Source organism: Chelon labrosus (assembly GCF_963514085.1).
Source record: "Chelon labrosus genome assembly, chromosome: 23".
NCBI lineage: Eukaryota > Metazoa > Chordata > Actinopteri > Mugiliformes > Mugilidae > Chelon > Chelon labrosus.
Genome location: NC_140356.1, coordinates 532,322 through 649,597, shown reverse-complemented (window position 1 = coordinate 649,597; position 117,276 = coordinate 532,322). Strand labels below are relative to the sequence as shown.

Genomic DNA, 117,276 nt, shown 5'->3' with positions numbered 1-117,276 from the left:
CATTCTTTTTTAAAAGCATAATTGTATCCTTGCATCTGACTGGCCTTATGGTGTGGCCTTTAAAATAAAGGCTGAAGCTTCGGCTCTCTCAGATGGGAGTCAGCTCTTCTCGTTCGCTACAAAGAATCGGCTCTTAGAGCTGGCTCGGTCACGAACAACAAATCACTAAATTGGATGCGACCTGAAATTTGGCAAACAATTCCAGCTCACTTTGCTCTCCACAAAAGCCTTTTAGACCATAACAATTCACTTTTGTGAATGTTTTGCATGTGTATAATCGATTAAAAAAAATCTGTCCACCATCAACTTAATAAAGTACCAGAGGGGACTTTTCTTCTCCACATTGTAGCCACCAAAGCTAATACTCTTAGTTGGCTGATATTTTATGATTAATCTTGTTTTAAAGATAATATAACTGTTTAAAGTAGCCTATTGGCAAATTAAATTAAAAGATCTGTCAATTAGCCTACAAAATGATGCATACTGATACATATGTATTTACATGCATACAGTAAGAGAAATACTTTCCACTCCTTGGTGTGAATTTATCAACATAAACATTAAAGATTACTGGAAAATAAAAACAATGTATGTTTTAGTGTTAAACATACTCAAATTACACAATAAAAAATGCTGTTTTTCTCATTATTTGTACATTCAAGGAAAATACAAGCTGTTCAGAAAAGACAAATAAACCAACTTTTGGTTTTGTAAAAATTTACATTTTTTTTTGTTTTACTTCCTTCCATGGAGCAAACTTTGCTCTCCTGGCATGAGCTCTCATGTCACATGACAACTGCAGTTGCAAGTGTACGGTTAAAAAAAAAAATCCTTCATGCTACATTTTGTGAGGTGTGGTGGAAATGAAAGTGGCCCCTAGGGACAGGTGTTCTTTTTATGAAAGATGCATAAAATACTAGTTATTTCACAAACACATTCATTAATATAAGGAATTTGTGTCATTTGTCCATAAAGTTATTATTAGATTAAAGGGATTGAATGTCCAAAACCTGGCCCAGGGACAAAGATAATAATTGAACTATCATTTAATTTTGGTAGGTTCTTCCTTTAGTGATGAAGGGATGTTCTGTCCTGGAATTAACACCAGCCCTGGGTTTGTCCCTGTAGTCATTTCATTAGTCACAATATAATTTCCTGCATATTCAATGTATTACCACAATGTAAACTTAAATAATGAAAGTCTTAAAACTAGCAAAACCTGACTGGTAATAAGGATGTAAACACCAGTCTGAGATGAGCAGCTGATATTCTCATGTACTCTTCCCATCCCAAAAGTGTAAACCTGCAGACATCACGGCAGCTCTTTTTCTGTCTTGTATTGGTTAAGAGTCGACCCGGTGCAATTCACAATATTGCAACAAAGACTGCAATAAGGTGAAAGATTTTTGTCACTACAGGGCTCCATATCTGAGAAGTGACACGTTGTGAAACCGTTACTGAAAGTGCTTTACAAGTCATCAAAGTATGGCAGAAAGCTGACAGAACAGGAAACCATATACAATATTTACCAACATGTGCAATATCTTGTGGTTTTACTACAGTTTGTCCTCCATATTTTGAATAGCAACAGTCTACACATTCATCATTTAGATTTTATTAACAGGGTGTCCATTTCTATACATAGCTTTCCACTATTCCATTCACAGTCAAGCCAACACCAGCTGAACTGACATGAGCAAGAGCATAGTTGCAACATATCAACATTTGTTCTTACGCCACAGTTCTTTTCAGTACGTGACCATGTTTTTTGTTTTGTTTTTTTTTCTGATCACAAATGAGGATAATGATCTGCTTGTTTTTGTGGTAACTGAAAAGTCCCATATTAGCATTTTATTGGGTCTTTGTGACGTAAAACCAGTACAGCAATAAATGGATGGTATTCGGTTGAATAACACATACACAGACATGAGAATTTATGTTTGATGCTTATCTAGGGTATCCTTTCCAGCAGTAAAAAAGCTTCTGATGAAGCAAATGGACAATCATGATTAGACCAATTCAATATTTTCAGGATTTGTCCTCCCCACAGTGTTTCTACACAGTCCAATGCTGTCTTCCTCAATAAAAAGAAATTAAATTCTGTGTAACAGCAGACGAGTGGAAATGTTGAAGTTCATTTCTTCTTGGTCGCTCTTTTCCCCTCTCCTTTCTTTGGTTTTCCTTTTCCTCTTAGTTTCCTCAGGCGACGCATCTCCTCTTTGAAGTCCTCATGCTCATCTCTGGAAAAGGATGGAAATACTTTATCAGAACATAAACCATGCTTACGCAGTCAACTGCCATTCTAGTTCAATACTTCATGTGTAGATTCTCTAGATTAAATCCTTGATACAACCATGTACTAGTAGCAGGCAAGGGGAACATCTGTAGAACTGTTAAGATTTACGACGTAATGTGGAAAGGTAACTGTGTTAAAAAGAACCACAGAATGATGAGTATGGCATGACTGTTGTACAAGTTGAATTAATGTGGGGATGCACATTATACTGAATTGACCATTTCACAGTTGGGGGATTCTATGCTACATACCATATTTGATAAAAAAGGTAAATAAAAATAAAAAATCTCATAATCAGAGGTAGTAAGCTCTTCATGTATTGTCCTCTGCCTCCTGATTTGAGGGAACCAACTAGATTTTTAGAAACCCCTGGATAAAATAAAGTATTTTACTGTGGAATATTTATGTGCCATAGAATGAATACGGTGTTCAGGTTTACATTTGGACTGTGACAACATGTTTTTTTGCTCTTTCTGCCCCACAGTAAGTGTGAAATGAAACAAGATGCAAGTAACGTGCATTCTTTCAGGTTTAATTTCAAGGGGTTGAAATATAATACCATATGAAACATTTAGAAATTCCAACAATGGTTAAATACTTGTTTTGAGATTACCAAATCAAGTTTGCAGCATTTGGGTGAATCTGGATGTGCCTATACAATTGAGAATTCATCCAGGTGCTTCTGTCACATCATCAATAAACACTAGTGATCCTGTGAAACTGGAAGCCATGCATGCTCATGCTATCGCACTGCCTCCTTGGTGTACTGTATGCTTTGGGTTCCTATCCTTTTCCGTACAAAGTCTAATCTGGTCTTTCTATTTCTATTTCTATTGACTTGGTTAACAATAAGTCTTGTGAATGGGTTTTTCTTTACCATGGAAAGTTGTTGCCATGCTCACCAGTGCACTGTGCTGATGTTATCACCATCTCTGAATGGGTCTCAATGCTGTGCAGCAACAGCCTCCTGAAATTGCGGCCAAACTACTTGCAAATTGCATATGGTATAACCTTTGTTGAACTTGGTTATTGAAAAGAGCATGATATGAGATTAGGAACTGGTTTTGATTTTTCAATAAAATACTAGAAATACTAAAACTGTGTTACTATCCAAATAGCTCAATTGCATCCCTTGACCCAAGGTGTTATTAAGGTGTTATTTTGCTGACAACTGATTTATTTTTCTTTAATATTGACCACATACAAATGAAATTATGTCTTGATATCTGCAGCCCTGAACTTACAGTGCGGTTATTGTGTTATGCATAAAGTGGTATTTAAAAGACAAAAAAAAAAAAAAAAAAAGATTTTCTGATTCAAATCGATCTTTATTAGAAAAATCTGATATCCATTCATAAAATCCTTTGATAACTAATTTGGAAACAGAAGTATTTTTAAATGAATTAATATTGAATTGATTGAGGACCTTGTGAATACAAAGTGATTTAGGAAATAAGCAGTGATACTCAGTCCTACAAATATACCAATATCAGCCAGTTTGGTGTTTGACAACACAACCGTGTGTAAAATACAGAAAGTAGTATACTTCATAACAAGCCCATACATTTTTTTTTAGATTCAATTTTAGTCACAAGAAACCGGCATCAACATTAAAGGGTAGTTTTTACAGTACCTGAAGAGTCCCATGAACCTGAGCTTCTGGGTCATGGCATAGTAAATCTTGTGTTGTGGATACCAATCATAAACCTCTTTCCTCTTGGCCAAGGGAGGCTCCTGGAACAGCTTGACCACCTTCATAGATTTAGAGTCTGTCGGACGAACAACTTCTCCAAAGATGTGGGCACTCAGTCTGGCCATCCGTAATGCATAGTTGGATAGACCGGCCATGACTGATAAGCAGAACACAAGTTCACAATCACATGAGTGGGACATTACTGAGCATGGAAAGAGTACAGTAGTACTTTTATATATTGTAACATTCATTTCTTAAATAAACAGCCTTCATTTTGGACAATAAACCCACCAATAAGAGAAAAATATATATATATTTTGTAAACCAATGCTTCTTTCAGCTGCACCACAATCTTCTCTTGTGTTTCCTTCTACAAACAGAGAAATGCTATCTCTGGACTGCAAGTGTCTACAGTTGTCTACATTAGGACTTCCAGACAGCCTGAGACGCTTTTATACGACTTAAAGGATACTAAAGTCTTGCTTCTGTGACCATGCAGTGTTTGTACCTATTCATCAGTGGTAATATTTAATACGGTGTGACTTTTTTTTTTTTTAGTAGAAGCTTTTCAGCCGACTGACCATGTTAATTCGACAGTAGAGCCCGTCTAAGAAAGATCACTTTGATTGGCTGTCCAGCTTAGCAAATGAGTACACAAGGGAACTGGAAGTGGAAGACACACATGACATGGCCATTTGAAAATAAAAAAACTGTACCAACCAAACAACAAGCATGATTCAGTAGAGGCCAGCTCTGTTGACGGGTTTAACTGTCTCTCTAGTCCTAGCTCTTCTCGTTTCCCTTTTACTACTGTGAGAGTTACTTCCTCTCATGCATGTGCAGAATGTACATGCTAGTTGGCCATTGTCTGTATACTTTGTGATGTGTTCAAGTGCAACATTTTCGCCCAGACACAGGCGCTGTGAGGCACAAGGTTTGGTGAGTCCGGACTCTCCAGTATCCTGTTCTGTGAATTTTCCCAGTTTGGGATTAATAAAGAAACTATCTATCTATCTGACTATCTATCTGTTCATCCTGCTCGTGGCAAGTCTAAGATCTCTTTTTTGTGGGTTCACAGCAGATGCTTCTGCACTGCACATAATAGTCTTGCAATTATATCTGAAACACACAATCAGGCATAACATTATGACCACCTGCCTAATATTCTGTAGATCTCCCTTGGGCCTTTGGGTCCAGTGGGTATCTACAGATACCTGATCCCAAGCTGATCAAGTATCTGTGGATGCTAGACAGTCTAGGGAATCTGGAGGCCAGGTCAACACCTTGTGCTGTGTTTCATGTTTTTTGAGTTGTTCCACGACTGTTTTTTGTGTGCGTGTCTGTGTCAGGCTGTATCCTGCTGGGGATGGCTGCCGTCATCAACGACTGTCATTGCTATGGGGTGGGGGTGTCTGGTCTGGTCTAGGTGGGTGATACATGTCAAAGTAACATCCACACGAATGGCAGGTCCAAAAGTTTCTCAGCAGAATACTGGATTGTCACAAGATGGTCAATGGTATTTCCTTCTCCTGTCAGTGGTCTTAATGTTATGCCTGATCTGTGTATTTAATGAGTAAATATACTTTGATAATGTGGTAATTAATGAACTGCTGCCTTCACATTAACCTCATGACCTTGTGGTTATATTCGTTCGTTTCGTTACACACGAAGTCCTGTACACAAAATCGTCGGCATCATAATGGTAGCTTCGGTAGCTACATTTTGAGAAGACCACTGCGAGGCTGCACCAGTGGGCTGCACTTGGATGCCATCGAGGCTAACAGCTAGTAAGCTAACGACCGGGTAACTCAATGGAGGACAGCATGTAAAGAGATACCAAAAAAGTAGGCCTTTGGGAATATTAGTATTTAACCCATACAGATTATACAACTATAAATACCACTCGACACACATAACATATTAGCGTTCCATTAATTTCCGTACTCTCCGAAAACGTCAGCAAACACGTCACAACTGTAAACTCGGACCCTATTGAACATTTCCAGTTAGGAGGTTGTGAATACCGTTCACATGTCATGAACTCCTCGTTATCGCGGTGAAAACGGACACATCTGAAGGCAGACAATAACGTACATAATCATATATTGTGCGCACGGATCCTGTCCCAAGTGAATGCAACAGTAAATAACATAGCGTCTTACCTGGGTCTGAAGCCAATGAGTTACACCACACTGATGTTTGGTGAAACACCCTACAGTGGTTAGTAAAACTTAATGAACTCTGTCTGAATGATGACAGAGTTCAACAAACAGTTCCCACGTTTTCCCCACCGTTAACCTTCACAGCATTGACAGCAGTACTGCCGTAACAGGCTCAAGCGCGCATGACACATTTTCCGTGGAGCTGATTGGTCAATTGTTTTCACTTCCTGTTTCATTATAACGTTAGTATTTTATGGCCATTATCATAAACGACGTATACATCTTACTGAAACATCCACTACTGCATGCACTATTTCTCATTAAAAGTAACGTACGCAGTCTGTAATTGTCGACGAAGTCTGCTTTATGTTTTAATTTCATCCAAGCTCTGACCGGAAGTCCGTCGCTCTTAATAGTTCCGTGGGATTGACAGAGTTCATATGCAGTTCCGCTTTTCAAGACGCGAGTTAAGGGCCAAAGTGAAAATTTCAAAAGATAATGAGAGATTTAATTAAAACTGCTGTTTAGGTTATCGTTTCCAATTTTTCCGGTTTATCGATTTGTCTTCCATCTGACTGTGCATTATCAATGTAACTATCCCTAAATCTGCACAGCCAACTGTGACTAGTTCATGGCATTTAGGAAGAAGCAGCCCTGTCTTTCTGTACAGCACACACAACCAGTCAATCAGTTTTTAAGAACCACACATTTTTCAGCATAATGTTTCTGAGTTATTTTGACCATCCCAGCATGCTGAACAGTGATGGACAGGTTGGATTAATCGTATCAGCAGAATAGCAGCTGCATCTGGGTGGATAATGGAGGAGGACTGCCTATGTTTCTCTGATACTGAAACACTTGCAACACCACAAAAAATCCTTAGTGGGTGCTTAAATATACTGGACAATCACTCATGCCATATGCCTTTGAGAGGAATACATTTACTGCTGAGACATTTACAGCCACCGGATTGCAGTGTTTACAGCCTTCCGAAATGGGCTGAACTCTTTCCGAGACTCACATGAAGCACATCGCACTGGTGGAGCTGCAGCAGGTTGATCTGCCACTAAAGATGGTGCAATGACTATATCTTGGAAGTCCTCCTCATTAAAAGGCCAAAAACAACCTAAAACCTGACTGCACAATTGCTGGTGTTTCTGCCACAGGGAAGGCCAACCTGTACCTTCTGCAGATCCACCAGTGTTGCATGCACCACCCATACATGCACCTGTCCTGTCTCGGATGCACTAATGGATGAACTATTTATACCTGGTAAAACCGCAGGTTTGATGTAGACTTATGTTCTTCTCAGTACTCCCTCTCTGGCACACACACTTATGCACAAATTATGAATACTGCATATCCAGATGCTCAACTAAGAATACTATCCACCATTCCCTTCAACACACACACAGTTCAGAGACATGGGCCCTTCTGTGTGGAGTTTGCATGTTCTCCCTGTGTCTGCGTGGGTTCTCTCCGGGTACTCCGGCTTCCTCCCACCATCCAAAGACATGCTCATTAGGTTAATTGGTGATTCTACATTGGCCGTAGGTGTGAGTGTGAATGTGAATGGTTGTCTGTCTCTGTGTTAGCCCTGCGATGGACTGGCGACCTGTCCAGGGTGTACCCCGCCTCTCGCCCCGATGACAGCTGGGATAGGCTCCAGCAGACCCCCGCGACCCTTAACAGGAATAAGCGGGTACAGAAGATGAATGAATGGTTACCTTTTTCTAGTCTAATCTATAGCCAGTTTAACTTGGTAATGACCTTATCTGTGCACAAATAAACTGTCCTTATGTACTGTTGCAACAGTCCCCTGTTATAGGGTCAGTTGCAATTTTTGACTTTGACTACGGTATTCAAGTATACATTTTACATTAAAATGGTGTCTTTTCAATACAAATTTCTAAGAGACTGAAAGAAATGCAAAAGATGTTGTCCCCGCTCTCAAATTCAAGTATTTTGTTTAATGTAGACATTTATAATTGGACCCTATGGCCACACTCTGACTCTCACTCTAACTTCAGATTTTCTTCACAATTCAGAAAAAAAAGTTTCAAACTCATCAGGGGGCCACAGTTTTTGAGGTACAGATAAAAAATAAAAAATACACTTTTTCTTCACGCAGCTGCTGGCCCTGGTAGCCATGACAACCGGACCCTAATGACCTTACACACACTGACACACGCAGAAGAAGAGGAGCACATTATGACCTCTATGACAGCATTAGAGTCACATACAGACTGCCAAAACAGTATGACCCCTCAGACCATTACAGCATTAGTCACACACAGATTGCCAAAACATTAGGACCCCTCAGACCATTACAGCATTACAGTAGGGAGGCTAACTCGCGGGGCTAGCCGCAGCGTGCTAAACCCGGGGCTAGCCACAGCGGTCTAACCCGGAGACTTACGTCGGCAGCAGTAGTAGTGTAAAACCTGGATCATTCGGATCATTCTGAGTCAATCACTGATATGAGCAGGGTTGTGCGAGTTAAGTGACTTAAGTGACTCGCACAACTCAATTGACTCAGTTGAGTCACTTGACCCAAAATGACCCGAATGCAAAAGAAAGTGTTTCCAGAACAGTCACTCGAGACATAATAAAGCATAGTGAACACCTAATAAAAGATTATTACAGTTACCTGTTATTGCCATTTATCAGTTCATTGTGATCATGTAAATGTGCCCACTGAAAATCACATCAAGTAGCTTACAAGCCTAAACCTAAAGTTCAAAATTAGACTGTGCAAAAAAATTGAATGAGGACAGGGTCACCACTACGAAAGAATATTTTATTTTCTTATGGTCTAAAATGTATGTGAAGTAGATGCAGAGTAGGCAATTAATTCACTCACAACATAGGCTCCAGCCAAGTGAGATTCAGTATCATAACATCACTGACAGTCTAGAAGAAAACAGACATTCTTGTCTGTCATTAATGGTCTAAATTTTAAAATATGGCCATTTTGGCTATAAGCGGCAACAGATTATGAACATTTGTGTTCCATGGGGATCCATGAATAGCGGTTATGAGTCGGTTGAGTTTAGTTTCTCTGCCTACCGAGTGAGTGGCTGCTGACTTAAGCAGGGATTCACAAGTCTCGGTTAAGCAGGGATCCACTAGTCTCGGTCATGAGTCGGTTAACTTTCGTTTCTCTGTGTATTGTGCATAAGTGAATGAGTGGCTGAGTGCCTTAGTTTGCGCTGCTTGCTAGTGGTCAAATACATTTTGTTTCTCTGCCGAGTGAGATGTAAGATGTTCGAATAGTGCCGTTTATTGATTGTATATCAATCAATATGGCAGGATTCAACTGAGCTGGTTAAATAGATGTCTAGATTCATGATTCTTGAGTCATCTTTGGTGGCCGGTTCCTGAATCTTTTTTCCACCGCTAGGCAGCAGCAGCATTGGCACAGTCAAAATTTCCGCAGGAATTTTCTAGTTGATGTTTACTATTGTCTTCAGATCTTGTTAGTTTATACTGGGTTATGTTGTGTGGTGCTGCTCGGATGTTTCCTGGTTGTTTTAGGTCACAAGCACATAGCATATCAGACTGCATCATGATGCGCTCATTCTGTGGTTTTGACAGTTCCTAGTTTCTCTATGCATACAACATTAATTGCACTCATAGTATCTCATTCTCTGTGCTTTCCTGGAGACGTGATACTACTGTGCTCACTTGAAAAAACTCAATATATTCTTCGCAAAAGTAAAGTTTCTACCTCTGTAGTAAAACTGCTCTTTTTGTTTTTGCTGCTCTTGGGTTACCTTTTTTCTTTCTCACTTTCCTTATCTACTTCTTCTGTCTGAGTATAGCATTACCTGTCCAGTTGCAGTTGCTGTCCAGTTTTTATTCATTTCTTATTCATGTCTCCACTTTATTTATCATATAACAGACTTGAATATGTTCTGGTTATCAGCTAAAATGAAGCTTAGGCAGAACTTCAGTAAGGAAGATCCCTCATGATGTTCCCCTCCTTTAAATGTGGGTTGTCGCTCTATTTCCTTATTTCTTACATTTTCCCACGCTGTCAGAATCAGTCTGTCCTCACTTGACACGTCCCTACCTCCATCCAATTAATTATTTGCTCACTTTCTCCCAGCCAATCATTCCCTCGTCCCTGTGCTTCAGAGTCACTTCATTCTGTCATTTTGTCTGGCTGTCTGTTGTTCAACCCTCCTCCCTATCTCCACCTCTCCATGGGCATCATCAGAGGTTTCCTTGAGCTACCTATCAACTTCATCTCCTTCTCCACTACCACCACCATCCCTGTCCCTATCTACCTTCATCGTCTGAGATCCACCTCAATGACACCGTCGTTCTTGGACTCTAACTATATGTGGTATTCATCAGATTCTACATGGAATGGAATAGAATGAACTTTATTGTCACTATAACAAGTACAGCGAAATTACATGTACACTTTGGTCAGATGTATGTATCTATGACAGATGTACAGTATGTTTATCTCGTTTCTCCTGCTGTTCTCTGCTCTCTCTTTCTTCTGTCCCTACCTGGTCGGCCTTAGGCAGATGGGTCCCTCCATATGAGCTGGGTTCTGCTCAAGGTTTCTTCCTGTTAAAAGGGAGCTTTTCCTTGCCACTGTCGCCTTCAGGCTTGCTCTGGGGGTTTCAGGCCGGGTTCCAGACCGGGTGTTGTAAAGCGTCCTGAGACAATTTGTATTGTTATTGACGCTATATAAATAAAATTGAATTGACTTGAATTGAATTGAATTGGCTGCCAAACCTTTACCTTGCATGTCCATGTTACCCAATAAATATTCATTCTTTACCAACTTGATACTTCCTCATTTAGATAACATAAAGTGCATCAGTGTTCAAAAACATATGGGCCAAACTTTATATGTCTTATTGGTTGGACGTTTCCGATTTAAACAAGATTAGGTGACGAACTTCAACAATGCAGTTTCAGGAAATCCATGGCTGCATCATTCTTGTAAGAGGGTCTGCTTGTGATCAGAAGAGAATTTTGCACGATCATAAAGATCCTTTATGGTACTTTGACTCAGTAAGGGAATAATCATATCAAGTCTACTGTCATTTTACTTACACTGACTTGCAGTCTTCTTCCATTTGCATCCAAAGCTGTAGTTTATTGGCTCTCTGTATGCAACCTTCCATCCCTTCATAAAGTCCATCTCCTATTCTGTGTTTCAGATTTACTTCATTTAGGCTTTATGTGCAAGGATAATCTATTCCCTGTATAGCCAGCACTTAGTAATTCCTGATATAACTTGTGGAATGTCACACCACCTGAAATAAAGACTTAGTTTTAACAGAGATACTCTTTTAAACATATTACCCAATCATTCATTATGATCTAGCTACATCACTACTTATGTGTCAGTATGCTTTCCAATTGGATTTATGAAAAGACATTGAGAAGCACTGGCCATAATGAAACAGGCTCTTACATCAAGTATATGTATTGCTGTCGAGGCTCTGTAATCAGATGGAAATGGTAGATGGCAGTGTGCTTGATACAAAAAAAAAAAAAAATAGAGACATTTGTTCACATACTACTTCCTGCATGTCCCCCGTTCTGTGATATGGGGGGGTGGGGGGTGGGGGGGTACTGTGAGTGTTCTATAAAGTCATCTCTATTGCTTACCTTTTTCATATTTTGTTCTCTTTGTCCTAATTTTGCCCCTCCCATTAAAGCTCAAATGGCTCTGAATTTGTAGGTCTGTTCACTGACCGCATATACACTATACACATTTGTGTCTTTACAAATTTTAAACAGAAGAGGGCGCCAGATATGAACACAACAATACGTTATAGCAACAGATTCTTCTGGATGTTTTCAAAGCCTCACCTTCACTGTCTTACATGAAACACAGGGAATGAATGGACCATGAACACAGACATGCATGTTGAAACGAATAAGTAGCCTCCTCTGCCATGAGTAGGGTTAGAGTCTGTGTTTGTTTCTGCCCTTGGGTTACAGCAGCGCATTAACAGAGTAACCAGTTCTCCATATGCCACCCATATGTCAATTAAAATAGCTGCACTTCTGTTCTTAATGACCCAGTTCATTTGAAATACTAACTAATGGAGCACCAGTTTTAGAAAATAATTACTTAAAAACTATTCAAAGTAATGTTGTATGTAAGTGCACCAATTTGGGATTACAATATGTGAAAAACATTAGTTGTACAGTTGGTAGATGCTTGATGGCAGGCAATTAATGAGGGTCACTCGTCTGCAAACCCACATTTTCTTAAGACAAATGTATAAAACAGTTGTTGCCTTGGGGACTTTATCGTTACACTTAAGTGCATTAATGGTCCATGCAAAATTTAAGATAAGTTATTACTTGCCATCTGTCCATTCACTAACAAGACCACATCTCAGTATGTAGAAGTTTATTTTGACCAGGGGAGGGAAAGGTAGGGGATGGGATGAAGGAAGATGTAGAGTTCCTCTGATGTTCGGACGGAGGAACGCTGGGAGTGAGATTCAGGGTGGGGGCATAGCTCTGGAATCTTCGGCTCCAAAGAGATTAAAAGGAGAAGAAAGAACCGGGGGGATACAGGCAGGTACTGGTAATTGGATGTTTGTGGCTGGACTTGTTCCTGATCCAAGTTATATAACTTCATTAGTTGGTGAAGAAGCAGCATTCAGGTAATGGAGGAGCTTCCTAATTGCTCAATGTACTCAAATTTAATTCTGAGTAAAATCACAAATGTATTTTGTAGGCTTTTTGTCATTATTATGTAGGCTATGTGATGTGGGGTAGCTACAGGAGGCGCACAAACGATAGTGAGACATACCAGCCATAGTAGGCTACGGATTATACATATTAGGAGTAGTAGGGGTGGTTTAGGGTTGTTCAGTCAAATATCGTGTAGCCTGTAAGCTAACACGCAGCTACTACAGACAGATGGGTGTTGATTGGCCCGTGCACAGGCCTGCTCTGTAGCAGCTGCCGTCATCCCATCAGACGTGCTGAGGATGCAGACTCTGGTGCCGGCTGATCCCTCCACACTCTCCTCCTGCTGATAGGCTGCGGTCTGCGTTGCTTCTGTGTGGCACCAGGTAGGCTACGTTTACTCTCCAAATCTATGGGGGTCGCAATCATTTCAGCCCGTTAATGGTAATGGTTAAATAGACTTCCCCCCCCCCCCCCCCCCTCCATTTGTAAATTGGCTTCAGCTAAATGCACATTCTGTCTTTCTGCAGCTCTCGTTGATCTCGTTTTTTTTTTTTTTGTTAGTGGTTTATTTTAGTTTATGAGTTTTGCATTTAATGTTTTTTTTTTCTTCTTCTTTCTTTTTCTGCTGATGTGTGTTGTGCACGTTGGCGTCGCCCTGTTCAGACAGATGGATGCTGTGGATCGGGGCTGAGATAAGCGCCCTGTCTGTCTCACCGAGCTGCTGCAGCGCCGCGCACCCAGGAAAGACGTGGGCATTTTTGCAGCCGAAAACACTGGAATACAGGAATTTGGTGTCACATATTTTTATTTTTTATTTTTCTCTCTCTCTTTTTGCCATTGAGCTGTTACAGGGAAGTCCTTGCCTTGTGTTCGTATATATAACTAATCGCCGCCTCAATAATGCTCCCGACGCTGCTGTCCAGAGGTGATGTGAGCTGAGCGGGGAAGCCGCAGAGGAGCTGTCCGTCTGTCGAGGTGCTGATGCGGCTGTGACAGAAGCGAGCATGGCTGCCGGGAAGTTATTGCTCTACGCCGGGCTCTCTCTTTCTCTTTGCGCCCTGGGCATGCTGGCCGTGGCGATGTGCTCCGATCACTGGTACGAAACTGACGCCAGGAGGTACAGGGAGCGGTGCCGAAGCTTTTCCAGTCGCCGCAAGGACCCGGGCTTCATCTACATTCCGAACAACAGCCTGCCTCTTCGGGCCAGCCGAAGCAACCTGCCCCGCTGGGACGAGAAGCTGTTGCTGGCCCGGAACCGGCGGCAGCTGTTCGCCATGAGTGCCGCGGACGAATGCGGCAGGCAGTATAATTCAACCAACATGGGGCTGTGGAGGAAATGCCATCGGCTGGGCTTCGACCAGGAAATCGAAGACCTCATCCGGAAAGGTAAGAACGAAATAAACAATTGAGATCCATCGTTTTTTCAGACACCAACCTGGCAGGAATGTGCCGTGGCACTTATAGTCAATGTCTACTGTGAGTATTAACTCGAATAAAGGGCGAACAAGGGCATCGAGCTTTTTTTTTTTTTTTTGTATGGAAGCAAACGTTGGTCTAAAGGCACGTAGAGCGCCCCTTTCTCTGTGTGTAAGCGGGGTATGAACGGCCCGAGCCTGCAGACTGGTTGCTGTCATGCTATTTTGCAGAAGAAGAGGAAGATGTGTGAATGACCTGTTCTCAGGTCTGCTTGTAACACGTTTGTAATTTAATTGGAGCAAGAATCTGCTACTGCAAGTAATTACATAATCATTTTTAGAATGCACGAGTTTGCCAAATAAACCTCTTAACAGGAGAAACGAAGAAGTTATGAAGGGAACAGACATTCTTCCATCTGGACATTATGACCACCTGCCTAATATTGTGTAGGTCTCCCTCATGCCCCCCAAAACAGTTGTGACTCATCGGAGAATGGACATGGGCCTTCTGAGGGTGTCCTGTGGTGTCTGGCAACAGAATATTGTTAGTGGGGGCCTTTGGGTCCTATGGGTTGAGGGGAGGGGCCTCTGTTAATCATCCCACAGATACTTGATCAGTTTGGGATCTAGTGAATTTGGAGGCCAGGTCAACACCTTGTGCTGTTTTTTAGTTGTTCCTAAACCAGTTGTGTGTGTGTGTCTTTGTCAGGCTGCATCCTGTTGGGGATGGCTACTGCCATCAAGGAGTGTCATTGCTATGGGATGGTGGTGCCTAGTCTGGTCAGGGTGGGTGTCTAAGTAACACATGAATGTCAGTCCCCAAAGTTTCCCAGCAGAACACTGAATTGTCACAAGATGGTCAGTGTTATTTACTTTTCATGTCAGTGGCTTTAATGTTGTGGCTGATCGGTGTATGTATAGTGTTCTGTATGCTGGAGCAACTCATGAGCCACAGATTAATTTGCATAGGTTTGGGCGCAACAGTTATATACACAGTGTTGAAACTAAATGTTGATACATTGAGCATCTTAAAGTGACCTCTCTAAGAGGCTCATTTAGGGTAGGTGAGGTTAAAACAAAGAATAACTTTTTCTAGTGGCTGAAAACACTTCTTTATGGCTCTGCTTGGATATTTAGACTCATTGTCCCAATGCATACTGAATTAAGCCAGTTAGATAATTATCTAATGGTACTGTATGATGAAGACACTAAATATCGTATAAGCCCAAAACATTTTTATAGCATAATATTACATTAAAGTATGCATTTAATAATATAAATCTTAAATAAATTCTTAAGTTCCAATCACAAGGTGTATTACCCTTAACATAATGATTATAAAAATAGTTTTCCAAAAATATTTTTGGATCATACATGAATTTTGAGATGCAGGCGTTTTATTTGCTTTATATTTGAATGTTAATTAATGTCATTGTACCAACTACCATGATTTATGTGGGTGAGAGATGATCAAATTTAAACTGCTGTGACAAAACACAGGCAGATTTTCTTCTTATGTCCCTGTAAGTGACAGAGCCACACAGGCAGGTTTTGTGTTAAGACAGGGAGCATGAGGTTTCTAATGGAAGTTACTTGGTCTGAATCCAAGCTGGAACTGGATAGAGAGAGGGCGAAAAAGAGAGAGTAGAGAGGGAGCGTGTGTGTGTGCTGCAGCTGTGCCTCCCTTTGAGGACGCCTCAAAGGCTTTGATGGCCCGCCATCTGCATTAATGGAGTCAGTGAGCTCAGTGATCAGATCAATGCTTCCATAGAGGAGGCTGATCTATTCCACCTCTCAGCCCCATCAGCGTGGTTTGTCATCGCAAGGCATCTGATAAGATCTTCACTGTGATGGGTCAATGAGGATGGAGATGTAGTTTGTAGATGAACAGTTTTCGTCTGTATGTGGTGTAATCCTTTATAAACGCTTTCATTACACATTCAGCTGCTGCAAGGTGATACAGTGTCATCCAGATGCCAATGGCAACACCTACCAACTGACACCCATTTGTACCATTACTGAAACTTTCCAGCATCTGTTACTAATTGTTGCTAATGAATGAATTGCTACTGCTAGTGTGGTTAATTCAAATAATTCATGTACTACCACTGCAACTACTGCTACCTATATGTTCAGTTCATTACTACAGCTCCCACTTCTGGTACAACTATTGACACTACTCTTACTGCTACCACTTCTGCCAGCACTGTCCTGCTACTACTGCTATCCCTTCTGCTTCTGGAGCTACTAATGTTACTGCTTGTACCTTTACCTCTGCTGTTTCTCATACTGCCTTTTGTTGAAGATACAATTACTGCCACTACGGCTTCTACTTCTGTTTCTGCTGCTTTAACAACTGTTGCTACTGCTTCTGTAACTCCTATAGCTATCACATTACCACTGCTAATGTGCTGCTCTTTTCTCTGTGACTCCAACCACTTCTACCACTAGTACAACTAGTGTTATTGCTGAATTTACTGTCACTTCTACAAGTTTTACCACTCCCTCTTCCGCTACTGCTGCTGTGTACGTCTACTAATATTGCTACTGACTTTCACTGCTAATACAACTGTAGATAAACAGGTCTGTAGTTACAATAACATCATGATGTGTGTGTGTTTAAGTATGAAGTGGTTTAGGATAGGTTAACAGAGAATGATGAATGATTTCTCACCAAAAAAAGCGGGTACTTGTACCCCGGGAGTGAATGGGTCTGTGGAAAGATCATCTGAAAAAAGAAAATGCATGTAGTCATTTTGGTTAAAATCATTCAGTGAACCTGAACTGTGCGTGAAGAGTAACTGAGAAGTATTAAAAAGTAACAACAAGTAGTGCCATTAAAAGAGATTAACATAAGAGTGAAAAAGCAAAAATGTGTTAGCCCTGCGATAGACTGGCGACCTGTCCAGGGTGTACCCCACCGACCGCCCGATGACAGCTGGGATAGGCTCCAGTCCCCCCGCAGCCCTTCACAGGAAGTGGTTACAGAAGATAAATGAATGAATGAATGGTTGGAAATGCTAGCTAAGAGTAGTTTCATAAATTAATGTTAAATAAGTGAAAATTGATTAAAAGAAAGGGTGACCGTTAAAATGAGGGATAAGCAATTAACAGATATATACAAGACAATGTAATGGGCACATAAAAAAAGTCATGGGAACGTTTCTAAAAATGTTGAAAGTTACAGATACATGATTCAGATATTCACATGTAAATTTGACTGAACTGAACCTAAACACAGACAGTTAAATGTTTAAGTGCATCTGTACTGGCTAGGCAAAACCAAATGTTGATTAATCTGTGGCTGTAAGTAGTTCTCAGTAAATTCACAAATTCACCCTGACTAAAGAATATTTGTTAATAACTTCAATGTCCAGCTAAGCACTTTTAAAAGTTTTGGAGCTTGGGCTTGGAGCTGTCAGTAAAGATTAAGAGGAACATATTGCTGCTTCTGGTATTTTCATGGGATTTCTTAGTGTACACATTTAGAATACTGTAACACTTATTCTTTAAGTGTACAGCACCTTCACGCAGAATGAATCACAGCTTCAGTAACAGTTAAGCCAGTTAGATTACGTTCTTGTGCATAAAAGAAAAAAGATCCCAGAAGCCTTTTTACTGACATTTTGGACTAATATTTTATTCACACATTTCTACACTAGCAATACTTAAAAATGACAAAACACTGACAATACACAAGTTCGTGGTATTATAAAACACACCACAGGAATATTTCTCATATAATTCAAAGCTATCTATCACTACGCCCCTCTTCTGCAGTTTGTCTACCATTACAGTGTCTGGTTGGTTGGCCATCATCAGTTTGCCAGCCGGTGTCTGAAAGTCTCGCAGATCTTAGGAGGAGGTCTCTCCCATTTTGACTGCCAATATGGAACTCTAGTCCATATCTAGCACAGATGTTTCTATACACTGTGCCATGTTATGATGTATGCCCTTGCCTACTAGCATCACTGCTGTGCTGTGTTGTGCAATGTGTTGGATTGTCTCAAGGGCATCTTTGCACAACCTATTTGCAGTCCTGCCTGGTTTTTTAAGACACTTGCCTCTATTTACAAATGATAAATTTACTAATAAGATGAAACAGACTGTTTAGAAGTGGTTGTTGCTGATCAAACAGCCTACTGGACTGCTAAGTAAGGGCCATGACACTGATACCAGCATGTAGCATTGTCAGTAGTGCCATACCAGCCTCTAACTGTTGTTGTGACGTAGGCTGTAAAAGGCTCTATACAGTTCATACTGATAATCTAAAGAGTTTATTTTAACCATTACTTGGTTTCTGACCCCTGACTGGCCATGATACCTGACATCCAGCTGTAGGAACAGCTTACTTTCTCGACCATTACAACAGGACCATTAAAACAGCAGCAGGGAGACAACAGCTGGCAAACTGACTCGAGAAAGAGGATGAGAAGAAAGAGAAAGAAAGGGAGGAAATCCAGAGATTGCTATGGAGAGCAAGATGTCAGAAAGGAGAGGATTACATACAGGGGTGGGGGTGGGGGTGAGGTGGTGAGGGCTCCTCTGCACCATCTGTTGTCGCCTTTCAGGTCCCGATCAAGACATTCACAGTCCCATCCAAGCAGAAAGAGCAGGAAGAGGCTCAGATTAAATTACCTTGCTCCCCAGGGCTCCAGTATCATGGGGAGGGCTAAATTAGGCACTGCGGGAGGCTAAAGGTATCTCATAGGTTTCTGGAAGAAACTCTATTTGGGAAAGTAGCCAAATAAATTCTGGTGGTATTGGTGCAATTGGTTTAATAATGACAAAATTATATTGTGTGTGTGATCCTGTTAATTTTACACTACTGGTTTTAACACTGCTTAGTTACAACCAATATATCGCTTCCTCTGCCTAATGTCAGCACTGGGTTGCTAACATGTCCAGCTACGTGAGAGTGTCAGAAAAATCCGTCAAAGAATCAAGTGTAAAGTACACATATAGCAGTCTTGATATTTATGTGAGAAGTGGTTTGTTGAGGACACTGCAACAGACATGGGTTCTCTCATCTTCCTGGAACCAGTTCAGTTATTCAGACGCATGTGGCAGCACTCTTGCTCATTAGTTCCCCTGCAAGCTTAAGCCCATTTGAGAAACTGACTGACTGCCTGTTAGCTGCTGCTACAGCCATTAAACCCACAGACTAATGAAAACACAGCCGCGATGCAATCCTCAGGGTGCCAGAATGCCATCCATCTAAATATTTGAAATGTGTTTCAGCCAGAATAAAATTCACTCTACAGTAATAAAATGCAAACTAATATCAAATCTCATATGACAATACTCGTCTTGGGGGAGTTGTAGACTTGTGGTTAGTGAAGCAGCTTTGGGACTGAAGGGTCATGGGTTTACTTACCCCTATGTCCATGGCTGAGGTGCCTTGAGCAAGCACCAAATTGCTCCCTGGACGCTGCACAAAAAAGGGCAGCAGCTCACTGCTTCGAGTGTACACACTACTGTCTGAACAAATAAATAGGTCAAATGTAAACAAATTATTTCCCCATTTGGGATCAATACAGTATAATTGATTATATTATTTGTTATTATAGTCATCAAGGACCGTCTGGCTTTTAATTCTAACAAGTCAGTGTCAGTTGGATTGGAAGATGTAGTCACTGCATTCTTCCCTCATTTATAGCAGAACCAAGTTACAAAGAAGAGATGGCAAGGAATGTTTGTGCAGTGAACTGCATCAGCTGTAAAAAGATGGATGGAAAACGTCAACTGTTTCAAATAGCATGGGGATCTGGTCATTTTTCACCAGTCTGTTACAGAGAACTAATTCATTAATGTAGCCTAGACCTTATTTCTGTTGTGTTTATGTTGTTGCATGTGTTTTTTCTATCTTATGTAACTGTTGGAGGACCACGTTAACAAAGCTTCTGTTTTTTTTTTTTGTTTTTTTTTTCTCTTTAAAAGGGCAATTTCAGATTGTATGCCTTGCTTTAGAGAAGTTCCCGTTGGACTACTCTAAAAGAGCCTTTATCCATCAGGGCTTTTTTGTTTTGTTTACATCCACAAACACAAAACTTAAAACCACAACCTGCCAAAACTTGCTGTTCAGTCAGTACAACACTTTGCTTTATGCAGTATTTTCTTAAGGTTCAGTTGTGTTGTACAACAACAGATAAAGTGTATCATGGTCATTCTTGTTCCTTTTTGTAATGAAAATTAACTAACATGCACATGATGACAGACAGCAGTTTAAAACATAGTGGATGCATTTGATTCATTGTTAGACTTAACTGTGCGAGCCCAGAGCCAGAGAACAGCTTTGCACGACTGGGAGACTTACTCATCTATAAGTCTGACTACTATAACCACAGGCACAGTAGATGAAGAGAGACAGAAAGAGATGAGGGGGAAGAAGCACAATGTGGTTCGACTCCCCACAGCAACGCAAGCAACATCAATGTTTGATGACCTCATGTTCTCTCCCATAGACCTGCGATGCCAGCACAGACACACACACTCTGCACCAAGCATGTTCAGCTTCTTGACAGCCACCATTTATAGCAGATGAATGCATATGTAAGACATTATTTAATGACAGTTCAGTTGTGTGATTTACAGATAATTGGTTAATATATTTTGTTTTATTTAGTGCTCATGTATTATGTACACGTATGTGGCTAAAGTTCAGAGAAGAAGAGCGACTTCCGTTTTTTTTTGTTTTGGGGCCGGAAACCGGAAGGAGGAGAGGTTTTTGTTTTTTTTGGCTTGGTTGTTTTGGTTTTTGGATGAAAACGGTCGGAACTAAAAAGTTATGAGAAAGAGCTCCTGTGTCTGTTTTTCCTAAAGAGTACACGCTATACCCACGATGCTTACACATATAACAATAGACATATAGCTTACTGTATCATCAATTGTTGTTAAAAACAATGACCAAATCTTCCAGGTAAATTCAACTTCTAAGTAGATAGATATAAGAGGTGCTGCTGAATGGTTCTTCCAAAGGACACCAAGAATGAAATAACAGAATGTTGCCTGTCTCACAAAATGTGGCTTAAGTGAACTAATTAAAAAGCAGCTCTCGGCACATACACCTTCAGAAGGCCCATGTCCATTCTCAGATGAGTCACAAATGTATTGGAGGCACGAGGGAAACCTAGACAATATTAGGCAGGAGGTCATAATATTATGCCGGATCGGTGTATGTGAGTGGTTGTAATGATTATTAGTGCTCACTGCAACTGGACTTTATATGTCATGAATAAGGATAGCTAAATGGACTAAAAGAAATTCTTTGTACCTTAATATTATATAATTTCACTCCTTACTTAGATAATTGTTTGCAGTATAGATGGCAGTTATATGAAATTTACATCAAATGTAACGCCACTATTAAACATTTCAGCTGAAACACCCCAGGATATGTCCTGTGGCGTGTAGGCGGGGTTTGACACCACAGCTGGCAATTACCAATGGAAACATCCAGCTGGTAATCATACTCATTAACTAGCTACTCTGGTACACCCCAGGAACGGTGCGGTATCCTTTTTGTTTGCACTCTAGACCTCAGACTTTGTTTCAACTTGAGGAGCTCTATAGAAAAACTGTATATAACCCTCTTGCACATATTATACACAGTTGTCTTTTTGGCTGTCCTCACCACATCCTTTGCACATTTTTACTGTACGTATTCATGTTAACTGTAAACAGATTACACGTGATCATTTTTACTGTATATACAACAGACTGCACTTGGTTATACTTACTGTTCATAGACACTGTTGTCATTTCGGCTGCCCTTCTACAGGAATTGCACAATTTATCAGCGATACTGCGTATCTTCAAATTATTACATTATTGTGTACAAGAAAAATTTGCTTGTACATGTGTAACATATATAGACCTCAGTATGAATGCACACATTGGATGACTCAGTAGGTAGAGCGGGTTGTCCATGAGCCAGAGGGTTAGCAGCTCAATCTCCGGTACATGTACCTGTGGCTGGCACACAACAAATGGGTAGCTGTGTCATTGTGACTTTAAAGCTCTACCAATAGGTAGAACAGCCATATTTGCATAAATACAAGACCATTCTTAGATTGTTATATTTTCTTTTTCTTCCTAAATTTCTCCAAATTTTTGGATCAATAAAGATAAATTATCTAATCCCATGGAATGACATGTACAGACACTTAAATTTTTGAAGAGAATTTTGAGATATGTATGCATGTGTTTCCTGGATGAGTTGGCAGGTTAGTATATTACATGGTTTATAGACTGTGCTTTACAGAAATGTCATGTGCGCTGTGGGTGGTGACACACAGCATGTACTTACAGCTTCAAGGACTTCACTGTGTACGTTGAACCCACACTGCCTGCAGTGTCACTTGAATGGGACAAGATGTCCTAGACTGAATTTTAGAGATTTAGCAGATTCTGATGACACTTCTGATACACCTCAAGACTGAACCACAGGAGCCGCAGACACAGGGAGAACATGCAAACTCCATACAGAAAGGCCCCAGTTGGCTGGTGGATTCAAACCCATCAGTGCTAATCACCACACCACAGTGCCGTCCTTTATTTAGGCCTGTTCTTTTTAATGAAAAATGTTTTTCCTTTAACTTCCACTCCCATTAGGTTCCTATATGAGAAGCGGCACAGTGGAAAGCTATTACAGATGCAGTCACGATGCATACAGGCCTATAGGAATTTAATGGTGTTTTATCAACAACTATGGGGACCTGTTAAGTGTTTGCCCCTAAACAGCTTACTTCCCCAAAGACCACAAATGTGAGCTAATTGCCCGGGGGCTAACAAATGCTCTCAGCTCCTAGAATATTACTGCTGATTGGTTCATTTGTATGAAAACAGAGAGTGGTATCAACATCAAATCTTTGAAAGGCAATAGGTCGCCTGACCTTCAATACTTTGGACTCCGTCTGCACAGTGTAGATAGAAATTCGGTTTGGGTTGAGAGAGCTCAGTGCACTGCAGCTTCAGGAAATATGTGCACATAGACAAAACACAAGCAAAGAAAGTGTCCACATCAATTAGATGACACATATACCACAACACAATGTACAAATCACAATGGGAAGGTTTCTAGGAGACAACAAAAAGTGTTGAATTTAGCTAATGTGCATGTTTTCATAATTTTTGGATTTATTGACGTTGTTATACTTATCTGCTTTAAGCTTTTTAAATCTTATAATCCTTGTAAGCCTTTTTCCTGTTGTTAGCTTGCCAGTTCAAAACACACACAATTAACTTGCAGACTGACAGCATTAATAATGTTTAGAAATGTATTCCAACTCCTTATATACGTTGATGCGGTCCAGTGGAAACTTTTCCATTGTCGCCGGTGCTACTTGCATTGCGTTTCTGTATTTGTTGATATTGTGAGTAGTTTGGAGCAGATCTTGGCGACTGTACGTACATGCAAATGTATTCAGGCCACAGAAAAGAAAAAGTTTTGTTTGTATTTCCTTTATTTTTTATACTGAGAATAGTGTCAAGACTGATAATTGTGAAAAGACTGTTGCTGCCTTTTCACATGGTAAGTAAAAAGAGATGGGTGAAATATACGGGTGAAGTACAGACTGAGCTTTATCTACATCTTCAATCGCTAAGTACCCGACCAGATGAACTTCATGGCAAAAAGTCTACTTCGAGACTCCTTGAACTGCAGAAGGCTGTAACCCATGTTTTGGGGTCAGAGAAGAAATGCAAGCATATTGTGCCCGCTTGGCAAGTCGTGTGTTAGAGTCTGTAAATGAAGCTGTCAAACCACTCAAAGAATTTACTGACCCCCTGTCCGTGGAGGCTTACGTCACAGTCTCCTACATTAAACCGGTGCTCCATTAGTTCAAAACCAGTCAGCCTGAGGGGGAGGACACAGAGAAGCAGTGAAAATCGAGACTGGCAACCTTCATGATGTCCCCTGAGGCAAATCCAGACATTGATCCACTTCAGTGGTGTCATGAACCAAACTTCCCAAAGATCAGTAATCTGGGCAAGAAACACCTTTCTGTCCCTGTTACAAGTTTCCAGTCCTAGGGAGTCTTGACTGTGGGATGTGGCATTGTTGCATGCAAGCCTGAGGTAGTGGACTGTGCAAAAATGTGTTATATATTTTGTTTTACATATCATTAGGGAAACTGAATTTTTTCAAGGAGGTACTTTTATTTATTTTATGAAGTGACTCCAAAAGTAACCTTTGTTACTGTTTTTCATTTTCAACATAGGGAAAATACGCCCATGGATGTTAGAACACTGTTTGAAGCCAGTAGAGAGAAAAGTTGGATTTTTATTTCAACGCTTGCTTATTTGAAAGATCTGCAGAGGCCACAGTAGCACTAGTGCATGTATGAAATAATATTCAGGGAAATGGAGGTAAATTCACTAAGCAACATGCAAGAGGCATCCATGTCACTTCGGCATCAGAAAATCTTCTCCATCCATAGAACTGCACCTCATCCATCCTTCCTGTTGATATGGTGTATATTTACTTCTGTCTCTATTTCTTGTACATGTGCAAAATAAAGATTTTGCTTGTACTATTTTACGTAATACATTTTATTATTAATTTATTTTCTTTTTTTTAAAACTATCTTACACCTATTATTCTTTTTACTAGTAGTTTTCAAGAGTGTTTATTTTTTTTTTAATGTGCAACTGAGCTACTGTGACCAAGCAATTTCCCTTGTGGATCGATAAAGTCTGTCTAAGTCTAAGTCTACATTAACCATTTTTATTTCTGTTTAAGCAATGCTGTTGCACAGCTCCAGGCTGTAGTGCTGTCCGAACGGTAGTTTCGTGTTCCTAGTGTTTAACAGACACTAACTTTGGTCCGAGGCCTTCATTTGATTGAAGTGATCCATAAAAGGTTGCCCCAGTTTGTTAAATCTTCTCAAATTCTAGGTACTTTATCACCTGACATCATCTGACAGCTCTATAACACACGGTGCTAGTGCAAACACACAACACTCACATAATGGATTTACAGGTATGTCTGGAAATACACTGCCTGGCCAAAAAAAAAGTTGCCACCAAAAAAAAAAAAAAGTCACGCACTCCAATATTCCGCCTTTAGCTTTAATTACAGCATTCTACTGTTGTTTTTCTTTGAGGTGATTTCACCAAACGTGATCGCCGGTCATGTTCAATTGGGATTTTTTTCCCGACCACATTTCTTCCTCAAAGACAATGGTTCCCCACCATCCTTCCAGTTTTTAATAATGCGTTGGACAGGTTCTTAACCCAATTTTAGTGGTTTCTACAATCTCCCTAGATGTTTTCTCTGCTTGATGCCTGCAAATGATTTGACCCTTCTCAAACAGACTAACAACTATTCCACAACCACGGGATGTGTCTTTCGACATGGTTGTTTAAGAAATGAGAAGTTACTCATTGCATCAGTTGGGGTTAAATAACTTGTTGCCAGCTGATAATTGGGAAGATAATCGCATCATGCAGTAATTAATTTTGGCCTGGCAGTGTATTTTGCAGAATTTTTGCTCAGACCAGTGCATACGATGTATTACCTTGAACTGCACAGACTGAAGAGCTATGAATGTTTTAGGGCCGTCTGCCACTGCTCTTATGTAATCTCTTTCCCTAGATCAATTAGTAGCGGTCTGCAGGCTAGATTAGTCCTGCAGAAGCCGAATGTCTGGCCCGAGTCTTGTCGTAACATGTAAAATAGCAATGTGCACATGTACTGTATAATGAAATGCGTGCTGCTCTGCTTTGTTTTGACCTTAACCCACTTATATGGTGTAGAACGCATGTAGCGGAGCAGTCTGCATACCATATGGTGATGCAATATGTGAGGCCACTCTCAATGGTCACCCTGTGGAATGTCCCCAGCAGCTTCCTATCGATACGGTTTCTCCTGTGCACTCTGAGACAGTTGAGTCATTGTTGTACTGTAATGATAGTTGGTGGGGTGTTAGGTGACCAAGAGAGGTCCTCAGAGATGTCGATGACCAGAAATGTGTTCACCCTTTTCACACATTCCCTGTTGATGTAAAAAGAGGCCAGGAAAGAGAGACCTAAGTTCAGGAGTTTGTCAACCACAATATCCGGAATGATTGCATTGAAAGCTGAGCTAAAATCAATGAAGAGCATCATCACTGTGAGTACTATTGCATTCCCAGCTGACCTGGTGGCTCATTTGGTGAACTAATGTGGGCCGAAGGAGGGTGAGAGAATGGCTTTGATGTAAAGTTTCTCAAAGCACTTCAGTATTACTTGTGTCAGTGAAACTGGTCTGTAGTTGTTAAGTTCCTTGGAGACTGGCTTTTAAGATGAACACGATGATGGTTCCTGACTTCAAGCTGGGTGGTATGACAGTGAGTGTCAGGGAGATGTTAATAATATGTATGAAGTCCAGTTTCTTTTGCTTGTACTGCTGGACGGTCAGTCCAATAAGAACCTAATCATGTTACCACACTCTGCTCCCAACTTAATGCCCACAAGTCAAAGATTTTAACTCCAAGCACCTTCCATTCTTTAGTAGTTTCTTTTTGTGCTTGTGCTCTGTTTCTCATTTCGCTGAGTGTGTTTCACATTTCCTCATAGCTTCTAATTGTTTCTGCTCTCGCTGAGTGAAGCTGAGCTACCTCACTTGAATACACTTTGGTCTCTTCACGTTGTGTGGCTATATCTTCCTGAATGATTTTGCAGTCTCAGTTTAAAAGGAACAAACACCACCTCTATAGGATTCTGCAGATCCTCTCTGAAAACCTGCGATGGTGTGGTCTCAGATGAGGCCTTTGCTATCTTGTTGGCTGTTTTTTGTCTGCCGAGAGTTAGCTCCCTGGGCTTCTTTTGTCTTTTCCTTGTGTGAGTTTTGAGGCTTTATTGCTAAAAAGCCTCTAATAGATTTAAAATGCCGCAGGGAGAGCATTGATGGGAATTAGTGAGAGAGATCATATTACTCTAGTTTTAACTTCATTGGCTCCCTGTTAACTCCAGAATAGAATTTAAAATCCTCCTTCTCACACTGATGGCCCCTGAAGGCCTAACTCCATCCGATTTGAAGGACCTCATAGTCTCATAGTACCATATCAACTGAATGGATCACTTCGATCTCAAAGTGCAGGCCTACTTGTGGTTCCTAAAGTAGTTTCAAAAAGTAGAATGGGAGGTAGAGCCTTCAGCTATCAGGCTCCTGGAACCAGTTCCCAGATTGTGTTTGGGAGGCACACACCCTCTCTACTTTCAAAGTTAAGATTAACACTTTCATTTTTGATAAATCTTATAGTTTTATGAGATATAGTGGAGCTGTGGCTCAGTAGCAGAGGTTGCGCTAGACTTTTTCGTGTCTGTCATTTTGACTGACAGGGTCATAAAAATCCCGTCATAATCTATAGATTTTTACCCGTCACTTTATTTTTATTTTTTTAAATAAAAACAATAACATATTCAATAGCATTTAATTTTCATTCATTTTTAATTAATATTCAGTGGTGGTGGAAAAAAAAGATTCGGGTCATAAAACCGGCCATCGAGAATTATGAATCTAGACATCTATTTAACTGGCTCAGTTGAGTCCTATCACGTTTTATTGATATATAATCAATAAACTGCACCATTCAAACATCTTTCATCTCACTTGGCAGAGAAACAAAACGTACTACCTGACTTGACCACTAGCAAACTAAGGCACTCAGCCACTCACTCACTTACGCAGAGAAACAAAACTGAACCGACTCGTGGATCCCTGCTTAACCGGGGGTCAGCAGCCACTCACTCGGCCGGCACAGAAACTAAACTTAACCGACTCTTAACCGACTCTTACACTATTAATCAAGAGAGACAACTAATATGCTCACTCGCCACCAAGTGGTCTGGGGTGTGAACTGCAATATGTCAAAATAACAGGTTGCCTTAGTTCAGATTTTTCCGTCACCGTTTTAAAAAAACGGTCAATGACAGAAAATATTCGGTTAACGCGACCCCTGCTCAGTAGGTAAAGAGGGTTATCGGCTCAATCCCCGGAATGTGCCACATGCCAAGGTGTTCTTGAGCAAGACACTCTGGGGGCTCTCTGGGGGACTTTCCCCCTCCTCACCCATCTTTTGTAAGTGTCTCTGGCCTTGAGTTGTGTGTTTCCGATAGACTACTCATCAGTGGTCTTGGCCTCGTCAGTCTACCCAGTCTTCATGTCACCTCAGCGCTTGCTCTGGAGGTTTCAGGCTCTAGGTTCAGTAAAAAAATAAAATAAATAATAATAATTTATTGTTCTGTTTTGTCAGTCTTCAAGGGTTAATAGCTATTTATCTATTAGTTATTTTCTTTGAGCTGTCTCTCAGTAGTGTTACTCAATCTTTTTAGCTTTGATTTAGGACTTCTACTTATGACAGTTTGACATTGTTTTTTGTGTCTTAGTTTTATGACAGTCATTTATCACAAAACAAAGTAATGTACAATTAACAATTAACTTACAGATAAGAAGGCAACTGAGAATCCTACACAGTTCAAATACGCACTGCAATGCATACACAAGGCAGTGTGCTCTGGAGCATTGCTGACACTTCCTGAAGCGTTTAGGATGAAAAGCACGTTTTACTTCACATCAGTGGACATTTCCATCCTTTTAGAAGGCATCTCTCTCTCCTGTGGCACCTCTCCAGCCCAATCTTCCTCTTGCCCATTTAATCAATGGCTTATCAAGTCAAGAGAGTGCTGTGGGCCTGTAGGAAGAGACCGCATCAATCAGGTCCTTATTCTGCCTGCCCAAATACAGGCTGCCTGTGTGAAAGGAGAGCAGATGAAGGGAGCTCTGTGGTCACAGCTGCATCCCTCACAAGAAAAGCCTTTTTACTGCCTAGGACTGCTGGACAATACAAGAATTATGTTCTATAAAGGGACCATTAACGGGCAAGTAGAACATCCAGGCAGGCGTTAAGTGAAAGTCGGTAGTTGCCTTTGCTTTGTACCCACTCTCTCCACATAACATTGTTTCACACTAACCAGAGACTGCTAATTTGTCCTTGACTGACATAGGAGGGAGTGAATGAAAGCATAATCATCGTCTGGTTTCTAACAACAAAGAAACACCAAGCTCATTGCCTGGTTTGTATTGTCATGGCAACGTGCACTGACTGTTTGACAGATGTTATTCAGGCAGATTGAGTCAGTGGATGAGCTGAGACGAGGCAAGAGGAGATCAGGATGAGAGCCTGTGTGAATGTCAGGAGGTTAGACAACAAAGATTCTAGCTCTTCATGACAAGAGACTGTGTTCCTACAGCGACGCTATCAATGCAGTTTTGGTATGTTTGTCAGAGGAGAAAAACAAATAAATTGATGGCACAGGGGATGCTGACAAAATGAAATGTCAGGATTAGGAATTATTATTGCAATTTTTATGATGATCTTAGCTACTAGTTAACTTGCAGCTTTCATCTCTTCTGTGCAGCCATAGCTCCTACACAAGCAAGCAGTGGTGTGCCACTGCTATAGAAACCATCAACATCATACGGACATGCAATAAAACAGGACATTGCATTGTAGACAGGTATCTCATTTAGCGAGATGAATGTCATTACTTAAGCAAGAAAATCACTTAGAACAGTTCAAAAAGTCTCCTCTCATTCACTACAGCCACAGCTGTGCTGCAAGAAGCATTATGTAATGTCGACCCAATAAAATGGCAAAAATATACATAAAAGATGTAAATATATTTAATTTTACTTACTAGAACTTAAGAAACAAGAAACACTTGAACTTAACACGAGTTCTCCTTGGAGCCTGTCAGCCAAGGGTAGCACTCATTGTTGCTCCCCTGAAAGTGGCGGACACACCCTTTCCCTGACTGGGTCAGTCTAGGTAGCTCCGGGGTTGGGTGACTTTTCCTCACAATATCCAGCTTTTCTTTGAAAGTCCACCATGAAAATGGTGGACTTTCTAAGAAGAAAATCTAAGAAGATCTGTTAACGGGGACGATTTGCTTGTGCAGCTCGCGACAGATGAACCGTGAGCTTGTCTTAAACGGAACGGCTCTCTGACCCTCCAGTCAGAGGACGTGAAAATGCTGACACTACCGTAGGCCACAGATAAGGCCTAAGAATACGAATTTGAAATGTGACTGGTTAAAGGAACAATGTCATTACAATGTCATTACAACTGCTCATTTTAATTTTGAAGGCCCAGGCAGATTTCTTTGACTCCGGCAACACATGATGACTGAAATATGATTGATAAAAGCTCTAATGCAAAGTTGCCAGAAGCACCGCAGCTGAGAGACAGACAAGCCATAAAATGAAAAGAATAGGCTATTGGGAATAATTCAATAAGATTAATCAGAAAATATTAAAATATAAGTCAGTGATTTTGATAAAGTTCAGGCCAGCAGAGAAGACTTTGCTGGCCCTGATGGCCCACCACTGGAAGCAAGTCATTGTCTCTAACAATGACGAAAAGACGAAAAGTATTCGTCAACAACCATTTATTCGGTGACTAAGACGAGATGCTGACAAGCTAAAACTATGATGAAATGTGTCCTTTTTTCGTTAACGAGATGAGATGGGACTAGAATGGATTGGGACTGAACAGCTGTGTAGCCTTAAGAAAACCACTAATCAGTGAGGCTAACTGGAAAAAAAGGCTTCAATTTGCTAGGGAGCATAAAGATTGGACTCTGGAGCAATGGAAGAAGGTCATGTGGTCTGTGTGATGCACCCATCATGCCTAGTGTCTACTGTACAAGCCTGTGGGAGCAGTGCTATGATCTGGGGTTGCTGCAGTTGCTCCGGTCTAGGTTCAGCAACATTATGTGTCCAAAGAATGAGGTCAGCTGACTACCTGAATATACTGAATGACCAGGTTATTCCATCAATGGATTTTTTCTTCCCTGATGGCATGGGCATGTTTCAAGATGACAATGCCAGGAGTCGTCAGGCTCAAATTGTGAAAGAGTGGTTCAGGGAGCATGAGACTGGTTGGCCATCACAGAGTGCAGACCTTAACCCCACTGAGAATCTTTGGGAGGTGCTGGAGAAGGCTTTGCACAGTGGTTAGACTTTCCCATCATCAATACAAGATCTTGGTAAAACATGAATGCAACACTGGATAGAAATAAATCTTGTGACATTGCAGAAGCTTATCGAAACAATGTCACATCGAGTGAGTGCTGTGATCAAAGCTAAAGGCGGTCCAACAAAATATTGGTGTGGAGTGTTTTTTTTGTTTTTTTTTTTTTTGGCCAGGCAGTATAAGGGGCCGTCCACACGGAAACGCAAAAACGCTGAAACGCATAAATTTTTCATCGTTTTGGCCGATCGTCCACACGTATCCTGTAAACGCATAGCCCTAAAACGCACTTTTCTGAAAACGGGTCCCAGGGTGGAGAAATTCGAAAACTCAACTCTTGCGTTTCTGTATGGACGGCGAAAACGGCGAAAACGATGATGTCATCGCCACACCCCCGAGCAGCCTTCCACCTCCCGCAAGACGTCTCATAACAACATCAACAACAATGGCGGACTACATGCTAGTTTTCCTGCTGGAGACGATATTGAGCCTATTAGGGTTACTAGGGCAACATATCATGCTCCTGTGCCACCACGCTGAGCAAAAAAGGAGATTTGTAAACAGCGCTCAAGATTTGTGCGCATGCTCCGCCTCTTCCTCTCCATTTTTGGTGAATTTCTGAAACTGAAACAGTGCCACCTATAGGCCTGGAATATGAAGTAGCGTTTTCGGTCGTGCTGAAACGGACCTGTGTGGACGCGGATATTTCTTGAAACGATGCCCTCGAAAACGGAGAGGGAAAAGATCGTTTTCGTACGTGTGGACGTGGCCTTAGTCTCATCTTTGTAAAGCCAATGCAAGTAGAGCGCCCCCTGGTGGCTTGTCTACATGTTTTTAACTTTATTAATATACATTAGGTGCAAGGAATCTCTATCATGCATCATTACACTCCACACAAAGGTACAGACATACTTTAGCTCTCTGTCATCTCATTCTGCTTAACAGCTCTTCTCCTTCCATAATCATCAACCTTATCTTCTTTATCTTTATCTTCTAATTTGTGCTGAGTTCATAATTACAACATTCAGAATGATGGAAGGTGAACAGGGGCTAAGGTGATGTGAGTGTTGTTAGAGGATATCATTTGACAGCAGTTACTACAGACATCACTGCATGATGGTGCAATTTCCTAAAGCAGACTAAAAGTTGAAAAAAGTTGAACTGAAATTTACCATGATTCTTTCTGCTTTCTGAGGGCTTATTTTAATTCAGATGTTATGGTGATATTGAAGTATACCTCATATGTTTTTTCCTTTCTGTTTCATTTAAATGTGTACTAATCCATCACTGTATTATATGAGCATGCACAACACCAGAACGCTGAAACTAACTCATCTAAATGGACAGTAGTTGTCTTTAATGTTTCACATTTCAACTGTGCTTTTGTGGAAAAATGTTTAGATGGAGATTAGATGGAAAAAAATATCTATCTATAGCAGAAGAACATATTAATATGCGGTGTATATACAGCCGTTATGCCTCATACAGCCCACTGTGAAGCACAGGCAGAAAGCATAAACATGCTGTGACATGCTCAAGGAGGACACATTATAGAATGCATTAGAATGCAGCAGGTCTCGATTCACGCAGCATCTGAGATGCATTTAATTAAAGGCCTTGACATGTGGCTGAAGCTCAGAAGGCCACTGGAATGGCTTTGGCATTTGAATGACAGCCATTTCTCTCTGAATAATTGGCTGAGGCCTGTCTGCTGACAGCCTTTAATAGGTGCTGGGAAACTGCCTCCCCTCACCAGGATCTACTCTACAGATTTCTCATACTGAAAATGTACACATGCGCGGGTGCAAAATGTACTTAGACTTCCCCACTTGCCTTCCTTGCACATGCTGCTTGGTTTCCCTGTCTTTTATCTTCTGTTATTTGATTGTCCCCTTCCTTTACCAGACACACCTTTCTATATTCAGGCAAGTACAACAAACATTAATAGACATGGTCTGGACATCGTGTATTGCTTTAAAACAACGCAATCTTGAAGTTTCCGGAGGCCATGATATAATTTTAAACACATATGAATGTGATGATTTTAGTTTGTATTCATTATCTTTGACATCAGTACCTTTATGCTTTAATGCTACTGGTTGTTACTACTCTCGTGCTTTGTTGATGTGGAATGTACTGTGCACACTGAACAGGCATAACATTATGTGGCCTATGGAATCTGGCAACAGAATGCTGTTTGCGGGGGCCTTTGGGCTGAAGGGATGGGCTTCTGTGGATCAGGCTTGTTCCGGTGCATCCCATAGATACTTGATCAGTTTGGGATCTAGTCAATTTATAGGCCAGGTCAACACCATGTGCTGTTTTTCATGTTTTTTGAGTTGTTTCTAATCCATTTTGGTGTGTGTCAGGCTGCATCCTGCTGGGGATGGCTGCTGCCGTCAAGGAGTATCATTCCTATGGGGTGGGGGTGCCTGGTCTGGTCTAGGTGGGTTGTACATGTCATAACATCCACACGAACACCAAGTCCAGAAGTTTTCCAGCAGAACATTATATTGTCACAAGATGGTCAATGTTATTTACTTCTCCTGTAATTGAATGCTGGCTTCTCGTAATGCTACATCTCACCAGCACACACACAACAATGTGAAAATAGAGCATATTTGCTGACGAAAAATCTTGGTTACTTTACTTTACACCAGTGTCTGTTAATAATTAAAGGAGCTGATGGTTAGACCTTCTGTCTCCTTTATGTGGAGAGCTAATTCTTCCGATAAAGAACAGTGGGAAGAGGAGGAAATGAATATGGCAGCACTGGCTGGCTAATCAACACACCAGCGGCAGAGTGATTCATGCCAGACACTGATGTCACAGCTAAATGTATCGATGAGTCACCAAAGTAAGACAGGAGAGGTTCAAACGGATGGTTTCGAATAAATGAGGCCATTTTGAAGCCTAGATGTCTGAACTATTACTCTTGCTATGGCTAACATTAAGGTAACTATAGTTTTGGATTACACCATCCAGATTATGGATATGGTCACCACTGTGGTTTAATATGGGTGCTTAGCATAGACTATATAAAGATGGAATATCTTTAAAGATGGTGAAACACACTCCTCAAAAATGAAAGCCAAAGCAATTAAAGCCCCTCCTGGTGTCTGGATGCAGTATAGGTCATAAGCTCCACCTCCCTCTCCTAAAAAGTACACGTCAAATAAAACAAATTCAAGGCTTTCTGTCATTTTAGGCAGTTAATATAATGCTGATGTATACTTAAGTTTTCATTTTTCTATGGAAAAATGGAAACCATCATGATGACTTCAGTTGTCAGTTATCATGCCAACCACTCTGTGAAGCAGTCCCGAAGGACCATAAGAGTGGGAAAAAGCAAAAAAATAAATCAGTACAGTGTATAATCCAATATTTCTTTGTAACTGATGGAGGTACAACAGAGAGCAGTATTAATCAAACGAAAATTCGAGTGAGTCTGAAGGAAGTGTGGGCGGGTCAGCAATAACGCGGCTCCGTGTGCCTCCACTCTCGGACAGTACTCGGACGGTACTCCTAATTTGCAAGATGGCACCACCTGTATCCCCAGGAAAGTAGCATCAGTTTGGCCACTGCAAGGAAGTGGGGACGAGTTGTCCATATTTACATACAGTCTGTGGTGCATACACATACCTGCATTGTCCGTGGTTGGACCATGGTATATGTGCCACAGCGGAACATATAAGCTCTATATACATTTATTTACTGCTATTTTCTGGTCTCTGCTTTTTAGAAGGCGTAACCAGGCTGCAGGAATTTGCAGTTCAGCAATAGGAACATTGGTGAGGTCCAAGAGTGACGTTGAACTGCTTCACAGTTTCAATCCCTCTTCCACAGCAAAGAGGGGAAAACATTTCTTTATGGGGCTATTTTGTCATGCAGACGCAAGAAAACAACACACAAAACTTCGAAGTTGGAAGAAAACCTTTGTCTAAATTGTTATTGTACGCTGAATATCAAGAAAAAAACTACTTATGGAGCTTCTTTATTGTCATAATAAAATAAGCAATATCATCAAGGTGATGATGAAGTCCAGCCATCTTGGCTTGACTGCCTTTTGTAATCTTTACATGACTGCCAACAGTGCTTTTGGCTCACTGTCATACAGGTGTGAGGGGCTACATAAGGAAGATAAGATAACGTCAAGGTGTTTCACGCAAAGACAGCAGCTTGAGGCAATTACGCTAAACATGGAATTTATTTAAAATGGTACAAGTCCTATTATTAAAAAATGCAAATATTATGTAAATCAGCTCAATGATCTGCATATTGTCCCTGTTAATATTCATGTTCATGAAACTTTCTTCTGTCAAATATGTACATTAGCTTATTAAACTTATATTATTTAAATTCAATTCAATTTTATATATGCTTAGTAACAATACAAATTGTCTCAAGGTGCTTTATAGAACCCAGAGCCTGAAACCCCCGAGCAAACCATAAAGTATGCTTTCTTTTATCTTTAACAAAGCTTTTACAAGCCTTAAAAAAATGTTTTGTTAATAAAAGTCACACCCCCTTCATAAAACATGTCACCTATATATACATCATTCGTAATATGTCAAAAAAAATTATTTTCTTCTATGTTAGCTTAATGAACTCTGCACCTAATCAACAGCATGGAAAACATTCATGGTGGTGTCATATCATAAGTTAAAAAATAAATCATGCGTCGAAACAGTTTTGTCTCAGGCTGCATATTATCATTATGAAATACTGTGAAATGATATCCAGTTTTAGCTGCTGGACTGACAACAGAAACTGTTGCCCTGTCTAAGAGTATAGCAAGCAACATAGCAACATTTCATCTTCATCATGCTCAAAAATAGTAGATGACAGCTGCATACCTTTATCTCTTGGATGATTTTCCTCCCCTTCTTTTCTCTTTTTTCTAAAGTGGGCACCTTGGCTTTGACCTCTCCTTCTCCATGTTGTTATGTGTCAGTAGAGAATCACTACATTACCCATCAGTCAAGAGTCAGGACTAAACCCATTCACCTTGAAGGCATACACACTGCTTTTGTATCAAGTTCAATTTTTAACACAAACCAGAAAATACTATCTGTGAAATGATGGCCCTATATTACCAGTAGAATGAATGAATTAACTGTAGCAGTAGAGGTCAGCTATCTGATAGATCTCCACTATCCCCTGCTCACCACCTGAAATCAACCCATCCCCATCCGCATCTCCCACTCTGTGACTGCGAGCAGAATCCGGTTGGCCGTGCCACCCCTGACAGTATGCGACCCTGGGCACCCATGTGGCCCATACCTAAATCCGCTTCTGGAAATCCTTTACCTGTGTACACATGAAAGGTAAAAAAAATAAATAAACTCAATATTTATGCTTATTTGAATCTTTGTATGTATGTCTTGGGGAGTTGACCTTTTGGTTCAGCATTATTCAGTCCACTTGCAGTTTAACTTCTTTCACTTTCTGTAGTGGGTCATCCTTCTACTGTTTAATTAAAAAACACGTATCGTATGTCCACAGGAACATGTTTGCGGTGAAGTGAAACGGTTAAGGTCAAAATCCAGCTCCCAGTGATCCAAACAACCCTCATGGAGAAATTCTGTCTCTGCATTTTAACCCCATCTATTCGTACACACATCAGTGTGTATACTCTGAGCAGAACAACACATACAGTATGCGGCACCCAGGGAGTAGTTTGGAAGATTTTTGATGCTCAAGTTTACTCAGCCACAGAGTATTCTTTATGATGCCAAATCTACTCCTCTAACCACTACTTCAGCCCCCAATAGTGTTCTCAGAGGAATGAGAGGTTCTCCATTACGCCTGTTTGCCTTGATTGAAAATCAACAAGAGGTCAAATGAGCCACTGGAGGTCCCGACTTTGTGCTTTTAAAAGCTATTTCTCTGATGAGTTTCTTGGCTATGAAAAATTGTAGAAATGAATGCAGCCAGTATTAACATACTGAAACACTGCAGATACTCATTTGACCTTTAACCAAAGAGGAATGGCTGCTGGGGGAAATTTGTTGCTGGACTGAAGAAGCTGACACATACTCGGCGAACACAGATGTGAGTTGGTGTCTTCCAGCTCATTTCAGTATGACTTTGAGTTGGTGGGACTGGACTTGTGCCAAGTGGTGTTAGTATTGCTGTGTCAAGGGAGTCTTGTTTTAAACACCCAGCTTCCCTGCAAGGCTCAAGGCTGTTTCCTCAGCACAATTCCATTTTCAAATGCAGCAAGAACAGATGGGAACACACAGTGGCCCTCGTGCAGCACTGAATTGTACAGCCATTAGTTCCCTGTAGCTATGGTGACACAATACATGTGCAGACTTGGTTGTAAAGTCTTCTTTCAGAGATCTTGCACATGTTACGTTTCATCTATTGATTAAAACTGTGGTTTTCCCTGAACCTACTGTACCACAGGTAAATACAGGACTGCAACAAACAATTATTTTTAAACGAATGTGCTAACTGTGCTAACCCCAGCCAACCAGCAGGTTCGAACCCAGAAACCTTATGATGTGCTGCAAACCACTGCAAAACCTTGCTTACATCGACTTAGAATGTAACGTTACTTTAATAGTCCAGATCTGCTGCAACTGCTCAGGATAAAATTATCTACAACAACAAGCGTAAGGCTCTTTGTTTAATGAATTTCCTCAGTTTTGACCTTTGGGTTAGGGCTTTTTCTGAAAACAATGTGACGCGTCAAAGTATTCTATGCAAATTGACGTATTTAAATAGTCAACGTCATCAATGAGTCGGAGCCCTAGGTAAGTCCCACTGAGGTTTCAAAGAGCACAGAACCGGTTTCTGTCACATGTCTCCTCTCCAGGAGCTTTTTGCACAACATGAAGGTTTAGTAAAATAGTTTTTTTTTTTTTCCAAATGGACGTAATGATCACTTAGATATTAACATGTTGTTATAGAACTGCCCCTTGTCCTCATGATAATTCCATATTCCAAAATACATAAACTGTACTTTCAAAGTTAAACGCATTGCCAAGATCTCTCGAAATACAAACTGTTGTTTGAATGCTTTCATTTCGGAGGACCTTGAAAGTAATTACTTCAACTCCAGAGTTTTTGTGTTTGTATTCTTGTGGAAGGGACACAAGCTTTACCAATTTACCAATTTGTGTCTGTGAGGAACGTATCCACCACAGTTAACAGAATTTCTCTTTTTGGTTTGCAGCACTGACCAGGAAAACATGTGGAATTAAACACAGGAAATGAAAGACATTATACAGTAATTAATTACACCAGGGGTCACGGCCACTGCAAATCTGACAACAGTACAGGTGCGTGCATGCTCTGATGGTGGTAGACTACTACGATTCAGCAATACTGGTAGGCAAACTTAATCCCTATTTCTTATCTTTGTGCTAAGCTAAGGGAACCAGTTGGGCAGATATAGAAAGCAGGCATCCAGTACCATTCTATATATCAAATCAGACCTGGCATTAACATGCGTCTCCAAATGCGTCTCCAGATCCAATCTGAGTTTCGCGCTCTGTATGCAAATAAACCCCGACATCATCTGGGGCGCAGTAGAATATTTTAACATCTACTGTCTCTGTTTTATGTGTCTGCGTTATGACTCTGGAACACATGTTAAGTTATTATTTATTGATCTTCAGACAGATCGCCCCTTGTTTGTGGTGTAAAATCTTAATATGTTTGATGAACTAAATTTTATTAGTTTTGACATTTATGAATAATTGAAGTTTTGCCAGTCTGACTTGCATGTCTCAAGACTGTGGCTTGAAACTGGAGATCTCATGGAAAGCTCATACTAACCACTTTGGAATCTGCCGCATACTTCGGCGCATACTTTGAAAGGGAAATCTTGGAGGTTTTTATGACAGTAGTCAATAGTTTAAGCCAGTGGTTCCCAAACTTTTCACAGCACGTACCCCTTCAGACATTTGACCTCCAGCCACGTACTCCCTACTCTCACGCACTTGTAGCAGCTAGAAAAAGAAATGTCTGTGAGCCTGCCGCCACCCCCACCACCCACATTTAGCAAATAAAATCTCTTAAAGTGAATTATTTCTCACAAAATAGATTTATTTACCAGCATTTTCAGTGAGCAACAGCAATTCACTTTTGAAAAAAGAAATCTACCAAACATTTCTACTTTTGTGGGCTGACTGGTGGTAGTAGTTGAGGTCTCTTTGGAAGGGCAATCTATCTGTTTTAGCCATTTATTCATTTTTGGCGGTTAGCCGGGCGACCTAGTTTACCTCAGACTGATGACTTGACAGTTCAAATGACAGAAAGTTATTAGAATTGTTGACGACATAATTTAATTTTTAATCAAGAAAAATTGGTGAACTGCACCTTTAGAAAAATAGACGGTAGTCTTGAGTTGTTGTTGAAGTTGTGCGTGGATGTGTGCCACTGAACTGAGGGCATGTTGCAAAAATAAAGTAAAAATAAATAAAGATGAACGTTTGTCTTGCTGTTTGATTTGGAGGTGCAACAGATAAATGTTTTAGACTAACATCTGAAACATTTTTTTTCAGTGGCACACGATCTACCCGCACTACCTTCGCGATCTACCGGTCAATCGCGATCGACATAATGGGCACCCCTGATTCTAGCTATTAACATAATTGAGTCACATAAAAAACAGTCTTTTGATTTTTCATTTAGGTGGAGAATCAGAAAATGAGAAAACAACCCGTTATTCGTTTTTTCAGTTTCAAAATGTAATCAGGCTGAGTTCAGAATCAACTCTTTCGCGTACCCCCTACGTCACTTTGCGTACCCCAGACTGGGAATCACTGGTTTAAGCAATAAATTCTTCCTGAGTCCATTCAGTTGTCCTAATTGCACAGGTGTAGGTGCATTGTGCAAATGCCCAAATCCTTCCAAAACCTGCCCAGCATGTGGAGATTGGAGTTTCAAGCTAAACCAAAACAGATTTAGTTGCCTTCATCCTTCATGTCGCCTCTTCCATTTGATTTAGCTCATAATTTGTACTCCAGTTCGAGTAAATACGATATACCTACCAAGTAAAACGGCCATTGATTCAATGAGTAGTCCACAGGAGAAAGCACCAGTGAAAACTGTATAACTACAGCTTTGCATGTGCATGTACAAAGATCTTTATACAGTTAGCCATAACAGCTGCTCCACGCACTTACTTCCTGTGTTTACCTTTGCTCAGTCTCAGAGCTTTGGAAATGGTTCATATGAAAATCAAGTTTCTTTCTAAGGGCTGTAGGAAGCTTGTGCACTTTGCCTAGATATAATACGTATAATATGGCCAATACTCTTTTGTGCGAGTTCTTGTGTCCTTGAATTGCTCACATCTCTACTTGCCTGGCTGCTTATATTTAATACATCAGGCTGACTTAATGTCTTGTTATATTAAGAAACACAAGAAACTGTTTCTCAGAGTAAAGGTTTTTGTTTAAAGTAGCTTCAGCCATCAGGGTTATGGTTATGATGTACATGGTTTTTCTGAATCTCAATTAAGATTCATGAGCAATATCTATGTAATTACTGGCTGATAGATCGAGGCCACGGAGCACACACACACATACAGTATGTTGGCAGGAGGAACCTGTGCGCATATGCTCTGTCAAATGTTCAAACCACTGTCAGTTCTGTGATAGTGACTATGTGTCAAAATCTGCCAGCAGCCTCCAGAATGTGCTCCTAATTCATTCGGAGTGGTGCATGCTGGGATTACAGGGCTTATATTGGTGCCTGGCTGAGACTTAGGGCTGGTCCAGACGAATTCTCATTTTACAAGTCAAATAGGCATAGAACACAGATGAGACAGGAGTTAGTGAAACAAGGAAAACAGAAGGAGAGAGGAAGCAGAAGGGGAGCGCAGCCTGCAGCAATGTGTGCGGAAGCCTGTCATCATTATTCAAATGTGCTGCAAATTTTATACTTCCAACTGACTTCACATTTTGCTGAAAATAGGGCCTAGAATCAAGGTAGGCAGAACATGATGGAGCAAAACAAATCCAGTGAGGATAAATTTAATCACATCAAGCCTGATCGTGGAAACAAGACCAAAACCTTTCCCACTGACAAAATCATTTTTACTTCCAATTCGCATCTTTCCCTTCTCATATAATGTCACTTCCCATTCTGAAGGGCACTATGATTGGTCTTTCCTATTCAAACCTGAATATTTATTCCATCAAAACATGAAATAAGAAATACATTAACTTTTTATCCATAATTCAGATTATGCATCATCACACCACTGTGTTTTACTGCTCTCTTCTTTGGAGGCAGGGAAACAAGCTTCGATTTGCAGAACATGAAGACACATCAACCAAGCTGGAAGAGTGGGAGACTTCCAAATGTGGGTTAATCCTAGCTGTTATATTTATACTGGACTTAAGCCCCCAATGAACTGGAATCTGCTCAAGTTCCTCCCTCTAAATGGGAGTTTTACTTGCCATGGTTGCCTTGTGGTTGCTCTTGGGGCTTTAAGCTTTGGATCTGCAAAGCACCTTTAGATGGTTTGGACTGATGTTCATGCTATATGAAATCAGACTGAACTGAACTGAAGCTGAACCATATAGAAGCCCCATCACAATAGCGAGCCCTTGATAACTGCAGTTAATCAATGCTGTTACAGTTAAACAGTATTTAGTTAGATTACAATACTGTTTGCTTATTTGTCCCGCTGTCCGTCAAAAGCACAACAAATGACACGCTAAAACAATCATTCCCTGTCTACGGAGAAGGACTGCTAATCAAAAAGTCCTATTTTTCTCATGTAATTAGATTTTTTTATATGACCTGGACAAAGAAAAAAAAAATGTTTTTGACACAAAATGTCAATGTCAAAATGTCAAACTCACAAGGTAGTCTAAATATAATACCAACACCATGACAAACAAAAGAAATTTATATTTCTTATTTTTATATATGCAAATCTTGTATATTTTGCTTTTACTTTATTTTATTTTTAACTATCTTATGCCTATTTTTCTTTGTACTAGTGGTTTTCAAGAGTGTTTTTTATCTGCAACTGAGCTGCTGTGACCAAGCAAATGTAGAAGTCTAAGTCTAAACCCCTGGTATGAGACAAAGATACATAATGCTGTATTTACTGGTACTATGGGCTATAACAAACCTTTGTGTTCCAAGGAGCCTTGTTATAATAGCTGTCATGGGTCGGCCATTTGACCATGTGATCATCTGACTTATCTGCCTGTTCCACTGTAAGGTTCACATCTTTTTTTCTTTAGTTGAATACCTATACAGCAAGCCTCAAAACTACCTAATATATTTCTTGGCTGTAGACTCTTAACTGTTAGACATGTTACCTGACCTCTAAGCTACAGATGAACTTGTTTATCTGATAATGGACAGCCAAGATGTTACCTTCAAACAGTGTGTAGGTTGTGCAGGCTATAAAATAACTGTAGGCAGTCTGCATGTGGGTCAGCTCTGTGATGAAGGCTGGTGTTAGCACGATGCTCATAGCTGTGCATGCTTGGCTCCAGCTGTCTCAGAGAGTGCAGATATGGCAAGATAAACAGTCAGTAGACTGGCTAGAGAAATGGGAATTCATTTGATGTTGGTGTCTCGCATCTGCATATTTGAATGTTTAAATTATACACATTATGTAATTACACTGTAAGATATATTCTCAAATTTACTCATCATAACTACCAGTGTCTCCAGTATCTCAAACTGTATCTACACTGCAAATGTAAACACTCAGAAACAAACACTCCATGAAAGCTGAACCCACACGACTCAGTGATACCCCAGATATTTTACCCCTAAACATCAATAATTATTAGGCCAAATCTGCTGATTGTGCTTCTGGCAAAATGACTGAAATTTGAATTAATTAATAATAATTGAAATCATTATAATTGTAATTACTATAACTGAAACCTCCATCTTCTGATAAACATAAAAAAGGGCTCTGTGAACACAAACGATCCAATAGTAACATACTGAAAATATACAGAAACATATTAACAAATCACAGATAAGCAGATAATACAAAAAACTCACAGGCTAACATTTGTTCATGATGGAATTAGACTAATAATAATTAGTCAACAATTATTAACAATTGTTAATTTATTCTTATTTAGATTGATTTATTAATTGAATAGTCAACAGACAAAAGACTAAAAGACATTAGAAGGCACTCTATAAAAAAATAGATAGACTGTAACACAAACTGTGTATAAATATGGACAATTGGTCAAATGCATGCTACTTTCCCGGGGATACGAACACCGCCATCTTGCGAGTTTGGAGCCGGAGCCAACACAGTACAGGCCGAGAGTGGAGCCGCACAGAGTCGCGTTATCGATGACCTGCCCACACTTCTCCCAGACTCACTTGCTCTTTCGTATAATTAATACTGAGCTCTGCTCTAACTTTACCAGTTAGAAAGAAATGTTGGATTATACACTGTTTTATACACTCTTATTCGTTTAATTATTTTTCCCACTCTCATGGTGCTGTGGGACTGCTTTATGGAGTGGTTGGTTGGCAACTGGTAGTCATCATGAGGTCACATCCTGTTTCTGTAGCGTCAAATAATTAACTAAAACGAAAAATTGACACTTAAACATACATCAGTATTATATTGACTACCTAAAATGACAGAAACCATCCTTGAAAAAAATATATATATTTGATATGTATTTTAGTGTTTTAGTTTAGCCCATCCACCAACATGTAGGAGGTGGAGCTTACGACCTGTACTGCAGCTAGTCACCAGGGGGAGCTCTACTTGCTTTGGCTTCACATTTGAGGAGATGTTCCCCCATTCATCTTTACATATGGACTGGAATACTAACACTAATTAATGGTAATCTAAATCAGCAGAGTAAGGAGTAAAAATACATATTAAGGCAAAAGTCAAGACAACACTTAACCATTTAGTCAAGTAGTTAGTTATTAATGGGCACATATTGTCCTTATATGGCACCAGTTCACTCCTCTGATCTAAGCTTGCATACCACTGTAATGCTGTTACCATGGTCACCAACAAAAAAGCAATTCATTCATCTGTTTCAAGTCTACGTCAAGCAAAGTCTTACACTGTGGACATTTGTGTCTGTTTCATGAGTCCCAAAATAATTAAAGGTTAGCTATAGCTGGCATTTAATTTTGAAAACTCTGAATTACTCAGAAGCAGGTATAATGCAATAAGAGTGCTCCTCGTGCTATTCTTGCAGCATGCAGCATCTTGATGATAGCTTCTCTCTGGAAATCGATCCACAGTTCTGTTTAATTTCTCTGTGAAATGTTTTAACTGTACGTGATCAGATACCACATAAAAAAAAAACAATAACATTGTTTGGACAGGGGTTATTCCATAAAATGTCGGATAATATCAGAATCAGTTTTCAATAAAACAGTGGGGTAATTTGTCTTCTGACCAGCATTTCTGGTCCTCTAAGTTATTGAAACATGTTGTGTTTAATGAGCAATTTGTTCCCATAACAGTAGCAGACCGTGCTGTCAAATGACATTGTGATAAAAAAAAAAAAAATAAATACTGCTCAAATAACAGCTGCTGAGTTGGTAGCAGAATCTGTGGGGAACTTGCTGACAGTAACAGAGATGCCAGTCACAACAAAGGACTGGACAAAGCCCCCCTTCAGAAAATTTAAAAATTCTGTCACAACCTTAAGGACTACAAATACAAATGAACAGATCACTTAGAAATGTCAGCAACACCTGGAGAATAACTGACTTAATTTCATCAAAGTATGGTGTTTTCTGTGTAAGAGATAGATCTATTTTATAGAGCATACGAGGTGTTGGCTAAGGTGCTAAGCTGGACCTCCACAACTCTGGGTTGCTGAGAGGCCAAGGCACTTGATGTCATTAGGAGTCATGCTTCCACCTGAAAGCTTTTCCAAATGGTGGGTCTGGTGGGGCAGGATCAAGTGGGAAGAGGTAAGAGTTAAGAGGTTCTGAGGGTAACTAGGAGGCTAGGCAGGTCAGGAACAGGATCAGTACTGAGCTTCAGGTGCTCCTGAGACTGAAATCAATACCAGATAGAACATCTGTTGTACCCAGAGTGTCCACAAGCTAGAAAATAATTGAAACCTCTAGACTCATTATTAGGCAGTTGATAGTGGCATACGCCAGGGGGTCACCATTTTAGGAAATGCCCTCTTAGATCAAGTCTGTCTGCAATGGACTAGGGAATTGCATTACAGTCCATGGGGATAAGGCTTGAGGGTGGACGCTGTTGATCAGTCTATTGGTTCTGGATTTCATTACTGTATTACTTTTTCCAGAAGGCAGTGTGGTGAACAGTCTATATCCAGGGTGGGTGTGGTCCCTGGAAATGTGACTGGCTTTCTTAAGGCCAGTGTAAATGTCTCTCAGTAGTGGTGAGCCAGTGGTCCGCTCTGCCGCCCTCACCACTCCCTGCAGGTTCTTCCTGTTCTCCTATGTGCAGCTGCTGAACCAGACAGTGCGGCAGTAGGTCAGGATGCTCTCTATTGCTGACCTATAGAAGTTAAAGAGGAGACGCTGAGGGAGGTTAGCATACCCTAGCTCCAAATTATATCTCAGTCCACCTCCCCTGTTTGGAGAATCTTTCAATTTGACATAGATGGCTTCCTTTACTCCTCTTACAAACTATCTGACTGTTTTGTCATTAAACCACAGCAGTTAGCTTTGGTACAAATTGAATTTGTCCTGGAACAGCAGGCTGACAAAGTCCCACTGACCTATGCAAGAGGAAATATCAGATTTTCTTTTTAGTTTATTGTTACTGAATGAATGGGTCTGTCAAGCCATTGTTTCTGAAGCATTTTAACTTGAAGGCTCTACAACATGTCATAGTCAAAATCATAGACTGTATATAAATATGGATGACGCCCCCCCACTTATTTGCATTGCCCAAACTGACTCTAGGAATATGGGCGACACCATCTTGCGAGTTTGGAGCCAGAGTCTGTACAGTACAGTCCAAGAGTGGAGCCACGCTGAGCTGCGTTATCAATGACCCACACACACTTTTACGCCAGACTCACTCGCTTTTTTTACACTATACTCTGCTCTACCTCGACCAGTTACAAAGTAATGCTGGATTATACACTGTACTTATTTATTTATTTATTTTTCCAACTCTCACAGCCCTATGGGACTGCTTCACAAAGCAGTTGGCATGGCAATTTGTAGTCATCATGATGTCACATTCTGTTTCTATAGTGTCAAATAACTAACTAAAACAAAACTTATGGAGAAATGGACACTTGAACATGCATCAGCATTATATTAACTACCTGAAATGACTTATAGCTTATGACCTATACTCTATAGCCAGTCACCAGGGGGAGCTCTACTTGCTTTGGCTTCACTTTTGAGGAGCTATTCTGTCATCCGGCATTTTGAGCATACAGTCTATGCTCAAAATGCTAATATATTTAGATTTATATATATATGATCTTTAGGTCCAGAGTACCTAAAGACAGCATTCGCAAGGCACCAATTAGCTCTTTGCAGCTGCACAGTTCAAAACACCAGAAATGCATTTCATTTAAAATGCCAGTTTGTCCAATGGAATTGCATTTAGAGGAATATATGTTAGTTGTTAGGATTATATTCTATAAGAATTCTTACCCACAATGGTCTGGCCTTTTGGCATTTTCTTTAGATTGTTTACCCCATTAAAACTGTTGGATGGCATCCAGAATGTGAAGTTGAGAGTGCAGATTATCAGTTGAGAAGCTAGAAAATGGGTGAATGATCAGTATGTATATACTATTACTAGAGCAGAAGTTTCCTACCTTGAAGCAGCGACCTACCAAGGGTCACAAGAAAAATCTGAGCGTCATCAAGTTTTGGCTGCACTGTCAATTGCTGCTGCTACCTACTTTGTGTTTTATGACACCTCAGTAGGTTAGCCTCATAGTTTTGAAAGTGTTGGCTATGTCATGTGCCTAAATAGAACATCCTTTGAGTGGTTGTAATTACCCGATTCACAGCTATGTGAATCCACCGTGAAGAGTCAGCAACCCACACATAGTCCACTCATAGTTGCCAGGATCCAGCCGTCAATGAGCTTCAGTGTGCAAGGACTGATACTGTAGAATTAAATAACAAACAGCTGGTGTTGGTGAGGACAGGATTGTCAAGCAGTAGTGTGACCCCCACTCCCCCACCCCCATCCCTTAAACCTGCTAAAGCCTCTATGCCCCTCTGCATCCGTCCAGCTGGGATAACACAGCATCAGGATGGCTGGGCTGTTTCCCTGCCTGCTCAATCTAATCCCATGGGTCTGGGTGTGGGAGTAGGGAGGAGGGTTGAAGGGAGAGATGAAGTAGGTCACATAAAAATGAGGCCATGTGAGGCTTGAACTGTAGCAGGACCTCCCATCTGCGAGAGAGCTGTCCAACCTATCCGCCATGGCACAAATAAAACAGGTCAAAGCAGATGGCTCAGGTTTTCTACTCTACAGTATTTTCCAATGCACAAATGATGATACTTTTGAATGATTGGCTTTTTCTGAATTGTTTAATCAATTTCAGAAAACTGAAACTGGTTTGCGTATTTTTTATTATTGTTAGTTATACAAAATGCACAGTATATCTTTTGAAATCCACTGTTTGGTTATGTTAATGTGCTGATGAGAGATTGTAAAAAGAATAAGGAAAATTTAATTGCTGCTTATAGTCAAAACTTACTCTATTCTTATATTTCTTAAACAAGAGGAAATATAGCCTTTGAAAAGAAAATTTAATGTCTTTTAAAGCATGCCCCATTACATGTGCTAAAATGTTGTATTTGTTCAGTATACATATATTCAATATGCAATGAATTCAAAACAGCACAGATATAGGTGAACAATATCAATAAAAAAAAAATGTGCTCTGTAAGCTAATGCATTACCAACGTAAGCACATACATGTTTTTTATCTGAAACAACCCCATCTGGTTCCTGTTGTTTTACAGCCTTAAACCTATTTAGCAGCATTTACAGCACTCATGACATAAGGTGTGATCTTGTTCCCGAATCTAAGTTATAATAACTTCATATAATAGATCTGAGGCTCATAACTTTGCATGTCTGTCAATATGCAGAGTTTTGGATCCAGGCAAAGCCCCATTACAAACAAGAAACAGATTTGTAATGAATTAAAGACAAAAGGGCTAGAACTGTTTGCTGAAGTATCCTAATCCAAACTTTCCAATATTTTTTGGCTAACGTGTGATAAGGTGTAGCTGTGATTGTTGGAAGTGGCGCAATCCAAATCTGTCATCTAGATCTGCAGCATTGTGTGCATAGATGCTGATTTTCTGCTCATGAATATAACAATATAGCATTTATTTTACTATTTGGCACGATATATTAACAACTTGTGTGTGTCTGTTGGCAATTGGCCAAATTTACGCTGAAGCAGGATGGCAGACAAAATAGAAAGGTAGACATCAATATGTTGAGACAGCAATAGTGGTATTAATAGGATTTACCACAATTCAGCTAGGCCACAATATTATTCTTCACAATTCATAAGATTGCATCATGAGTGTGTTATTTGGTTAGTATGCAGAAGCAATCCTGCCAGGTAGGAGTTCAGTGAGAGGAGCTGAGGCAGGTGCAGGGTTTCAGGTGAGCTAATAATAACTTAGTGACATGTTAGAGGCTGATAACTTTGAAACGAGTGAGATGGAGCAGCGCAGCTTTTTGTCATGTCCACGGGGACAAACTGGATGATACGGATGTAAAACAAATATGATAATAGAATAGTTGTCTGTTGACAGCAGGCATTGAAATGTCTTTGGCTCCTTCAAACAGAAGCTTCACAGTGGACACTGAGCAGTTTCTGTGCAGGTATGGGTATAGTTAATAAAGTTAACAATATTGTTTATGCCTCTGTGTATGTAAATACTAACTGATGCTCTCACTACACAAGTCGCGTGTACTATAAAGTTGACGTGAGAAAGAATTAATGACTCTATATTATTGTATACAGTATTGCCACAAAAACCTTCATAACAGAAAGCTACACTGCAATTTTGGTAGTAATAATTGAAATAGTTAAAATCTTTCACTGGTACATACTTTATTAACAGGACAAAAGAAACATTTTTAATGTACTGGCCACCATACAGTAGCTACAGTTATGAGCTGTGTATAAGATAACATGAAATCGCAATCAAAAGTTACAATCATTTCAAAATTATGTCCATCCAATGTGAAAATGAAATCTACACCATTGGAAATGTCTATAGTTCATTCTTCAAAATTTTTAAAGAAATTACAATTTGGGAAATTCTCCACATTGCTGTTTCCAGATCCTTGCAACCACTAAACTCTATTAATATTCCTCTGGAATATTAAATACACACAGTACAGTATGGGAGGAGTTAATTGTAATAAGTTTACAAATGCTGAGTTGATATAGTGATTAGGCATAACATTACGACCACTGAAAAGAGAAGTAAAGAACATTGACCATCATGTGATTGTTCAATGTTCTGCTGGAAACTTTTGGATTTGGCATTCCTGTGTGTTACTTAAGCATGGTTTACACTTCTGCGGGAGGTAGACGGCATAACCTGCGCATGTAGGCTACGCTGCTGCGAGCCATTGATACTTGTGTGCTCGTCGGTCTGACTCGCTCTGTAACACCACCACCCAAACACTAGTCGGCGCTGTGTCTTTTTTGCCAGTCAGGTTAATTTTTGTTCCTACTTCCTGTTTCACTTTCTACTTCCTGCTTTACTTTCAACAGTTTAATTTTATTAAAAAAATACACACATAGAAACTTAACTGTTAGATAACATTATCAAGTTATCCACATTTTGACTTGATTTGTATGTGGACTTAAAGAAAAGTAATAAACTGTTCGCAGCCTTACCTGGACAGCGTGAGCAACAAAACTCCATAGCAAAGCTCCATGGCACATAACCAGACAGCACAATTGACCTGACTTGATGGCGCAGTTGGTGCAGCTTGACTGAATAGCAAGTTTCTTGATTTTGTAAGACATGATTACACAGCCAGCGTCAAGCAGATGGTTCCCCCCATTTGAGCTGGGTTGTGTTCAAGGTTTTATCTTAATAAAGGGGACTTTTTTCCTTGCCACTGTCTCCTTAGTGCTTGATCTCAGGGGTTGGGTCTTGTCTGGGTTCTGTAAAGTGTATTTAGACAATTTGGATTGTTGCTGAATTGAATGTGACCATGAACAATATAGGCAGCCATATATCTGCGTTGGATTTTTTCACTTAGTCAGGGCTTCAAGTTCAAGATACAGCAACTCCTTCACATGCATCATAATCTGGTAGAAATCTCACATTTTCAGTAAAGGTAACGGTATGTTGCCTTGCATTTTTGTTGCTGTGATCACAAGTTTGTATCTCACCCAGAAGGAGACCTTAAAATCAAAATAATGCATACCTGAAGAGTCCCACTCTTAATAGTGTCATGATAAGAGATGCTTGCAGAAAGCTGAAGGGCAATTTGACTTAAATGACTGACTTAGAAATCCATTTTGAAGAGCAGGAGGAGCGCTGGAAGGAGGGGATCTCAGGGAATGGGTTTAATATTGTGCAATGTAATGTGTCCCCCAGCAATAATATGACAAAGGTTTGGGATTAGGCTTCCTTGGGCATTGTTGTCAGCGGAGACGGACAGCAGAAAGGTAATGCAACCCTTGCAAGTCAGGAAATCAGATGGTGAAAGTGCTGTGCAGCCTCAGGCTGAGGGGAGCAGATGGTGATTGATGCAGAAAAATATTGAATGTATCACACAAGCTGGCATGACTCCTCAGTCTCATTCACTACTGCCACTTCACACACAACTACACTGTTACAATGTGCCATTATTAGACTTAGACTTAGATAAACTTTATTGATCCACAAGGGGAACTGTTTGGTCGCAGTAGCTTAGTTGCACCTAATAAAATACTCTTAAGAACCACAAGTAAAAGAAAAGTAAAAGAAAATTACATATAAGTAAAATAAAATCTAGTAAAATAAAATAAAAACAGTATAAGCAAAAATGTACAGAATTAGCACAAGAACAAATGTACAAGAATAAGAGGCAGAAGAGTTATCTATGACAGAAAGGTGAGTTGTTGTACAGATGGACTGAGAATGTTATGAAAGAAGTCCTGTAGTGTTCAGTGTGGGAGCAGAGCTGCAACAGTCAGTTGGAGAATGAGCTCTGCTGCCCCACATAGTCTGGTGTAGTGGATGAGATGGATTGTCCATGATGGAGAGCAGTTTGTCCAGTATCCTCCTGTCCCTCACTGAGGCAAATGTCTCCAACTCTCTGCCAATAACAGTATTTGTATGAATTATAAGTCTGATGAATTATAAGAACCTACTGAACTGAAAAAGTTGACTGCTCTGACACATGTCTAGCCATCATTTAAAACAATCAACAAAATTTGATGATTCAATGGCATATAACAAAAAAACTGTAGTATACAATTATAATTCACAATTTGCCTTACTCAGATAGTTGACTGAAGAGTAACTGCAAAACTGAAAAGGACGTCACATATGTATCCACCTGTCTTCATTTGCATTTGGGAAAAATAGGTGGCAATGCCAAAAATATGAAAAGATACAAGAAGTTTGCACAACTTGTGTGCATAGAAAAATAACTATTTTACAAAGTGCAGTAAACAACAAGGGGGGCTCTGCCTTCATGGCTCCCTGTGGTCATTGCTGATACTACTGTGTATGTCATGCTTTTATCAAGGCTTCCATCAGGTCATGCACTGACAAGGTGACGATTACTTTTACAAAGTTTTTTATATATACATGACTTTGTCATTTGTCTGTACTCTCATGTTTCTGAGGTAGGCCTGATACATTAAAGATCTTGCCCAAGGATCCTCACTGGATGCAGTTGTGTTTGCCCCTCACTGGCAGCACATTTATTTATATAAAATAAATAAAGCCCTACTTAAAGTGCTTTACAGACATAATGACGACGACACATACTTTTGGATATACCGAATAATCATGATAAAGCTTGGTTTGGTAGGAGACAGAGTAGAAACAGTGGTCTGCTCAAAATGGATGGATGGTTATTGACATATAACCATCCATCCAGTTTATCTACTTAACCATTGCTACTGAAAGAGACAGTAGCAGTCGTTATTAACAGGATCACAAGGCCCTTTCTATGGAAGAATATTGTGGTATCTTTGTCTTTGAAAAAGTTGTTTTTAAAGAAGAAATCCATAGGCCGACTGGGCCTTTCTGTGGGGAGTTTGCATGTTCTCCCTGTGTCTGCGTGGGTTCTCTCTGGGTACTCTGGCTTCCTCCCACTGTCCAAAGACATGCTCGTTAGGTTAATTGGTGATTCTAAATTGGCTGTAGGTGTGAATGGTTGTCTGTCTCTCTGTGTTAGCCCTGCGATAGACTGGCGACCTGTCCAGGGTGTACCTGCCTGATGACAGCTGGGATAGGCTCCAGGAGACCCCGCGACCCTTCACAGGAAAAAGCGGTTACAGAAGATGAATGGATGAATGAACTTTTCAACTGTCCTTCAGTGTCCCTCAGGGCCACAGCTCACAGTCTCTCTCCATTAATTCTTATATATTTAGACTCAGGTTTATGTTCAGGTTTGCTAGGTAAACCATTTTATTGACGAATCCTCTGCACATCTCCAGGCCAGGACATTCTCAGGGCGTTATATACTGAAATGTTCCTTTGACAGATTATTAAATGCTTCTGAAAAACACATCATTTCTGTGAAAGCCATTGTGTCAGAGTTGTAGTTAGATGAATTGTATGTTGAAGGAGTTTCTTTAGCACTGAGACAATAGTGTCTCACACAATTGCAGATGGCCATTGTTTCAGAGTGATTGGCCTGTGTCTTGGTAATTTAATTAACAGCTGAAATCCTGTCCTCTCCAACTAAAGCATGTCATTGTGGAATCATCTGTTCACTCCTGCTCTGTGTGTCATCAGATCTTATGTGATGACCTATAACCCAATTCCTTAAAATACTTTGTTCTTTTTTTCTCTGCAGGTTCCATTGCAAGGTGTTCTTATATCAAGTATCACTACTCTTCAGCTACGATACCCAAAAACCTCTCATACAACATCACCAAGACAATAAGGCAGGATGAATGGCATGCCCTACGTAAGTTTGCTTTGGATTCTCTTCTTTCTCTTGGGATTATTCATCATTTTATTTTTATACATGGAAATGTGAAGTGATTAGGCATAACATTATGACCATCTTCCTAATAATGTGTAGGTCTCCCTTGTGCCTCCAAAACAGTTGTGACTTATTAGAGAATGGACATGGGCCTTCTGAGGGTGTCCTGTGGTGTCTGGCAACAGAATGTTAGTTAGTTGTTAGCTGTCATCAACGAGTGTCATTGCTATGGGGTGGGGGTGCCTGGTCTGGTTTAGGTGGGTGGTATATGTCTATAAGTAACATCCACATGATATCTTAAGCGCTAATCTGGAAAATAAATTGATCCCTTTTTAAAAGCAGATGTTTGTAAACCCCAGAGAAGAAGAATCCTGTCTTGATCTAGTAGTTCCAGGTGTCATGTTACTCTTTTCTAAATAAATTCATGGGAATGAATCCATCAGGATTTAAAAGGCAGATTGTTTTGACATCAGAAAATACCTGTTTTCTTCAGGGAACATGGTTTTATGACATCCCTTAAAGCAAGCAATGGCATCATTGTGTTGGTTGTTCGGCTCAGTGCTATCATTTGTGGGGATAATGAGCACTACCTGTATGCTGGAGTTTTGTTTGATCCATTAAGTTCTGGACCTGAAGAGAGTACACAGTGTAGCTAGAGGTTTTTCCCTCATTAGTACTCTTTACCTGTTACATTGTATTGACACGGGTAAGAGTGCAGTCAGACAAACTGGTGTAGCTGGTTATAAAGTTATTACACCATAAGGTGTACCAGTCTGTGCAATATCTGACTATGCAATCTGTGGAATCTCTACCCTTTCTGCATGCTGTTGCAAACTGCAATTTCCCCATTGTGGGACAAATAAAGGTTTTTCTTATTCTTATAAGTCTTTTTACTTTTAGGATTCCTACCAGTAGTGATTCAGTCACCTTACCAGTGAGACAACTGGAAACATGCTTTGACCTCAAACTGTCCATTTCTCTCTCTAACTAGTCCTCAGCTGTTAGATGACAGTCTTTGAAAACACTCTGCTCTGCTTTCTGTTTTCTTCCATCTTCTACAAAGCAGAGTAGAAAACATTTTAAAATTTTTGATTTTGATGCTATTCTATAACATGTCAAGGGCATTCAGTGGCACTACATCAAACTGGATGATTTGCACACTAAATTTGCATCTGTAACGAAAGTATGCTAATATACAGTTATTGGATTTAAAGCACACATAACAAAAGGCTGTATGCCGTTTATAAAATTTATATATACAATGATATTGTTTCTTAGAGGCAAGTGTCACTGACAGTCCACTGGTAAAACACAGCTGTCACTGTAGAAAAGATGGAACCAGAAAGTGCTTTAGAAACCACCTACAGGGGGCTGACAAACATAGAGAAAAAAAATTGTACATTGTGTTGCATTGATTGATTGTTAACTGCCAGAGGATTATACAAGCCTACAACCCCATTGTAGTAGTAGTAGTGTTTGCATAAATTACAATATTTTAAAAAAGGAAGACTCAAAAAATCCATTAGTAATAATTGTATTATTAGAAATGTTACTCAGTTCAAATAAGAATATGGTTATGGCATCTTCAATTATGGTGTAGGTATGTTGCAATTTGAATAGTTTCTAAAGCAGTCGCATATCCAGATTTTCTTTACAGCTCTGTGTCCAGCATGGACCTTAGGTCTACATCTGCAGTGTATACTGTCTCCACAACTCTATGACCTGAGCCTTCCTCCCAGTATTCTTCATCAGTCAACATCTGAAGAAAAAAAGAAGAATGACAACAGTGCAATAGGCCCCTTCAGTGTTTCATAACCAGTGGGAATTTTCCACCTTAAAGTTAAATTGTTAACCATAAACAATAAAGGCAAAATAGTGGAGATGGAGGGCATTTCCCTAGCTGGTAACCATGTCAACAGAGGGTTCCATTAACAGTTCACTTCAATTTTATTTATATAGCTTCAATAACAATACAAATTGTCTCAAGATGCTTTATAAAACCTGACCTGAAACCTGGCCTGAGACCCCCAGAGCAAGCACGAAGGCGAAGATGGCAAGGAAAAACTCACTTTTAACAGGAAGAAAGCAGAACCAAGCTCATATGGAGGGACCCATCTGTTTGAGGCCAGCTCGTTAGACGGAAAAAGAGAGAGAACAGCGAGCAGCAGGAGGAATCAGATAAACATACATCTGTCATATATATACACAGACCTAAATGCTATTAACAACCCACAGCTATTAACATGCTATACAGTAGTAGCATATGAACACATAAGTCCCAGGTGGCAACTGTTCTTTACATTTGCTGGAAAAACCCTGGATCTTGTTATGTCGGGGTTAGGTAGTACATTCCCCTAAATAGTCTCATGAGACAGGACCAATAGATTCAACTAATTAATGCTGAACTTTTCTCTGGGCATATTGGATCTGCAGAGACAACCAAAACAATCTTTAATAATGTCCCCTTCGGAGAACGGTTCACTTTTTTAGCTGGTTTTGTCTGCACCAAATAGGAATGTGTGAAGCTTTGTGAAAAGCTCCTATTGATTTTGTACAGTAGCTCAACTAGTAAAGCTTCAGATTTCTGTGCAGTTAATATCTCTGCGTGTTTAGATTCATAATTACAATTCAAATTGTAACCATTAAACAGTAATCTGTACTCTGCAAACTAAGCACACGGCTTTCTTTTACTTTGCTAAATAAATGCTTAGAAGTCCATGGTTTGTTGAAAACTCTTCATTCTGTGTAAATCCTGACATTTTTAACCTCTAACTTGTGCTAAGCTAGTAAGCTTGCTCACATGCAAAAACTGACTAAAAAAAAAAAAAAAAAAAAAAAACAGTGGTTACCTTCATTTGACTCCTTGTCTTTTAGAGCACATTCAGGATTAGAACTAAACCTTCATTCTGGTGGCTCCAGGACGCACAAGCATGCCATCCGATTCCTAATTATGGTGTAGCTGCAAGGAAGCAATGATTCACTGGTCGGTGAGCAATCCCTCTCCTGATAGTAACAGACCAACAATTGTGGGCCTGACCCTTTAACAGGAACAGTTGGAGTGATTAGGTCTCTCTAGGTTTATGCTAAGCAGGGAGCAAGGGCTACTTCTACATCAACCTAATACACAGGTAAACGGTTTGATTTTCAGCAGCCTGGGGCTCTAACCCCACATCATGTCCTCTGGCACTTGTGCTAACCTATTTCCACACATGGTAGACAAGGAAATAACTCCATCTGCAGTTAAGTTGCAGCACAGGTATCTTTTTAGGAGAGCTGGAAATATTTTCACTAACAAAGACTGACTGAAATAACTGAGTTTCAGTGACTAACATAACGTATTTGTGCAGCCTGCCCTTAGAAGTAGAAGAACAACTCTTTATAGCTAAGTAACTCCACTTCATCTCAGCATTTCTAGGCTGTTTGGTCAGCAGACAGAGTTTAATAGTTTTCTGTCCAGGACTAAATCCACCCACAGTGCCATGGGCCTTGTATGGATAAAGTAAGTTTGACAACCTAGTCTTGACTTCATGAAGTGTGTGAAATTGAGCTTGGGAAAGCCTGCCTATTTTTTCCCCTTCTATTGCATAGGCTTTAGAAAGCTGTTGGGTGACTCTGACATTGCTCAGAGATGAACATGATACTCATTTGTTTCTGTCAGTCAAAATAAAACTAAAACAAGCTACAGCAGCTCACAGCAGAACTGGCAGAGTGAGGAACCATAACTGTTTTTTCATAACTGCTTAACATCAAAGCAACAGCAGAGAGTACAAAATATCCCTTCTCCCACCCCCATTGTCTGACACAGATGCAGACAGCAGCAAAAGTGCATACATTTTTGACGCTGGCTTTGAGAGAGGAGATGATGGAAGGAGGTTTTCTCATACTGCAGCTTAAGGTTTTTGTTACTTCAAAAGGAAGCACAAGTTGTGAGCTAGGAAAAGCTGTCAGTGATTGACAGTGTATAATCTAAGGTAGCAACCGAAGGTGGATGCTGGGGCTAATTGTTCACCAGGCAGCCACTCCCACTTTGTCTCATCATGCTGATATGGCAGCTGTGGTTGGTAGATTATGCAGTGAGCAGGCCTGCGTAAAGACGACAGGGATTTAACTCAATAAGAAGCATACATTCACTGACTGCTATTTGAAAGGCTTTTTAAGGTCGCTGCTTTCATCCTGTTAATCTGAGAAGGTAGAACCTCCACCTCTCCATTTCATCGCTTTCACACACCCACACAAGCAAACATTAAACACTAACAGAGAAGGATTCTTAAGGTGGTGGGGAGGTGATATTGTTTAAACACTGCGTCCCATTGTTACATTGTCTTCCCTGGAAGGCATTCTTTAGTGCTGTAGTGGGTCTTATACTTTTTAGAATGTCATACCTGAGGGTATCACTTTGATGTGTGGCAGATAGAATGACCATCAGTGTGTATGCAGTTTGAGATACCGAAGGATTGTTCGTTATGTGCACTTGCATTTCTGTTTACTCATACCACCTAGCAAGCCATTTGAATGAGTGAGGCAAATGTCCAGACTCCTCCAGTTTATCTTGGATTTGGCTTAAGCAAAATTCCAGGAATAGTACAGATTCTGTTGATACAGTGGATCATTAGTACAGTGTAATAACCTCTCAGTCCCACCATGAAGCATGTAGGTCAGATAACACTGAAGTAAGTGACTTTTCCGCACAATATTTGGCAGTTCAGTGAACATGTGAAGATTTACACTTTGGAGTGACTAACTGCATATCAATCAATAATTAAGGTCCTGAGGAGCATTATGGAAGTTATATGCCTTGCTTAAAAGCACTTCAGCCATGGATATATACAAGACTCACACTAGCAGCTCTACAGTGCCAAGGCCACTTCTCTAACCACTAACCTACAGCTCCCTAGACATGACAGATGGAGATAAACATGATTTAGTCCACCAACGTCATGTTTTTTTTTTCAACCCTTCACTGCACCGAAACGACTCCTTTAACAGTTTTTAATGATATCTTTTCAGCGACTGACTCCAGTGACTGCGTCATTCTTGTGCTTTTAGATTTGACTGCTTCTTTTGACAGAGTGGACCATGAAGTCTTAATTTCTCATTTTGAGCAGTGGGTGAGCATCAGATGTTTAGCACTGGAGTGGTTCAGGTCCTGATCTTTCTGTGTGAGCCTCAGGGATTCTGTATCCTCCTCTGCTCCTCTTACATGGGGTGTCCCACAGGGTTCAGTTCCAGGTCCTCTTCTTTTTTTACTTGTTCCCCCTTGGTTCCATACTTAGAAATCATGGCATCTCTTTCCATTGTTTTGCTGATGACTGTCAAATGTTTTAGTCTCTTAATAAGGATGATGAAAACTGTCAAAAGGTTACTTAAATGTCTTAACTGCATACAACCCAGGTCTAAAAATAGACCTGAGTTCCCTGTTTTTTTTTCTTTTTTTTAATGTGTTTCTTCTGTCTCTTCTGTTATAAAGTGCTTTATAAAGTTGGATTGGATTGGATGTTTTTTAACCCTCCTATTATCTTTGGGGTCAATTTTACCCCATTCAGCATTTAACGTCTCTCTATATATGATTAGCATATTTTTTTGCCTCATATTTAATGACTTTTCCTAATTTAATTGGAACAACTGGGTAAACATAAAATTGATATCCTTTACCCATGTTGTATGCATCAGTGTTCTTCGGGGTCAATTTGACCCCAGGCTCTTTTAGCTATATAAAACATATAAAAAATATCATATCATTTTACACACATTTGGTTGTTTTGGATGATGTTGAGGTTAATTCAATTCAATTCAATTCAATTTTATTTATATAGCGTCAATAACAGTACAAATCGTCTCAAGACGCTTTACAAAAACCCGGCCTGAAACCCCCAGAGCAAGCCTGAAGGCAACGGTGGCAAGGAAAAACTCCCTTTTAACAGGAAGAAACCTCGAGCAGAACCCAGCTCATATGGAGGGACCCATCTGCCTAAGGCCAGCCGGGTACAGACAGAAGAAAGAGAGAAGAGAACAGCAAGATAAACATACATCTGTCATAGATACACATATCTGACTAAAGTGTACATGTGGAATCTTATGATACAAACTGATGATGTTACATGACAGTTTGAAAATGTAAGAGGAATCATAGGCAGGTTGGAGAATTGTTCATTCAGGTAGGAGTGGATAACTGCAGGATTCCATGAAGACTAGGCAGGCTGATGAGACCACGACAACAGATGTAGTATAGAGCTCCACGGGAAACACACCACTCCAGGCCAGAGATACTCACAAGAAGAGGGGGGAAGAGGGGGGAAGGGGGGGGAAGGGGGGTGGGACACACACAGCAGTAAACATTCTACATAGTAATAGCACAGAATTGCATGACTAGTAGTATATAGGAAATTAGAGGGCAAGAGCTCTGTGCCAGAGAAAAGAAAGTGGAGGATGCGAGAGAGGAGAGAGAAGAAAGAAGGAGGACATGTGTTTGGTGCATCGTCCCCCAGCAGCCTAGGCCTATAGCAGCATAACTAAGGGATGGTTTAGTCCAGCCCTAACTATAAGCTTGATCAAAAAGGAAAGTCTTAAGCCTGACCTTAAAAATAGAGAGAGTGTCTGCCTCCCGAACCCAAACTGGGAGCTGGTTCCACAGGAGAGGAGCCTGATAGCTGAAAGCTCTACCTCCCATTCTACTTTTTGAAATTCTAGGAACCACAAGTAGGCCTGCACTTTCAGACCGAAGTGATCTGTTGGGGATGATATGGTACAATGACGTCTTTAAGATATGATGGACCTAGGCCTTTGAGGGCCTTGTATGTGGGGTTACCATAGCAATTTTTTAATCTCAAAAAAGCTTTTGGGTCTTTCATTCTGATATCATTCTGTAGGGACAGGGAAGATATTGATAGCTCACACAACATAGAGGTGAAGCAACATATGAAAGCTTGCATAGCAGCCTTCCAAACCTTTGGAGTTTCTCTTGGTGCTCTGTGTGCTTTATGTAGGAGACATAATTTATGTTTAAGCGCAAGGCTTCTCCAAACCACTAGAGGGCAGCCAAGGGGTGTTTACACTGGAGGCTGGGGATTGTGACAGGTATTATAAGTTAATTGATTATTGAAACAAAGAGCTGATGGGAAGGCAAACAGTTTTTGACTGTGCTCGAATTTGCATTGTTTTTTGTGGTGTATGTGTATGTCAAACCTATTGGAAGTGACAGACTATTTATTGAACAGAAATGTGGTAAAGAAATAAAACGCATTGTGAAGTTGAAAAGTTGGAAAAGACTGGATTTGTTTGTTCGAGTACACATCCGAACAATAGGCCCATTATCGGCCAGTGGCTTCAGTATAGGACTCTGTCACTACACTCTATTTTTTGGCTCTCTCTCAATGTGAGAATGTGTCTGAGACAGAGGATGTTGTTGAGGAGGACCCTCATAATGAGACATCCTCCTCTGATGAGAATGAGACCCTTCGTGGAGACAACATTGAAAGTATTTTGCATGAATTGTTATGGTTGTATTGTTTTGAAAGTTAAATGAATGGAAAAACACCACACAATGGGTGTCATTCAGACTCTGTTGTTCAGTCCATCTTAACAGCTGCATTGTGTAAGCTCCTTTGTGGAAAAGTTGCTGTTGCAAGCAATGTGTTAGATATTCAAACCTAATGAAAAAAGGTCAAGAAATGTCGTTATTTGCGAGGTACAAGATTCACTGAGCTTGTGTCACAAGGTTTCTTTATCACATATTTGTTCCCTACTGTAAGTCATTTCTGTCCAGTGTCCTCATGATTTCATTCTGTGTTCTTCTAAGTCAAAGCTTTAAATACGTTTTCTGCTTGTCTGCACACATTCTGAGTTTCAGTTAAATGTATAATTCTAAGCAGCAGGCAATTATGATGATAATAACTGGCAGAGAAAAATGCTTGTTTCCATATTTAGACATGGTAAAGGGGCTGCTGATTGCCATGACAAGCATTACTCACAAACTCACTGTCACGCACAATCTCCCCATCCCTCACAAAAAAGCACATGCAGTGTTATAGGAATCTAACAATAGCCATCATTGCTATGGATTAATTTTCTCTCACTGTGAATAATTGATGGGAAGAACAATTAAGTATAATTAACAGAGTAGAAACACTGCATAAACTCATAGCTGGCAAATCTGGATGGACCTCATTACACTTTTGTGTTTCTGGGACTCCAGATTGTTGTGGTAGCGTTTATATGTGCGAAAGCAGACTCCAGAGACTTTGTGTAAACGCCACGCAGCTTCCTTTACTCGTGCTTGTAAACAGCTATAACACATTCTTCTTCTATGCTCCTAAAACCATGTCAACACACCTCAACGGCGCCACCTCTTGACCATATGTGATATTGTACTTAACATCTGTACATCCCCCCCTTTTAGCTTGTAAACCTCTTTTTTTTTTTTTTTTTTAAGGATTGAACTGTTTCCAAATAAAATAATTCCAAAATGATAGTTACTTCTATCTTAATCACCAGGTATTCATAACTGAGCATGTTCAACTCACATTCAATAACATTAGTACCCAACATAACACACATGTTTTTAGGAACAACAAACTGTTACGTCTACACATTGTTTTCCCAACGACCAAGGAAAACTCTCTGGTCAATTAGATTGTTCACAAATCCAGTCTATCTGGAGGGCGGGAAACTCTTCCCGACCTGGTCACTGTTTCACCTGAATCTGTCTGCCTTGGGACAGTCTCTGTCTCATCAGAGCAGGACAGACTTCTCTCAGGGAGCACTGTCAGGTGAGCCCTGTTTCTTCTTAAGCTCCCTTGCTCTGTTTCCACAGTGTAAGACCTTGGTGTTGAAGCCGGTCCCTGAACAGTAGCTGTGGTCTGCGCTGTTCTAATCCACACTCTCTGTCCTTGAACCAGAACTGGTAAGTCTTTTGTCCTGTGTCTCAGGTTGAATGACTTTCTCTGCTTCACTTTTAGTTCTTTGTCTTTTTCCTTGAAAGCTCTGAGGTTTGGCCAGGCTGGTTTCAACGCTTGTGGAGTGGTAGGAACTGTTGATCTTATCCTCCTCCCCATCAGCAGCTGTGCTGGACTCAGCCCGTGGGCCAGTGGTGTAGCTCTGTAAGCCAAAAGAGCTTTCTGAGGGTCTGGACTTTTGTTGAGCAGCTGTTTAACCGTGCGGACAGCTCTCTCTGCTTCCCCATTGCTCTGGGGATAGCGAGGGCTGCTGGTCGTGTGGTTGAAACCATAGTCCTGGGCAAAAGTGGCAAAGTCTGTGGAAGCAAACTGCGGCCCGTTGTCAGTCACCAAGATTTCAGGCACTCCAAATCTTGCAAAGATTACCTTCAGTCGCTCCACAGTCGTAGATGTTGTCAGGGTCGGGAGGTTTGCTACTTCAATGTATCGGGAGTAGTAGTCCACCACCACGATATAATGTCCATTCTTCCACTGAAAGATATCAGCTGCCACTTTTTGCCATGGTCGTGCTGGTAGAGGCGTGGTCATTAAAGGCTCTGTCTTTGTCTGTGAATATTGGCAACAGATTTCACACCTTTCCACCATCTCTTTAATCTGTCTTGTTATCCCTGGCCACCATAGGGATCCTTGTGCCCTTGCCACACACTTCGTCACGCCCTGATGGCCTTCATGCAACCTTTCCAACATTTCCTGCTGCATGCATCCAGGGATCAGAATCCTCGTTCCTTTAAGAAGCAGGCCCTCTGCCATGTTGATGTCGTTCCTCTCCGCCCAGAATGGCAGAAGATGCTCAGGAACGCTTCTCCTGTGAGATGGCCAGCCTTTTTCTGTCAATGTTTTCAGCTGCCTGCAAACGCTGTCTGTGCTCTGAGCTTCCTTGATGCGAGCTAGTTTACTGTCAGTGGCAGGGAGATGGTGTAGAATGTGATCAATGTATGCACAGCATTCTTTCTGCAAGCTGCTATTGGCCTCTCTGTCCTCCATTCCCAGGGGGGCTCTTGAGAGAGTGTCAGCAGTGACAAGTTGTTTTCCCGGGACATGTATGATTTTGTAGTTGAACCTCAACAGTCTTAGCCTAAACCTAAGTATTCTTGGAGGTAGATCATCCAAAGACCGAGAACCAAGCAGCGAGATTAAAGGTTTGTGATCGGTTCTCACTGTGAATTCCAAGCCTAGCAGATATGAGCTGAGTCGCTCACAGGCCCATGTTGCCGCTAGTGCTTCTTTTTCTATTTGCGCGTACTGGACCTCTGTGGGCGTCAGGCTCCGTGATATGTACACAACGGGTCTCCACCTACCATCAGTCTGCCTCTGCAGGAGGACCGCCCCAAGTCCGTATGAAGATGCATCTGCCGATACCATTGTTTCTTTCTTAGGACTGTATTGTGCAAGGACTGGAGGGGAACTCAGCTCTTTCTTAATTTTTTCAAAGGCTGTTTTCTGTTGTGCGTCCCATGTCCATGTGCTGTCACTTTTTAACAGGTCACGTAGGGGTTTTGTGAGAGCTGGTAGGCTGGGTGAGAACTTGCCAACATAATTCACCATTCCCATGAACCGGCGGACCTCCTCCACATTGCGAGGTTCTGGCATGTTTTTAATGGCGCTGATTTTGTCTGGATCAGCCTCGATTCCTGATGCGCTTATGTTGTGTCCAAGGAATTTTACTTTTTCCACTGAAAATTCACATTTTTCATTGAGGGTGAGGCCCGCTTTTTCACACCTTTTCAGTACTTCCTGCAGTCTTTCATCATGCTCTTTTTTGTCTTTTCCATAGACTAAGATGTCATCCGCATGGCACAGAGCGCCCTTTTCCCCAGCGATTATTTGTGAGATTCTCAGCTGAAAATGCTCAGGCGCAGAAGAAATGCCGAAGGGGAGCCTCTGAAAGCAATATCTTCCGAAGGGGGTAATAAAAGTTGTTAAAGGCTGTGATTCTTCGTGTAGAGGAACTTGCCAGAAACCAGATGTTGCATCTAATTTCGAAAAGACTCTTGCCCCCTCCAGCTGCGCCAGTGTCTCATCAACTGCAGGCAGTATGTGTCTTTCCCTGCACACACTGTCGTTAAGTCGGGTAAGGTCCACACAAATGCGGGGTTTCTTATTTGGCTTGGGGACCACCACCATCCCCGCACACCATTCAGTTGGCTCCTCAATTTTTCTTATGACTCCCATTGCTTCCATCCTGTCTAACTCTTCTTTAACTTGTTCTTTCATAGGTAATGGAACTCTTCGGGGAGCCGAGAGAGCATAAGGAACTGCTCCGTCCTTCAGTTTTATCTCGTAGCTTCCTTGTAGCTTTCCCAGCCCTGAAAACACTTTTGGGAACATAGCTCTGTATTGATGGCTCGCTTCTTGTTTCTCCTCCTGTACTGAAGCTACCTGTTGAACCAGGTTCAGCTTTATTAAAGCAGGAAGTCCCATTAGTGGCATCACCAGGTTTGTCACCACATATACATCCTGCCTTGTTTCTCTTTTTTCAGTTTTAATGTGTGCTTTCATGATGCCCAAAACCTTCAGTGGACCGTTATCTGGACCTTTAATCTTTTTAGGTGGTGTCCTCAGCCTGCCATCACGTGCTCTCGAGTACATGGAAGATGGAATAGCTGTAACTGAGGCTCCTGAGTCCAGTTTAAATGTTACCTTCTTTCCGTTGAGGCTGATTTCTTTTAACCACTCCTCTTCAATTCCTTCTGTGTTAACTGTCCCCATGAAAGCTATGTCATCTTCTGTGTCACTGTCCACTATAGCTTCCACTCTTTGAGACGATCTGCAGACTGCAGCGAAATGTCCCTTTTTTTTGCATTTCCGACACTCGGCCTCTTTGGCTGGGCACTGTTTCCAGGGGTGTTGTGGCGTTTTGCCGCACCTTTTACATTTCTCATTATAGTATGTCTTGTTTACAGTGCTTGGCTTGGACATAGACTGCTCTTGTCTGCGTGGGGGAGCTTGCCTATATTGTGTTCTCCCTCTGTTTGTGTTTATGGCATCCACATTAGCACCTTTAATTTCTGTGTGTCCCCCTCGTAGCAGTTGCTGTTGTTTCTTTATTTCTTCCTGCTGCCTGACCTGGGTTATTGTTTTTGCCAGCGTCAGTTCTGGGTCTAACTGAAGTCTCTCTGACAGCCTGGAGTCTCTTATCCAGACCACTATGCGGTCTCTTATCATTTCCTCCTTTAAGGCACCAAATTTGCAGTGCTCTGCCAGCTTATGCACATCTGTGATAAAGTTCTCTGCAGACTCGCCTTGTTGTTGATGTCTGCTATTAAACTTAGCACGTTCATAAATGACATTGTGCTTACCCACAAAATGTTCATCAAAGGCTTTTGTCACCTCTGCGTATACTGTCTTCTGTTGGTCGCTTAGTGGTAACGTAGTGAGAATGTCGTCACTCTTTTCGCCCATCACATACAGTAGGGAGTTGACCTGATAGCCGTCCTCTTTTCCGCTCAATCCCGACGCTATCCTGAACCTCTCGAACCGTCTCAACCATTGCGGCCACGAGCTGGGCTCCTCGAAGTTGAAGCTGCCAGGAGGCGCGATGGAGAAAATCTGGTCTGTCATCTCCCGTCCTTATCCGGGCTCCGATGCGGATCCGCTGCACACCGTGCTCTCCGTAGCCTCGCGTAGCTTAGCCTGCGCGCCGGCCAGGTAAACAACGACGACCTCCGCTGGGCTATTTCAGCCTCACTTAACTCAACTACACCCACTTTTTACCCACAGTAGGTTCGCCTATTTCTGACACCATGTTGTGGTAGCGTTTATATGTGCGAAAGCAGACTCCAGAGACTTTGTGTAAACGCCACGCAGCTTCCTTTACTCGTGCTTGTAAACAGCTATAACACATTCTTCTTCTATGCTCCTAAAACCATGTCAACACACCTCAACGGCGCCACCTCTTGACCATATGTGATATTGTACTTAACATCTGTACACAGATTAGTGGAAATCAGTTGTATCCAGACATGTGACCACAGTGTCTGTAGGCCAAGTGATTAATCATTGCTCATCCTTACGAAGCTTCAGTCCCGAGGGAAGAGCTAACTGTCCAGCAACTCAGACAACCACTGTCACAAAGAGAGCTCATTTGCAATGCAGAAAGCTCATCACTCTTTATGCTTGGATTCTAATTTGTTAAAGCACATGTAATGCACATCATACAGATACAGTTGAAACCAGATGTTTACATACACTGTGTTAAAAGACACAAACATTTTTCCTCACTGTCTGAAGTTAAATCAGACTAAACCTCTCCTGTGTTAGGTCAGTTAGGATTACTTAAATTATTTCTATTTGCTAAATGCCACAATAATGAGAGAGAGAATTTCTTAGAGAATTCTTTATTACTTTCTTCAAAGTCACCATGTCTTTAAACAATGAAGGAAATGTTATGGTTTTTCAAGGGGAGGTAGGACCCAAATGCTGGACGATAAGCGAAGGGGCAGGAGTAGGCAAAAAAAATTAATTTAATTAAACAAAAAGGAAACAGAAAGCGCTGCTGAGAAAGCAGGAATTCCGAAGACAAAAATCAAAACTTTCAAAAACACAAAAAAAACGTAACATCACAAGACTTGAGATTAGGAACACTGGGGACACAGAGAAACGGAGGAAAGCAGTATGACGCGACCAGGAACAAAGGGGAAGGCAGGGCTATATATACACACACGAGGAACAGAGGGGTGACGAGACACAGGTGACACAAGTCAAGACAACACAAGGAGAAACCAATGACCTAATCAAAAGGGGGGAAACAGGGAGTAACACAACAGGGAATCAAGAACTTAACAAAATAAAACAGGAAACTGGAACACATGAAACATGAACAAAACTCAAAACATGAACACAGGAATCAAAAAAACTGAACCATGACAGGAAAGACCTGATGATGATGTCATGGCTTTGGAAGCTTCTGATAAGTTAACAGACAACATTTGAGTTAATTGGAGGCACACCTGTGGATGTATTTTAAGGCTACACCTCAAACACACTGCTTTCTTGTTTGACATCATGGGAAAATCAAAAGAAATCAGCCAAGATATCAGGAAGAGAATTGTGGTGCTCCACAAGACTGGTTCATCCTTGGGTACAATTTCCAGATGCTTGAAGGTGCCACGTTCATCTGTTCAAACAATTATATGCAAGTATAGACACCATGGGAATGTCCAGCAATCATACCGCTCAGGAAGACCTTGTCAAGATGATGGCTGAAGCTGGTAAGAGAGTGTCATTCTCCACAGTGAAACCAGTCCTGTACCGACATGGACTGAAAGGCCACTCAGCGAGGAAGAAGCCATTACTCCAAAAGCAACATAAAAAAGCCAGATTACAGTTTGCAAATGCACACAGGGACGAAGACCTTAATTTTTGGAGACATCTCCTGTGATCTGATGAAATTGTTTGGCCATAATAACCATCGTTACATTTGGAGGAAAAAGGGGGAGGCTTGTAAGCCTGAGAACACCATCCCAACTGTGAAGTATGGGGGTGGTAGCATCATGTTGTGGGGCTGTTTTGCCACAGGAGGAACTGGTGCACTTCATAAAATAGATGGCATCATGAGGAAAGAACATTATGTGGAAATATTGAAGCAACATCTCAAGACATCAGCCAGGAAGTTAAAGCTTGGGCGCAAATGGGTCTTCCAAATGGACAATGACCCTAAGCATACTTCAAAAGTAGTTACAAAGTGGCTTAAGGACAACAAAATCAATGTTTTGGAGTGGCCATCACAAAGCCCAGATCTGAAAAGGTGTGTGCGAGCGAGGTCCCCTACAACCCTGACTCAGTTACACAAGTTCTGTCAGGAGGAATGGACCAGAATTACAGCAGACTATTGCGAGAAGGTTGTGGAAGGATACCCAAAACGTTTGACCCATACAGTTTAAAGGCAATGCTACCAAATACTAAGGAAATGTATGTAAACTTCTGACTTTGAAGAAAGCAATAAAAAATTATCTAAGAAATTCTCTCTCTCATTATTGTGGCATTTAGCAAATAGAAATAATTTTGGTAATTTAACTTCAGACAGTGAGGAAAAAAGGTTATGTGTCTTTTAACACAGTGTATGTAAACATCTGGTTTACTAATAACCTATGTAATATCATATATCCATTGTATATCTATCTCTGTACTGAAGGAAGCTGAAGACTTCTGAAGTTTCCACAAGACTAGGTCTACACCTTGTGCTGTTTTTCATGTTTTTTGAGTTGTTCCTAAACTGTTTTTAGTGTGGGCCTGTGTCAGGCTGCATCCTGATGATTGCTGCTAAGAGATTATATTAAATCATACTATCATCTAACCCTAACCCTAACCCATACTATCTTTTTTTTTTAGATAGATAGATCCATCTACCAAATTCTTTCTTACTAAAAAAATAAAGAAAATAATAATGGACACCGTTGTCTTGTCAGGTACAATGCAAGCTGGCAGCCATCCATCAGTCCAGTTACAGGCTTTCGTTTGGCTTTAATGCAGTAATTAGCTAGCTTCTTGCAACAACACACACTCTGGCCAAGTAATTTTCTGTTCTTATATATAAGTATAAAATCAAAGTTAGCCGAACTTCTTTTGTGATTCTGGTAAGTCCTCAGCACTTCTTGAGACATGTTTCGTTCTGTGATTCTGGGCTGATTCTGGGAGTATGGGCTACAAAGGTTGAGAGATCCGAGGTATACCATTTCTGAGCATTGACCCCCATCGTACATTGATTTTTAAATTGTTTTATAAACTGACTTTGGATTATCGTGTTGAGTGTTATTATAATCTCAATAAACATAATCAAGACTGAACAAGTGGCTGAAGTCTTCTTCAAAAGCTCGTCTAGAGTCCAGATGAGCTGTAGGCAATTAATATTTAAAGCAAATTACAAAGTGGGGCTTTTAAAATCTTTTTAAATTTGTTTCTCCAATCAGACCTTTACAGGCTGTCTGCATGATGGAGAGTGATTGGATATTTTTGTATTGACATTGCTATCCTTTTGGCATTTTTCACTGTGGTAACAATGTAGGCACCATGTTGTCCTCTGTAGCATGTAGCACTCTGCTAGTAGCAGCATAGACTTTCCTCAGCACTTCTGTCACTCCGAAAGAAAGTTTTTAAAAGATACGTTTGAATAATCAAATCTGATTCAAACTGTTTCAAAAGTTAGCTGCAGAACACAGAAGCAATGAATTCTAAATATTTTTAAGATGTTTTTAATCCCTTAGACAGAAAGATTCACTCATTCACAATCCTTTTTTGAATGCCTTTAAATCATGATGACTGAAATGGTGGGTACCGTGACACTGAAGAAGGGTGCTCAGTTGCCCTTTCCTAGATATTTTATGGTTCAAAAACACTAAAGTCTGCTGCAGTGGAGGTGCCTGTTAGCATCAGCAGTTGTAAAGGAGGTCTGGAAGAGATCCAGCCTTGGCTTATGCTAGCTCTCTCTAAAGGCAGTAGAAGTGCAGGCAGTAAGAGTACAGCACGTCAACAATGTTACTCACACTGCGCTCCTCTTTAGTTTGTAATTCCACATGCTCTTTATCTCTCTGACCCGGGCATGGGATGGAAGGAACAGTTCTTCTGAATATGATTCTTGTAATCTTGTCAGTGTCAGTTGACACTGGAGAAACCTGACAACCCCTTCAGCCATATGACAGAATGTGAGTCATGTTAACTAAAACAGAAATATAATTTTCATGGGCAAAGCTCAGTATGATAAAAAACAATCAAAGACAATGAAACACGTGAAAGAATAGGTGGACCAGTAAAGCTTAAATCTCAACCCAGGCTCTTCAGGAGCTGTAATCGAAATAATCACATGTAGTGCTTAGGGCAGATCAAGGGCAAAAAAAGAAAACAGTAGACAGCTACTTATTTGCAGCATGGATCTGGCATACATTTTCAAATGATTGGATTTTTCTCATATTTGCAAATAGCTATGAATAATTGGAAAATGAATATTCAATCTCTTAGCTGTCTACGGGAGATGACGCAGACTTCAAATAAATTACTGGCTACACATCACCATATCTCTTTACAGAGAGGCTGATTTTCCTTGTCTATTGTCAACATCTCTCTGGGAGAGAAAACGTTCTACTCCACCCCTATTGGCTGTACTGCACAAGGATACATAATAATTTTCAACTGACACATTGGTTCACATCATCAGTCATATCACCGGTTCTCTTTTCTATACTGGGAGCATTTGTGTGGGTAGAGTATAAGAGAAGAGTCCACCAGCTGCAATTAGAAGCTCTCAGAAACAGTAAACAGAACGATAAACTTGCCTTTTATTGCTGCAGTAAATCTCAATTGATTTTTTGAAAGCAAGACATTGGTGGAGACAGTTCTTTAATACATGCCAATCTGTTGGCATGTATTAAGTGATCTGAAGAAAAAGGATGCATACATAACAAATTACTGAACATCTCTTCTCATCTGAGCTTTATAAGTGTTTGGACATGGGTAATTTGAACAGATGGATCAGTCAGACCAGTCAGCACTAGAATGGGACTTCAATAAATAATAGAGATTGGATACACGGCTCTTTGAAGGGAGCCGGATCTTGTGGATCTTTCCTTTCAAAGAGCCATTCAAAACACTGGCTCATTTTGATATTTATTTTTAAGATGTTGATGGTAACTCATTTTACATGGGAAATAATCACTGGGAGGAATGATAGGATCAGAATCATTCAAATTTAGACATCCCACCGATATATATTGTATTGGTGGGATATCTTGAATGATTCTGACATATTGTTTCTATTGATCTATCTATCTATTGATCAGAATTTCCTCCTCCCTTTGTTCCTGTTCTCCATCCCACTCAGTGCAGTAGCAAATTATGAATTTGTCTGTGAATCTGTGTAAAACACAGCAAAAAAATATATAATAAAATAAAATACATGGCAGATTACCTGCCATATTTCACTGACATGCGCAGGTTCTGTGAAACCAGATTTAGTTTAGTCGCAAACATCAAAGTTTGACAGCGGGGCACATGATTGGTTAACTTGTTGTTTTTACAAATTATGGGGTAAAATCAGAGAAAATCTCTGCAAATTACAAATTACTTGATATCTCCAGATAATACTAGTTCTGTGTGAATAGAACACATAACAGTCAAGTGAGTTGGCTGTGTACATGTGCACTTTCCATACATTTGGAGGAGCTGGGAAGTAACGAAGGTGGGAAGAGGTGGGAAGTAACGAAGTACGAATACTTTGTTACTGTACTTAAGTAGATTTTTCAGGTATCTGTAAATTACTTAAGAATTTCTTTTTCTGACGACTTTTTACTTTTACTCCCTATATTTGTACACAAATAACTGTACTTTCTTTTCCTTACATTGGAAAAACAGGATCGTTACTTTTTTAACTTCCACGGATGACAAGACATAAAACACGTAACATGATCTGACCTGACTAGAGCATCGGACTGGAGAGGGAAAGTCGAAGAAGAAGAGGGACAGACTGCAGAAAGGTGTCGAATGTGTGGAGAGTTAGAGAGAGAACCTCCAGCAGCATGGAGGAAGGAAGTGAACTGGGGTGTAGTGCCGACGGCGACGCTTCAGAAGACATTCCCCATCCGTGGCCTTATTTAAGAGTACTGTTCGATGTTGTCGGCTCCAAGAATGATTCATGGCGAATGCGCATTGTTTTGATCGTATATAGTTAACGCTAGCTAGCTCTCGGTTTAAAAAACAACAACCCAATAACCCTCAATTTATAATTAAAAATTATCCAGATGCTCATGCAGGACAAATTTAGTGTAGATTATTCTGTCAGAATTTTTTTCATTGTGCAAAATTATCAACGGATGCATTGTTTCATTAATGGCAAAATCATTTTTACTTTTTACTTAGGTACATTTCAGAGCCTGTACTTTCTTACTTTTACTTGAGTAAAGGAGCTGAATCAGTACTTTTACTTTTATCAGAGTATTTTTGCTTTCACTTAAGTACAGAATGTGAATACTTTTGCCACCTCTGCTGTATATGTTGACACTGTGGCAGAAATATGAGAAGTGCACGCTGCATTTTCCTCCCACAAAGTCTTAACTGTTAATCAGGTTAGTCACATCGCAGCGCTTCTATATCTACCAGCCCAGAAATCCTCAAGTCATTACCCTGACAGAGACAACAAAGCAGAATAAGATAGAGAACTTAACTTACTTTGACCAACTGCCACATAGCATTTCACAGTGCACTCCTATCTTCCTGGTTTACTCCAAATATCTCACAGCCACTTAAGGAACTGCTGTCATCTGTTCCTCCATGATGATACAGAATGTAATGCCTGCGCACCAGCAGACCCAGTCCTGTATAAAACCTAAACAAATATTTCTCTTTATAACTTTACCACTAATCTTTATCAGTGACACTGAACTCAGCTTAGATCTAGCATGGTGATAAAGGGTGAAGACAGATCTAATCAGCAATGAGAAAGATCATATTTTGCAATTTAGTCTGAAGAATTTGTTCAGAAAACAAAGAAGAAGTTGTGTTGATTTGTTTACAGCGTCTCTAATAATTGGCCTCCTCTTGTCCTCTCCTCCCTTTGTTTCTGTCGCCCCACCCATTTTTGTCTCCATCTCTCCACCTAGCCAGCCTTAAACAGATGACAGAACAAAGATTTACAAGGTTTATGCAATCTTTGGATATTTATTACACTGCATTAGTTTCAGTTTTGACCTTGTTAATAGTATAGTCACTATAACATAATAAATAAATCTTTGCCCTGTAGCTTTCATGTAACCTGGCACATGACATACAGTAATCACTATACATATTCAGTGATCTGCTCACACTTTATATTGTTCTTCTAGTAGAGAACCAAAATGACAGAAGTTCCTATTTAGTCTATTTTTTGCAGAATCTGTTTAGACTCATATGCAGATTGCTTTGGTAGGACTTGAGGGAAAGGCTTTTGTGTGTGTTTCTAACCGTCTTTGCACACAGATACACAATTAAATACATGCATACACACGAAGGCATGGCCAATTCCCATGACAGTACTCATATGATATTTTATTGCTAGCCTTGCTAGCCCAGAATTTAATAGTTTTTGCACATTTGCTGTGACTTTTTTTTAAAGCTCCTTTATTTACCAACATGCAGCTGTAATTAAGGTTGGTTTGCAATGACCCAGTATATAGAGCGGGTACGATGAGTTTGTAGGAGAGTATATATATTGTATGTTGCAGGGAAACATACATATGGCGCAGTCAATCAGTGAAAATACTGCAAGTCCAGCTTTAGAGCTGTATGGTGTCTGTGTTTGTCAAGCTTCCTTCTCAGCATTGCTGCTTATCTCCTCAGTGCATATGGGTCTGTCCACAGCGTGAGAAACCATGGTCACCTCCCTTCGCTGTCTCTTTTTCTAGCTTGTGACAATAACAGGGCTCCTTTGACTATGAAATATGTGCGGATGAAAGTCAAGCTGCTGTATGAAAAGCAGGCCAAGTTGTTGTGTCAAGGCTTCACTTTGTCAGTTCAGCTCAATGTGTATTTGATTTGAATATATAAGAACCGCTTCTCCATCCTGTAAAAAGTCAGCATGTCTTGTCAAATCCGACTTTACATCATATAATTTAGTTTTCAAGTTCACCTGACTTCTGACATTTTTCCTTTTATAGCTGTGTCAGAAAGACTCTGTGGCATGATTTCCTGTGTAAACCCAAACTACTGTATACATCAGTATTGTCTAGAGTCCAAGGACTAGTGTTTTTATGTTTAAGCTATCCACAGATTAGCTTGTGGTCACTGTAGTTCAGTCAGTAGAGTGAACAAAAAGATTTAATTTAATAAGGTGCTCAATGGAACCAATGTGAAAGTCCGTAGACCCTTAGACCCTGTCTAAAATAAATATTTTCAACATGTAGTCATGATCTTAACTAAAATGTATTAGGCATAACAATATGTCCACCTGCCTAATATTGTGTGGGTCCCCCTTGTGCCTCCAAAACAGTTGTGACTCATTAGAGAATGGACATGGGCCTTCTGAGGGTGTCCTGTGGTGTCTGGCAACAGAATGTTGTTAGTGGGGGCCTTTGGGTCCTATGGGTTGAGGGGAGGGGCCTCCGTGGATCAGGCTTGTTCCAGTGCATCCCACAGATACTTGATAGTATCTGTTACAGCTAGCTAGCGTTAACTATATACGATCAAAACAATGCGCATTCGCCATGAATCATTCTTGCAGCCGACAACATCGAACAGTTCTCTTAAATAAGGCCACGGATGGGGAATGTCTTCTGAAACGTCGCCGTCGGCACTTCACCCCAGTTCACTTCCTTCCTCCATGCTGCTGGAGGTTCTCTCACTAACTCTCCACACATTCGGCACCTTTCCGCAGTCTGTCCCTCTTCTTCTTCGACTTTCCCTCTCTAGTGCTCTAGTCAGGTCAGATCATGTTACGTGTTTTACGTCTTGTCACCCGTGGAAGTTAAAAAAGTAACGATCCTGTTTTTCCAATGTAAGGAGTAGAAAGTACAGATATTTGTGTACAAAGATAGGGAGTAAAAGTAAAAAGTCCTCAGTAAAAGAAATACTCAAGTAAAGTGCAGATACCTGAAAAATCTACTTAAGTACAGTAACGAAGTATTTGTACTTCGTTACTTCCCACCTTTCACATGCCATCACCAGTTACAAGTCCAGACTAATGTAAAATGGCAAGCATTTAAGATATTTATAAATTTGATTAGCATCGCATAAGGTGCAATACATCATAAACATTGGGATGTCAGGTATGACTGTGTTGCAGTGACAAATGCTTTACATCGGTTCACTGTTCAGGTATGTGAGCCCCTTAGCAGAATTTTCCTGAGGACCTGTTAGAGGAAAATGTTATTAATCTTGATTTGATTAGACACAGATTATGCACGAGAAGCTTTGTCTACACAAGATATATACATGCAAATGAAATAATAATATAATAAATGTTTAAAACCCTATTAAGCATGATTTTCACACTGATTTACTCAATTCCTATTCCCAAATATTGGCTGGTTCGGTCTCAAATGTTGCGTCCTATTTGTCATCCTATCTGCAGCACAGGACAGCATGTGTTACTATGAATGTTGTTATCCGTCCAGTGAGCCAGGCCAGCAAGTCATTTGGCCAACTGGCTATCTGTTTGAGGTACTGCAAGCACTTAACACATGCAAACCTATTTCTTAACTGGCAAGCAACCGAATGTACCACTAGTGCCCACCAATCATTTACCTGCCCTAAAACAAGCCTGAGCTGCAGAACATAGTAGAGGTTGGCAACGTGTGTGCATGTGTGTGTGCGCACTTGCATACACATAACAGTGCCCAGTTAGGGGTTGTTCAGATCCTGCTTTATAATCCAATCTGAACAATACGATCTCAGGTGACCAGCTTTAGGTACATGTATTCGGACCGGGCATTAACATGCATCTCCAAATGCATTTCCAGATCCAATCTCAGTTTTGCGCTCTGTATGCAAATAAACCCCGACATTATCTGGGGCACCGAAGAATATTGTAACAGCTGATATCTCTAATGGATCTCTACCACTGCTCCAGAACCGAGAACAGTGCTATTTTGCTTGTGGGTCATGACTTTGGCACACACCTCCAACCCTGAAAGGGTTCTGAATGAAGGAAGCAAAACTCTGCGTCGCAAGAGCACCCCTGTTGAGTATAGGAGGTCTTTAATGTGACTCAGGACTCATTGAGTTCACACTACCAAAGAAATGCGGACACATGCGACCCAGACCACCTCCAAATGTGATCAGAGATTGGATCTCTCAAATGCGAACTTAATGCATCCTTATGGTGTTCACCAGGTTGTTGCTGCATGTTGTTGCTGCTTTCAAGTTGTTTTGAAAATGCCTTAACAGAAGTTATTCCCTGTTTTGCTCACATCATCCTGCAGTGTGTGGCGATCCCTTGACATTTTGCTGTGACAAGCTACTGACTCAACTTGGCAGAGTGCTCACAGTCACTAACTTGAAAGCTCCCATATGGCCCCAATCCCAGAGGAAAAGCGTGAGGCATCTCAACGATACCGCAAAGCCACAGGGCATGCAAGGGCTTCCTCAGTGAACTGCACATTAAACGACACAGACTCTGCTGAAAACTCATTCCCCATCACACCCCCGCCTCCCTCCTTCCTGCTATCTTGCATGATTTGATTTTCCCACTCCATTGTTTTCTTCCCAGTGGCAGTTGTCATGGGGTTTTAAAATTAAGCTATATCATTCCTCCCCAGTGAGCTGTGGCTGCAGACAGCCTCTGTAGCATGGCTGTGTGTTAACAGCAGGAAAACTAAAACCTCCCTTACCAATTCCTTTCATCGGAAATGCTAAAACATTCTCCGATCCTACAGAGTGCCTTTGAGCTAGTGCGAACCACAAGGTGTTGTAGGATATAAGGTGTAGGATGCAGCCTGACACAGGCACACATACAAAAACGGTTTAGGAACACCCCCAGAAGGTCCATGTCATTATTTGGTGGCATAATGGAGACCTACACAGTATTAGGAAGGTGGTCATAGTGTTATGCCTGATTGTTGTAATGTTTTTTTTTTTTTTTTTTTTTTCGTCATGTGCAGGTTAACACTGATTTAACAGTGTAATGAAATGCTGAACTGGTCAGCTCAGCCATAAGGCATTTTTGCGCACGGTAACTCTATCAAGGAATTACACTTAACACTTGGCATCAATGCATCTAATATTGATATATTTACAGCATGTGTTACTATTACTATGAAACCGACACTGGCAGAGGAAATAATCAACAGATCAATGTGTCTGTGAAGGTTCTCAGTCATCCAAATCATGGCATATCCAAAAAAGGCAACTGGATATGTAGAGTTTTTTGAGAAGACGTTTCACCACTCATCCGAGAGCAGAGGAAAACTTACAATTTGCACCAATAGAGAAAATACTTATATTAAATCCTACTCATAGGTAACAATTACTCACCAAGTGGAACAGGTTGTGCGTGGTAAATAATTATGAGCTACATCAGTTAACAAAATTACATTACATCTCCCCAAAAATCCTGGACTGAGCACATTAATAACATGAAATACTGGAGTCAGTTCTCTTAAAATATTATTACTTTTGCACTGAAATAAGAAGAATTATTATTTACACTGTGCCAACCTTATGCTTATGCTTTAAAAGGGGCTCACTCTCTCCAAGCATATTGTGTATTCACAGACTTCACAGACATGCAGACAAAGTTCCCTGCTGGCATTTCTCCCAGTCAGCATACTTGTCATGCTGCATGTCAGAAAAGTCCGAAAAGTGCTGACATTAGTCCTTAGAAGCCTGTAGCCCTAAAATTACATTTCATTCTTCCTATACTTGCAACAACTAACTGCAGCTACTATATATATATGCATAGATCACACTCTGTGCAGTTTGCCTGCATAGATTTCCGTGGATATATTGGAAATCTTTAAACACACACGGTAATTCAACTCCCTGCAGCCAGTGTGCTTTTTTTCAGTATTCTCTTAATTAGAGGAGAAGATCAGTTTAATTTATGTTTGGTTGATTTCAATTGACAAAAAGGACAACTTCCCCACCTCTCGCCCGATGACAGATGGGCCCCCCTGCGACCCTTCACAGGACAAGCAGTTACAGAAGATGAATGAATGAATGATTGAAAAAGGACAACTTTAATATTGATATTAAGGGGGTGCAAAAAGGGCACTGTATATATGTTTTCTTCAAGACTCAGTACATGCACCCACCTCAAATAGCTCTGAACTGAAATAAAAAACACAATGGAATGCTTGAAGTAGACCATCAGAATACATACGATAACAGAGAGGATGTGTAGATATGCTCCTCAGGAAGACTTTTACAGTGTAACCAACAGTCAAACAAAAATAAATAATTTTAGAACAAATATTTGATCGCAGTAAAGGTAAATGGCTTAACAAATCCCTCTGCTCAACATCCATACACATGATTTTCACTTCACCATTTGAATATCAAACAGCTGCATTCTACCCATCAGTCCTACACTAATCCTTGCCGGTCGAACAACAGATTTCTGTCTTTTTCATGCTCACAGCAGGATGCCCGCATTTAACACATTGCGATCCTTCAACGTCATTACCTCAAAGGCTACAGATGCATTCATTATAAGCTGTGATTCTTGTTTTATGAATCATTGTCATATTCGCAGGCCTCCTCAGATAGAGCAGGTTAACCCCTTCAGATCGGATTTTTCTTTGAACATTAAAACACATTTTATTTATTTTCTTCTTACTATAGTTCAGCTCAATAGAAATGTAATAAACCTTTATGTATAGTCCTCCTCAAAGGGAATTTAGATCAAGACAGCAAAGGGTTTTCACATTAAATCATGTTAAACCATAATACCTTATAGCTGTTTTAGTTTATGAAAAGAAATATACTGTCAACCAGGCAGACAGTGAATTTGATAAATGATTTTGTGTGAATTTTATACGGGTCAATTGATGAGCCATCAAATCATGTAACCAGGACAGCGTCTTACCACTGACTTTATAGAGTATTGCATCAATGCAGCTGTAAATGAATTGTATTACATTATAAGACATAAGACATTGTTTATTTATCCCACGTGTAGGAAATTACCTTGTCACAGTAGCGCGGAATTTGGCAAAAATACACTACCGATCAAAAGTTTTAGAACACCACACTTTTTCCAGTTATTTACTAAAAATTCTTCAGTTTAGTGTCTCATTGCACTCTGAAATGAAAGCATAGAACAAATAAGCAATTTGAGTTGAAAAAGAAATCATGGAATCAATTTATAGACCAAAATGTATTCTAAACTTTTGACTCATCAAAGTAGCCACCTTTGGCAGATATAACAGCTGAACACACCGTCGCAAATATTCTTCAGAAAGTTCTTCCCAAGTCTGTTGCAGAAGTTCCTATAAATGTGTGGCACTTGTAGGTTGCTTGGCTTTCACTCTTCTGTCCAGTTCATCCCAAACCAGCTTGATGGGGTTTAAGTCTGGAGACTGTGCTGGCCACTCCATGTTTTCAAGCTTACCATCTTGTTCTTTTTTCCTGAGGTAGTTCTGGCATAGCTTGGACTTGTGTTTTGGGTCATTATCTTGCTGTAGGATGAACCTCTGACCAACTAGGCGCATACCAGAGGGTATTGCATGGCGCTGCAGAATGCTGTGGTAGCCGTTTTGGTTCAGGGTGCCTCTCACTCTGTACAAGTCACTGACCCTGGATCCAGCAAAACAGCCCCAGACCATCACACTTCCTCCTCCATGTTTGACAGTTGATGTCACACACTGTGGAACCATCCTCTCGCCTACTCGACGGCATACAAAGATCCTGCGTGATGAACCGAAGATTTGAAATTTTGATTCATCAGTCCATAATACCTTCTTCCAGTCTTCAGTAGTCCAATTGCAGTGTTTCATGGCCCAGACGAGCCTCTTTGTCTTATTCTGACATCTTAGCAATGGCTTTCTTGCTGCAACTCGTCCTGTCAAACCTGCAGCTCAAAGTCTTCTCTTCACAGTTGAAACTGAGACTTGCTTACTATGACCACTATTAAGCTGTGCTTGAAGCTGTTGTCCTGTGAGCCGCCTATCACGCAAGCTGTTAACTCTCAGGAACTTGTCCTCTGATTCAGATGTGGCTTTGGGTCTGCCAGACCTCTTCCTGTCAGAGTTTCCCCCAGTTTCTGAGTGCCTTTTTGATGGTGAAGAAAACTGTACTCACTGACACCTTGACTTTCTTTGCAATTTCCCTGTAGGAAAGACCTACATTTTTAAGTGTTGTGATGGTCTGTCTCTCTTCCATTGTTAATTGCCTTTTTCTCGCCATTTTTGTAGCAACACACTACTTTCTACAGTACAATACTGTTCACCTGATGCTCAAGAGGGTCGGGTACCAGAGTGTGTTCCAACACTGCTTTTATGCAGACAGAGGGGGTTGTAAGTAACCAAGAAAAGTTGGAACACCTGTAGGAATTAGTAGCACCAGCTTTCAAGGCTGATTCAACCTTCATTGCTGCAGAACAGCTTTAAATTGTTAACCCACTTCGTGTTCCCTGAAAGAGGCCTTTTTGTATAATTCTGAAATGTATATTGTTTTTCAGTTTTGGGTAACCAAACCTTTTTTTAACCTCTGGCTGTTCAGTACTTACCCTTGTACCATTTCATGCTATTCATCGGACTTGCACGACTTGAATTTCAATAAATGACTGTAAAAATTAGGGTGTTCTAAAACTTTTGACCGGTAGTGTATATACAAAAAACAATACGAATTCGACAGGAAAATTACAAAAGACAATAACAAATTTGAAAAATATATACAAAATAACAACACTGAAAAATATATAGAGAAAAATAGAAATATAAAGACATTGTGTATGTACATCGTGGTGGATGGAAACTTTATGTGCCATCCTTGATGTTTGAATCCGCAAAACTCCTGTCAGACACAGGTTATAGCACTGTATAGCACTGTGAAAGCACAGTATACACTCCAACCTATTTATCTTATCTGAGTTTTGCATGAAAAAATTCTAGTTAGTTAAGTTAAATTAGCTAACAATCACTTGGAGCTAATTGTGCCAAGGATGTGTTTTGACAAGAACTAAGACAGACAGTTTAAAAACGTGACTGAAACACCCTTTTTTTAAAGGGTTTGAGATATACAGCTGTGCCCAGCAAAACATTATGGATTGAAATCCCAAAACTAAATTTTGAGAGGTTTTTTGATAGTTTTGCATATCAACATAAGATTGTATGCTACACTAAATGTTATGTCAATTATGATGGACATCTAAATTGTTGCGTTGAAGGGAGGGGCCTCTCTGGATCATCCCACGGATACTTGATCAGTTTGGGAACAAGGGAATTTGGAGACCATTGTGACATGCGGATAATACCGTCCCACACGGCTGGCATGGCTCTGCTCAGGGTTGGCCGGCACAGTCACGATCGGTCGGACTAATAGTTTTCACATTTATGACAGTTTCCCAGCATCACCTCTAAGTGTTGCCAAAGGATCAATATCTGTAGAAGCCAGCTAAGGCCAGCGATGGCGTAGGCACGTACAAGTTCCCAGACATTTCATTCTTGATACATCTGAACTTTTCCGTGAGCGAGTTAAATATAATTTGCATATTCAGGACGGGGAGGAGTCGGGTACAACATGTGCGCTCAGTTACACGTTGATTGGGATGTACAAAGGAAATGTGCTTTTGGATCTGAGCGTGCGCCACGTTTCAGTAGGAAATCAACTCAAGTCTTTGTAAATAAGGCCCCAGGTCAACACCTTGTGCTGTTCTTCACGTTTTTTGAGTTGTTCCTAAACCATTTTTGTGTGTCTGCCTGTGTCGGGCTGCATCCTTCTGGGGATGGCTGCTGCCATTGATAAAACGCAGGTCCAACAGTTTCCCAGCAGAACATTGTACTGTCACAAGATGGTCAATGTTATAATGTTATGCCTGATCTGTGTAGGTATGTGGTCATACAGCAGCAAAAAAAGGAATAGAAAAGAATACAGTTCACCAACTGCACAAAACTGGCGTTTCATCTAAATTGTAACAACACAATATTCTATATGAGAATATAAAAGGATACGATTATTATTATTATTATTATTATTATTATTATTATTACTATTATTGTTAGTGGTAGTAGTAGCAGTAGTAGTAGTAGTAATAGGCCCAAACTTAGTTAGTTATTAGATTTACCTTAGATCATGACCTACATTTACTTAAACCTATACAAGAGAACTAGTCACAAGCAAAACAACCAACCAAGAACACCTCCTGTGCACATGCTTCAATTAGAACTAAACTAGTGTATTTATTATGGACACTGCTTGTTTATGCATTGGGAATGCTAATCTAATGTAATGTTCTTGGCTTGGACTATATATACATATATGTGCGTAAGCATCTTAGAATAACCTCTGTGCTATCCACTTTCCCAGTGACTGTGTTCTGTCTTTTTCTCTTTCCTACAAAATAATTGTATGTGTCAGGTTACAGTGTGTTAACTTGATGTAACTCTTCTTTTGTCTTTCTTTAGACTTGCGGCGAATGACAGCTGGTTTCATGGGCATGGCTGTTGCCATCATCCTGTTCGGCTGGATCATTGGCGTGCTTGGCTGTTGCTGGGACAGAGGCCTCATGCAGTATGTGGCTGGCCTCCTATTCCTCATGGGAGGTGTGTCTCAAGCATTTGATTATTTTTTTACTACATTTCTATATGTATATATATATAAAGTACTTTTCTGCAACATTGCAGGGATGCCATTTTTGGGGGAGATTTTTGTAGTATTTTCAGCTTTTGCTCATTGTAGGTATCTTTATGGAAACACTATTTTATATTTTATACAAAAAGATCACCCAAGGGTCAACCCTATAGAGAAGGACACATTTTAGTGATGGGTGTATCAGGCTAAGAAGAGAGGCAGATATTTCAATCAGTTTGGGGATATATATCAAGCAACGATATGAAAGTCATATTTATTTTATGCATTATCAAATTATGGTTTATTGGCACAAATTTGAATGGTTGAATCATTACTAAGGCAATGAGATATTAAGTTGCAAATGCATTTTGTGGGCATAACAAGGCCATCACTATTGCATTTTGACAGCCTAATGGGGTTTACCTTCAATGTATCAAAAAACACAAAAGTTTATCCTGAAACTTTGCTAATTCAGCAATCCAGCAGATTCATATTCACATCGTCTATCTGTGTAGACACCTTACAATAGGCAAGATCTTCACATAACTACTTCTGCCACATTCTGGGTAAGCAACCAAGCCCAAACCCAGTTTAATAAAATAGTAGTTTTGATTTGTTCACTTACCATAGTATTTCAGCAGTCTATACCTAAAGATTCTTATTCCACAACTCTGGTGTCAACCCCATCAACAACAATCCATCCAGAATACACTAAACACATCCCCACTGTGAATTAGATTGAATGAAAATTTACCAGAAAACCTATTACAAGTGACAATTACTGACCATTTCTATTACCGTTATTCAAACATAACTGGTACATCTAATCTGGAGGATATAGACACATTTTAAGGACATATGATTTCACAGAATGTGACTTAACACCAATTACACTGCCTGCTTAACACTGGAAGATATCAGGGTTATCACATCCTTCATTATCTTGTTCTGTTGTTGCAGGAACCTTCTGCATCATATCCCTCTGCACTTGTGTTGCTGGCATCAATTTTGAGCTTTCCCGTTATCCACGGTACCTGTACGGCTTGCCTGACGACATTGGCCACGGCTACGGCTGGTCTATGTTCTGCGCCTGGGGAGGCCTAGGCCTCACCCTCATCGCTGGCTTCTTTTGCACTCTGGCTCCATCTGTCCAGCCAATACCCCGATCCACCTGCCCCAAGTCCCGACAGGAGAACGGCACTGTTTGCTAAAGATGGCAGCTGTGACAAGACTAAGTGACCCACAGGCAGACAACAAACCACCAGAAAAAAAATGTTCCATGTGTTCATCTGTCTTTTCATCTCCACTCTAACCTGGTTACAGATTTCTTTTTTTATTTGTGTGTGTGTGTGTGTGTGTGTGTCTTGATGATCTCTTGAAAATATAAGAAAAAGAACTGAAGAACTAAAATAATAAAAATTTAAAGTTGTCCTTGTTTTGTTGTTGTGGAGCAGAAAAAGAACTGGACCATGACCAAGAAAGACTGCAGAGGATTTATAGAGAAAGATGGCAACAAAGTGTGGCAAGGAAAACTGAAGAACTGTTTTGACCCCCTAAGAGTTTTGGATTATGAGTGTTCATTCTGAAAAACTGCTTTTAGGAACTGGTCTTCTAAGGATTGTGGAGAACTTAATGAATCTGAGTGAAACAATACAGATCGTTAAGCTCAAATAGAGGTCTTGTTGAAGTTTGTCATGGACTTTACCTCTTGGAACCTCCTGGACAATTCAAAATGAGACGGACCAGACATGGAACCATGTGACTTGTGGGGTTGGGATCATGTTTAGTGGCCAGTGGTTAATGTTCAGCTTTCCAGCCTCTGAGGTTCCTCCAGTTATACGTGACAGCCGGTCAGAGAGGAGGTCCAGGATCTCCACTGTTGTACATTATTGTACAGAATATTCCAGAGAAATGACAACCACAAAGTGTCATGCTAGACCATTTTCATCTTGGTGTAGTTGCATTCCACCCCATCTGATGATCCCATGTGCTATTAAGCATTTTATACATGCATTCTACTTTTATTAAAAGTGTATTTTCCTTTTTACTGAACCTTTCATGTTGTGAATGTACTGATGACTGAGCGTACATTCAGAGCAAAGTTTGTGTTTAATTTCTTTTTAATTATAGTCATAGAGGTAAATGTGTGTGTATGAGTGTGCGTACATGTGGGAAGAGATTGTTTTTCAGTCTCCATAGAAACAAAAGTTGTTCAAATAGACTGACATTGGATAATGACAAATTGGAGCACTATGTTGGGTATAAGACTGGATCTTTGATGGACAGAGAAATATAATGGTTTAATTGCGGTCCTGTCTCATTATGTTTTCTTGATGGTCACAGCAGATGTGGCAGGTGAAAAGGGTTATTTTGAGGTGGGCTGTGTGGTTAGCTCTGTACTCTGCTATCCTGAGTGACTATGCAAGGCTTAAGTATATCTAAAACAAAGGTACAACAAAGACCCCTTCAGCTCTATTGAAGACGCTTCACCACAGATCTAAGAGACTTCTTCAGTTGTAAATGACTGGTGGGGAGTATAGTTTTTTATTAAGACCATCTTTGGATGGTACCCATCTGAAACTTAAATGATTAGAGTCTGTTAAAGACCATGTTGTCAGAAACTCGAAATCAAGGTGTGAATGGGGTGCAAAACTTTCTGGGAGAGAGATGTTAAGACTTTGTTGAAAGTGGCTCATGGACTGAGATGTTACTAAATAGCGGTTAGAAACTGTTACTTTATGATGATGCATTGACTTTGTTACATTATATTTGAGGGCTACAATAACACTGACATGTAAAAACATCGATTTGCATAGAATGGGGGTGTTGCAATGTTTACCAAAAAATCCTCACCCAAACATCGTAACTGAAGATGTTCGTTGAACACAGACCCAGATGCTTGAGAGATGATTCTCATTGTAAATACTTTTATCCTGCAGCCGGAAGTAACACTGCCAGTGGTCCAAAATTAAATAAAAAAGAAAAAAAAAGAAAATAAGATGAAGTGTGTGGCCTAGCAGACCAGAGGTGGTATTTTCAGGTCTTGGAAGGGAACTGGATCTTATGGATCAGAACCTATCAATTTTAGACAACATATATTCTATTAGTGGTATATCTGAGCTTGAATGGTTCTGAAATATTGATTCTATTGATTGATCAAATAAGCACCACATGTGTACTCTGGTGTGCTCCTCCCATTGCTCCTGTTCTCCATTTCACTCAGTGGAGAAGCAAAGGAGGAGGTTGCACACAGCAAAAAACAAAACATTGTTCGTTTGTAGATTCGATTTGTTCGCAAATGTCACACCTCTAGGTTGCACACTTAGTAAACTGAAACCGCTCCCAAATAAGATCAAATAAGATAATCATTTAATTTATCACACAGTGGGGAACTTTGCAGTGTTACAGCAGCATATAGTTTAAGGGCAGTACACACAAAATAATTAGTCGTCATTGTATCCTTATCATTTGTTTGACTCAAGGGCCGATGCGAATTGCACAGTGTGAAGGTTCGGAGTTCTAACCTGCTAGCTGGCTCAGGTATTTCTGAATGGTGACCCTTTACTACAGGATAATACAGATGCATTTCCAATTACAATCAGCAGAAGTCACTGAAGTTAAAAAGCACTATGTATGTAAATTAATGACAGAATACACCAAACACATCTTTCCTAATTACACTTAATAAATGAGTGTGAACGTTTGATGAATACTATCATTTGGGGAAAGTTTGAAATGGGTTCTTCGGGCATAGATATCATTTGCAAAAATGTCATCATTATGTTCAAATAAAGTTTATTAGGAAAGGAAGGAGGAAAGATTACCCCAGTCAATTACCCCAAAAATAGTCAAGACATTGGCTGAAAAAAAAATTGATGGATTACTCAACTGATCTAAAAAATAGATTAGTAGAATGAAATAATTATTTCTTGCAGCCTACTATATTTTAAGAAGATTTTCTTACACATTACCTGCTGGCATACCTACAAAGACACTTCGTGACTACATGATGAAATAAACTTGGAGAGAACATGCTTCAATCACGTCAAGAATATATGTTTGATGCATCTGGATTATATTAGATTTAAGTGATATCTCAGTCCTGTGCAGGTAGATGCAACCACTTTCAACCATTAATCGTGAAAAAACAACACCACCCAACTTAATCTGAATATCATCTTGTAATTGAATTGCTGGCCAGATACCCTCCATACTCAAGGTGTGAATGGTGTTATATTGTAAGTCGCTGATATGGGGTTTCATCTTCCTCTTCCTCTGAACTGAAGGAGCCTGAGTGGTAAAACACCTGCAAGAACATTTAAGTTCTGCTGTTCTTTGTTTTGGCCTTGCTATAGATGTGCTATGACCTGAATGACTGGGAATCTTCACAGATAAGGTTATGACATCTAAAAATTTGAGGTAATCTGTAAAAGTCACAGGTTCTCCAAGCACACAGCTTTCCTATTAATTATTTTTGACCAAAAGCAGAGCCCTGGCAGGGAATTTTGCAGGCCCTCTTCTATCTCAGAGGATGGTAAACAGTGAGCACAAGGTTAATAAATTTACTTTAATAACAGAATTTTTCAGATCTGGTAGTTTTTTTTTCTAAGGTAACACAGGCAGTTCAACCATGTACCATACTTATCAATCAGCATCTCAGTCTATAACGTTGGTTTACTGTAGAAGTGGCTGAATAGAAATCATTTCAGATACAGAATAAAGGTAGAAATTGTGTGGTTGTAAATTAATTCAGTAATGTTCTAGATCAAAATAAAGTAGTTTTGTCTTCAAGTGTGTACAGAAACAGTCTTGTCTTTGTGGGTCTACTGGGAGAGAGGGAAGGAAACATCAGTTAGATGGGTCTGAGACAGCTCCTTTAAAAGGGTTTAATAAAAATCATTACCTGTACCCAGAAAAACCCTCAGTTCTAGACATCAATATAATGACATACATACAACAGTGTAATTATGATGGAATGGACCTTCATGTTCTATTCAAGTCTATCTCTGACTTCGTAGGTCAGGCCAGCAAGTAATCTTAAAAGAACATAATCTTGAATAATAGTGTAATTAAGTGATTACTTCATCATAAATGAACTGCTTCATCAACCTGTCCTGGGATAATGAGTTGTCAAGGAGGAATTTCACTGGAAAAATATCAGGTTTTTAACAAAACCAGTAGATTTAATGGAGATGAATTATTGAGAATAATTTCATAGAGAGGACGCATGTGTATGAATTAGGCTTCCACCAAAGTTGAGTTTTATCATTGGTGCAGGTGATATAAATGCCATCTGTTAAAACAAAATAAAAGATGGTCATTGTTATAAAGTCTCTATATTATTACTGATCTACTGTACATTAAGCCACAAGTCCTACCTGAGAACTTACAAAGAACTTACACAGGACATACACAGAACTGTGCACACATTTAGATTCTACTGTATCTGTTAAGTCTTATTCTCCCAACATATGCTGCAGCACAACATGAACCCCAAATCCAGCAAGAATCATAAAGAATTATATTCGACCACAGAAAACAAGGAATGTACAACAGATGGACAGGTCTCAACAGTTTAGATCTCAACATCACGGCGTCAGATTACTGTGAAGACACAGAGGACAGCCTGAATCTCCAAAACTAACACTCTACCTGCCAAGGACTTTGAAACACTGAGTGCACATTGAAGAAGGAGAATTGGCGCTGTTTTACTGGCAAAATGTGTTCACATGAAATACCATTTTACTGCACTTTCTATGAAGTTAATAAGTGAATATAAAATATTAATGAATCAGAATCAGCTTTAATGGCCAAGTATGTGCACATACAAGGAATCTGACTCCGGTAACGTTGCTCTCTTGTACAGAAACACACGGGAACTTAAATAAATGAAAGAAAAATAAAATAAAGTAAAATAAAATAAATCTCAATCTGTGCACACTCAATCTCTCTAAAACTGTTGTTCAGCACGCACTGTAACAGTATACTTTAGCAAATGCAAAACACCAGGGCTGTGAGATTAATTAAGTCATCAAAGAGCAAAGAGCATTATTTACTTTTTTATGAGCTAGGTATGTAGCATGTCCAGATTTGTAAATGGTTTAACTTCTAAATATTTAATTTCTGGTGAAAAATATGCACCAATCAGGCATAAAATTATGCCCTAATATTGTGTAGGTCTCCCCTGTGCCTCCAAAACAGTTGTGACTCATCAGAGAATGGACATGGCCCTTCTGAGGGTGTCCTGTGGTGTCTGGCAACAGAATGTTGTTAGTGGGGGCCTTTGGTTCCTATGGGTTGAGGGGAGGGGCCTCTGTGGATCATCCCACAGATACCTGATCAGTTTTGGATCTGGCGAATTTGGAGGCCAGGTCAACACCTTGTGCTGTTTTTCATGTTTTTTGGTTTGTTCCTTAACTGTTTTTTTTTTTTGTCTGTGCCTGTGTCAGGCTGCATCCTGCTGGGGATGGCTGCTGCCATCAAGGAGTGTCATTGCTATGGGGTGGGGGTGCTTGGTCTGGTCTAGGTGGGTGGTATATGTCTAAGTAACATCCACATGAATGCCAGGTCCAAAAGTTTCCCAGCAGAACATTGTATTGTCACAAGACTGTCGATGTTATTTACTTCTCCTGTCAGTGGTCATAATATTATGCCTGATTGGTGTACATGCATGCATATACAGTACATGCAGTTGACTCTTTTATACATTCCCAATAGGCATTGAACATTAAATGGTACGCACTCAGAGAAAAAGTCTTGACCATCACTCATCCAAAAAGCAGATGTGACTTCTCCCTATGTAATTGTGTATCAGGCCAGCGGTGGTGCCAGAGCTAACTCAAAGCCTTATTAAACTTAAGCCAAAAAGTGTACTGGATCTTACAAGGTGTTAGTTAACCTTTGACATCCATAATGTATCGGTGGACTAACATAAAATAGAAAAAAAAAGTACATGTTCACAGTGGATTGCAAAATCACATCTGGAAAAATGATAACAGTCTCTTCATCGTCATGGACAGTGATGTGGATGTTTGCCAATTACTAATATGAATAAAGATTTTCAAACAACTGAACAGCCATGTCTACTAATTAATATGTTAAAACCAGAGCATGAATGTAGCATCATCTCTAAACTCTGCCTAATGTTGAGAGCGTACTTGAAACTGAGACAGTGTCACTCATAAATGTTTGGCATGCCTGATATTTATGAGTGTTAACATATTTTTTTACTGGGTGCTGCTTCCTTAGAAAGATAAAGCTAACTTTCAGTTAAAAAGGAGGCAGAAAGCATGGCTACTGTTACAGGTTGAAGCCTCTGTGGGAACCATTAACACCTCTCAAGACTTGGGTTCTGATGGGAAACATGAGACCAAAGGAGCCCAAACCAGCTTGCAACTAATAACTTAATGAAGTGTGCTAAAAATAAAGTGTGCACAGTGGTGACACTCATCCTGCCAAGTGCGAATAGTGGGACACCCTCAGCACAATTAATGCAGTGGTCAAAACTTTCAAAACTACAGACATGGATGAGTGCATGGAGCCATCATTCTAACTCTGTTAGGGGAGTAGTCTGATATTCTACTGAACGGTGGCCTACCACAACCAGGAAACACCCCATCAGCACGGGAGTGCATAGCCCATGATCAAACAGCAAGATCTGACGATGGTAAGCATTAATGAGAAATGGTAAATTTTCAAAAGGAATTCATTCATTCATGCATTCAAATCATTTGATTTCACCTTCAACAAAGCACAAGAATTTCATGCCCACTTTAAAACATAAACCTATGCGAATGGGTGAAATAAAAAAAATGAAATTCATTTATTAGAGGAACCAGTTTTGGAAAGATGGGCGTGTACTGTATATTTTGCGACATACTGTTGTACACCAGCAGTAAATTAGACCAAACAACCATGTGCAAATGTGCAAAAACAATAGTCCAGATGTGGTCCACATCCGGTCACACACAGATGAGGAGAAAGATTTCCTGTAGCGTTCTTTGAAACAACAAAGTTGTCTGAGCCTTTTGGAGAAGGTGCTCCATTGTCTGTCTCTTGTGTGGTGGAGAGAGTGGCCAGGGTTATCCATGACTGATAACAGTTTGTTTAGTGTAGTCCTCTCCACCACCACTTCAAAAGTTTCCTGACTGCAGCCAGTGACGGAGGCAGCCTTCCTGATCAGTTTGTTCAGTCTGTTGGCATCACTGGCTGCAATGTTCCCCCAACAGACCACAGCAGAGAAAAGGGTGCTGGCCACAACAGACTGGTAAAAGGTCTCCAGCATTTTGCTGGAAAAATTAAATTTTTCCACGAAAGGTTTAAGTTGGCAACTTACCTTTTGCCCAAGGTCTTGTTATTGACACTGCCTTCTGCCAATTCCTTAGGTTTAGCACAAGAGTATTAACAGCGAACCCCTGTAGTGCTAATTGGGGAAAAAAAGCAACATAGAAAGTTTCCTAACCAACAACCTGAACCCAGGGATATGCTCACCTTCTGCATTATCTGCTGTTTTGTCAATGCTACTAAGGCACAGAAAAATACCCGGCCGTCCTAAGGCAGATGGGTCCCTCCATATGAGCTGGGTTCTGCTCAAGGTTACTTCTGATTAAAAGGGAGTTTTTCCTTGCCGTCGTCGCCTTCATGCTTGCTTTGGGTGTTTCAGGCCAGGTTTCATACCAGGTTTTGTAAAGTGTTAAAATAAAATAAAATAAATGATAAAAAGAATGATTTGTATTGTTATTGACGCTATATCAATAAAATGAATCAAATTAAATTAAGCTGGGGATAAAAGACTAGGAATACACAATAACAGACTGGCTCCAGCAGAGTCTTTATGACAACTAAAAGACTGGGGATTACACAACTGCATCTGACAGACTGCATGATTTGTCAAACCAAATAAAGCCAAATGAAAGCGTCAAACTCTCATGCAAACTCTTGTGCAAACTCTTGCTAGGTTGCGACAGTTGTGGTATGCACTGCAACCAACAATATATAGGCACGAGTGCTCCTGCCACAACTCGATTAATCTCTCCTCCATTTGTGTGGTTTGCTTTGTCGTTACTCTACCGCTCTCGCTGTTCGCCTTCGTTGTTTTGATATTCCCGCTATTTCCCATCTCCCGTCTTCCATCATCGTCTTCAGGCGCCATTTCCTGTGTCCCCTCTTTCTTTTACATTGACTGTTGCCAGCACATGTTTGCAGTTGGGCCAGTAATCAGTTCACACTATTTACAGATTGCGTGAAGATCTGGCTCAAAATTGACATGTTTGATTGACTGCAACTGAGGGCCCGTCCACACGGAGACGATTTTTTGGTCTAAATGCAGATGTTTTGCATCGTTTTGGCCGATTGTCCACACGAATCCTGTAAACGCATAGCCCTAAAACGCACTTTTCTGAAACCTGGTCCCAGAGTGGAAAAATTCGCAAACGCAGCTCTTGCGTTTTCGTGTGGACAGCGAAAAACGCATACGGGCGTTTCGATGATGTCATTGCCACACCCCTTGAGCAGAACTTCCAACTATTATATCCCGCGAGACGTCTCATAACAACATCAACAACAATGGCGGACTACATGCTCGTGTTCCTGCTGGAGAAGATATTGAGCCTATTAGGGTTACCAGGGCAAAATATCATTTCTTCTTGAGTTTGGTTTCTTCTAAAGCTGATTTGTAAACAGCGCTCAAGCTTTATGCGCATGCTCCGCCTCTTCCTCTCCGTTTTTGGTGAACTTCTGAGACTGAAACAGCGCCACCTATAGGCCTGGAATATGAAGTAGCGTTTTCAGTCGTGTTGAAACGGATCCGCAAACTACTCACACCGACTGTCTTCAACTTGTGCAGACTGGTGCAGACTTTGTTCAACTGGGAATCCTGGGTCTACCAAAAAATCTTGTAGTGTGTCCTCAGCTTTAGGGATTGCATGTCCAATTATGGAGACTGAATATTAAAACCAATGACATCAACTTGCCTCTTTACATAAATTGTTGCAGTATCAATATCATATTGCCATTTTGATTTACTAAGAACATAATTAAATTATGACCTGTCCAGGGTCTTGCCCGATGACAGCTGGGATAGGCTCCAGTCCCCTCTTGACCCTTCACAGGACAAACGGTTACAGAAAATGAACGAATGAGTGCATGAATGAATGAATAATTAAATCATCATCTGTACCTCAAGCCATTGTGTTTTTCAAACAGGTAATTCATAAAATAAGCAAGATGTTCAGCTGGCTTGGTCAACCGAAACTTCCCCTCAACCATGCTGTCTCCAGATGTTGTTGATTACCTGCCCCTCCCTAGTGCGTTGAACCTGTGTCTCGTCGTCTCCCTGCCTCCTAACCCTAACCCTTCTGTATGTAGTCTCTGTCCTGCCTTCTCCACTCTGCCAGATTGTCTTTATCCTAGAGTAAAGTGTTCCAACAATATCCCCTCACTGACTCTCTAGTGTTTGACCTTGCCTGTTTGTTTTGCCTGTCCCTTTAGTGAGTTATTTGCTTTGCTGACTGAACCATTTTTTTCTCTAAAGTTGTGGTGAGTGCAGCATATTGTTCCCTATCACATTAGCCACATTAAAATTGCGTAATCCTGCATGGCCACCTACTTTTGTACCACTGTCTCTGTTTTGCCAGTTAATATTTCCATGATATGAGCCTTAATCATTCACCGTTTTGAATCCCAGTAATGAGTGGTGTGTGTTTGGTCTTTTTGTTTTTTGTAATGTGCCATTGGCAAATTGTGTCTAAATGTAAAAGGAGCATGTGTCCAAAGGGGGTAATATAAGAAATTTTGTGTTATTGTGCAAATCTGTCTTCCTTGAAGGATGACATTCTACATCAGGAGCTTGAAAGATAATTTACACTTTTGACGTTAAACGACAAAAATGTATTTTATTTTTTTTATGTAATCGGTAGCTCTTTTAGCATGCAATTATTAATGCATTTGTGAACATGCCCTATCACATGTGGGTCCATAGGAAATGTTGTACTTCAGGAATTTGAGCACCAAATTCACATTCTAGTATTAAATCCAACACAACAAGTCTGATGATGTTTGGACATTGGGAAAATATACTTCAAAGCGACAGCTAATGTGGTTACTGGGCTGAAGTACAAGGATGCATGGCAGAATCTTAGGAAATGAAATGCATATAAATATGATCAAGATTACATTCATATATACACAATTCAAGGCCTCCAGAAATTATGTTTAGTGCTGAGGGCTCACCTTATTGGTTTCAGTGTTTAAATTGTTAACCTAAAATAAATCAGCTTAACTTGATATTGTAATACTTACTTTTTTCCATAACACAAAGCAATACATATGTCAGCTTTGTCATTTGAAACTGGCTTCTTTCATTTTTTTTTTTTTTTTTTTACATATATACTTTTTTACAGTGCCATGCTATTAAAGATTAACTAACACAAGTCTTTTTTTTGATTGACAGACAGTAAGAGACAGAACAGGCACAATAATTCACCGAAAGGAAATGAAATCCAGGTTTTCTGAAACAGGAGCTGAAGTTAAATAAACTAATTTCCTGGAAGATGTCCTGTGACTGATTCAAAGTGTATAGTTTTAAGAAATGAGTACACCACATTTTGTGGCAATAACAAATGCAGGGGCTCTCTAGTTCCATGGTGCTATGCAGGAGTAGATGAAGTAACAGCAGATAAAACCACAGTGGAATGTCTTGATATGTTGTCCTGCCCTCGCACACATTGGTGGGTTAGATGTGGCATGTTGGTGTGTTTACCCATGGCTAAAAAAGTGGGTGTACTAGGTGTATTTCCTTTACTATTATGGCTCCAAGTGGGATGCTGTCTTTGCACTCTTCATCTGTAGAAATCTATAGGGAAATGAGTAGCAGGGACAATAGCAAGAGCTGATTTTTTATTTAATTTTATTAAGCATACAAATCACTTTAAGCATTTGTATTTGAATGTGACCAAAAGTAAAAGCATAATTTTCACAGAAAATTCGAATCTGGGCATCAGTCAGAGCTTAAAATCCATAAGCATATGTGTTTCTTGCTGCTTCTCAGAATTGAAAGGGGGGTTAATGCAGCCAAATGCCAAGGTTTCAGAGAAGAGAACCTGCTCCAGAATGCCTAAACAATTCACCTTTCAGCATTACAATGCAGCAAAGCAAATAGCATAGAAATATATTCCCAATAAGTCTTATGGGGTCCATAAAAGAGAGACTTTCACAAGAAATACTTGCACTCAAAGTTATTCAAAAATATTCTAGTTTTGTGAATAAGATATTTTAATCTTTGATTTTTAATACATGGTTTGGGTTTGTTTTGCTCTGAGGTAGTGTTTCCTGTTTTATTTTTGTAATTTCCACCTCATTATATTTCTGTTAGCTTTACTTCCTGTCTTTGTTTCCCTGCCTTTAAATGTTGATCCTAATTGTTTCACCAGTGCCTTGTTTCCCCATAAATGTTCTGTGCATATACAGATATATATATGTTGTAGTCCTGTCTCTTGTCAGTTTAAGTGTTTTTTCTGCAGGTTCTAGTGTCACACTTTTGCTGGACACTAGAACAAAATTTCTTTGAAGTTTTCAGTAATGTATTTTTCCTATTTCACCCTGCCTTGTTTCCTCATGATGTCTTTGTGAAAATGGGAATTTTATCAATTTAACATATAATCTACAACACAATAAATTAAGTAAATGCTGTGAAATGCAGAACCAATTATCATGACTGGTGGGCTTCAGATCTCTCTTCCTCTGACACTGTTTGCAAGTGATGATGTCTCTCTACCTCGTGCTCCACCTCTTTCTTTTGCCACTCTGTTACGTAGCTTTTTCTGTAATGTTGGTAAACTGGGGATTGTGAGACAGACAGGGGTGCTGGCAGGGGGTTTGGTGATATGGTTTGAGGTTTTTCTAGCATGTGGGGCAGCCTAGGACCAGCAGATGGAGCCACTAGCATGTTCAAATGGACCGTCACTGAAGTTTAAATGGGCAGAACAAAAAACATGGTGATTTGCTGCTGTCTATCTGGGCTCACAATAATAGTCTTTGGAAAAGAGGTGCGTTTATCAGGCAGCTGGTTTTCTTGTGGAAAAACAAGATCCATGAGATCACCAGAGAGAGAAGAGCAACATACACTGCCTGGTCAAAAACAACAAAAAAGACTCCACTTGGATATTCATTCATTCTTTCATTCATTCATCTTCTGTAACCGCTTGTTCCTGCGATGTGTCGCGGGGTCTGCTGGAGCCTATCCCAACTGTCATCGGGCGAGAGGCGGGGTACACCCTGGACAGGTCGCCAGTCTATCGCAGGGCTAACACAGACAGACAACCATTCACACTCACATTCACACCTACGGTGTGACCTAACAACCTAACAAGCATGTCTTTGGACAGTGGGAGGAAGCTGGAGTACCCGGAGAGAACCCACGCAGACACAGGGAGAACACGCAAACTCCACACAGCCACTGTGCTGCCCGCCACTTGGATATAACTAAGCAAATAGGTACGAGCCTCCTATTAGATAAATACTGCATGCGCGATTATCTTTCAGCTGGCGACAAGTTGTTTAACCCCAACTGATGCAATAAGTAGTTAAGTCTTATTACTTAAACAACCATGTTGAAAGACACATCCTGTGGTCGTGGAAAAGATGTTAGTCTGTTAGAGATCTGTTGAGACACAAAACACACCCAGTCTTCAAAAGTAGCTCCTTTGTTGGGGAATGTTGGACTGACATTCACCATGATGAAAAAAACATGGAATAAAAAAAGTAAAAGGAAAGCTAGCAAAAACAAAGAACGCAGCCCATTGCCTTGTGGAAATTGTAATAAAACTGCAATAATAAAAAAATAACTTTTTCCATAATATGTGTTTTTAGAAAAAAAGCTTCATTTTCAGTTCTCTTTCAGTACCCTTGGTACCCAGAAGTACCAGCCTTGCTGGCTTAAACCCCTCAAACTACTCCTACCAACTCAACCAGGGCTGCAATCTTCAGGATAGCCCACATGCAGCACTGCATGACACTGGTAGGCACATCATATTTTGGTAATACTTGCCCCCAGATCCCATGCACCAAGACTGGTGAAATTCTGTCCACTTTGTTTTTGTGTACACAGTTGTGGTGCTGACCCAAACCCGCACAAACTCAATTGAAAGAAAGATAATAATAATAACAATAAGAAGAAGATGTGAACCATAATAGGGGATTTTGGGGATGTCGGGTTTCTGTGCATTGAATTTTTTTTCTTTCCTGCCCTGTGACCAGCACTGGCCTGACATCGATTCACATCTGCAGTATACTAATGCATGTGGCATAATGAATTAGAGGTCGACGGCCAGACAGACTCAATATCAGCCTGTGAGAATAACATGTGCACATTCAACCTATCAATACATTCCACAAACTCATATATCGTGTAGATTGCTACATCACTGCACACCACTTAACCACTGTGACTGCTCTTCTGTCAATGAGACAACACCCAGCAGGCATGTACCTGTAGTTTGCTGCTTACCTATTCTCAGTGGAAATCCCCCAGTCAAAAATAATGTCGTAACAATGGGTACAAATTACACCACTTATCAACAAAGTAAAGTTTTAAAGCAACATTTTTATTGTCTTGTTAACCAGCACAAGAACTGAAAAAAAAAAAAAAAAATAATGTTTTTAACTCTGGTCTGATCCCAACCAGCAGATCAACAGATTTTTTTTTTTTATTGACAACTTCAACCTCTTTTGGGAGCATGAATATTGTTTTTGCAGAGATGGCTTTCACCCTAACCGTCAAGGGCATCACCTTGCTCTCTGGTTCCACACCTCAGCACATAAGGCCCTCACGTCACAGAGCGGATTCTCTTGTTTTTAATTTTCAGTAACTATAAACTACAGACCTGTCAATATTAATGGAGACACCATACAAAAGAATTGTCAATAAGTTATTGAAGATAGGGGGAATGAATCATTTTCAGCTCCCAGCAAAAACACTCTTAACTTTTCAATGTGAGATATCTTTCCAGTAAGACTTTCAATTCTATTCTAAATTTTTATTAGATCTGAATATATGGTCTGAAAATTATGTCTTTAACTGGGTCATTTCTGCAAGTAAAGGATTATAACCAGCTTGTTGAACTACGCACTCCCCAGTATGACTATTTTAACTATCCTAGGGTCAGTGGCCTTTGGGAGGATTTTTAGTAATGTATCAGATGTAATGAATTATTCTTCCTTCTTTGAAGCTCTTCACTTTTAAACTCTGTGGTGTGCTGTGACTCAAATAATCCCTATAGCCCTGAGTGCAAATACTGCCAGCTGCGACTTGACACTTAACCAGCTACTTTTTTGAAGGCCACTTCTAAAGTAAAGGCATCTCTATAGATTGGCACAATCAGTCAAATTTCATGTGTACAGACCCAGCCTTCAAAAAAGTAGCCGGTTAAGTGTGCCATCACAGCAGGTCGACTAACCCTGTCAGAGAAATTCTATCTGGTAACCACACTTCAGAATTGCTATCGTTACCTAAGAGGCCTTCAGCTGCAGAACTTAATGACCAGCTGCTACTGCTGACTGGTCCAGACTGCGCCTACCTGGTGGACCTATAATTGTTCACAAAGCACTTGTTTGGGTTCTCCAGGGTCCAGATGCTCGTACAGCTCATGCTACCTCCTGCACCATATGACCTTTACCAACACACTGAACATCTGGGGGCTTGAGTTGCTTCAGTTTCGAAGCAAACTACTAGGGGTACGACCTCGTCTGGAGCAAAAGGTGGTGAACACCCTGGAAGGAGGCACAGAAAGGGTGAAGGTCAGTGACACCCTCTATCTACTCCCCAGCTTAGTGTTAAGGATGCACCACTACTGAAAGTCATGACAGAAGTAGTTATGGCAATGCTCCACAGCATGAGGTGGAAACTGGTAAAGTGCCCAGCTATTGCTAAAAGGCTCAAATTCAAAAGCTCATCGATGGAGGGAATTCCGCTGTCGTCAACACAGAGAAGGTGGAAAATTCCAGGGAGTCACAGTAAACTCCCCATCACTTCATCCACCCTAATGGCGAGAAGTGTCTAGTCTTCACCTGCTCCTTGCTTACCACAGTCTCTACCTCAACAGGCAGCTCCTACCCTGTCCAACATTCGGATCATCTTCTTGCGATTTTGTCAGTACGCCGTGCTATGATGATTCCTATTACATTTGTTTAGCATAAGTGCTGCCTCATATTTTCTGATTTTAGGTGGCCAAGAGTTCTTAGTTTTTTTTTTGCAGCAGTGTCCTCCACGACAGGGGTGTTGGTCTGTTCCTTCGGTCTCTTTCTTGTCAAAAACCTGTCCATTTTGCCAAATGACATGCTAGCTTGAGGAGCAAAGGAGCTTGATAAATGGTGCAAACCGCCAGGTCTACACAGATTATGAGGTCATGAATGATGTTTTGACTGGCAGGGAATCAGAAAGATGAGCATAGCAAATAACATTTAGATATGATATATTATTAATAATTATGTTTTATGATAATGATTTAAAAAATAATTTGATTATATTTTATAATAATGATTCATAAAATAATTATATTTTATAATAATGGTAAAAAATAATTCGATTATACTTTCTTAATTTTTCTAATTTTTTTCTTATCTTCCCGTCTGAGGCCCCGCTTGCGCCCCCTGGCGGCACCCCAGAGGGCCGCGGCCCCCACTTTGAAAACCACTGGTTTATAAAACAGTGAATCGATTTGGTTGAAAACTTTCCAGTTGCATGCAGAGGTATTTTATTTTTTTTTTCTGTATCAGTTGAGACAACCCACCATGAAATCCTAATGGCGCGTTACTAGACTCATATTCTGATAAGAATAGTGTCTGGCTATGCCAGGCTGCTGCAACATGCAGTTTAGTTTATTGTGAATTAGTTTATTGTAATCTGTGTGAATGTTTGAAACTTACAGCACTGAAAACTTTAGATAGTTACTTTACCTAAATTCAATTTACGATCCCAAAATGTAGCTATGGAGGCATCTATTAGACACATAAATGCATGCTTCAGAAAATTAAGATGTGCGGGTTGTAGGGGGGCGCCATGACCGACGTCCGCCTAGACTAGGATCGCCTCTGGCGATAAGCGTGACGGCAGTACCGTATGGCACAGTAGGCTACAATAGAAAAGGCTTTCGGTAAACATCGACTTAAACCGTCCACGCACGAAAGAGGCCGAACTTGAACGAAGCTGTCCGGAACATCCGGCTGTAGCTTCTCAACATAAACAGCAATGGCGGAGGCAGCAGCAGCGTCCGCTGCGGCTACAGCAGTAACAGGAGGTTGGACCAAGCACGTAACCTGCAGGTAAGACACTTGAGTATCAACACATCGAAGATGCTTTTACCCTGTTACGTTTGACGCTAATATTTCATTGATTAGGCGGCTGACGAGCGACTGACAACGACGTATTCTAAAGCTTGGCTTAGCTTTCGGTTAGCTAGCTGCGATGTTACTACACTCCTGTGTTATGTTCTGTTGTGGTCACAGAGCAGACTGCTGTGGTTGGTTAGCGGCCAGCTTGCTAGCTACATTTTCAGCCATTAACTCGGCAACTACAAAGCTGCGCGACACCAAACAACTGTCATACATCAAAACTCTGATAAAACCCACAACGCCAGTGTTAACTACTAATTCCCAGGCGGTTGGTACACTTTCACTTTAAGACTAGCTACAATATCAACGTTAAAGCCAGCGGGTTCAACAGATAGCAGGATTTAAATCTCCAGCTGACGGCATTGCCAGGATAAAATGAAAAATGACATTCGCACACGTTTTGATTATATCAAGCTGGTTGCAGAGCTCTTTATGTAGTCAAAATCAATTCTGGTATTACTGGAAAACCTATGTTCAAGTAGCAATATTGTTTTTCTTTGTATTTTCAGATATTTCATGCATGGTCTTTGCAAAGAAGGAGACAACTGTCGATATTCCCACGATCTGACCAGCAGCAAACCTGCAGCTATGATTTGCAAGTTCTTTCAGAAGGGAAACTGTGTGTATGGGGACCGTTGCAGGTAAAGACCCAAGTAAAACCAAAACACTAGTGTACAACTGGATCAGATGTTTATGTAAAATGTAAAAGCTTGGGTGTTTGTACTCTGCTGGCATGTTCAAGGTCAGCTGCCACAGCCTAAAAGTGCTCTCAGTTGCCATTTGAGCTGCTTTATAACTTCCTTTCTAAAACCGTCTGTGCTCTTAGCCGAATGACAGCGCAGCAGCTCTGCTAGCAGGGCTTCTTAGAAGTGTTGTAGCCTGTTCCTCAAGTAGATCTGACACCTGAGACTGCTGCTCTCTAATGTCAGTATGTTGTTGGTCTGCATCTGTGCCTGCTCCATGCAAGGCAGAGCAATCAGAACCATATGTGTCCCTACTGCTTTGCTCAGGTGGATGAAATTATATATTTTAAAATACACATTTTAAGGGTTGTGATGTACTTTCTGGTCTTTTGGTTTGGCCACTTTGCAGAGTCTAAATTCATAGTTTAAGGCAATGTCACACCACTGTACTTTCCTTACCATTTGCATTGTGCACCCTAACGATTGTGTTCTTTACTTGTCATCTGTGTCCATTTGCTTATCTCTCCATTAGGCTTTGTCCTGCTGGAAAGGACAGAGATTTCAAGTATATGCAGGAATTCTTGGCTTAGATATATTTGAACATGGGAATAGCCTTGCTGGTCTGTCAAAATGTATTTGTTTAGGAAATGTGTGCTAGCCTGTCACAGCTTCCTTTGAGTCGCTGCCACATCTGATTTTTGCCGGCTGTAGCTCAGTAGATAGCGTGGCATGTCCACAAAAGTGTTTGTGGTTCGATCCGTTAGCATAGAGGCACAACAGTCCTTCTGTCTGGTCAAAAGTGTCACCGCATTTGACCAGACAGGGTACAGATGTAAAGACATTTCAGAAGCATTTAATATTGGGGAAAAACTTAACACAGTCTAAAGGCCTGAGATTGTAAAGACAAGGAAAACGATCAGTCTACAATGCCATAATATACTGCATAAATGTATTCTGAGTACATCAGGAAATTGGTCGCCACTGATGAAAGGCCTAACGAATACCTCAAGCAGCCCAAATTTCCCCTGGGGGATCAATAAAATCTTATCCTATCCAACAGGCTCTAAGTATAAGATCAATAGAGGCTGGAGTCTCCCACACGCGGCAGGACTCCAGGTGCAGACTGTGCAAGGATGCTCCTGAAACTATCCAGCCAACAGCATTATGAACAACGTTATTATGGAAACATACCCCCATTTTGCTATTGCTGTTGAAAGTTTGTTGCGTCTCATTAGCTGTGTGTTTGGTTTGTTTGTAACTCAGTTCACATTGGCAGTAAATGCAAATAGCTTTGGCCTTGTCAAGAGATCCATCTGGCAGGGCTTTGAGTCTAAACTTGCCTTTGCACTTGCTTGCTTTCTGGTTGCTTTCTACAGCATTACTGCTACTTTGATCGCGTCCTGATTGGGCCAAGGTCATAATAACAGAAGTGTTTTGCTTGTGCGCCTACAATTTTTCCATTAAGGGTCTACAGTGTTGCTAGTAAAGAATTTTAGTCTGTAGCCGTGCTTTCAGTAATGCAATCAGCTGGAAATTGGGGTAAAAAAATTATTCAGTAGTATAGTCCGTTCCCTTTCAGATGTGGATTAGGGTCCCTTTCTGTTGTTGTGCTTGAGTGTACCCAGACATCCAGACTACAAAGAGGCAGCCAGAGGCACTCTGAGGAGCATACTAACAGCTGCAGGGATGCATTCGTTACTCGCATACCTCATGGTTTTTCTTAAATTGTCAGCCTGTTGACTTTAAAATGCCTTTGCATCTTTTTTTTCTATCCATTTACCTGGTTAGCCTTATCAGATGGGTCTACTGTATGAGCTTTCTCCTTTGCTTGTCCTTGGGGTTTCCTGCTGTTGACATATTTTGGTAGTTATTGCCATTATACAAATAAAATTTAAATGAATTCATCATTACGTAGTAGTAAAACTGTTGCCAATGTTATTTTGTTAAGCCACATTCCTTCATCCTTGTGATGGGGATGCAGTAAGGAGGGTATCCTTGTTTCTGCGACCCCATGGCGCTGTCCACCCTGTAGTACGAGTCAGAGAAAGGCTCTCTCTGTGGGGGTTTATTATGGTTGAATTCCCTGGGTTCTGTCTATTGTCATTGGCTCTGTCTGGCTCTAACTCTGCCTCTGTGTCAGTCCTATTCTTTCTCCTGCAGCCCCCACAGCCAGACAGAGTGCACTGCAACCTGCATGGCAATTGCATAACATGCTCTGTTTCCCTCTTGTTCTCTATCTCAGAGCTACCCCCTCCTCCTGCTGTTGCTGGGATCCCCAGGTTCACTGTGCTGCAGCACCCTCCCTTCTTGTTTCTGTATTCATAGCTCCAGCGCCCCCTCTCCCCTCCCTGCTTGTCCAGAGCTCCACTGCCTTTCTGGGAAAACACTGGTTAACAGTCTTGCCATCATGGAGGAGGCTAGAGGAGAGATGAGCTAGATCTTTCTTTTGCATGGCTGTGTGTACTGGCTGCCACAGCCTGTTGGTCACGATGCATTCTAGAGTTGTTTTGTCTTATATACTGAGGCCACTCTAATAGACAGATTCATGCGCACAGCTGAGGATCTGTTACCAGGACTACACTATTAATCTTAACTGTGATTTTGATCCATTCATGTTAAAATTTGTGTTGATCTTGGCGTATAATGGTATGCAAATTCTGCAGTGCAGTTTTGGGGTCACATTTCAGTATGTGTTTGGTATAGAAGAGAAAACAAATGAAATCCATGCAGTAACATTTTATTACAGAAGAGCATAGTTGCCTTAATTCAATTTTATTTATATTGCTTCAATAACAATTTGTCACAAAATGGTTTATAGAACCAGAATAATATAATTTTCTATGTCATGAATTAAATACTTGGTTTGAATTTACAACTGTGGTTTCATAATATTTCATTGTCTTTATGCCAAACTCTCAATAAAAAAATCTAAATATTTCATTTTGAATTAAAGGTTTACAAATGTCCCATTATAACTCCATTGCACCTATAACTACAACCTAAACAAGCAGTGTGACCGATTAATTGTTACAATAAGTGATTATGTTCTTCAGAGTGGGAATTGAAAACCGGTTCTAATTTATACGATCCGATTATACTTTCTTAACGATGACGTTATTGATATCTCTACCATTCTCTTACTCCCACGTCTCAGTTAACCTAAACAACACTGTGGCGTGTGATGAAGGGGAAACTTATCTTAAGGGATTTTTAATTTCGTCTGACTCTGTCATGTTCACACCAATGCCACTACCACATCCAGTATCTAATCATCACATTCACCATTTACATCCACCCCACAGCCCCGTGTAAATGAGTACTTTGTTTTTCGGGATGTTAAATGTCAAGACCTTTATTTTGTCGGACCCCTAAAGTTTGCTTCTTTTTAAGTTTTTAGTTTGCCTTTAGTACCTGGGACATGAGGTATCTCGTGAAACAGAATCTCGTGTTTCAGGTGCTGCCACATGTGTGTCATGCTGCTATGTTAAGTTGAATATTAGTAATTACATTTTTTACAAACTTTAATGACCCAACAGAGATCATATAAAAGGCACGCTTTGTAATAATGATACAGCCGGCCACAGAAAAAAGTTATGCACAAGCACCTCTACAAAGACCAGTTGGCTTTCCAACAACAGAACAACTATACAGCAACATACATGTTTGGCCTATTGCGTTTTGTCAGATTGTTGGTTGGTGGTCAGTGGTGTGTTTTTTTCCAGCACATTTGCAAGTTTGTATATGCTCATATAGACCTATAAAACTAAATGACCTAGATTTCCACTAGCATTACTCTCTGAGCAGGTGTAAGCAACCTTTTGCACCTAAATATGGCTGGTTCCTTTTGAACTGCAATTGACAAGCAGATTAAATTAAATCAACACAATCTATGCTAATATTTGGTAGTATAGTATTTTATATCTTTTTCTAATTTGTTTTCATTTGCATATTTTTGCAAGCATCATCAGGTAAAAGGTAAAGTTAGTTCCTTCATTCATGGTTTACATTACAAGTTTGTTAGTAGAAGTGATGGTTAACTTTTAGTTGTATGTCAGCCAAATAAATTCAATTTTATTTTATTTTTGTAGTGTCAATAACAATACAAATTGTCTCAAGACGCTTTTACAACATCTGGTCTGAAACGAAACCCCCAGAGCAAGCCTGAAGGCGACGGTGGCAAGGGGATAAAATCACCTACTCTACACTGTAATCAAACATTAAATGAGTAATGAGTAATTGAATGGTCCATTGTGCTGTGTCAGGTTTGAACACTGTAAACCAACAAAGAGTGAGGAGCTGCCAACCTCCCAGACGCTGCCGCTGCCCTCCGCCTCGCTTGCCTGTCTATCAGACCCCAAAGTCAGTGGGCCATCACCTGGACCAGGGGCACCAGACTGGGTCAATGCTGCTGAGTTTGTTCCAGGACAGCCATATTGTGGAAGGGGTGAGTATTCATGTTGATACTGGCACTTTTTTTTCATTTGTCATCTTATGATGGCTGACAGGATATATACTTATAGTGGGTTCAGACCACATGAGTTTTTGTCCAATTTATCTCCAGACTCACCCCTTCCAAGAACTGCCTTAGATTCACACTCTGTATATTACATCAGTATTTTCATCATAGCCGATGAGAGAAACATGTCTACAAGGACATGGAGTAGCAGACGGTGTTGTGAGGCAAACGTTTCAGGCCTTGAGGCTATAGTTAGTTAATAAATCAAATCTCCAATTCTTATTTGCAGGCCATCTTGCAGGTGCATCACAGCTGCATATCAGGCTACAGTGTAACAGCAAGTTTCAGCACCTTTTGTTTATGTAGATTTATCCATGAATGCACCACCACATTGATGATGCATTCCGTTCTCCCTGACCTGACACAATAATCTGAACAATATCCTGTAGTACGTGTGTGCGAGTTTGAGATTAAAGAGAAGAACATTTCTGTCAGACGTTTCAGAAGCATGTGATGCCATCTAATTGCAAAATCAGGTGAGAACTCTGTAAACTCTGTAGTGTCAGTCCATCTTTTTTAGACACCAGTTTCTGAATATCGGTTTTGTCTTAGTGCAATCAGAGTGAAATTACACCTATGTGTGAGATTATATCTGGATAAGTTCCAGCTCTAAAGATAGCGGAGTTTTCGTGAAAGTGAAGCGCAATTGTCAATTTAATGGCTACCAGCTACATCAACATTGGCAGCATATTTTGAAGGAAGCCATGGTCTTCCTGAGATAATGTGCTATGGAAACATGTAACCAAAGTACAGTTCTTTGGGAATGCAGTGCGAAATAATGTACACAAGGAAAATAACATTCTGCACAAATTAAAACATTGTGGAGAGTCTCTCATGCTGTGGGGTTGATTTTCTGACATTGTATCAAAGGAATGGTAAAATCACCAAGCTCCTCCTTCTGAGGAAGCTAAATTTAAGTCCCAAAGCACCCATCCAACTGCACAAAGCAGCGTCGGAAAGGAAAATGTTAATATTAAAAAATGGCTATGGTTAGCAAAACACTCCCGTAACAGCATTCAGTACAGCAGCCGCTCATTGCCTCCTTCCTTGATAAATCAACACAGCTAACCAACAATCACGACACATTTATTATATATTGGAGTCCTGGACAATATTGGCCTTACTGGAAGCTAACGTAAGGTTTCATCTCTGAAACTGATGTCTTTTTTTTATATTTGACGGACTCTCTTTTAGAATGACTTTTTGATAACTCAGTATTCCTTTTTTGGGTTGCTTTGCAGTGTAGGCAGTTGTTGTGAATTTGGGGATATTGTCTCAGGCTTTCCAGCAGCTGAAGGGATGTGCATGTGCATCTGCATTTGTAACGGTCGGTAGGAAAGTTCTCTTTCTGAAATGACATGTGATCTCCCATCACGGTATGGATATTTTAAAGCCTGAAAGCGGTGCTAAGAGAAGTGCAGTTTTTTTCAAATGACTTGAACTACAGTATGCTGAAAAGTTATTATAGAATTTGTGTCGTATGACACCAGATAATTATTTCCTAAAATGCCTATAAATTCAATGGTTGGTAAAGTTGCATTTAAGGCCTGAAACAGTTTTCCCGTGGTTGTGATGACTTGTTTCAGCTGAGCCAGTGAAGATGGAGACCTCCGGGCCTCTTATTGAGGAGTTTGAAAGTGATGCAACACCAGACAACAAAGAATTAAGGAAGCAGCTCTGTCCGTATGCAGCTGTTGGAGAGTGCAGATACGGAATCAATTGCGCCTATCTCCATGGTGACGTGTGTGACATGTGTGGCCTCCAGGTGCTCCACCCCAGTGACAACACTCAGCGCTCAGAGCACACAAAGGTAATGATTAAAGTCACAACATTCTGGTGGATCCACATTCCAAGCATACTTCTAGTTGGATTAACAAACTGAAACCAAGGAGTTCTTGGTTCCTTCTCATCCTTCTCTTTATTTTTCCCTCACAATGTTTATCAAGGAGATATTTATAACTGATTACAATTAAGGCATCTGGACTTGACTTGAGTTTTCTTGAAGGTTTTTACCTCTCATCCAAGTGGCCTTTTCAGTTCTAAGTGACTGGTGGCAAGTTATGGCTGTTTTGGAACATCTGTGAGTGGTGCTCAACTGAAACTCGCATAACTACCATTTATGACCCAATATTCATCTGAAAAGACGTTTTTCAGATGAACCTGGATGGTTTGCTTTAACTTTTCTTTTTGTGCTTTGGATGGAAACCCAGTTTGGATAGTCGCATCTGCCAAGTGTTTGTCTAATGTGGTTCTGTTACTTTTCCTCACCTTCTGTCTTTTTTGGTAGAAGCTGCAGAACGTGTGACTTTTGTCAAAAGCACCAAAAGAAAACCCAGATTGGACAGGAAGGAAGAGAACCAAACGTTTACACCAAAACACCTATGTGAAAGCAGGGCAGTTTAGTTTGTACTGAATGCACACACCTGTACATTGGAAGCAAAACCACAATTCTCAAATGCTTGGCTCAACACAAAGGAGCCTATTCTTTAGGTCTGGACTCGGCAGTCTGTGCACATCTGTAGCCATCTGTAGAACAAGGGCCACTGAGGAAAACAATGTTTAGATTTTAGGGAGAGAAGATGGATGGTTTTGAAAGAGGAGTAAAAGAAGCCATACATAATATTGAAATTCTCTTCTGTAAACTGGGGGGGGGGGGGGGGGGGACACAATGTAACAGCCACTCACAACACAATCTTAACATCTGTCCCCATTTACACCTTGAATCTGGAGTTTCAGGCTATTAACTCTTTATGGAGCTATTACTTAAAGAGAACATACCACCCATTTTAAGCTGAACAACATTTTCTAATTACAGGTGAATATTGGCTTACCAGATGGTAGTCACGCGAGTTCCCACAAATATATAAAAATCTGAATCTCCCCAGCTGTCAGACCTTTAGAACTGAAGAGGCCACTTGGATGAGCGGTAAAACATCTTCAAGAAATCTCCGTCAGACTTTGTTTAGTAAACCACCTTCTTGTGCTCACGTAATTAACCAAATGCAATTTTACTTGTGTTTACCTATTACAAATCAAGAATGACGCTAACACTAAGTGAAGCTGTGTCCGAACTCTAAACCATGGACATTCTGCTGTTTTGAAAGATTGCGGAGCTTTCAGTTGATCATTGTGATCCTGTCCTTTTACTGCGAGGGGAAGCGTTGATGACTCGTCACCAGGGTGCTGTCCTCCATGTGCGCAACTGAACTTCTCTAGTTATAAAAACTTACATCTACATGTTGTAAAAGATTATGTAAAAAAATGTCTTGTTCCCTCTTCCCTGTGTGTACCCTCTCGAAAGAAGTGATTTTGTTGCCTCTAGAATGTTTTAAGTCAGTCTGAGTAGGTGCATTCGTGTACAACTCATTATTAGTAGTTGCCTTTAGTGTCAGAGATTGAGAGGCAGAAAATAAACAGAAATAGAGTTAAGAAGGTAGGTAAGTATGTGTTAGAAACGTGTTAGTTATTTTACCAGGAACTGGATTAAAACTAGAACAAGTTATGTGAAGCCATCCCTACCTGAGCCAGATTCAAATGTTTTCCCCCTGATGAAGACCACAGTTGTCTCACTACGGTATTCTCATAGAGTGACAAATGCTTTGTTTTGTATGTAGTTTTACTGTCATCTGAACATGGATATATGCCCTGATATTCTCTCATCTGATGACATATTCTTCATTTCTGATACAGGTGACTAGACCAGGAGATAAATGGAGAAAAGGTGTCATTGTTTAACTGTTCCCCCTTTTAGGCATGCATCGAGGCCCATGAGAAAGACATGGAGATCTCATTTGCTATCCAACGCAGCAAGGATATGATGTGTGGTGTGTGTATGGAGGTGGTGTTTGAAAAGGCAAATCCAAGCGAGCGCCGTTTTGGCATCCTCTCCAACTGCAGCCACTGCTACTGTCTTAAGTGCATTCGCAAGTGGAGGAGTGCCAAGCAATTTGAGAGCAAAATTATCAAGTGAGTAGTTTTACTTGTTTATTAACTTGGAACAAGACAAGCTCTAAAGTAGAATTCACATTTTAGATTCCGTCTTTGGTAAGTAAGTTTCACTTTAATTTTAGTAAGGAAAATTTTATAAAGAACAATACATTGGCTAGCTGACAGAGATGCGTGTGCCACAAATAAATGTTTTTTTAAATGTTATTGAATTAAAGTGAGCATACTGTAATCTGTAAGCGCGAGAGCTGAAGATAGCTATTCAGCTACTGGTTTTCTCTGCAGTTCCCGCCTTAGCTAGAACACTGAGCCACAGTGATTGCTGTGTATGAATATGATTGAGGCCATTTGGCTGAGGAAATTTGCAACTCCTGGGAACCTCAGAAGACAAACAATAGGAGGTCATAGAGTGCACCCCTGACCAATGCACTAGAAGGAAAGAAAGCTTGACAAGATGGACATCATCTGTACCTACCTAGCAGAATGAAAGAAATTGAGGGACAAAAAGGAAAGCAAGTCTGGATGCCGACAGGCAATCTGGGACAGAAGGAACCTTAATTGTCAATGGAGGAAGCCTTCTGACTGAGGAGAGCATACAGATACTCCAAAGCACACGAGAAAAAAAGAGTGTCAACATCACATTTCTTCAAGGACCTTTTTTAAATTTGTGAGAGGACTCTTAACCAAAGAAAACCGGTAAAAACATAAAGATGTTAAACACGCTTAATAAATCTGAAGGTAACAGAAGCTGGATCAACATCTGTAAGAGGCGCTTTTAGATGGCTATATCATTGGACAGTCAGAGCACTAGATGGATGTCAAGTACATCTTCCCATCACCAGCCCTAGTCCTTTCACTTTGAAGAGGAAGTTTTCCTTGGGCATGGGCTCAGAGGATAACCAACTGTCTGGAGGCTGCCACACATCAAAAAGCTGGGATCTCAGGGTTCTCTGGATGTTTCAGATACAGTCATAATTTGGCACCAAATCTGAAAATCTGTAGCTTCACCAGGTTGGGCTACTGTGACCTACAGTATGTGTTCACTGACCATCTATGGCGTCCCCCTCACAAGATGTAAGAAGATGGAAAACATTATCAGCCCATGTGAGCAAATGATTAGGCTTCCCTTGATGCTTGAGCAGTTCAAGCTCCCTGTGGTAGGCCTCACAGAGGACTTAAAATGTGCCAAAATGAGGTTGAATATAACACTGTCGTAGTCCAGAGACCTTGTGATCAGAGCTTCCAGACCAACGCTTACAACAGGAAGGAAGGGGACTGCCAGAAAACACAGCACAGCAGGCAGTATCATGCTCTCCATGGTGGTGACATTTTGGGCCAAGTCCATCTGGGGAGAGGAGTGTTTAGACTTGGTGAAAGATGATTCTCCTTTAATAAGGCGTCCAAAGTGCAGAGGAATTTTTTTGTTTCTGAAGACAGGAGGAGTCAGTAAGGTGAGTTAAGACTGTCGCAAACTGAAATGGGAGAATATGGATAAATCTAATGTGTGAGCGATGGAGAGAAGTGGAAGATATTTCCTCATTTGTATGACATTCTTCCTATCTCTCAAAATCTAAACCAGTGTCTGTGCAAAAATCCATAATGTCCCTTATGTTCAAAGGATTCAACCACTGAAGGTACTCCTCATTCTTGACGACAACTAAGTCTAGTTGATTTCTGTTAATCAAGGAATAACATTATGACCACCTTCATAATATTGAGTTTTATTTTGCTGCCATAACAGCCCTGACCTGTTAAGACATGGACTCCACTAGACCCTGAAGGTGTGCTGTGGAATCTGGCACCAAGATGTTAGCAGCCGATTATTTAAGTCCTGCAAGTTGCCAGGTGGGGCCTCCATAGATCGGACTTGGTTTGAGAGCCAAGTCAACACCTCAAAGTCATTGTGCTCCTCAAACCATTCCTGAACCATTTTTGCTTTGTGGCTGGGAAACTTATCCACCTGAAAGAGCCCACAGCTGTCAGGTATATCGTTTCAAAGAAAGACTGTCTACAGCAATGCATAAATAGGTGGTACATATCAAAGTAATATTCATTTGGATGACAGGACCCAAGGTTTCCCAACAGAACATTGCCCAAAGCATCACTCTGCCTCTGCCGGTTTGCCTTCTTTCCAAAGTGCATCCTAGTGCAATATGTTCCCCAGGTAAGCAAAGCACGTACACTCGGCCATCCAAGTGATGTAAAGGAAAATGGAATTCATCAGACCAAGGTTCTTCCATTGCTCTGTGGTCCAATTCTGATGCCCATGTGACAGCTGTTGCCGCTTTCTGTGATGGACAGACACTTCAAACAGCAATGCACTGTGTATACCTTGCTGTCAGAACCAGCATTAACTTCTTCAGCAATTTGAGCTGCAGTAGCTCGTCTGTTGGATCGGACCACACAGGCCAGCCTTTGCTCCCCATGTGCATCAATGACCCTGTTGCCAGTTCACCACAGTCCCTTCATTGGACCACTTTTGATATATACTGACCACTGTAGACCAGAAACACCCTACAAGAGCTGCAGTTTTGGAGATGCTCTGACCCATTCGTCCAGCAATTTAACTTTGGTCCAACACGCTCAAATCCTTCCTGTCACTAACACATCAACCTTGAGGACAAAATATTCACTTAATGCCTATTATATCCAACCCACCAACAAGTGCCCTGATGAAGAGACAATTAGTATTATTTACTTCACCTGTCAGTGGTCATAATATTATACCTGATCGAGATGTCGTATTCTCGTTCAACTCCTTGTGGCAAACCGAGGAAATCTTTTGGAATCCATTTCAGTTTCTGCCAAAACAGTGACCACACAGCTAACCTTTCAGTATTTTCTAACAGAACAACCTCACTACCGTCACTGTATTTTATTCATTTGTTTATTTTTTTATTTTATCTTTTACAGATCTTGTCCAGAGTGTCGAATCACATCCAACTTTGTTATCCCAAGCGAATACTGGGTTGAAGATAAGGACGAAAAGCAGAAACTCATCCAGAAATACAAGGACGGCATGGGGTACACAGCCTGTTTTCTAGACACCACACAAACAATAAAACAATAAGTGCATCACTGCCACCCAGAAGTACAATCCATTTAGATTGCCTTCATCTTCAGTTTTTACCAAAGCTGAATTTGAGTTCTTTTTTTTTTCCTCTGTGCCTCTGCGCTGGTTACTTTGTTAAACAACGAAGTGATGATATTTTATATCCAGACGGTAGTAACAATACTGTGACAACACTGAAACTGGTGATTGTATAAATTTTCTGTGCTGCTGGGTTGAAGATGTGTGAAGCATCAAGGTTTTAGAATTTGTTGCTTTGCGGCAACATCCATATTAGGACCACTGAAACTCTGCTGGGAGTGGGCAGTTATACATTAAAAAAAAAAATAAAAATGTCTAGTACAGAGTTGACGTTTGGAATACTTTAGAAAATGCTTGTGAGTCACTTAAGTGTATGTTGTCTTTATATTCTCTATTTTCCTCTTTGTCCTCTCCAGGAGTAAACCGTGTCGATACTTTGATGAAGGTCGTGGAACGTGCCCTTTTGGCTCAAATTGCTTTTACAAGCACGCCTTTCCTGATGGACGGCTGGAGGAAGTTCAACCACAGCGAAGACAGAGCGGATCCAACAGCAGGAACCGGGTAACACTTGAACCTAATATGCTTAGACAGTGTTTCTAAAATACATTGGCTTGTATTAGAAAGTTTTCAGTGAAGTGTTTAAACTTCCACCACCCCCCGCCCCCAGAATTCGAGGCGAACACCACTGTGGGACATCTTTGACGAGCGGGAAAGCACCGACTCCTTCGACAATGAGGACGAAGAGATGGTGACGTTTGAGCTGAGTGAAATGCTTCTCATGCTTCTTGCTGCAGGAGCTGATGATGAGGTGACAGATTCAGAGGATGAATGGGACTTGTTTCACGAGGAGCTGGATGATTTCTATGAGATTTACCTATAGCAGTCCCTCCCACAAACCCCCATCCCATCCTAACACATGTATACTAGACACTAGAATGGACTGTCTTGTGCCAGTGATGGACAGTAGCTTTTCCTCACACCCTCTTGTATTGTGGCAGTGCCTTTAAGCAGGCCATTAATAAATGAACCCATAAAATAAAAAAAATAAAAAAATCCAACAAGTTAGTGCGCTTGTGCTAAACATTTTCTAGACATCTTATCCCTGTGAGTCTTTCTGTGCCGTTCTTGTTAAAAGAATAAAATGGTAAAAAGAACGCAATATAAGATTTAACAAAAATTATAACTTTCTTTAAATATTGCTAATAAACATTGTCAAGTTTATTTGTGGGTGTGGGTTTGACTTGTTTATCATCTATCCAGGTGTTTGTACATACTTCTGAGGGTAAGGGTCAGGATGCACTTAAACTCAGCACCATTTACTGTAATTGTGATGGGCATGTTGTAAGATTTTTACATACAGATTTTGAAGGCCGGATCTTCTTTTTTTGTTGTTTATTAAAGCTGCTGATAGCCATTATATTGTGCTGATGTTTAATAAATTTACCATAATCATTTTCTTGTTGTACTGAAAAGTATTTACTGTCACCTCAAAATTCTATGCTTTTTTCCAGAATTAAAGGGCCTCTCATGAGGCATTTAGATCATAAAGAAACCTAAACTGTCATTCAAAACCCAAACAATAAAACTAAAACAACCGTGACCTTGAATAGTGCTCTCTGTTACTCTGACACACTGACTAGCTCTTGATGTTCTTACTGGAAGGATACTAAAATATGAACACACCAGGCTGTAGCAGTCTTCTTAGAGTCGGGGTGTAAAGACACGATCAGTTATTAGAGTGTATGGGATCAAATCAATCCCAATATGGTTCTGATTCTTAAAATTATACTGAATCATAATCTCAAAGTTTGAGTATATGTATAAAAAATATAATGTGTCCACAAATCACTACACAGTTTACACAAAGGTTGTCAGGTTACACAAAGGCTATGTGTTTATAGATTTTACAGATTAAGCATTATAAACGCCTTTTCTTGGTGTAACCTTTAACAGGTATTGGCCACTGCACACAGGGAACACCCCACAAGAGTTGAGGTTTTGCTGATGATCTGACCCAGTCATCTAGCCATCACAATGTGGCACTTGTCAGTCTTTCAAGTCCTTCTATTTGCTAATTTTTCTTGGTTCTAACACTTCAACTTTGAGGAACTTTCCGCTTAGTATATCCAACCCACTCGTGGCATGGTAATGTGATAATCAGTGTATTCACTTGACCAGTGAATCATAATGTTATGGCTGATTTGTGTCTATGCAGGTAGGTTAGCAATCTTATCTGTACAGAAGTGTTTCCAGTCAATATAATGAGATGCAAGTGCCCGTTTACAATGTTTTTTTTTTTTTCTGTTTTCCCCAAGTGGTCAAAAAAAATAAATCAACAACAGCTGGTTTACAAATGCATTCATTATTTTGTACTTGTACTAGGTATCCCAAATCGTTGGAGCTGAAATTTCTCGGAGGAAATTCAGATGTGATTGTCCCAAGACATCAGATTCAAAGTTATTTTCCAATCTCGATAGCATGGTACAGGTAATAAATCCCTACACTCTCCCTGGCTACAATTTTAAGATGCTGTCTTCGTCTTGCATTGTTTCATTTATTTATTATCAGAGCAAGATTCCAACACCTAAAGATGATGATTTTTTTTTTTTTTTTAGGGATAGCCTATGCACCAAAGTATAACAGGTGATCCAACTTTGTGGGTCCCGACTTTAAGTTCCTGTCTGAAAGAAAATCCTGTGCTTTTAAGAAAAAGAAAGAGGTTATCACAGTTTTATCATCTGCCCATCAGAACATAACTAATTGATGATGACTCAAAAACTAGTTACCAAAGAAAAAGTTCAATCGTGAGGACCACCAGTACACATTAGCCTGTTTCTTAAGTACTTTGTTTTTAACATGTCTTTCATTTCTGACATTTAAAACCCTTAAATGTGTGTCAACATTTATCCTTCTCATCTTCGAGGCGTCTGTAGTCCATTCCACATAGTCCATGGCCATTCTTTCCGCGTGGTTCTTTCTCTCCTCCTTTAAAAATATCGGAAAGGAAGAAAGGGGAGGCAAGGAGGCAGGGAGGCGACCGCACGAATACAATGATCTCTGAAACTGTGGAAGACAATCCGAAGGCTGATTATCTGCGATATAAAGCGAGCTATTGCTCAGACACTTCTGTGTCCTCTCCCTCTGAAGCCGCGCAGCTCAGCAGACGGAGGGACACCCAGACCACCAGCGGTAGCATCCATCCCCTGGTCTCCTCATCCGCAGCGGCCGCTTGCATGATGACATCGGGGGAGTTCGTTCAGACCGCTCCCCTGCTGGCGCACAAATCTAAGAGGAGCCTGCTATACAAGGCGCTCTGCTTCCTCCTGCTTATCTTCCAAGGCGGCATCCTGGACTTCTACCTCATTATCTTTACCGACCTGTACTGGTGCTCATGGATAGCCACGGACCTGGTGGTGATCTCAGGTTGGGGGATTTTCTTCGTGAAGAACGCGCGGAGCAAGAGGGAGCGGGCCTGTGGCTTCCACCAGAAGAGCTCCATTTTCGGCTGCAATCTCGGGGAGTTCACTTATGCCTACTTGGCCTGGCTCATCTATGTCATCGCCTGCACCCCCAAGGTTGTGCTCATCCTGGAGACTTCCATTTTGGACCTGATCGCGCTCAAGGTCCCGTGCGGAGTGACCGGCTTCAAAATCATCATGTTGCTGTCTGCGCCGCTGCTCCTCTGTCTCATCAACTCCATCATCGAGGATCTGAACGGGTCGACGCGGCACCACTCCCAGAGCTGCTTTATGAGCACCTGCCTGGACCTGCTGGACAGTTTCACGCTAGTGGAAATGCTCCTAAGGAACGAGATCCCCACGGTGTACCTGAAGTACACCGTCATCTCCGTGTATTTCGTGACCCTGGTCGTGCCGGTGATTTGGCTGTACGAGCTGACTGCTTCGGAGCTGCGCTGCAGCTGGCTGTGGGCCCGCTTCTTCACGGGCCTGGTGGTCAACGCACCGCTGCTAGTGGTCAGGTGTTTTCAGGTGTACGTCTACAAGATGCCGGTGTCGGTGTTCATGTTCAAAAACATCTTCTTCTTGGTGTGTAAACTGTTGGAGCTCGTGGAACAGTGTGTGGCGTTTAGGGGGGTCCGGAGGCTGGCTGGAGCCAGCAACCCGGCCCAGTTCTCCCACTGCGTGTCCGAGAACGACATGTGTCCGCGGGGATATGTCAACACGTTGGCCGTCACTCAGTCATAGAGCCCAGAATGAGTATTTGGTTAATCTGTACAAATATATTACAGGTAAATAGACCTAAATGAGAAAATGAATTATCCAGAGTAAAGAGTCACCGAAAACTACAAAGGCTAAGGATGAGATACTTCCGCCTTAAACAGTGGCCAAAACTGGATTAACCTGCTACAGACGGGTTTTGCAAAGAGGCACCAGCATTATGCCACACCAATAAAAATTAATTATTAAAAAAAAAAACGATTATTTAATCGATTTTTTTTAATTAATCGATTTTCTTTTTAATTAATCGATTTTTTATTTTAATCTGCACATCTTTCCATGAACAGTGCACTGTTAACTCTGGACAATCCATGGAACATACTGGAGATACTTTCCCTAAGTTCCATACCAAAAACGTTAGTGTGCCCTTTGAATTACCTGTGGTAAGCAAGACGTCATTTGTGAAAACAGACGTTTCTTTATAACGTTAAAAATATGACCTTAGACTGAATGACATCCATCTCTTATGTGCTGGGGTAAAGTTAAATCTAAAAATTGGCAAGCTCTAACACAAATTCCACAATATGACAAATTTCATGAAAAATATCTCCCACAAGGCAGCTACTTCAAATAATGGTTACATCAAGGACTGGTTTTGTTTCAGTTCTCAGTGCACCTTTAACGTTTTTACAACAGTTTTCAACAGTTGTTACGCTGCTTACACAACTCTTAAAAATTCTATTTGTTTTTCAGTCCAATATTAATTGTAAGTAATTCTGCAATATGACAAATGTCCATTCATTAGTTTCTTCACCAGATCTTAAATTCTGTAAATCCAGTCAACCTGATAAGCAGCCATGTGGTAAAACTGAGCAAGTACTTGTAGCTATATATTAACACTGGTCCAATCTATTCAAAAGTCCCCAGCTATAATAACTAAAATGTCAGGAACCACCTTAAGGCATTGCTATTAATTTGTGGTCCA

General features: G+C 40.5%; 4 protein-coding genes across 4 annotated transcripts; 3 read left to right on the top strand and 1 right to left on the bottom strand.

Moving 5' to 3' along the window:
- Positions 1–653: 653 nt before the first annotated feature.
- mrps33 (mitochondrial ribosomal protein S33) lies at positions 654–6,422 on the bottom strand. Its single transcript, XM_084573260.1, has 3 exons — positions 6,152–6,422; positions 3,930–4,146; positions 654–2,240 (listed from the first exon to the last, which is right to left on the bottom strand). The coding sequence occupies exons 2-3, from the start codon at positions 4,142–4,144 to the stop codon at positions 2,135–2,137; spliced, it is 321 nt and encodes a 106-aa protein (XP_084429386.1). The 5' UTR covers positions 4,145–4,146; positions 6,152–6,422; the 3' UTR covers positions 654–2,134.
- Positions 6,423–13,723: 7,301 nt separating this feature from the next.
- Positions 13,724–84,122, top strand: tmem178bb (transmembrane protein 178Bb). The gene is made up of 4 exons (XM_084573577.1): positions 13,724–14,221; positions 53,224–53,337; positions 82,328–82,465; positions 83,454–84,122. The coding sequence occupies exons 1-4, from the start codon at positions 13,840–13,842 to the stop codon at positions 83,702–83,704; spliced, it is 885 nt and encodes a 294-aa protein (XP_084429703.1). The 5' UTR covers positions 13,724–13,839; the 3' UTR covers positions 83,705–84,122.
- Positions 84,123–99,538: 15,416 nt separating this feature from the next.
- Positions 99,539–114,612, top strand: mkrn1 (makorin, ring finger protein, 1). The gene is made up of 8 exons (XM_084573409.1): positions 99,539–99,809; positions 100,388–100,519; positions 104,824–105,005; positions 106,664–106,887; positions 108,829–109,043; positions 111,936–112,046; positions 112,530–112,674; positions 112,781–114,612. Exons 1-8 carry the CDS (start codon positions 99,736–99,738, stop codon positions 112,991–112,993), a joined length of 1,296 nt encoding a protein of 431 aa, XP_084429535.1. The 5' UTR covers positions 99,539–99,735; the 3' UTR covers positions 112,994–114,612.
- A 551-nt stretch (positions 114,613–115,163) lies between these two features.
- tmem121b (transmembrane protein 121B) lies at positions 115,164–116,464 on the top strand (the record flags this gene model as incomplete). Its single annotated transcript, XM_084573222.1, has 1 exon — positions 115,164–116,464. The coding sequence occupies one exon, from the start codon at positions 115,164–115,166 to the stop codon at positions 116,316–116,318; it is 1,155 nt and encodes a 384-aa protein (XP_084429348.1). The 3' UTR covers positions 116,319–116,464.
- Between the last annotated feature and the right edge of the window lie 812 nt (positions 116,465–117,276).

What these genes read in the sequence shown, in the direction of transcription:
- mrps33 (XM_084573260.1), bottom strand. Translation starts at nt 4,144, where the DNA reads ATGGCCGGTCTATCCAACTATGCATTACGGATGGCCAGACTGAGTGCC. An exon ending in AGGTTCATGGGACTCTTCAG is followed by an intron (nt 2,241 to 3,929) that starts GTACTGTAAAAA and finishes ATCCTTTTCCAG; the next exon opens with AGATGAGCATGAGGACTTCA.
- tmem178bb (XM_084573577.1), top strand. Translation starts at nt 13,840, where the DNA reads ATGGCTGCCGGGAAGTTATTGCTCTACGCCGGGCTCTCTCTTTCTCTT. An exon ending in GGATGAATGGCATGCCCTAC is followed by an intron (nt 53,338 to 82,327) that starts GTAAGTTTGCTT and finishes GTCTTTCTTTAG; the next exon opens with ACTTGCGGCGAATGACAGCT. An exon ending in CCTCCTATTCCTCATGGGAG is followed by an intron (nt 82,466 to 83,453) that starts GTGTGTCTCAAG and finishes CTGTTGTTGCAG; the next exon opens with GAACCTTCTGCATCATATCC.
- mkrn1 (XM_084573409.1), top strand. Translation starts at nt 99,736, where the DNA reads ATGGCGGAGGCAGCAGCAGCGTCCGCTGCGGCTACAGCAGTAACAGGA. An exon ending in ACCAAGCACGTAACCTGCAG is followed by an intron (nt 99,810 to 100,387) that starts GTAAGACACTTG and finishes TTGTATTTTCAG; the next exon opens with ATATTTCATGCATGGTCTTT. An exon ending in AAATACAAGGACGGCATGGG is followed by an intron (nt 112,047 to 112,529) that starts GTACACAGCCTG and finishes TGTCCTCTCCAG; the next exon opens with GAGTAAACCGTGTCGATACT.